Source organism: Desmodus rotundus, chromosome 12, assembly GCF_022682495.2.
Source record: "Desmodus rotundus isolate HL8 chromosome 12, HLdesRot8A.1, whole genome shotgun sequence".
NCBI classification, from domain to species: domain Eukaryota; kingdom Metazoa; phylum Chordata; class Mammalia; order Chiroptera; family Phyllostomidae; genus Desmodus; species Desmodus rotundus.
Window position 1 is genome coordinate 24,998,470 of NC_071398.1, and position 122,012 is coordinate 25,120,481.

A 122,012-nucleotide genomic window follows, 5' to 3' on the forward strand; every position below is an offset into this window, starting at 1 on the left:
AATGAGGTGGGAGGGGCTGAAATCAATGTAAACTGAGAACAATGACCATATCTACAATTTGCAAATAAATAGTGTTGACCAAAGAAAAAAACTATGTGAAATAGAGACCACCTGACCAAGAACATAAATTTCCAAAAGGCTAGTAGCTGATGAGAAACTAAGGACAGCAAAAGACACAAGAAGAGACAGACAGAAAGGATGTCATATTAGTACAGAAAGGTACTTTGTATTTTTTTAAATTTCTTTGGTCAAGTAGGTGATAATGTGGTTATTTTATCATTTTAATGAAAGTGAAGTTAGAAATTGACTTTTTAAATCTCCATAAAACTCTGAAATTGGGGAGGGGGGCTTGTTTTGTTTTTAGTGTGTCCCAGATAAGGCTCCATCTGCCAGGTGGCCTTACCAGAGTACACTTCAGTTTGGCATGGTCACTGTCTGTGAACCAGAGCTACCTGGTATTGGTGTAGATAGGCAAGGCAATGCTGTGATAATACGCACTCCTAATTTTCCCTCAGTGATAAAAAACAAAAATTTATTTCTAATACATGCTGCATGTCTATTGAGCGATGCTACAGACTCTGCTCCACATTCTCCTCACTCTGGAATTGAACTAATGGAGACACCATAATGGAAAACCATAGCAAATTGTGATAGCCAACATGGGGAATCACACACTGACTCTTAGATGCTTCTGCCTGGAAGTAACATACGACTTCAGTCCCCATGTCAGTCGCTGGAACAAGTCACAAGGTACTGCCTGACTTCAAGGAGAAGTGGGGATTATACTTCCTCCGAAATCTCCAGAAGGAAAAGGAAGCCAGATTTTGGTGACCAGTAGTAGTATCTTGGTACCACACTAGATGGTATTATCTGATGTGACACACAAAGCAGGCAGTCTTTATGTGCTAAGAACGTCACTACCTAAAATGTGGACATTTACGGTCCTTGAAGAGAGTCCAGGCCCTCTGGGAATGGCAAGTCCTAGCTCTACAGAAGATAAGACTATGTGCTTATAACAAGATAATTCTTTTCTTACAACTTCTCCCTTTTTTTGGACTCCAAAATGTATATGAAAATATAAAGGCCTAAGAATAGATAATCTTAAAGAAGTTGGAGATATAACTGTTGAATATCAAGATATGAATCTAACACAGGATTTCTTACCAGTCTTGACCAGCTGACTTTAAAATTTATTAGGAAATACAAAGGAACTATAATGGCTACAACAATGATTAAAACTAGGTATAAGATGGAGGAGTCACACTACCCAATTTTAAAAGTCACCATAAAGCTACAGGAATCAGTATGATATTGGTGAATGGAAAGACACATAGATCAATAGGCCAGAATAGGGAGTCCAGAAGTATACTCACACAAACGTGACTAATTGATTTTTGACAAAATGCAAAATTTATTAAATGAATAAAGGATAGTCTTCTCAACTATAGTGTGGCAACCGGTGGTCATGCATATGCAAAAATATTTTTTTAATTCAAAATGGATCATAGATCTAAATAAAAACCATAAAGCTATGTAACTTTCAAAAGAAAGCATTGAAAATCTTCATGACCTGAGTTTAGGCACTGTTCTTAGACATGCTTAAATAATTTTTATAACTGAGAGATCATTATTTTACAAACTATATTTTCTATTCCAGTGGCAACTTTAAGATTGGAATGTTCTCAAACCAAGACATCTGCAAGCCTGCAAATTTTGCTTCTCAGTTCCTGGTGTTCCTCCCAAAAGCAACACATGACACTCCTGAAAATATCTGAAGACAGCTATCATTTCTTCAGACAAGAATCTCAAATTCCCTCATCTTAAGAATGCACAGTCACTTCTCAATGTCTTTAAAATGTAGTACCTGGAAATTAGGTCGATACTTCAAATTTGATCTGGCTACAAGTGCTTATTTTGAAATCTGACCCCCTTTGATCTGAAATGTACACTATTAATTCAACAAAGATTGCTATTTTTTTTAAACCTACGTCCCAATCTTGATTAACACTGAGCTTGAGGTTAACGAGAACTTCCAGATTTCTTTCACATGAAAGAAATTTCATTAACATGAAATGTTAATAATTCCTCTCTTCTTGACTCCATACCCAGGCTGCTGTTTTCCTTTTTTCTTCTTCTCTTTAGCTAAATGTAGACATCCAAATGTATTAGATTCTTCTAAAATGTCCTTTTCTTGGTTTTGGACCATCATCCCAATCTTCTTAGATAATTCTGAATCATTTCTTCCCATTCCCAACTTAAGACTCTATTAATTTAACGGACTTGCCTTCTGTAATTTCATCTAAATCACTGATATAAATATTGGTGAGGAGAGGATAAAGACAATGTCCTGTGGATATCCCTGGTACTTGGGTGTTTACTAATTATCCAACATTACTATACAATTATCTGGCCTACATTTCTAAATTTCATCTATGGGATTCCTGATCCATCTATTTAGATAATCCCACTGAAAACAAAAAGGAATATTATTACCCAGAGTTAAGAAAATTTACATTTATATTGTTGTCTATTAATTTTTTTTATATTTATTATCTACATTAGGGATGAAGAATATGTTCCAAATTGTCAGATACAAACAAGTAGTGGCTACCTAGGGCGTTGTGTTGAGAAGAATCTTAAGACTTGGCCACAACTGGAAAGAGTTCTGTGATTGGATTAAAGTCTGTCAGGGAACAAAAAAGGAAGTTGGTAGCACGTTCTTCACATATTTGCCATTGCCTGTCTACATAGTCAGACTACAAATGTCTTACCCTACATTCCTACACCTGGTTAACACATTCCTAATTAATTAACATTGGGGGTAATATTGATGGCCAGGAGAGACAAAAAGCCCATGATGTTTAAGTCAAAAGCTGGCTGTAATACCTCAAAATGCCTTACCACTTCCCTGACTCTACACCATGTCCCCACACCCCCATCTTCCTGGAAGTTTCAGATTTAAAGAATTTCAGCCAGGGACAGATGGGTTTCTGGCAGCCTCACTTGGAATTCTGAATGGATGTTCCTAGGGACCCTTACGATGATGTGTTGAAGAAATCAATGAACAAAAACAGCCGTGGTGGAAGCTAGGTTTTGTAATACAGAGCTAAGCTTCACACCTATGAACTGGTTAAACAGGTCTTAAAGATTGGCCAGGGCATGCTGATCACTAGTAACATAGTTTCTAAAGGAAAATGACATTAGGACTTCAATCTAATTCACAGGTTTGGAACACAAGTCGATAGGAATTGAAACTTTGCCTCAAAGTTAAGCACATGTGCCACCCAACTTGAGCAAACTGTTCACATTTTTCAAGAGTATAAATCTTATCTCCCCATGTTAATTATCTGTGCCTTATCCTTATTACGTGCCCACAGAGCACAGCAGCTTTGATCGTTCATTGAGTGACTTCCAGGAGTGTGGTTCCTACAACCATCCCTCCTCCAATCAGACCATTTCCATTCCAAGCACTCCAACTCTTCCACTTTTTCTACTTACATGCATTCACTCATTCTATTGGCTGCCTAGCACTGGGAATAAAATAGTAAAGCAATGCCCGTCTTCCCAGATCTCATACAGTTTACTACGTGAAAATACAAGTCATCAAACACATACCCCAACCTGCCTTTCCTAGGGCCTAGGCACTTAGGCACTTCATACCTGTCTCTTCCCTTTCCTTTAATATATTAAACTATTACAGTTTAATAGTTCCTCCGTGCCCTTCAGGCTCCTCCCCTTCTTCCATGATTCTTCCTTCTTCCTCATCTACCTCTTCCCCTTCTTCCAGCAGTTCTTACCTAGGCACAAAAGATGCCTTCTCTAGCTTCAAGAGCTAACCCCTACAGCAAAACACCCCTGCTTGCCCCACTAAGCCCAATCGCTTCACAGATTGACTCCGCCCCCACAGGGTTCCGCCCTTTCAACAGCCCCTCCCACTTCCCCACCCACTCAGTGCTACTACTCTCCAGGCCCCGCCCTTAGTCCAGATCGTCTTCGTCCTCGTCCTCGTATTACCTCTCCCTTTTGCTTCCCCGCCTAGGAGGGCAGCTTCCTCTCGTACTGGGCAGGTCGTCCGGCTCTGTCGCCCGTGGAGTGGTTTGGGGCCTTGCTCCGTGGGCGGGGAAGCGGCCGCCGCGACTCACATCCTCAGTTTGGGCCACCGGGTGGAAAGCCAAGACAATTTAGTCCTAGCCCGCGACAGACGAGGGCGACAGTTGCCCTGGGTTACGACGCACTGGAGGCTGGGGTGGTGGGCGGGCCCACGGGTGTTTACAGCGGAAGTGACGTAGTCCCGCCTTGCGCAACAAACCTGAGCGCGGGAGGCGACGCTGGCTGACCAGGTGAGCTCGTGCTCCCATATAAAGGGCTTGATGCGGGCGCAGACGTTCCACGGTGCGTGGGAATGCGCCGGCCCGCTGCGAGTGCCTGAGGCGGCGTTGTGAGGTGACGTGTAGGTTTAAGCACCAGTTACGGAAGTAAACGAGGGGCCGGATGCCCGCCGGACCCTGCAGTTAGAAAGCGAGGGCCCTTTGGACTGGCTCCCCTTCAGACACCCAGGGCCTCTCGCCAGCTGCTCCCGTTCTAGGGCCGAATTTTTCTGGAGTGGGGCCGCCGTGTTCACTGGAGGATGATTAGCAGCATCCCTGACCTCCATGCACGAGGTGACAACCAAAAATGTCCCCAACTTTGCCACCTGACTCCGAATTTCCCCTCCCCCGTGAGAACGACCGCTAGGGTGTTGCAGGCCAAAAACTTAGTAGTATCTATTGGTTTTCAACTTTTCGGTGCCTGCTTATGTGACTGGACAGTACTGGTTTGAATCCACTGGCAATACCAACTAAGAATTATTTAACTCTGTGAGGTGGACGTTGGAGTTTTTTATTTTTAATGAAGAAAAGTAGCCTTGCGACCTTAAATCAACTGAGGAACTTTTGAGCACTCAGAGGTGCAGCCGGGGGTGGGAACCTATGCCTAGGTTTAAATGGTAGAGCCTCAACCCAACTCAGGTCTGATTCCAAAGCCCTTCTGCTTTCTGGTTGTAGAAGTCTCAATATTTCTGCTGTAGAAAAATACTAGAATGTAAGTCCTTTATATCACTGATTAAAAGGCATTTGGAAAGATAGCTATTATTGCCTTTTTACAGAACTTAATTAGAAAGGCTTTAAAGTCCATGCAGACTGTTTTATATAATGTCTTAGAATATTACATTATTCTAATACTTTTAGAACAAAGTATTTTTGTAAAACATGACTACTTTTTTTAGGTATCGTTTCTTTACCTAAAATATACATATTTGGATAATTTGGCTTTCACATCCTGGAAGGAATGGTACTAAAAGGAATTGTACACAAAACTGCATACCCCATTGCATTTTTTTTGTATTGAAACTTAAACTTTTAATCCTAAATTTACATAGTAGTCAAGGAGGTAATACCCAGAGTATCATAAATGTTGGCATTTAAAATGTTACATTACAGATTTGAAAGTATTGAAAAAAATCTAAACTTAATGGCCATTTGATACTCATCAATAATATATTTTAAAATACATGAATAAGCCCTGGCTGGTGTGGCTCAGTGGATTGAGTAGCCAGCCTGGGAACCAAAGGGTCCTGGTTGATTCCCAGTCAGGGCACATGCCTGGGTTGCAGGCCAGGTCAGGTCCTCAGTAGGGGGCGGGTGGGTAAGAGGCAACCATACACTGATGTTTCCCTCTCTTTCTCCCTCCTTTCCCGGCTCTCTAAAAATAATAAAATCTTAATAGAATACATGAATAAACTTAAAGATGGAAGTTTTCCTTTTTCTCCTTAAATTGATAATTGTACTTTTATTCTGCTTCCTCCACAGAATTTTATTCTAACGTACTTATGGTCAGGGACTTTTATTAAGTACTCTGTCATTTCTCTGTGCAACAAAAATATTTAACTTGAAAATTAAATTTTAAAAATTATCTTAAGACTCTACGGCTAAAATAGTTCACCTTCTTTCCAGATTGAGAATTACCTTTATTCCTCCTCAGTTGGTGAACATTAAAAATATATTCCATCATCTGTGGGTAAACACTTAACATTATTAGAATGAGAAAAATTCAACGGCAATTCGATTCCAGTTTTCTCATAGATGTAAGCTGAGATACTTTGTTCATATGAAGATGCACATGAAAGGGGTTTTGTTATAGCAGTCTCTTTTTTTTAAACCACTCTGCACACCAGAAATCACGTGATCAACAAAAAAATAAATGATGTATCAGTTGACAGTTTGCTTCCATCCTCCTTCAGTTCTGTTGAAAACAGAGAATCTGAAACCATCTGACTAGCAGAATTTGTTACCCAGTCATTAAAGCTACTTCTCCATTTCTGGAAGCATCCCAAAGTCTTAACTAAGATTTACTAAGTGTTAAACTTCTTGACTGAAAGTACATTCTCCTAAGTATTGTGCCTGTGGCAGTTGGAAAATCTGGTAACTGATTCCCTTCACACTAATTTGGGCTTGCATGTTCTAAGTGGACTAGTAATCACTACTGAAGACTAGCAGGTAAACACCCTGGTAGCTTGAGCAGAAACACTAAGGGACAAGTGTGTTTGACCAAAGCAAGATTATTGGCAGTTCTGGTACAGTATCTCATAGTTGGCAAAGGGGTGTTTCCGAAACAGCAAGATGGGATGAGGTGGTGTACGGAAGAAGGAAAAAGACTGACAAGGGTAGGTGGTCAGTAGTAAAAAAACATGTTGCAGATTTTAATCTTGATGTAAAGTGAGGGCCCTCTCTGAGGAAGGCAAATATGTGATTAGATCTGAAATAAGATTGTGAAGCAGTAATGAGGGCACAGTTATAGTTAGCATGATTTTTTAAACTTAAGGTAGGTGGTACGTTTTAGCAGCCCCAGAAAAACTGGGCAAATTCAGAAAAATTCAAAACTTCTAATTTGCTGAGTTGACCAGGCTCCTTTTCACACTGGCATGCCTATTCAGAGAGCCCTCTAGTGGTTTGTCCTCATTAAACATACTGTCAACAGTCAACTACCTGGGGGATGATACAAAAAAAATTTTGACGTGATATTAAGAAATCTTTTTAACACTTCCAGAGTAACCTGTTCCATTTTTTGACGCTGAAAGTACTCTATTAAGACCAAAACCATTCAAAAGGAATATGAGCTCTAAGAAGTTGAACTGTCAGTTTAGTCCCCATTCAACACCTATTTTTTGGCAGCAGTATAATAGAAACGAGTGGAATTGGCTCTGTATTTTAAGTTGTGAAAGAGCAAGTTCATTCGTAATGTTCTGCTCTTTGAAAAAACCTGGAGTGGGTGTAACAGACCAAGTCAGTCTGTGTCTCGGAGAAAGAATGATAGAATAAAAAACGGCCCATCTCTTTCAGACTCGGTCACTGGTGAACTTTCACTTTAGAAAGGCCATTTCTGCTTCTCACCTTTAGAACATTCATCCTGTCTCCCTCCAATTCCCATTTAAATGTTTTTTATAGTAACATTTGCTAAGTAACTGATGTAAGAGTGGGCCAGGAAATGTGAAAATTCTGTGGCTGCCCAGCTTTTTAACAACCTTTTATCATCTTCGTCACCTTATCTGAGAAATGGTGGTAGCCTTAGATATGTCCTGTCTAGCTCTGGTTATTGTTGTGAACATCAGAAAAGGTAATCTATGAGAGTACCTTTAAAACAAGAGAGTAAATCTATGTAATTATTATTTTATTTATTTTTAGAGAGATGGAAAGGGAGGGAGAGAAACATTGATGTGTTAGAGATCTATCGACTGGTTGCTTCTCACACACCCCCAATCAGGGACCTGGCCTGCAACCCAGGCATGTGCGTGGCTGGGAATCAAACCAGTGACCCATTGGTTTGCAGGCTGGTGCTCAATCCACTGAGCCACACCAGCCAGGGCTCTCGGAACCTTCTTGGATAAGGGTGCAAAGATACAGCTCAGCAGTGATATGGCCATTGGCACAGCCTTGTAAAGAATGGTTTCTGCTGAGGAGCAGGAATGATTTATATATTATTTATCTACTTCCTCTAGGTTCTCATATTTGCTGCTTATTCATCATTAGAAGGTAGTGGTATGAATATTTTCCTTTTCCTCTAGTAACAAGGAAAATGGTGGAGGCGTTTGTCTACTCTTGCTGTGTTCCCATATATTTAAATCTGTGTGTATATAATATCTCCTCTCAAAGTGTTAGCATACTACAGTTGGCTTAAAATACCATTTGGCACTCTAAATATGCTATAAAACACATTCACTTAAGCACTACAAAGCATTTAACTACAAAGCACATTACCTAAGTGAGTGAACTCATAAAGTTTAACTTCTACTCCCATTACTTAAGTGGAAACCTCAATGTGGTTTAACTTTCTTAAGGATACCATCCATGTCATCAAACTTTCACCTTTCCTTGTTTTTCCTCTTTTCTAACTTAGCATGATAGAAAAACAATGTCAGTGGTTCCTTTTTCATGATATTAAAGATGACCAGCCCTGGCTGGTATGACTCACTGGATTGAGGCCAGCCTGTGAACCAAAGGCTCACCAGTTCAATTCCCAGTCTGGGCACATGCCTGGGTTGTGGGCCAGGTCCCCAGTAAAGGGCGCACAAGAGGCAACCACACATTGATGTCTCTCTCTCCCTTCCCCTCTCTAAAAATAAATTAATAAAATCTTTTAAAAAAAGACCAAAAATTTACTTAATATTACCAAGCAATTATATTTTTGCTTAAGAAACACCACATTTATGACTAAAAGGAAACATTTACTTGGACTTTCATTGTTATGGCTTTAATTTCATTTAAAAAAAAAAACAACTTTCCATTAAGTTAAAATTAGCATTCTCACAAATACAAGCAGTCACTAAATATTAACAGCAAGCCAAAAAATCATGATTGATTAAGAAGTTGAGTGTTTTATTATTAAACTTTCTTGTTTTCCCACAAGGCTGCTGCTTCACTGTATAAAAATAGCACCAGCAAACTTGGTTTATTGCTAAACTAAGGTTGTTTTGTTCGTCATCTGACACTAACAAAAACTTATCTCCACTGCCAATTATTTCCAATGGAAAGTTCATTAAATATTTTGACCCAAATACAGAGACTGATATAAGAAAGTTAAATTATATAAGGTTTAAGATAACAATGTTATCTTTGAAATACATAATTTTGACAACTAGATTTTGCCACTGGTGGTCTTAGGAATTCTGAATATTATAATTGTAGCCTATCTTAAAAATCATAGGGTGTTGTAAAAAAGATGCAAATTGTGTTTATCTTCGATCATTAGAAAGTTAATGGGCATTTTCTTCTACTAGTATTGTTGTACTTTGTTTTTCCATGGTATGACTAAAAATTGTTATTTTAAAAATTCTATTCACCACTAATTTAAGACAACTATGCTAGATTAAGTTGTTTCATACTACTTTATTTAGGGGGAGTTCCATTTTTCACTCCTCAATAGATTTTATGTATTTTTCATATGCTTCTTCACTCATTAGTTCATCTAGTTCTGAAGGGTTACTCAATGTCATCTTGATCAGCCAACCTGCAACCAAAATAAAAAATCTTATATCACAAATTACCTTTTAAAGAGTAAAAGTCAAATTCATTCAAAATGTAAAATACTTTTAAAATTTAAATTACAGTTTACATTCAATATTATTTTGTATTAGTTTCAGATGTGCAGCATAGTGCTTAGACAATCATGTACTTTATACAGTGATTCCCCCCAATATTTCAAGTACCCACCTGGCACCATACATAGTTATTACAATATTATTGACTGTATTACCTATGTTGTACTTTATATGCCTGTGACCATTCTGTAACTACCAATTAGTACCTCTTATTCTCTTCACTTCTTACCCAGCTCTCCAACCACCACCACCTACTCTGGAAGCCACCAGTCTGTTCTCTGTGTCTATGAGTTGGTTTCTATTTTTGGTTCATTTATTTTGTTCTTTAGATCTCATATATAAGTAAAATCATATAATACTTGTCTCTGTATGATGTATTTCACTTAACATAATATCCTCTAGGTCATCCATGCTGTCACAAATGATTAAGATTTCATTCATTTTTATGGCTGAGTGATATTCCATTGTATATGTATACCACCATTTTTTTATCCACTTGTCTATGGATAAGCACTTGAGTTGCTTCCATATGTTGACTGTTGTAAATAACGCACAAAAAATGTAGGGGTGCATACATTCTTTTGAATTAGTGATATATACCCAGAAGTAGAATTGCTGGGTCATAAAGTAGTTCCATTAATTTTTTGAGGGACCTCCATACTGTTTTGCATGGTGGCAGTACCAAATCTGCATTCCTACCAACAGTGCACCAGGATTCCCTTTTCTCCACATCCTTCCCAACACCTGTTTTAAAATAAATTTTCTAGTGCCTCAAAATTGATGTAATATTCTTTACCTATATAACTCTTTATTTGTTAAAGGAGTTTTACATTCTAGCCTTAGAATTAATATCCTTGCATATCACAATTAAAAACATTACAACTAGATAGATTCCACTATAATAGATTAACAACTCTTAGGTTGTAGTAAGTATCGACAGATGACACTGAAGACTTTACATAGGGATCCAAGTGTACAAGACCAGGTACATCTTTCATTAACAAGAGGAACACCAACTACTGATGTGATAGATGTTAGAAAAGTAGAGTTAGAAGGGCTAGGTGACAGGCAACAGAGAACTACAACCTAATCCTAATTTGGCTATTTATTGGACGTGTGACCATAACAGACAAATCCTTTGGGGCCTCATTTCATCTACAAAATGGAGAGAATTACTAGTAGCCTACCTCAATGGGTTACTGAAAAGATGATTAAGTGAGAATTAATGAAATAAGTATTATTCTATTACCACCTCAATCACATAATATAGATGCTTTATATTTGAAAAGGTAAATATTTTGCAAGTGTTTGACACTAAGAACCCTGTAAAATAGGCAATGCTTTTATCAACAAAGATTTTAAAAATAACCTGAGATATTCAGCTAGTCTGTGTTTTTCTTTTTAAAAGCAGAACATCTCGTCCTGGCTGATGTGGCTCAGTGGATTGAGCACCTCCCTGTAAACCGAAAGTTCACTGGTTAGATTCCCAGTCAGGGCACATGCCTGGGTGGCACGCCAGTTCTCAAGTTGGGGGCATGTGAGAGGCAACCGATCAATGTATCTCTCACACACTGATGCTTCTCCCCCTCTCTCTAAAAAGAAATCAATCTATCATTCAGTCAGTCAGTCAATCTTAAAAAAAAAAAAAAAAAAAAAAAACCCAGAACATCTCTACTACCAAGAAGTGCAAAAAGACAAAGTCACTATCAGCTAGATCTTGCTTTTAACTCTAGATTAAACGTTAACCACAGCAATAACCCTTTTAAAAATTCTGAACAACTTACCATCTTCATAACAAGATTTGTTGACAAGTCCTGGATTTTCTGCAAGAGCTTCATTAATTTCAGTTACTTCTCCTGTTAGAGGAGAATAAAGTTCACTAGCAGCTTTCACACTTTCCAAAGCACCAAACTCATCTAAATTGAGAAAATGAAAGAAAATATTCAGTGTCAAGTTAATGACCTAAAAATACAAAATATGGAAAAGTGGTGACTTCTAATACAATCATGATAAAATTCTAAACATCTTTAATTAAGAATAAAATCATAGTTTTTGTCATGCTACTGTTACCTATGAGAAGAGTATAAACAAATGGTGATGTATCCCAATACCAGATGTGCTCGAGTTCAGTGAAATTCAACCTTCTTTCAATTTGCTGTGGCTCAGAAAAATGAAGATTGCAGTAAAGTACCTCAGACCAACCCTCCTACAGATAACAATTATAAACCTCAAACAAAACACACACAAAAGGCTCTAGAGTGATCAAAAGGAGAGTCAATGCTTGCAAAGAAGGACTCAAACTGAGCGAGCTCATTTATACAATTTATACCCTGATACCACCACCCTATCCAAATAGCACAGTGTAACTACAACACAAATATAAAACCAGTCTTATTTGTTTGAGGGGTCAGAGGGTGGAGTATGCGGCTGCCAAGGTGGCTGGAAAATGAGGGTTGAAATCCTAGAAAGAAAGAAAAGCCATGGCAGAGAGAAAGTAGTCAGCAAAGATCTCCAAATGACCCACAGACCCACCTGATGGAATTACCAGAGAACCTTTAGGTAGCTATTATAAATATATTGAAAGACTTTTGCAAAGAAATGGAAATATTAGATGACAGCTGGGAAGAGAGAGGTTAGGGGGAAAAGTGATTGAGCAAAAAGGAAAAAGGACTCATGGACATGGACAACAGTATGGTGATGATAGCTAGGGGTTATGAGAGGACAAAATGGTAATGGGAAAAAATACAATAAAGATTAAATAAAAAATAAACATTTAAAAATGGACATTTTAGAACTGGAAAGTGTAATATCTGAAATGAAACATTCACTGGATAGCATTAACAGCAGACTGTATACAGTAGAAGGGTCAGTGAACATGAAGAAAGATCATCTGAAATTAACCATCTAAAAAACAGTGTTTGTTTTTTAATCCTCACCCAAAGATTGCTTATTGATTTTAGAGAAAGAGACAATGGGAGAGAGAAACATCAATCGGTTGCCTCTTGTATGCATCCTGACCAGGGACTGAACCCTCAACCTAGGTGTGTGCCCTGACCGTGGATCAAACCAACCTTTCTGTTCCGGGACAATGCTCCAACCAACTAAACCACACCAGCCACGGATAAAGAACAGAACTTTGGGGGGGGTTTTTTGAAGGCTGGAAAAATTAACAGTTTTAGTCACCTATAGGACAATATCAAGTGATCTAAAGTGAATGATGAGAACACAACATACCAAATTAGTTGAGATACAGATAAAATAGTGCTTAGAAGGAAATTATTATCTTTAGCTTTTGTTTAGAAAGAACATCTCAAGCCGTGGGTGGTGTGGCTCAGTAGATTGAGTGCCAGCCTGCAAACCAAAGGGTCGCAGGTTCAATTCCCAGTCAGGGCACATGCCTGGGTTGCAGGCCAGGTCCCCAGTAGGGGTGCATGACGGGTAACCACATATTGATGCTTCTCTCCCTCTCTTTTTCCCTCCCTCCCCTTCTCTCTAAAATTAAATAAAATCTTTTGAAAAATAAAAAAAGGTCTTACTGAAGATATTAAAAATAAAGAGAGATGTTTAGAAACTTATGATCTCCTGCTTGAGAGTAGCAGAGTGGGTACACAGGAAATAAAAGGACATGAGAAAAGAAAAGATTTCCAGTCAGGATGGCACTGTAGGCAGACATGGCTCGCCTCTTCCCACAGCCACATCAAATATTACAACTAAAATACAGAACCATCACTCAGGAATGACAGAAATCGAGCTGAATGGGAAGTCTGACAACTAAAGAATTAAAGAAATCACATCCATCCAGACTGGTAGGAGGGGCACAGACAGAATGGGCTGGTCCCACAACCATGTGGATAAAAATTCGGGAGGGATATCTCAGGAGCAAGAAGTCCCAAACCCACACCAGGCCCCCCAACCCAGGGTTCCAGTGCAAGGAAGTTAAGTCCCCACAACTTCTGGCTGCAAAAACCAGTGGGGATTGAGTCAGTGGAAGAAACTTCTGGTGCCCCAAGCAGTTCCTCTTAAAGAACCCACACACAGACTCACCTACTCAGACTCACTCCCTCTGAGCTCCAGCACTGGGGTAGCAACTTTAAAGGCACTAGTGGTATACAGGGAGAAACAAATGTCTAGCATCAAGGCAAGCAGAGGCCATTATCCCTTTTCTAAACCCTGTCCCCCCAGAGCCAGTAAGCTGGTGCCATATCTGAGACTCCATCAACCTGGCTAACACTGTTTGACCTGTCTTGGACATCCACGAGGCTCTGCCCTACCCAACTTATGGGCCCACCCAAGCCGCTTTTCTGTAAGAATGGCTGGTGTTGGCTCCTACATCCTATCAAACAAACAACAGCTGGCTTCAGTGAACCCTAGCAGCACCCATACTAGATTCACAGCTTGGCTTCACCTGGGAATCTCCAAGCTTAGCACAAGTAACAGCCATCTTAGGTTGCTTTACAGCTCAGGAAGGGTGCCCCTAGCAAAACACAGGTGGGGGCTGACCTTAGCCTGCACCACCCAGGAAACCCTAGGGCCACTACACCCAGTGGACAGCTACAGACTATGTTGGAGCACCACCACCCTGCCCCTGCACAGGTGATCCACCACAGGGAGCGGAGGTTGGTAGTCAGTGGTCATAGCCAATCCTTGCAGCTAACTAGCCTGAGTAAATCCCTCCCATTGATCTTCCAACAGCAACCAAGGCTCAACTACAAGAGGAGGAGATACTCAGCCCACATGAAGGGTGCTCCTCAAGTACCCAGCTTGGGTGATAGAGGAGGCTGTGCCACTGGACCCTACAGGACACTTACTACATTAGGCCACACTACCAAAAGATGGAGTCAAAGCAGCTCTACCCAACACATAGAGACAAACATACAGAGGCTGCCAAAAGGAGGAAACAAACAGCCCAAACAAAAGAACAGATAAAAACTCCAGAAAAAGAGCTAAAGTGGAGATAAGCAATCTATCAGATGCAGAGTTTAAAACACTGGTTATAAGGATGCTCAAGGACCTTAGTGAGGACCTCAGCAGCATAAAAAAGACCCAGTCAGAAACGAAGGATACACTAATTGAAATAAGAACAATTTATAGGGAACCAACAGTTCAGGGGATGAACCTGACAATCAAATCAATGATTTGGGACACAAGGAAGCAAAAAAACAACCAAGCAGAACACCAAGAAGAAAAAAGAATACAAAAAAAATGAGGATGGTATAAACAGCCTCTGGGACTCAAGAAGTCCAACATTCGCATCACAGGGGTGCCAGAAGGAAAAGAGAAAGAACATGAAATTGGAAATTTATCTGAAAAAATAGTGGAAGAAAACTTCCCTGATTTGGTGAAGGAAGTAGACATGCAAGTCCAGGACAGCAGAGTCCCAATTAAGAAGGATGCAAGAAGGCCCACTCCAAGACACATCACAATTAAAAGGCCAAAGGTTAAAGACAGACTGTTAAAGCAGCAAGAGATTGCCAGATGTGAGGAAGGAAGGGGCGAATGGGTGAAGAGGTGAGGGAATTAAGAAGTACAAATAGGTAGTTACAGAATAGCGATGGGGGATGTAAATGGAGTAGCCAAAGAACTTATACGAATGACCCATGGACATGAACAATGGGGGGGGGGGGGTTGCCTGTGGGGAAGTAAGTGTTGCTGGGTGGAGGGGGGTAAAGGGGGAAAAATCAGGACAACTATAATAGCATAATCAATAAAATATAATTTAAAAAAAGAAAACAAGAACTGTGCTTTGAGGTACAGAAAAAAAGATTATTAATCCCAAGGTTCTTTACATCAGAAATGGTTTCTAGGAAGACCTTCTTAAAGAGGAGTTTGGCCAACCAGGAAATTGAGAGACAGGAAGCAGAAAAAGTTCCAATAAGATAAATGCTGGGGAAAGTTTCAATGGAAGAAGACATGGCCAATACTGTCAAAGAAACTTAGAAAATAATTAAATTCTGTAGGGTGGTCTTCTATATGCCAAGAAATCCATGAATAAATATAGGTGGTACTAGTGACTAACATTTATCAAGCACTAATGTTATGTCAGACATTATGCTAAATTTCATTTAATCCTGACAACTACAATGTAGGTAATAATATTATCATTCTAATTTATAGATGATACCTAAATTAAGCATTTTCCCCAAAATCACACAGCTGATATGTTGTGGACCAGGCTGAAAAACCAGGTTCTGACCCCTCTAAGCCCATGTTCTTACTTCCTCCAAAGAAAAGTAGATTTTACTTTATAAACTTTTTTTTTAATTTAAATATATTTATTGATTATGCTATTACAGTTGTCCCATTCCCCCCCCCACTCCACTCCATCCTGCCCACCCCCCTCCCTCCCACATTCCCCCCCCATAGTTCATGTCCATGGGTCATACTTATAAGTTCTTTGGCTTCTACATTTCCTACATTATTTTTACCCTCCCCCTGTCTATTTTCCACCTATCATCTATGCTACTTATTCTCTGTACCTTTACCCCCCTCTCCCCCTCCCACTCCCTTATTGACAACCCTCATATTCTAGTTGTTTGCCTAGTTTGCTCTCATTTTTGTTTTATGTGTGGCCGTTAATAACTGTGAGCTTGCTGTGATTTTTACTGTTCCTAATGTTGATCTTCTTTTTCTTAGGTAACTTCCTTGAACATTTCATATAATAAGGGCTTGGTGATGATGAGCTTCTTTAACCTGACCTTATCTGAGAAGCACTTTATCTTCCCTTCCATTCTAAATGATAGCTTTGCTGGATACAGTAATCTTGGATGTAGGTCCTTGCGTTTAATCTTGGGTAATGTAATGATGATGTGCCTTGTTGTGTTCCTCCTTAAGTCCAGCTTCTTTGGGACTCTCTGGGCTTCCTGGACTTCCCGGAAGTCTATTTCCTTTGCCAGATCGGGGAAGTTCTCCATTATTTGTTCAAATAAGTTTTCAATTTTTTGTTCTTCCTCTTCTCCTTCTGGCACCCCTATAATTCGGATGTTGGAACGTTTCAAGGTGTCCTGGAGGTTCCTCAGCCTCTCCTCATTTTTCCAGGTTCTTGTTTCTTCATTCTTTTCTGGTTGGATGTTTGTTTCGAGTCCCAGTTTCCTTCTCATCACTATTGGTTCCCTGTACATTTTCCTTTGTTTCTCTTAGCATAGGCTTCATTTCTTCATCTGTTTTTCGAACAGATTCAACCAAGTCTGTGAGCATATTGATAACCAGTGCTTTGAACTGTGCATCCGATAGGTTGGCTATCTCTTCATCGCTTAGTTGTATTTTTTCTGGAGCTTTGAAGTGTTCTGTCATTTGGGCCATTTTTTTTCTTTTTTTGTCTTGGCGCATCTGTTACTTTAAGGGGCGGAGCCTTAGGTGTTCACGGGGCGGGGTAATGCTGGTGGCTGCGCTGTGACGCTGTACCTGGGGGAGGGGCCAAGTGGGAGCAATGGCGCCCACCTCACTCTCCTCCGGATTTCAATCTTTCACTCCGATACCCACAATCAAACTGGGCCACTCTGGTGCTGGTTCCCGAGTAAGTGGGCCTGTGCACACTGTAGGCCCCTGTGGGTCTCTCCAACAACCTCTCTTGTGAGGCTGGGAGTCTCTCCTGCTGCCGCCCCAACCCCCAGGGGCGCTTTCAATCAGAGGTTTGAGGCTTTATTTCCCCGAGCTGGAGCCCTGGGTTGCACGGTCTGCTTCGCTGCCCACCGTTGGTCAGGTTTATCTGTGGGCGAATGTGGTGCCGCAGGGTGCTACCCGCTGCTCTGCCTGCCCCACTCTCCGCCACTCTGAGTCCGGCCCTCTGGGTTTATCTGTGCAAATGTGGGGCTGCAGGGGCTGCTAGTGCTCAGACTGCCTGCGCCATTTGTCCCACACTCCGCCAGTCTCAGTCCCGCCACAGCCACGCGAGTCCTCTCCACCCCGGTGCCCGTCTCCGCCCCTCCTACCAGTCTGGATGAATGTTTATTTTCTATTTCCTTGGTGTTGGTCCCCCTTGCTGTTCGATTCTCTGTCAGTTCTGGTTGTGCGAGGAGGCGCAGTGTGTCTAGCTACGCCGCCATCTTGGTTCCTCCTTACTTTATAAACTTAATAGAACTCAACTACATTACACTGCAACAATATGAGTGTGTGGAGTGGGGAGTGATGGTGCTAAGAGCCATTTCTCTCTACTTCTTACCTTCCATTATAATGTCTAAAAATGTTCATTATTCTCTTTGCCATCATCCCTCACAGTTAGGGGTGGCCAATGTAACCTAGATCTGGCTAATGAGATATAAAAGAAAAAAGACCACCTGTCCTTCTTTTGGACACTCATTTGAGAAGGTGATACTTTTAAGATTTTGCTGCCATTTTGTGACCTGTGTGTGACACACTGAGGCAGGAAAGTACCAAAAAAGGTGCTGTCCTTGATGACCTTCACTGAGCCACCCAGCCAATCCTGTATTCACCTATGTCCATACTGCTTGTACAAAGTATAAATCCCTATTGACTAATCTAACTTTTAAGTTTTCCTTTACTTGAGTGAACAGCACTAATTGATCCTGGGTACATAGAAGTTATTAGGGAAAGAAAATCATGGCATGAATCATGACATACCAAGATGAGAAAGACTCACCTTGTTTGTTCAATTTTGTCCCAACTTCAGGCAGACTACAGTAAACCACATCTCCCAAAGCTTCCTAAAAAACAAAACAAAACAAAACACCTCTAAGAAATCAAATTAAACCTCCAAGGGAAGAGGAATAAGCCAAACACCAAATCCCTCATAATTTCAGATAGTAGTACATATTTTACACTTGATGGGCCACATTTTTTTCCTTACAACCCTTAAAACACAAAACTATTCTTAGCTCAGGACCTGCAAGAAAACAGGCCATTAGCTGGAGTTCCCACAAGCAGTAGTGACCGCCGTTACAAACCATGTGTCCCCCAAAAGACTACTATCTCTTCTAAAAACAAACTTTGTGCTTTTTCACCTCTGCAGTTTTACTTAGGTCTTTCTCCTACTGCTTTTGCTGAAATCCTACCCATTGACTGAAAATCATAGTCCTCATGCCTTTGTCCTCCTTGAAGATCTTGACTCCAATAAGAAATGACCTATCAGGTGAGGGTTAGGTTACCACACCCTGTACCACTCACGTTATCCATTGTGTAATGTTCTGTATGTCTTTTCCCATGTAGGTAATAACACTCATAGATAAGCTCCAGGAGGTGAGGACAACACATACAATACCTCACAAAGCACCTTATACTGGGCTTCAGTAGGTACACAGATATGCCAATGAAGATATAGTTGTCACTGACTCTTAATACCTGATATTCCAACATTTCTAAAGGATATCATATTTCCATCAGTTAAATCCCCCTTCCCTCTAGTGCCCCACTTCCCACAGAGATCCAGCTGAAAATCACCAACCCGTTCTGCTATTTGGCTTCTTGTTTTCTTTTACACCAGGGGTGTCAAACTCATTTTCACTGGGGGCCACATCAGCCTCGCGGTTGCCTTCACAGGGCCGAATGTAATTTTAGGACTGTGTAAATGTAACTACTCCTTAACTAGGGGCAAGGAGCTCTACATTTGGCCCTTTGAAGGCAACTATGAGGCTGATATGGCCCCCAGTGAAAATGAGTTTAACACCCTTGTTTTACACAGTATTTCAAATATGGGATCAATGGGAATAGGGGAATTAACAGAGAAACAGGCTAAATAAATGGTTTCCCTCTGCGTAATCTGTGCCAGTCTAGGTTTTCCCCTCTTCATGTTCCCCTGGTCATGTGTATATCACTGTCTCCACAAAACACTGACAACTCTCTTCCTTTTCTGCCTCCTTCCTTAATTGCCCCAATATGAAACAAACACATTTCTTTCTTGAGTATGATTGATGTTTTTCTCAGGGCCTGTAAAGAGCCCAATACTAATGGCAGAATAAACAAATTTTAAAAGCCAGAGGCAATCCAATTTAGGTGAGAGCAGACTGTTTTAACTATTTCGAGACGATCCAATACCTGTGCAAAATTGCTGATTCCCACTGTTCCAATACCATTTTCTGTTGTTATCCATTCATGTTTCTCTGTGAATTTACGCACTAAAACAGAAGACCAATATTTCAGAAAACCAGTAGCATCACTTCTTAAAAAGCACTTTTTATATCAATGCTGTCCAAAGGCAAAACTTTCCCAGTAGTTGTGTCTAACTTACTGACACGGCCTTTCAATAGTACAGTGCCCAGGAAAAAACGGATCATGTGAAAAGACGGCACATCTCAACAGTGCTACTACTTAGACAAAGACGGCTTGACGTGAACACCTTGTGCATCTTCTGGAGGTTTGATCATCTGTTCTAATGTTACTTAGCCTAAATCACACAAAAAATTTTGCAGGACATTTCAAATGTCTACTTATATACTAACTGGTTTATCTTGCAAATAAAGTCTGTCCCTCTGAAGACAGATATGGAGTGATAAGGTTCTGGGATGAGCACAGATGCTTATAAATTATTTAACCTAAAAAATAATAATGTGCCTCTTCAGAGCTGACCTAAGAGAGCTTCACTGAAACTTGGTTATAAAGTGGAATGTTACAGGAATGAGATTGACCTGGAACCATTATAATTTGAACAAGTTCTTAAAATTCTATTTTTATGGAATTCAGGCCTGCCCTGGAAGAAATAGACTACCACCATTTAAAGAAGCAAATTACAAGATCAGAACTCAACAGTCACCTCAGAGCTAAGCCATTTACTGGTGGAACATCAAGTTCTGCTGAACACTCATTGGACAGGTTAGCCCTTGGCTTTAAGAGCTTCTCTGAAAGACATGGTGGAACTATCATTCAAGGATTGCTGGAAGAAAGACTGACCAAAGTTGAAGAGAAGTGAAAAAATTACTTAGGACTTAATGTTAAAAGTACTTGCTTTAAGGAGTAAGTACTTTTTAAAAAGCACATGCTACCATATATATATAAATATATATATAAATATATATATAAACTTTCCAATGTGAACTATTTTTCCAAAAATAATGCATCAGAAGTTAATTGGAAAATAGTTCATTAACTCCAATACTGTTTTAAAGAAAGCCTTGCTGGTTTACCCTTTCCCCTTACCCAAAGACAGCTGTACTGAAAACATCATTAAACTGCTTTGATCACACAGTTCTGATGTGCAACAGAATGTAAATAGAGTATAGCTTAGTACGTTGTTTTTCCCCAGTCAATGAAAAGCTTTCATTTTACACTCTTCAGTGGAAGAAGTTGCAAAATTTGTCACAAAGGAATTTGCTTTACTTCATCCCACTTCAAATAACTGAATGCTTCAGATCAATCTGATCTATCCATTAAAAAGTTTAAGGTTTGGCCCTGGCCCTTGTGGCTCAATTGGTTGGGCATCATCCTGCACAGTCCTGTGCAAACTGAAAGGTCACAGGTTTGATTCTGGGTCAGGGCACATGCCTGGGTTTGCAGGTTTGGTCCCTGGTCTGACACGCGAGAGGTAACCAGTCGATGATTCTCTCACATTTTTGATTCTCTCCCTCCCTCCCTCCCCTTCTAGAATCAATATAAAAAAAAGTTTAAGGTTTGTATTCAATGTTCTGATGACAACATTGTCCCAGCATTTTGCCTTTTCTTGACTATTTCATAGTTCTTCTTAGAAGCTCTTTCCTGCCAGAAGCCATGTCTAGCCCTCCAAGCCTGGGTTCCTGGGCCATTGAACATGCTCCCACAGGACTCTGCACTACTTACTCTCCTCCCACCATGACCCCCAAACACACTCAGAGCACTTAACATACTACAGATACAGCCCATTTGTCAATCTCCCCCAGGAAGTAGACTGTAAATACAACACAAGCTAGACCAGAGTTTATTTCATTTGTATTCCCAGTTCTAAACACAGTGCTTGACATACTGTAAACACTTATACCAAGTTGGAGTGAAGTAATGTTTAAGGGGATTCTGAGCAAAATATTTAGTATAGAGTTATCGGCAACAACTCTGAATTCTCCCTATTATTCTCTTACAACTCTAGAACTGGCAGTTTAAATCTAATATACCTTTTAAAGGGCTGAGCAACCGAAAGTTTAGAGCAGGGGTGTCAAACTCATTTTCACTGGGTGCCAGTGGGGGCCACATCAGTCTCATGGTCGCCTTCAAAGGTCCGAATGTAACTTCAACTCTAACAGGAGGGAAGGAGTTGAGTAGTAGTTACATTTACACAGTCCTAAAATTACTTCAGCCCTTTGAGGGCAACCGTGAAGCTGATGTGGCCCCGGTGAAAATGAGTTTGACACCCCTGGTTTAGAGGAAGAAATAGCAACACTACTAAACTGAATGCACTCAGGTCACTTGACATGAAGTCCATTTAAGTCTTTTTCTAGGCTATGCTATTTAGGCTAAAGACAATGATTAGTACAATTCTTTAACCCTTGGCCCAACAGAAAAAAAGAGTGGACAGGAGATTAGGTTAATAATTACTTTATTACTGAGCTTTGAAAAACAGCTTTTGGCCTCCAAATTAGGCATTTTGAGTAATTTATGAAAAGTTTGTATTTTCCTTCTTTCAAAGTCACTGGTCAGATAAAAATGCAGGGTCTGGCACAAGTAACGCCCCTGCTTTTTCTTACAAAATCACAAGCATGTAATTGTGTAACATAACAATATCACACTCAAGCACACCATATGACATTTTAGTTGAAATGTTCAAATTAAAACTATAAATTACTACACCCATATTATTACCCTACCCACTACACCCACGCAGACGCACTTCTGTCGGACCCTAAATATTATACCGGTCAACTTTTGTACTGTTTATTTGATTCTATGAACTGAAACGTAACAAGAAGCATTTATGAAGTACTTACTATGTATCAGGATATATATTTCATCCTCCCAAACACTCTGTGAGGTAGAATTATTTCCATTTTTCTCTTGAGGGAAACTGAAAGTTTTCTTCTCACTTTAGCTAGTAAAAATCTACACCCAGTGTTTAATTTTACTTCGGAAGTGTCAGTGATGGTCCGTGGAGCAAAGTAAAACCTATTATTTGTCTCCACCTGCAGGACCCACGATGTCCACAAACTCGAGATAATCTCTAAGGTCACGAAGAAGCTTAGCGCCACTTGGGGGACTCTCCAGTAGCGAGCGGCAGAGGCTCCAGCCAAAAAGAGCCAGGACGCGGCGACCGCGCGTGCTCTAGGCCTCCTGCCCCCAGCCCGCTAACCCGCAGGACAAAGGCTGAGGCGTTGTCCACGCCACTTAAGGAGGGGAGCTGGAGTCACACAATTAGAGATCCCGGCGACCTCTAATTGTGTGTTCAGGGGTCGCCAGGTTAGACCCCGGCGATCCGCAGCGGGGCCTCGAGGTAAGAATCCAGGCGAGGGAGGTGTCCCAGCCCCCAACCCCCGCCCCCAGGCACCCCGGCTTGCTCCACGTGCCCACCCACGCTTACCCGAGAGCAGACTGGGGCCGCTGTGCAGCGGCCGGACGGCGCCGGCCCTTAGGCCCCAGGGCCGCAGCACGCAGGGCGCTGCGGGTGCCGACGCAGCGCGCAGGCTGCAGGCCGCGGCCCTGACGCTCCGCGCCGCTCGGAGCGCCATTTTCCTGTGAGTCCGAGGGTCGCAGCCCAACTCCTCCGCCACCCGGGCCGGCGGGGGCGGAGTGGGGGCGGCCCCAGACTAGAGCTCTGGCGGAACGTGGGGGCGGGGCCTAAAGGACAGAGGGCGAGGCTCGGATAGGGTGAAGTGAGAGGGGCGTGGAAGGTCCTAAAGCCCGGAAAGGGCAGCAGACGATGGGCGGGGACTAGTGTTGCGCGCTGGGGCAGAGCTTAGGCTGCTAGTCGTAAGAACTGGGCCACCCCAAGAGGGGTGGGACTACGTCTCCGGGCGTGGCTTGTAGGCGAGGTTAACTGATGGATCTGGAACTCTGGGCTCCGCAACCGGGCTGGACGGTGAGAAGGGCTGCGGGATGTGATGGCTCAGCTGAGCCAGTGCATTCCCTTGCCTTTGGGTCCTGGGATCCCGGGGAATGCTGGGTGCTCCCAGTCCTGTTAGGATTCGGCCCCGCCCTGCTACGGAGGGTTAAGGTTACACAGAGTGTGATTCCTAGTGAGGTATAAACAGAATCATTCCAGCAGAAGATGTTTATTGGACATTGGCCAAGACACAAATGCAGTTTCGCTTTGACTTTTTGAAATATTGGAAACAATCCAGGAACCCTCTCTATTACGTTACAGATCCTAAAAGGGTCAGGGCCCAGAATCGTGAAACTCAGAAAGGGCAAGGACTTGCCAAAAGATCAGGATCGGCTTCTTGGTGGAGACTGGAGTGGAGCCAGTTAATGCAGGAGCAATCAAAAGGCAGAGTTGTCTCTCCCTCTCTCCCCCTCCCTTTCTTTCTCTCCCTCCCTTTCTTTCTCTCCGTCTACCTCTCTTGCCCACTCTCCTTCCTCTCTCTTGTCTCCCACTCTCCCTGTCTCCCTACCTTCTCCGCCTCTCTCTCCCTCTCTCTTCCCTCTCTCTCTACCGCCATCTCGCTGTCTCCAACTCTCTTTCCTTCTCTCCATCTCCTCATCTCCCTCTTCCTTTCCCTCTCCCTCTCTTCCTCCCTCTGCTCTCCCACTACCTCTCCTCCTCTCTCTCCCTTTCTTCCTCCCTCTCTTCTTCCTCTCCCTTTCCCTTTCTCCCCTTCTCTATCAACCTCTCCTCTCTCCCTCTCCTTTTCCTTCTCTCCATCACCTTTAACTTCTCCCTGTCTGTCTTCTTTCTCCCTATTCTTCTTTCTTCTTCTCTTCCTTCTTTAAATTCTCTCTCATCCACACCATCTTTCTCACCTTTCCTCCTTTTCTCTCCCTCTCCCCTTGCCTCTCTCACCCTCTTTCCATCTCTTTTCCTCACTCTACCTCTCCCTCTTTCTCCCTGTCCCTATAACTGTCCCTCTCTCTGCCCCTCCATCTCTGTGTCACTCTCCCTCCCTCTCCCCCTCTCTCTTTCTTTGTCTCCCTCCCTCTTTATTCCTTCATTATTGCTGGATAGGAACCAGGCTCACAGCTGGCCTGTCTCCAGAGGCCTGTAGTGTGTGGGTTCTTGACTTTGTGTGGGAAAGATTTCACAAGATCGGTCCAGGAGCTTTTGAGAGTACATTTGTTAAAGCTGGGGACAGTGAAACAAAGGAGGGCTGAGGGTCAAAAAAAAAAAAAAACAAAAGGAGAGAGCTTTGGCTCTCTAGAAATGTTATGGGAAAGAAATGAGCCTAGGTGGGGCTGTTTTTGCTCATTGGAAAGTCAGAGATAAGAGACCTTAGAGACATGTTCTGGGGGTTAGCCCGGAACAAGCTGCTGCTCATTGTCCCCCTGGTTGCAAGTCTTGTGGGGGGATCTTTAGAATTTAGTTGATGCAAGCCTGAGAGAGAAGAAAGGCATGGGCATGCTCCGGCCCTGGGTCCTTCCTCTTGAGGGTTTTGAAGACTGGGATTTAGGGGAGGGTCTCAATATAATATTCATCAGCTTTGTGCTGACTCACCGAAATGAGATTTATTCCCTTATCTTCATCTGTCTTTGGTTGGTACTAATGGCACTAATTGGATTTCTGCTGTATCCCTAAGTAGGGTGATTTAAGCTATTTACACCCTGGTTATAGGGGAATAGTGTAGACCGTTTATTTATTTTTTTAAGATTTTATTTATTTATTTTTAGAGAGTAGGGAAGGAATGGAGAGAGGGAGAGAAACATCAATGTGTGGTTGCCTTTCACATGGCCCCCACTGGGGACCTGGCTTGCAACCCAGACACGTGCCCCGACTGGGAATTGAACATGTGACCCTTTGGTTCACAGCCTGTGCTCAATCCACCAGCCAGGGCAGACCGTTTACTCTTAAGTGTCCTTGGTTAGGGGAGATGGGATTTTTCGATTTTCTTAATGGCTGTAAACTGCTTGGCTTTATCTTTTTCAGTTCCCCTATTCTACTTCTGGCTACTGGCCTGTCTCATCTGTGTCTCTTGCTGTCTCTTCTGTATCCCTCTGCCTCTCCCTCTCTCTCTCTCTTTTCATTTCTCTACACATTCACTTTCTCTTCTCTAGGCTTTTATTCCTTCCTCCCTTACCCTCTCCCTTTCTCCCCCTTTCTATCTCTTCCTTCATCTCTCTCTCTATCTCCCTCTTTCTTCCTCTTCCTCCCTTTCCCATTCCTTCCTCTCTCTCTCCCTCTTTCCCTTTCTTCCTCTAATTCCCTTTCCTTCTCTCTTTATATCTCATTTTGCCTTTCTGTCTCTCCCTCTGCCTATTTTTTTCTTGCTCTTTCCCTCTCCATCTCCCACTCTCCTCTTCCCCCCCCCCGCCGCCTCTCTTCTACACTCTCTCTCCCCCTCTCCCCCATCTCTTCCTCTCATGCCTCTCCCTCTTTCTCTCTTCCCCTCTCCCTTACTTTCCCACTCTCTCCTTTTCTTACTCTCTTCCTCTCTGCCTCTCTCCCTCTCTGTCTCCCCCTTTTCCACTCCTCCCCTGCTCACTCTCCCCCTCTTTGTTTCTCTCTCCCTCTCTTTTCATCTTCCTCCCTCTAATTCTCTCCCTCTTCATTTCCCTCTCCCTCACTTCCCACTCTTTCCTCACTCTGCCTCTTTATCTCCCTCTCTTCCTCCCTCCTTTGCACTCTCCCTCTCTCTCACCCTCTCCCTTTTCCTCTTCCTGTTCCTCTTTCTCTCGCATTCTCTCCTCTTCCTCTCCTTCTCCCTTCCTTTCTTTCTCTTTCTCCCTTCACTCTCTGCCCTCTCCCTCTTCTCTCAACCTCTCCCTGTCTCCCCCTCGCTTTCCCTTTTGCTACCTTTCTCCTTCTCTCTCTTCCTATCTCCTTTTTTCTCTTCCTTTCCTTCTCCCTCTAACTTTCTCTTCCACTCTCTCTCAATCTCCCTTTCCCTCTTCCTCTCTCCTTCTGTCTCTCGCTCTCCTTATTTCTCTCCCCCCTTCTCCCTCTCCCTGTCTCTCCTTCCACTTCCCCCTTCTTCCTCTGCCTTTCTCTCCCTCTTCCCTCCCCCTTTCATCTTCCTTTCTTGCTCTGCCTCCCTCTTTCTCTCTCTCTCCCTCCCTCCCTGTATCCCTCTGCCTCTCCTCCCTGTTTCTCTCCATCGTTCTCTCCCTCTCTCTTCCTGTCTCTACCAACTCTCTTCATCTCAAAAAAAGGGGGGGGGGGAGGGGAGGAAAAGCAGAGAGTTTAGACCTAGCATGGTCTGAACCAGGGTCTTCTGAAAAAAGCAGAGGACATGTCCCCATTCTTGCAGACAGATAATAATTAAGTTCTGGGAAAGACAGATTGTATGGAGTGAGCATGAATCAGCAAAGAAACACAGGGTGAAAAACACTTCAAGCACCTTACAGTGTGTGTTGGGAAGGCCCGTGTGTAATTACACTGAGCTTCTGCCGCATTTATAAAGTCGGGGTTGTTGGCACATCTGTGCGGTACCGTGCAAGGGCTGTCATGCTCCATGTTCACCTGAGCAAATAATAGTCGTTTCTTTGAGCCCTTGCAATGCGCCTGGAACTGTACAAACATTATCTTTTCAATCCTTTCCAAACCCCTTTGTGGTGGGTATCAAATTCATTTCATAGATGAAGAGCTGGAGGCTCAGAAAGTTTAACTAACTTGCCCAGGAGTGAAATGGGACATGGCAGGTGATAACTGTATAGAACAGAGCATGGATAGGTGTACCTCAGCGTAACCTGCCTCAAATGGGGGAAATGCTTTAAATGCTTGCCCAGGGCAGGGGAACAACCTGTTCCAGGGAACCAGCAAGCCTTGGGGCATATGGGAGGGATGACTCAGATAGTGTATGAGGAGATTTAAGAGAAGCAATCTCTACTGTGGCCAGATCTGGCTAGCTCAAGGTTGTCAGCGGTCACATCCTGGGACAGTCCTCAACACGTAATGTGATTGAAGGAGTTGCTGGTTTGATTTGTACAGTGCATCTGCATATAGAGCTTATGTTCATACCTGACGTGATAAAGAATGACTGGGGGCTTTTGCATGGATAGAAGATAATGAAATCACCAAGGTTTTATGTACATTGCATGTTATGTGGCTCTGTGTTTATAACGGATCCTAGGTTTTGATTGTCAGGGCAGCAGGGGGAGATTCTGATTCAACCATCATAAAGACATTTAAGCTCTCACCCGATAAAGGCTGGCAGTAGTTTAGCTCCAGGCTTGATTCAGTCAGCTTTTAAAGACCTCATCAAGCATGCATGTTCCCTTCATCTTACTGCTCTGCCATCTCCAGATTGTTCCCTGTAGTCTCAAGGTAGGTGCCAAAGTTCCAGGGGTCTTGCTCAGACCAGACAATGTCCAGCAGCATAAGAGCCCATCTCTCTGTGTCTCCTTTTATTAGCAAGCAGGCCTTTCCTGGAAGTGTCCTAAAGACCTCTCATTTTTCACTGGCCAGACTGGGACAGGTTCACACTAAACCGCTCACTGTCAAGGTAAATGAATTACCATTACTAAGACAAATCAGATTTTACCTTGAGGTGGTTACAGGGTCACCTTCCCAGGAGAATGCAGGGGAAGGGTAGATGGTTACCTGAAACAGTCAGGATTCTGATAGCAAGGAGGAAAGCATAGAATGGATTCAGGGCAGGCAACCTAGAGTATCTGCCACAATGGGTATGTGAGGGCGAACTGCAGAGGATGTCTGAGGTGCTTCCCCGGCATGGGTGAGGGGAACTGCGCACTTCTCCACACTGACATCTGGAAGCCTTTTATTATCTAGACCTGCGGTTCTCAGAATTTAGAGCTTGGTTATCCAGTCTGACTGCACACTGGAATCACCTGGGGGCTTAAAAAAGTATTGACACCTGGGTCCCAGCCCAGAGACTCTGATATGTAGGGACGAAGTCTAGGGATCCTAGCATGCAGCCAAGGCTGAGAACCACTGGTATAGATCAACAGTTCCCAAAGTATCATCTAAGGAACACTAGCCCTATTGAGGTGCTGCAGTACTGGGTGTCTTGGCCAAAGAGGTTTGGGAATCATTACATACTTTGTTGCTCATGCTCATCTCATCCCAGGAGATTCACAGTGCACATTTAGCATATTAAAAACTCTGACAATTCCGATGCTAAAAAACTTGTACAGCCTTTTATAATCCAGCGTTACCCACATTTATTTGATCCAAAAACATTCTGGGGGCCATGACACCTGTTGCAGATTGAATTGTGTCCCCTAAAAAGATACACTGAAGTCCTAACCTTACCCAGTACCTCGGAATGTGACCAAACTGGAAATAGGAACTGTTGCACATGCCATTCATTAAGGTGAAGCCGTAATGGGGTAGGATGAGCCCTTAATCCACTATGACTAGTATCCTTACAAGAGGGAAAGAGAGACAGAGAAAGACATACGGGGAAACCACGTGACAGCAGAGGCAGGTGTCAGAGCGATGCATCTACAAACCGAGGGACAACAAGGATTGCTGGCAAGTGTTAGCCAGAACACAAGATTCCTCTGTGGAGCCTTCTGAGGGAGCATAGCCCTGTTGACACCTTAATTTTGAGCCTTTATCCTCCAGAACTGTGAGACAATAAATTCCTGTTGTTTTAAGCTACCCAGTTTGTGATACTTTGTTCTGGCTGCCCTAGCAAACTAATATGATGGCTATTAGCATCTCTCAGACATAGTTTGAGAAACCCTGAACTGTTAGAAAATCATTCAAAGGCAACCCCTGACTGATCAAAAAGGTGAAATAATTAGTCTGCAGAAGAGATTTTTTTCTTGAACTCCAGGCTATTTGTTTTATTTCTGGAAGGAAATACATTTGAAACAGTCTATCACAGTAGCAGCATTTGTACGTGTACATATATGCATAGTTTTATTAGTCTTTTTACTTGCCAGCCTTGGTAACATCGATGGACACAGAAAACACTGACTCGCAGAAAGTACAGAATCACTGGCTAAGTGTAGGCCCGAGGCTCTGGCCGTCTGAGGACTCCACAGGTGATCGAGTACGGATGAACAGCTTAAACCTGGAGTGCAGCTGGTGCAGATAGAGGGGGCTGGGCTTCTAACGGCAACTCAGGCTGCTCACTGCAGCTTCCAGGCTCCTGTCTTTTACATTTAATGCCCAGGAAACAGTATTTTCATCAGCAGCAAATCGACAATCTCTCCTTCCTCTGACAGCTGCAGAGAGAGAGAGAACCATAGAATGGATATAGGTACCAGTACATTCTCTTTGGGCTTTTCTTTTTAAGGGGAAACCAAGGTTTTATTGTGAAACTTGTTCCCTGCCAAAGTCACCTTGCTCATCAGAGTTGCTTTCACTTCCTTCAGGGAAACCCAAGGGTGCGTGCTCCCCCCTTTATCACTAGGGGGGGTTCCTTCGCCCTCTCTGATGAAAATGACAGAATTCCTTCACCGCCCCATCAGAGGTGGGTAGGAATTTATGTACAAAGCCTCTCATGCATGGCTGTTGGGAATGTGAAATGGCGTAGCTGCCTTGGAAAACAGTTTGGCAGCTTCTCAAAATTTAAACCAAAGTCACCATATAACTTGTTGAAGTAAATTTCTAGGCCCAAAGTGGAGCCGCTCTCGCCCAGGGTGCCATGTCAGCAAACGGAAACATAGATAACTTTTGTGTCTCTGTAAATGCTCCCCTTGACCAGAAATCAGCACATTCAGTCAGCCAGTCCCAGATGCCAAGCCACCTCAGGGCTCTATCCGTGTTCTTTTTCCTTCTCACCCAGACAAGGTTGACTGTGCAGCCCCAGCCAACCCAATATTTTGTATTTTTCCCTCCCTTGCTTTTTAAATTCTTTATCCTATAAAAACTTCTGCCTTCCACCCATTTTGCAGTTCTCTGAATGGAGACTGATCACTTCATGAAGTGTTAAAGTTTTTATTACCTAAATTATCATCTTTGATTATTTTTAATGGGTCTCAACCTTGGCTGCCTATTAAAATCACACAAACACCTATGTTTGCATCATTCACCCAGAGGTTCTGTTTTTATGGGTCTCAGGTGCAGCAGTAGTAGCTTCCAAACGCCCCCAGCTGATTCTAATATGCAGTCAGAGCTGAGAATCACTGGTGTAATGAACAGAGACCCACACTGGGATTCAAGAGACCCAATTCTAGTGTGATCTTCATTTGCTTGTGATCTTGGTGAGATAATTTCCTTCTTCCGGCTCTCAGTTTCTCCTCCCGTGAAATGAAGGCTTTGAGCGACAGTGTTCTCTCAGGTTTCCCCACTGTCTAATCTGCTCATCCAGCCTTTTTCTATTTCAAGATCAGTGACTGTTAAAGAATAGGCCAAAGGGATTCACCTGATAGTATTTTTGCTCTTCACTAAAGGCCACCAGGATGACAGAGATAAATAGATTCAGCACAAATGTCATGAAAACAATGCAGGACCCAATTAGAAGGGAGCCAAGCACTGGGCTATAGTCCAGGACGTGTTACCAAGAAATCCAGAGTCATCTCTGGGGGTCCTGTTTCCTATTGACCACTTCCCCCCACCAGGCACCCTCAGAGGGAAAACTGATCCTCAAAGTTAGGCAGAGCCTTGGACAAGAAAGGTCCTCCTCTGCCTGGTGACTGCCAGGAGAGGGAAAGGGCGGGGCCCCCACCCCTCACTGCTGCCATTTCCAAATATAGGCACCATTTCCGGCTAGGGCCAGGAGCGTCCCCTTCCAGGGGACCCCTAGCACAGTCCTCTCCTGAGTAGCCAGTACCTGATATTCTTCTGTAAGCTGGGGTCCTCAGGGTGAGCTGTGGGCCCTGGTGTGGGGCTGTCTGCCCAGAGGAAGGGGGACCCTTTCTCTTTGTCCATAGTTGCTCTGCACTTGCCAGGCCATGGACCCAAGGGGTGACATCCAGTGGGGAGGCATTTGAGGGGACTGCTTTTTCTAATTTTTGTAAAGACTTGGTGTAGATGTCAGGGTCCGTGTCCTCTGACTCTCCCCCATTACCTCCTCATAGTTGAAGATTCCTGGCTGAAGGCTGATCATCGTTTCTGCTGCATCAAAGAGGGTTTTGTAGGAACGGAGTTTCCAACCAAATAGCAAGTTTGACTGTTACAGAAAGAGTATATAGGAGAGGATGGGAGGCATATTTAGATGGAGATCAGGATGTGTCAGAGGGTTTTTGTTTCTCACATTACTTGATATAAAAGTTAATAATTCAATTTTTTTGTTTCAGACACAAAAGATGTGATTTAAAAAATGTTGTCAGTGTTAAGCAGCTGAATGAAATGGGGTTGGCTCTGCCTCATGTGTAGGGCATTAAGCATTGACATGGCCTGCAGATATGTCCAGCCTTACTTCCCCATTGCTGCCTCAGCTCAAGGACAGGGGCTGCCTAACTCATCTCCACATCCCCCCACACAGAAGGCATGCTCTGTGCATGCCTGAGCTTCTGGGAATGCAGGAGAACTGGTATATCCAGGCAGGGTCTGGATACAGAAAGGAATTCTTTGCTGAAGATAGCTGACCCTTTCAGTGTCGAGACTATACCTCTTCACTCTTACCCCACTGAGGTCTCCATTTGGAGTGACCAGTTCATGAGCTCCCAGCTGAAAGCACCCAGATTCAGAAGATCCACCAACTCCCTCAGGTTTCCAGGGTTCCCGTAAACCTAATCCCCAGCCTCCTGAAACTGAGAAGCCTTAGCTTCCAAGGAGAACCACCATGAGGTTTTCCCAAAGGAACCACTGACCGCAATGGAGTAAGCCAGGAGCATGATAAGGATGATGACGACAAAGCCCGAAATGTCCCCCCAGGCACGGCGTAGAGCTGATGTGATCATGTTCATTTGGGGGTTCAATCTGAACAGAGGCCAGAGTTTCACCGCGGACAACAGTATCAGGAAGGCAATGATGTAACCAAGGGCAGCATCAGCTGCTGCTGTCTCACTGAAACTGATCCCCCTTTGAGACCAAGAGGGAGACTGGGTCTCATAGACTGTGACCAACGCCACCAGAATTTGTTTGGACTCAGTTCAGCCTGGTATGCAGGATTAGACTTATTATGTAAGAGGTCATCACTTCCTGCAACAGGTCTGGGATACAGGGCTGTCCCAATCCCCCCAGCTAGGTGATGATGAGATGGTGAGGATGGTGATGGTGGTCATGGGGCCATACCTTGAAGTCGTGGTTAATGGCTCCAGAACTGTGGAAGAATGACATAGGAGGAATCCTCCCAGGCTCAAGAGGACTGTGCTTTAATCAGAGCTAATTGCCATCATAAAGGAGGGCTTACCTTACATGGTTATTACTTCCACATATATGAACAATTAAATGACATGAGAGAAGGTTGGATATTTTAAGAGTCAGGGAAAAGGTGTGTCAGGAGCCAAAGGAGGAAGCAACCATCTGTACCAGCAGCCTCGGTCTGCTAAAAAAGGAAGATTCTTTTAAAGAAAATTTTTTTGTTTTTATCTTCACCCAAGTACATTATTTCATTGCTTCTTTAGTGAGAGAGAGCGAGAAATATTGATGTGAGAGAGAAACATCAATCAGTTGCTTTCTTGTATGTACCCTAACCAGGGATCAAACCCACAACCTGCGTATGTGCTCTGACCAGGAGTTGAACCCATGACCTTCTGGTCTACAGGACGATGCTCCAACCAACTGAACCACACTAGCTGGGGCAGAAAGATTCTTGAAGGTAGAAGATTAGGTAAAAGAATAGCTTTCAGTAGGGCATTATATATGATATGAAATGTTTTTACAAATTTCGATCATATAATTTTGTCCTGTACTCTTCCCCCCCATGTCATTAGATATAGACCTATGCCATTTTTAATGACACACCAACATTAAGAATGAATTTAGAGTGCAGAGGCATGGGAGGGGAATGAAGGGCAGGATGGGATGGGGAAGAACCTGGATTCCAACTGTCATTCTTCCACCACCAGTTATGCCACTATGTCACTAGCTCTGTGACCTTGTGCCAACACTCTGCCCTTGTCTGTAAAGTGGAGATAGTATACTTCCTTATCCAGTGGTTTTCAAAGTCAAATGACATAATGCAGTTAAAGTTTGTTAGGCCCTCACTTAGCACAGCAGCTGGATGGTATTTCCATCCCCTTCAAATGTAAGGGTGGTAGGGACATTCACACAGACAGGAGGGAGTGGCATCTAGTGACCCCAGAATGGTGTCTGTATGACTGTGTACAGCATAGAGATAATTCAATAAATGTTAGTTATATCTATAGAATCAGTGAGTCAAGAAACAATGGTTCAAAGTAAAAACTGGGATCCTGGAGACATATAAGCCAGGTTTAAATGACTTCTCTGCCACTTTTTAGCTGTGTGGCCTTGGGGAAGTCACATTACCTCTCTGAGCCTCAAGTTCTTCATTTGTAAAATGGGGTAATGATAACATTTGCTTCCAACAGTTTTCATGAGGATCTGACTGGTTAGGGCATCCTATCTAGCATAGAGTAGACACTTGGTAAATGGTAGCAAAAGCGGGTTGATGATACTAATATAGTTGCAAAAACCCTGCCCAAAAGGCTGGGAGGGACCTTAACAGAGTGTCACTTGGTCCTTTGTTTTGGTAAGATTTGCAAAAGGTATTGTTTTATTTTGTCTTAGAGTACTCTCCAATTGCCTATGCTTCAGACCACAAGCCTGAACCTAAATGATAGCTATAGTTATTTTGTCAAGTGACCCTTCATCCTCTGAGGGTCAACAAGATTTCAAAAGCCTTCTTTGACCCCTGAGCCACCCAGAGCTGGAGGAAGCAGGGCCAGTGGTGTGACCTGGGGCTGAGGCAGAGCCACTCACTCCTCGTGCTTCTGGTATCATTGTATGTCTCCCTCCACTGGGATGGCCCTCTTCACAAACACCAGGGCACTCCAGCTGGCCAGGTTCAGAAGGTTCCACTTGCTGTGGAAATAGCGCCACTTCTGCCTTCTCATGAGCTTGCCCCAAGAAAGGAGCCGTAGGTTCTACCAAAGGCTGTGGCCAGAACTGTGCCCGTCCCCTGCCTGTCCCCTGCCTTCACCCCCAAGGTAGCTCCCTGCACCACCCAGAATGACACTCTGGGAGGGGGTTTCTGGATCCTTGGAGGTTTCTCAAAGTCTTGGCCCCACATGCAGAGTGCTGGGGGCCTCTCCCTAACTATATGCCCAGACCCTATTAATCCAAGCTGTAGGATTTGTAGTATCTAATAAGACAGATATTTAATTCTCTGTGATGCAAAAAAAAAAAGGGGGGGGAGGAAAAGACATTCCCTCCACCACAGAGCATTTACTAAAGAAAACTTGTAATTGTGAGTTCTTTCTCTGCCTCTTTGAGATATATGTAAATCTATTTAAAAGCTAAACAAGCCTCTTGACAGTTTTACAACCCAGGACTGTTTTTCTCAAAGACTGGAAGCCATCTCTTTGAAATGTAATCATCAAGGAAGATAGCACCCCCATCTCCTGCTTTCCTTGAGAACATAGGAGCCCAGCTTAGGGCTAGTACCTGGCTCCCAGTTGCAAAACTACCTCCTGTTGCAAACATAGGTGAAGTTTATTTTTCCTTTTCGTAGAGGCAATTAGCAAACTCAGGTGGCCACCCCAATAACCAGGTGAGTTCAGGATGGACTAGTAGAACAAATGGTGCTATAATACCTCTTAAAGATTAATCAGTCTTTTGTTAAAAATGCACAAGAGATAGAGGCAGGGGGAGCCAGATGATCTGATCCAAGTGCCTTTATTTGATGCTGCGCTTACAAGTGGGCTGAGTCTGGACCAACTGCAGCCCCAGGGGTGGGGGGAGACAAGAATGGGGTTTTTAAAAGAAAAAGTGTGGGGTTTGTGGGGGGCTAGGGGGGATTAATCTCTTGTTCTTCTGGGCAGTTGCCTCAGGGTTTCAGGATGTGAGCCAGGACAATGGGTTAGGTAAAGGGCCCAGGCTGTTCTCAGGTACATGAAGGTGAGTCTGACCACCGACCATAAGGCTGGCCTCAGATGTCTATTGTGTGAGGTGGCAGAGACTTTCCATTAAGCCTCAGGCTATCAATTGAGTTGGGATAACTGAGTCATGGGCAGTCCAGCAGGTTGGAAAACTGGTCTGACTGGGTCATGAGTAGTCTGGGGGTTGGGAAACTGGCCTGACCCTTTCACCATTATTTTAAGGATGTATACGTATGTAATGAATTGTATCTGCGTGGTGATATTCAAGGGTGAGATTTTTTTCTATCTCTAGAGGATTGCCTGGGCTGCATATCGCATGCTGGTTTAATGTTTTTTCAATAATAAAAGTAGTTTTCTTAGGGAGAAGGTTAGCGTTATTACTGAATGTGTACAATTTCAGTTTTGCAAGAGGAGAAAAGTTCTGGAGATGGATGTGAATGTATTTAATGCAACTGAACTGCACATTTTAAATGGCTAAAATGGTAAATTGTATGTGACATACAACGTGTGTATATAAAGCAATTTAAAATGAATACATTTAAGTAATTTTTTCTACCTTTGTGGAGAGGTTTCCTGGATTGGCAGGAGACTTTGTTTCTAATGCTATTTCCCCAACAGGTGTCACCAGGTCAAAAAGAATTATCCTGTGCATGTTCTCAGCTTCCCTCCCATTCCTTCTTTCCCTTCTACTCAAGAGAATCTCCTATTGTCTGTTCCATTTCCCTCCCCTTCCTACTTCTACAGAGGAAGGACTAGTATTTGCCTGGTAAGAGGCTAAATTTGCCTCCATTCTAAAGGGATGGAGTGAGGGAAAATTCTTTTTAAACTGCTCACACAGCATTTTGAGATTTAGGGGTTTTGGAGAGAGGCTTTCTGAAACAGCCGCAGGCAGAGTGTGAGGGCAATCTAGAGGAGAGGCATGAAGCTCAGAGAGGTGGTGAATGGGTCTCCTTTGATGCTCTTAGAGAAATTCTAGTACTTAAGTTGCTATTTGATAACTGTTGGCTGGTGGGTTTGAATTAGATGCTCAGAGACCACGTTGCCAGTATCTGAGGCTGATGTTGTGGTAGGGGGGCTTAGTGTCAAGATCTGGGGTCGGACTCTCAGGGTTCAGTTCTGCTCTTGGATAAATTACTTCACGTCTCTGGACTTAGCTTCCTACTCTGAAATGGATCCAAAAGGACTTTTCTCCTGGTGTTGCTAAAGGAGAAAACCCACATAAGGTTCTTAGCACAATGCCTGCCTCATAGTAAGCCCTCAAACTATCTTTCTTACGTTAAAGTGGTTGCTGTAGTTGTTGGGGCAGGGAATGGGGGCCGGGGGCTAAGATGCCCCTTTTAGGTATATGGTTTCCATTTTTGTAAAAGAACGTCTAGTATGCTTTGGGTGTGTTCACAGCATCCTCAGACCACCATCATATAAACATCTGCACCTTCATCGTGCAACATAGTGGAAAAGGTAGCAAGGGGGATGTGTCCTAATTCTCAGGGACCACAGTGAGAACAAAAGTACTAAGAACCCCCCACCCAATCTAAGTTCAGAGAACCCCCAGCTATGGAGAATCTCCACCTCCAGCATTTTTGGAAAGTCACGGTTCAGGAGAAACGGGAGCTCTACTCTTCTTCCTTCCCCACTCAGAAAGGACCACCCTCTGAGTCCTTAGTTCCTCTGCGATGCCAAAGTTGGGTTCCTGAACTAGGTCAGCCCTCAGGACCAGCAGAAAGGCCCCCAAAGGTAGCCATGACAAACAGGTAAGCAGAACATCTTCCTCCCCCTTGCTTCAGACCCAACCCCAGGGAAGAGTGTAGGGAAGGGAGAGAGAACAGGCACAGTGCCATCTCCATCCCTTGCCCATGGAACCACTGTCCACTCCTCACCTGCACAATCATGTAGTAGAGGAGGAACAGGAAGTAGATGACCTCTGCCACCACCACAAAGGGGTGCCAGCCATCAGTGAAGGGATACAGGCTCAGGCTCTGCAGGTCCAAGTGTGCAAAAAGGTTCCTGGGAAGCAGAGTGCATTTCTTTGACCACCACGCTCACCCCGTCCTGTACCCCCCCTCCATGATTTCCCATTCAGAGCCACCGCCTCTAAACAGAAGTCATCAGTGGGATCGCTCAAGCTCAAGCCCTTCTGGAGGCTGGCCAGGGCCAACAGAGAAGTTAAAGGTCCTTCAGACCCACAGACCCAAGTGACTGAATGAGGACAGTTAATGGATGTCAAAGGTAACGGACAGATCAGAAGGGACAACTGTAGCTGCACTGGAAAACCCGCCCCTTGCCCTCTGCATTGGTGCTTGCCATTTGTGCACGCGGTCCCCCCAGCCAAAGCACACCCACCCATTTACCACCCCTTTGCTTCAGACCAGCTCATGTACAGCTATTTCATCTACAGACTGTTCACTGAGGATCCATGCATCTATTGACAAATATGCCTAAACTTCAACCATCTTTTGAATCATCTTTCATTCATTTGTGTGTTTTTTTCTTATTTTGTATTAAAATGATTTTTTATTAATGATTTAAAAAAAACAATCTGACTAATAAGGCTACTTCCTACAAAAGCAAAGCCAGCCCCAAGAATGGCAGAATGGAGAGTGGCAAACAGCCTGAGTCCTTCCTGACATCAGTGGATGCTGAATCAACCAGACCCGAAACCTATCTCACGCTTTATATTTGTAGAAACACGTAATGGAATCAGGTGTGTTTGGGGACAATTGTTTAAGCGGTCCTTAAAAAGCCAAAAAGATGACAGAAAGGGAAAACAAGAGACACAGATAAGCTCCTGAAAAGAATTAGAAAGGAATTTTTGACAATGGGGAATGATAATGGAAATTGATATGATAATGATAATGGAAGACCTTTTCATAGTTCTGACATTTTTAAAAAACTACAAACATTACCATTTTTTATAAAAGTAATACATATTTCGAAAATGTTTAATTTTTAAAGGAGATGTGATTGAGTTTTAGGCAAATTGATTATTAGCTGAAGAGACCTTTCATCAGTTTTCAATAAATTGTGATTAGCATTAAAAGAGAGTGAAAGGTGGAGGAATGGGGAAAAAGACTAAAATAGGATGTAAACATATCCACGTATCATGTAGCTAAAGGAAATATTTTTGAAGCTTCTGTCCCAGTTGTGTAGATTTGTGTGTTGGATTATGATGTAAAATATACTTCATACTATAGATTGAGGTACAATCTATTGTTTTAGATGAAGGTATCTGTTACCAGATCACCCCCTTCCTAGCCCCTCACTGCCAGCTCCCACCACTAGTAGAGTAGGAAGCTCAGGGATATGAACCGCTTTCAGACCCCAACTGGGTTCTCTTAGGACAACGTGGGAGACATGGCAAGAGAAGGGGCAGGGTGGGGGTGTGGAACAACCCTGAAGCTTTGCCTTTGAGTGTCCAGGGAGAATCAAGACACCCCTCTCTGAATTTCCCAAACCACCATTTGCCCTGGAGCTCCGACACTGGGACAGCTAGGCCCTAGCCCAGAGGGAGGGGAGCAGGGTTTATCTTCTGGAACTCTGCAGGTGTGTTCACAAGTAGGTGCTTACCCAGGGCGCTGGTCTCTAGGGTCAGAGTGATGATGCAGAACACGTTGACGTTGGCGTTGTAGACAGTGAACTCCGCAACCACAGCTCTGGTGAGGCTGTCCAGCCAGGTGTTGTCAAAGAGATATTGGAGAATTCTGTGGGAAGAAGGGCATTTAGGGGCATTTCTGTCCTTAGCCCCAGGGAGGAAGCCAGGGCTTCCTGTTGAAACTTCTCCTGGGGCTTTGGGGCCACTCCTGGGAGTGGTCACACAGTTTCACATACCATGGTGCAATGTGTTAGCACCAATGGTCTCCTGGCTGTTAGAGTAGAGGTTCCCAAAGTGGGGTCCCCAGACTGGCAGCATTGGGGTAATTTGGAAACTTGTTAGAAATGATGGTTCTCAGTCCCCACCCTGACCTCTTGCATCCTAAACAATGGGTGTGGGGCCTGGGGATCTATGCTTCGATGAGCCCTTTAAGGGGTTATGATGCTTTTTAAAGTTTGAGGACCATGGTGTTAGAGGAGCCACATAAAATATCAGTGGTTTGGGCAGGCAGCAGCTGCAGCTGTGATGTCCCACTTGGGACCAGTTCCTAGAGATCTGCCTGCTGGTGCAGTGGAAAGACCTTAAGTGAATAACTTCTCCAGGCCTCAGTTTCCCCATCTACAGTGGTGTTAACACCAGTGCCAGGATCATTGAAGAGAAAATGGGTGTGTGCATGTGTGCATAGTAATAATAGCTTTTATTACTTAGAGCAATAATAATAGGACTATTTTAATATGCCATACTGCTGTGGGTCTGCATCTTGCTTGGTACATTGAAGCAGGGAGAGAGTATCAGCTATTCCAACTGGCAGGAAAAGACCTTTTTCTGAAATAGACTCTTCTTGGCCTGTCCTTAATCTCAGAGGACCCCTGCAGTTCTCTTAGGGGTTTGTTACTTGTGCTGTGGGCAGGGACCCTGACATCATAAACAGCCTCAATGTTATAATAATGCAATGGTAGATCGGGGTTCACATGACCCACTAACTTGCCTGGGGCTACTCAGCTAACAGGAGCAATGACAGGGTTTCAAACCTAGAGGTCTCTGACTCTAGAGTGCATGGGGGAGGCAGTCTTCAGGGCCTTCGGTGTCTCTGTGCTGGGTACTCCAGCTGGCTGGGCTTCACCCAGGCCATTTCTCAGGGCTGTGTTTGCATTGGGAAACCTTGAGGGATGAGGTGGCATCTTTCTTTGGACAATCAGCAGGCTTCTGCCACTATAAAAGTTGTGAACACTTCCAAGCTCCCTGCTACCCTTTGGTCCTGCAGCTCACTGCACATGCAAGCATCTATCATGGCCCTTGGCAGGGAACTGACTCAACCTACTACGAAGCTTTGCTACTGCTTTTGTTGTAATAAAGTCCTTTGTCTCTAATGCAGGAGACTCATGTCTTCTGCCACCATCCATGAAACACCAGCAGGCTAGCTCATTAGCTATTAGAGTAAAGCCTCAGACCCTGCATGATTCTTGGTAAGGTTAAGCCATAACCACTTCTCACTTGCCTAATGGACAGATTTGCGTGAGTGTGAGCACCTTGTGCCTGCACTGGCTCTAGTAAAGGCCACCAGACTGAGATCACTGGCCTGAGAATGCTGGAGGGGCACTTGTCTTCCAACTCTGAGATTGCACAGATTCCAGGCTCCTGAAAATATGACTTGAATGATTCTGAATTCCCCACAATGACATGAATGAGCTTGACTCAGCCCTGTTTTGAAGCCTGCACAAGCCAATCAGACCTGGACTTCAGCAAATGGCTTTTCTTAGCTGCACATGAATCAAGTCAGCCTTACCTTGCTGCACTTTGACGATCGGTCCCCAAGGGGACCACATAACCTCCTCTCTGGTACACAGTGAGTTTGCCCCAGATGGGATGCCCTCGGCACTGGCTCTGGCTCTGGTACTGCCAGGCCTGGGAAAAGCCATTGCTGCTATTGAGGTTGGAGGCATTCCGGCCTTCCCCATAGTCTGACAAGTCTTCAACATCCAGGGAATGTGGTGCATGGCACCCATCAAGAGAAGTCTGCAACCATGTAGCAAGAGGGCAAGAGTTTTCTCGGACTCTCACTTGACGAATCTGGGCACTGCCAACCAGTTTGGAGTTCCCGTCAGTGATGAAGCCTGATGATCAGAAATAGGTGGGTAAATCTAGTAAGCAAAATTATCTTAACACAGTCCAAACTCCCTGGCCTGGATGCTAACATAAATTTCAATGTACCCATTGTAGGAAAAGCCAAGAGAAGTTCGTGGCCAACCACAGGCTACATTACCATCTTCCCACCCGGAACCTGGTCTATTTCCTGTATACTTCTTTTAGGCAATGGCACTCTCACCACCCAGTCATCAACCTGGAGAAGATCTGTACCCTTTCCCTCAATGCCCTCATCCTAATGGTCAACAAGGCCAACAATTCTACCTCTTCATTGTTGTCTACATCCATCCCTGTCTCTCCACCTCTTGTGCCCCTCATCCCTGCATCAGTCACATTATTTCTCCCCAGCATACTAATATATCCACCCTCTACTTCAACTCCCACAATTCCAGAATGATCCTTCTGGAAGTTTGATTATACCAAAAGTTTGATTGTGTAACTCCTTCATGTAGAAACCATCAATGACTCATCATTTTCTTGAGCATAAAATAAGAACTTTGAAATCTTTCATGATCTGGCCCTCATTTTTCTCTTCTGCTTTGATGCTCACTGGTATTCAACTCATACCTGTAGCCACACTCAACACTTTGTAGTTCCAAGAAAGTGCCATGGTGTTTCAGGCTCGTCTTTTCTCATTTTGTCTCTTCTGCCTGGTACACCATTTCTGCCTAGCCAATTCATGCTCAGTTATTTCTCATTTAGGAAGTTCTCCACTCTGCATCAAGGGAGTGTTAGGGCCCCTCTGTATACACACAATATTCTGAGTGTTTCTCCTTTAAAGCATATGGTTCTATGGTTATTGGTTCTCTATAAGGCTAATGTTTACAGAGACTCATACCTGTTCCTAGAAAGAAGGGTGCAGCGGGTGGCTGACACATCCTGTGGCTAGGGGACAGTACCTGGATGATGACTGTACAGGTTTCTCACAAGCGTGGTGTTGGCCCACATGAAGAATTCCTGGAAGCCCAGGACAGCTGAAAAGCCTTGAGTGAAGCTGTGCTTGAGGTGTCTGTTCAGGTGGTAGGCACTGGGGTCCCTCTGCCCATAGGCCACCAGCAGCAGCATCTACAGGAAACCCAGGTACACTGGGAAAGGAAGCACAGCCCCTGGTCAGGCAGATTCCCCAACTCCCACCAAGCTTAGGGCAGGAAACAGATGGCGCATGGGATCAAAACAATTGAGGTTTTGTAGACCAATTACTTGTGCTTCTGGTGACAGTGGGACTGATTATTGTAGAGGCAGGAGAAAGAAATAGAGCTCATAGACCACGAACGTCCTGCCTAAGTTGAAATCCTGGCTTCGTCCCTTCCTACCCATGTGCCCCTCCCAGGTGATTTAACCCCTCTATGTCTCTCTCTCCTCATCTGTGAAATGAGGATAATAATTCTATTACACAGGGTTGTGATGAGAGGGAGTCAAGAAATTAGTACTTACAAAGCACTTAAAACAGTGCCTGCACAAGTTCATGTTACATAAGTGTTTTCTTAAATAGAATTTTTAGAAAATAGGGCATCTGCCATATTATGATGCTGAAGATAGAGTGATGAAGATGACAGATGTGTTCCCTGCCCTCATGGAGCTCACCTGTTTTGTAGAAGACAGGTGTAAGGACCCCAAAAGGTACAAAGATTTAGTTTAGGAGGCTGGACATCAGGAATACGTGGGGAATGTAGAACCTTACTGAATCAGACTCTCTGAGCCCTGGGCCTGGCGATCTGCATTACAAAAACCCCTCCCCAGGATGACTTCTCAGGGCTCTGCCCACACCCCTTGGAACGCTTCATTGTGCATGTGCTACTCCTCCTGCACAAGTCCCTCAGCTCTGGCCAGGATCATGCTCAGCCAGTGGGAAGGCAGGCTAGGCGTGCTATAAGGTCAGTACTCAGGAGCAGACTTCACCAGTGACCTGGTGGATGACAATGTGGGGATGTGTACTACATGCTTCTGTGGAGGTTCCCACCAGGACTGAACCTCAGTTGTGCACATGGAACCCACTCGCCACCCCACTTTCCATTGGCTTTCTTCTCTACCCCTGCACTTTCCCCTTCCCTACCAAAGCTTGCCAGGATCCCCTCCCAAAATAACCATATGTACCCAAATCTGTTGTGGGAAGCCTAGACCAAGACACATGGAGGCTTGAAAGCTGTTGGCCAGAGGGCCAGGGGAAGCCTCTACGAGGACCTACATAGCCTTTGGGCTGAGAATGAAAGAATTAAGAGTACTTCCCCCCAAAAAAAGGTGGAGAAGTGGATTAAGCACATTCCAGCAGACTAGATGGAACAGCCTGGGCAAAGGAGAGGGGTCAGGAATGGGCATGATGTCCCAGAAGCTATAGAATCCTGTGGCACTGGAGTTCAGGGCACAAGTGGCTGAGAGAGATGACCTTGTGTGGGCAGAGCCACAGTAGGGAGTTTGAATTTGATCCAAAGGGCCATGAAGGGCCATTAAAGGATTTGGGGGGGAAGGATTTTAAATGTAGAGGAGAAGCATGGATATTCTTGCTGCCTACCCAAGATTTCTCTGATTAGGGAAACGCTTTGTGTTCCTTGAGGTGAGTGGTTTTCACCTTTTCAATGTTGGTGGCTGGTAGACATCCTTTGTGCTGTTTCTCCGTTCTCGGAACAAGGAAGAGGGGTCTGTGAATGCAAGGACACGAAGACAGTTACCCCCGTGGGCAGTGGAACCAGGCTCTACATTTGCAGCCAGGTGCAACCAGGATTCACAGTTCCTCCTCTGTGGGGGCCATTTCCCAACACTGCCCTCTGTGCTCAGCCCATGCTTTTCCTGTGCCCAGAATTCAGTCCCTTCTTCTGCATATGGAGGATTCCCCTGGTACTGAAAACAATGCCTTCCCTCCCAGAAGGGTTACTGACTCCTGGATGCTGTCTTCCTTGCATCCCTGGACTCTAAGACAGACCCCAACACTTCCAGAACTTTGAAGGATGGAAGGATGAGGGTAACTAATATTTCAAAGTCCTGTCACATCTAATTCCAGTATCTTCTTTTTCAGACCACATTTTTGAGTTATGAAGTTCATAAGTTCACCCAATGGAAGTCTATAACACAATGATTTTAGTAAGTTTATACTGAATTTAGAACAACCCAATCTTAGAACATTTTCATCACCCTAAAAAGTTCCCTCATGTCCCACTGAAGTTAGTCCCCACTTCCACTCTATTCCTACCCTCAGCCCCATTAATTTGCTTTCTGTCTCTATAGGTTTTCCTTTTCTTGCTATTTCACATAAATGGAATCATATGTACATAGTTTCTTGTGTCTGGCATCTTTCAGTTAGCATGTTTTGGAGTTCATCCATATTGTGTGTATGAGCAGTTCCTTTTTATTGTTGAATAGTATTTCATTGTATAGATATACTTACCTTCTTCTATTCACCCATTGATGGACATTTAGATTGTTTCTAGTTTTGGCTAATATGAATAATGCTGCTATGAACATTCAAGTACAGGTGTTTATATGGATGTATATTTTCATTTCTCTTGGGTAGCTTCTTAGGAGTGGCCAAATATCTTTTGGTTACTACAAATGAAGCTACTATGAACATTTGTGTATAGGTTCCTGCATGAAAGTAAGTCGTCATTTCTCTGTGATAAATGCCCAAGAGTGCAAATCCTGGGATATATGGTAAGTCCATTTTTAAATTTGAAAGGAACAGCCAAACTGTTTCCCAGAGGGGCTGTGTCGTTTTACATTACCACCAGCAATGTATGAATGCTCCAGTTTATCCACATCCTTGTCAGCATTTGGTCTTATCACTTTTTTTCACTTTAGCCATTCTGCTAGGGGTGTAGTAACCCAACTATCTTTTGGATCCATGCCCTTTGTTCATCTCTGCTGCCAGTACATGTCATCTCTTTTCTGGACCATTGCGATATTCTTCCTACTGGTCTCCCCACTTCCACTTTTGACCTAATCCCTCTGACCTATAAGAGCAGCCAGAGTAATCTTTCTAAAATCACAAACAGACCATGCTGCTCTCCTATTTAAAACACTTCGAAACCCTAGCATTGACCTGGATCCTACAAGGTCCTGCACGACCTGCTCCCCATTCACCTATCTGCCCTTCTCTTGAACCATTCTCTCCTCATTTCCCCAAGCTTTGGCCACACTGTCATTTTATTGTTATAAATGACAAGCTGTGTTCCACCTCAGGGCCTTTGCATATTCCCAGTGAGCAATCTCTCCCTGCCCCCATCCTCCAGGAGCCAGCTTAGGTACTACCTCAGCCGAGAGGGCTGTAATCTCTATCCTCCCACACCCAGTTCTTATCACAATTCACATTATGTGTCTACTTATGCATTTAATTATTTAATGTGTCTCCCCAAATGGGCTGTTCATTCCAAAGGCAGCAGTCTGTTCGATCCAGTTAGTGCCATGTTGCCTGGGGCTGGGATGGGAGCAGGGGTTGACTTCAAATGGGCAAGAGGGACCTTATGGGGTGATGAAGCTATTCCAAGTCTGAATTGTGGTGATAGCTGCACAACTCTATAAATTACTACAATCAATGAAATATACGTTATGAGTAGACTTTATGTAAATTATGTTCCCAGGCCATCACACTGCTTAGCACAAAGCAAGTACTTCCTGAATAATTGCCAAAGGAATGACTTAATGAATATTTAATTAGTCTGGAGGCCAGCCTCTCCTTGGAGGAAAATTGACTCTTGTCTTGGGAAGAAGATTTTAATGGACTTTAGGATCTGCAAAACCAAAACCCTAATTTAGAGCAGAAGAATACAGCGGAGGTAATAACTACACTGCATAATGATGTAGATACATGGACTTTTGCTAGTTCCTGTTTTACTTTCCCTGAAGGTCAAGTTCTCTGCATAGACTATTAGAATGTTGATTCTACTCTGTTTGCTTGTTTGTTTTTATAATTCTCTTATTGTCAGCACCCTCAGGAGTTTTGGTTGAGCAGTGAGAAATCTGGTTGGGGAAGTGGGGTGGTCAGTGGGCTCCTGCAACAGGGCTCATCTTGACTATATTTTAGTAAAACTATTTACAAAAATAAGTGGTGGGCTAGATTTGGTCCCCTAGTTATATATAGTTTTCAGACCCTTTTCCTAGAACTCTAACTTACCATCTCTCTCTGTAGCCCACCCACAAGCTCATTCCTTTTTTTTTGGTCTTCATTCTAAAGACCCAGGACCTGAGCTTTGGAAAAGAAAGTCACTTGATTGGGATTACAGAGAATGACAGCGAACACAGAGCATGGACCTCAGGTGCCTCTTAGCATGCTTAGGTGTCAGAGAGAAAGGCCCAGGTAGAAAGGAGTAAGATAGTTCATGAGACAGTGAAGGAGTCACTTGTTTCTGGATGGTTTGGGGATGGTTCACCAGTCAGGGGAGAAGTCTTGATGGGGAGCAAAGGTCTGAGGCCAGGACCACCCACCCCAGTGGCTGGGCCCTCTAGGGCTTTCTCAGCTTTATCAGATTCCCGGCCCCTGCCTCCACCTGTGCACCATTACCGGGGCTGGACAGATGTCCCAGGTGAGGGACCATAAACTCCTCTTCATCTTCCAAGCTCTTTAAGACCAGTGCAAAGAAAGTGGCAAACCCAAGCACCTGGAAAAACACCCAGTGTGAACCCCAAACCCAAGGTGAAAAAACTGTATCAACTCCTGGTCTGAGATGGGGCTGGATTGAGGCCACATCTGTGTCCCAGGCACAGGAGCCACACTCTGGGGAGGTCAGGTGGGAACCAGCCCATCCTCTGCAGAGAGGGGACATGTTTATGAGGGGTGAGGGCCAGGGCTTGTGTGCACCTGGCTTGCACCTCCAGTGTGGGGAAGTTACTCTTCCATCCCCCCTCCCTTTCTTCCTGTATTAAGTGATTAGCTTCCTTTTACTACCTCTGCTGTAAGGGTTCAGAACAGGCCTCCAATAATTCTCTTTGGCATGTGAATTATTTTGAACTGAGAGAATCAAGACCCTGCAAACTCATGATAAAATTTTACCTTTCTTAAATAATTTAAATTAGGGGCCTTGCTTATAATAAGAGTTATTGCTGGAAATAACTTTTTATGACCTATTTATAAGGCAGGGTAAACTTCTAATTACTGAACATCTGCTTATCTTTCTGCAATTACCTTCCTCCCCTCTGAAGCCCCAAGATGATCCTTAGCTCAGAATGTCAGGTATACCTCAATTTTCCCTTTCCGTCTTTGAATCTCTCATGTATGTGGGTTCTCTGACTCTTTCATGTATACCAGGTTCCCATGCATATGTATGTATTAAATTTGGTTATTTTCTGTGTTAATCTATTTCATGTAGATTTAACTATTAGACCAACTGAAAGAACCTTGAGGGTAGGCATAAGTTTTCTTCCTCCCCGCAATATCTACAGCATGCAAGTATAGTTGGATTTTATGGCTTGGTTGGGAACAAAAAGGCCCAGGACTCTGTTCCTAAAATTCTCAGACAAGGTTGTGGGAGGTGTCAGGAATTGCTGAAGTCTTCTGAATAAGGCTGTTCAGGACAGGACAGAGGACCAAAGGGTAGAATGAGGGTGGGGGATTTGGTGAGTCTCGTAGGCATAAAGATTCACTGAAAACGTCCCTCCTTTATGTAGCTCCCCCCTCCCCAGACATAGTATTCCTACCAGCTGATTTTTTTTCCTAGGGAAAGCTGTGACCCAGAACTCCAGGCTAGGGCTCAGTATTTCTTCCACTCCAACCATAACTTTATATTTCAGAAATATGAGTGTATCTTCCAATTGTTGTACACGTTTACTAACTGGGAGTTTTTATCTGAATGTCAAGTTCCGATAAATTGCTGGTCTGTTTTACAATTAAAACTATCTTAGAATTGAGGAAATTTTGTATTATTCCTATTTACAGGTGTAGTCTATGGCAGGATGTTTATGACCTTAACTTCTTAACTTCAGGTTTTCTCATCTATAAAATGGAGGCAAGGTCCTTCCTGAGTGTGATTGTGATGATGAAATGCCAGCATCTCACAAAGCCACCAAGCCTGGCCCAGGGTGAGTGTCCAAGAGCTTGGGTTATCATGGTCGTTATCTTCATTATTGCCCCTGCCCTGGGACCTGCACAGAGGTGGTGTTCCATGTAAGTGTGTTGAATGGATAGATGAATGAATAGCTAAAGTAAGGACAGAGAAGCTGGCAGGAGAGAAAGTAAGGGTAAAGGGGAGAAGGGCAGCCACATAGGGGTCCTGACCTTCAGAGGCTGGGTGACGAACACACTCTCCACAAAGGAGATGGCCATGGAGATGAGCCACTTGAGAGAGCTGGTCCGTCCATAGTGCAGGCCATAGAGCATGGTGAAGAAGGCTTCCACACCGCTGGTGGCAGCTACCAGGAGCCAGCCCACCAGGACACACCACCATGGCAGGCCCCGAGGGGGCTTGCTTGCTCTCAGGGAGCTGTACTGGAAAGGGGATATAGTCCAGAATCAGTTCAAATCCCACTCCAGCCCATCAGCTGAGGGACCTTGGCCAAGCTAGTTCACCTTGGTCAAGCTCCTTAACCTCTCAGATCCTCAAATTCCTCCTCTATATCTAGTTCCCACTTCAAAGGGCTATTCTATATTCTATTCTGTATACATATTTAAAAATATATTATAAACCCCATCACTTCTTGGCCTTTTGGCTAAGGCCAAGTATAGTATGTTCTTATCAGTTTAATACATAAACAAGCCACTTCAAAACTGAGTCAGAGTGGCCATCCCAGAGGAACTGCCTCGCACATCCTACTCCTCAAGCCTTCCGAATGTTGAAAGAGGGCGAAATAACCTTTGCACTGGGCCTAAAGTAAAGCAGCATTGTATTACAAACAACGGTTTGCAAAACAAATGGGAAAGCAGACATTAAAACTATTGGCATGAAAATTAAAAACATTCTTTAGAATTGGTATCACTATGTTAGTTTATCTGCATCTACAAAAATGACTTTCTTAGCTTATTAACACCCATGGATATTCCTTCTGTTCATGTAATTATTCCCTTTCCCTTTCTTATAAACTCCCCTTGCCTTCACCTCCTAATGGGAACACTATTTGGGTTTCTGCCTAAATCAATGCTTCCGAGTTTTGGATTCTTTTGGATCTCAAATAAAGGTTTGTTACCTCTCACTTTAGCCTTTTATTTTTAGGGTAACACTATATGTATTCTACTGAAGTCACATTTATTCAGTGCTCTCTAGGAGCCAGTCCCCATGTGAAGTGCTTTACACAGATTTGCTCTGTTTCTCCTCATGGAAAGCCTAGAAGGCTGGTACTATATAATTTTTTGAACTTTTTATTATGAAAATTCCTCCATACAAAAATAGCAAGCACAATTCCCATCAACTAGTTTTAACAACCATTACCACCTTGTCTTACTTATTTCTTCTAACCCCACCTTCTTTTTTTTTACTGGGCTATTTAAAATTAAACTCCAGACATAATATAAATTCATCCCTCATTACTTCAGAATATTTCTCACTAATGGTCATTTTCTTACTGAATTACAGCGCTGTTGTCACACTAAACAAAATTAAGAATCATTCCTTAATTCTATCAATAACCTATCTGTATTCAAATAAAGGGCAACAGTTTGCTACCCCCAACATACACTTCTTTGGGGATATTGATTATTTTAGGTGGTTATTTTTGAGAAAGAGCAGATGAAGAAGAAGTTCTCAAAATCAAGTAGAAGTTAAGGAAAATCTCCATTTGTAAGGGTGTTTTCCCCACTGTACCACAACATGTGAATATGTAAATGTCTAGAAACTTATCGCTGGAGAGGGAAGGACTTAAATCTGCGTAACAATATTACTCTTGTTTACTGTGCTTTTCCTGGTAGCCCCCCATCACTGACACCCCACCCATAACATCTTTTGTCTTAAGCCGAAGGTGGTATTTAAAGTGATGGCTTCTGCCATTTTGCTGGGTTTTGCTGGGTTTCTCCCATGTAAACAGGTGATATACATGTTATTAAAACTTAATTTGGCCCTGGCTGGGTAGCTTGGCTAGAGCCTCGTCTCCTCCATACACCAAGTTGCAGGTTCGACCATGCGTGAGAGCACGCACAAGGAGCAGCCGATGAGTGCACAGATAAGTGGGACAACAAGTCGATGTTTCTCGCTCTCTCTCACTCTTCCTCTCTCTCTCTCTGAAGTTAATAAATAAAAAAAAGTTTAAATGTGAAAAATAAAACCCAAAACCTTAATTTGTTTTCACCCTGCTAATCTGTCTCACGTCAATTTGACTATCTGACCAGCCAGAAGAACCTTGAAGGGTAGAGGAAAAAAAAAATTTCCCCTACACAAATTTCACTGGTTATCTTAAAAGACATATTTTGTTTTCAGTTCGAATCAGGAGATAGGCATTATCATTCCCATTTTACAGATGAGGTAACTGTGGCTCAGAGAGGTGGAAGGACTTGTCCATGGGCTCACAGCTAGGAAACATCCCACTTAAAATGGTTATGAACTGCAAAATGCTTTACAAAGAGTTATAAATGCCTTCTTGTTCAAAGCCCTTATCCCAGATTTTGTGCAGGCATCCTGAATCTTTTCTGCCTGGGGAGATCTAGGCGAGCATCCTTCCAGGGTTACTTGGATGCCCTCTCCCCATAGGCCTCAGGCTGGGGTGGGGCAGGTCCCCACTCAGCTTCTAGGGGAATGAATTACCTGGTATGTGCTGGAGGTGGTAGAGTGTCCAGATGCCCCCTGAGGGAACCCTTTAGGGTCTACAGCTGCCTGAGGACTGGGCATGGCTCTGGCAATGGGGGAAGCCGCCAGGACCCACCAGCCACAGCTCTTGTCCCACCAGTTGAAAGTAGAGACATTGCCTGTACACACTGTTTTTCCAAGGGTCACTTGGGCCCACCTCACGTATCAGGCATTGCATTTTTATGGAAGACAAGGGAGAGAAAGAGCATCCCCTGGTGTTGGGTGACAGAGCAGACTCCCTACAAGAAAAGCAATAGTGTTGGTGGGTGGAGATGGAAGAGTGTTATGGTGGGAATGTTACAGAGCAAAGGGAGGGGGTGGTTCCTTCACGATAAATTATTACAGAAAGGATTCCCCCTTTCTGTCTCTGGAGGTTCCTTCCCCCACGCCCACCTGCTAGGTTCGCAATGCCTGCCGCCAGAGGAAAGACGTCTCTCAATGCCAGAGACTGGTGAAAAGGAAAGGAATTGTTTATTTAAAAGTTACACAAACTTAGAATAATGACCTAATGTCTTCAATAAGATACTAAAGTCCTTTAGAATACTCACAGATGCACAGTCCTTCCCTCTCCCTGTGCCCAGTCCGGGGTACCGTGTCTCAGGAAAAGAAGTAGAAGTCCGTGATTCAGGCTCCCGGCACCATCAGCTGTGTGGCTACTGCAATCTCCAGTTAATCCAAAGCCATGTGGCACCTTCTCATGGCCCACCAGCAAGAGTCCTCTCTCCCCTTTCTCTATGGCTGCAAAGTCTCTCCTGCTGCCTAAGCCGCGTGGCAAGAAGAAGCACTCCAAAACCTCGTGGTCCTCTCTACTCTCCTTCAGAACCGCGTGGTCCTTTTCCCCACTTCAGAACCACATGGACCTCTATCTATCTACTTGCTTCAGAGCCTCGTGGTTCTCCCATTTACTTCAGAGCCTCGTGGTCTACTCCTTCCTTCAGAGCCGCATGGTCTCCTCCCCATTTTCTTTGGAGCCACGTGGTCTCCTCTTTCCTTCAGAGCCACATGGTCTCCTCCCCATTTACTTTGGAGCCGTGTGGTCTCCTCTTTTCTCCCCCAAAACCTTGTGGTCCTCCCCTCTTCTATGGCTGCCGCGCCTAGGTTTAAATCCCAGTGCCCATCTTCCTTTGCAGCCCCATTTCTGACTCCTCCTACAGTCAGTTACACCTGCCAGCATCCCCGTATTCTTCCAGCTTTTCTGGGCTGCCATAGTAAGTCTGGGCAGGTGTGGCCCCATGGTGTGGAGCCAATCCTCTCCAAGCTCTCACGCAGGCCCTGTAACCAGAGGGAGTTGCTTCCCAGTCCCATCTTGGGTGGAAGTCACGCCCATCGCCCTGGCTCAAAGCATGGCCACAGCTATTTAACATATCTATGAAACCAGTTAAAGGTTATAGATATGTTAAATGACTGTGCCAGGGGTTAGCTGCAAAGCTCTTGCTACCCAAAACAGCTCTGAATGGCCCTGTTCCATGTGTCCCATTCCCCCTGGCTCAGGCCTGTGGGGGTGAGGACATCCTACATACATTTTTCTAATATTTCCTGGACACCCCGAGTCCTGGACCCCATTACAAATCCCTTCTTGGGGCCCTCCTCTTGGCTGCACCCTGCTTCAGGAATAAATGATAAAGGAAAAACTACAATAAAAAATAATGTAAAATAAAACAATGGTGTTAGTTAATAACACTAAAACAATAGTGTTAGTAATAACTTTTTTACATCGAGCACTTACTGTGTGCCAAGCCACAAGAAAACTGAGGTCCAGAAAGATGGGATAAGGTACTAGACTCATTCAGCCAGTTAGGGTTTGACTGTTCCCCATTTAAGGTGTTATCAAGAGCATTTTCAAAATTTCCTTACACATAAACAGAAGAGAAGAAAATAATATAACTATCACCCTGCCATAACAGTTACCAACATTTTGCAATCTTATTTTACTCTGCCCTCAACTTTTTCTTTTCCTGGAATACCTTAAAGCAAATCTCAGGCACAGTGTTATCTCATTCGCAAATATTTTAATTTTTAAAATTTTATTTATTTATTTATTTTTAGAGAGAGGAGAAGAGAGGTAGAAAGAGAGAGAAACATCAATGCATGGTTGCCTCTAGAGCGCCCCCTCCCCTCCACTGGGGGGACCTGGCCTGCAACCCAGGCTTATGCCCTGACTGGGAATCAATTGGGAACTCTGCTTCGCAGGTCAGCACGCTATCCTCTGAGCCACACCAGCCAGGGCTCATCTGCAAATATTTTAATATGCATGAGATTTGAATTTGAACCCAGGTTCGCCTGGTGCCAAAGATGGTCAGTCTTAATCCTTTGTTTTTAACTTTTTTTAATTATGAAAATTTTTAAAGTTACAAAAGTAGAGAGAATGGTGAGATGAACTGCACATACCCATTGCTCGAAATTACCAACTCGTGGCCATTCCTGTTTCACCTGTACTTCATCAACTCTCTCCATGTGGGTTATTTAGAAGCAAATTCTAAGCCTCATGTCACATCTCTAAATATTGTAATATGTTTCTATAGAAGAAGGGTCTTTCTCTCTCTCTTTTTTAATCCTTACCTGAGAATATGCCTATTGATTTGAGAGAGACAGCAGTGGGAGAAAGAAACATTGATATGTTGCCTCCCACATGACCAGGGACTGAACCAGCAACCTAGGTTTGCGCCCTAACTGGGAATCAAACCCGCAGTCTTTTCATGTACGGGACAATGCTCCAACCAGCTGAGCCACCAAGCCAGGGTAAAGGTAAGATCTCTTTAAAAACAAAAACCAGGATGTCATTATTAATATTTAAAATGATTAATGATTATCCCTTAATAGCATCAAATATCTAGGCAGTGGTCAAATTTCACCCTATTATCTCTACAGTTGGTTTGTTCAGATTTCAGTTTCCTAAAAATACTTTTTAAAGTGTTTTTTTATTTGATTTTCTTTCATTTCTTTTTTCTTTTTTTTTTGCTTTAAAGGGGTAATACATATTTATTGCAAAAAAAAAATTCAACATTTCCACTATTTCTTGTGCATTCTAAAGGAAACCTGACCTCACTGGGCAGAACCAGCCAAGCCTGGGTCCCTGGACCCTGAGCTGGGAAGCTGGCCCTCAGGGGCACATTCCCCTGGGGCAGTAAGGGCCCTGAGGCAACCACACCCCATGATTCTTATCCAATCACCAGTGAGAAGTGAAAGAGAAAAAGGCTAGGGCTGCCTCAGACTAGATGTTGGTAAAGGCCTAGGACAACATCGGCTCCTCCTGCTTCTGACCCAAGCTTCCTCCCAAACTCTCCTGACTTGGGATCCCCTCACTGAAGCTTCAGCTTAAAGGCTGTAGCATCAACAGCCTTCCTGTTGCAAGTCTTCTGGCAATGTCTCTGAAAGATGTCATTACTCCCAATCATAACACCAATTACTAAATACCTGCTTTGTGTCAGGCTGCGGTCTAAGTGTTGCATGTATCTTATGATCTAATTCAGTCCTTGCAACAAGCCAATGAGCTAGGTGGATCCATACTTCCATTATTTTAATTAATTTTAATTCAAACAACCACCTGTGCTGAGTGGCTGTCATATTGGACAGCACAGATGTAGAACTTTTGGGAGTTGAATTAGACGGCCTGTGTAAACACTGGCAGCAATGATGTGGGTGGAAGATGGACAGGAAAGTCAGACACTAATTCAAACCAGACTAATGTGGCATACATATAGCAAAATAATGTGCTATACATTTATTAAGTATAAAGAACTTAATAAAAATGAAACCACGTTACCACATGCTACGTGAATATTGTCTCAAAAGGCTCTGAGGCTGAGACCTGCTCTCTCTCTGCCAAGCAGACACTAGCAGTGTTAAAGAGGTGTTAAAGACACAATAGTACCAAACCAAGACCTTTTCCTTGACCTAATCAGAAGGACTGGAAGAGAGTGGAAAGGAATAACTTTTTCACTCAGTGATTCAATGTTCTTTAATGTATTTTTGTTGCCATATGCATCATCTGTGTCCTGCCCACACATTTGGAGATGGGTCTGGTTTGACTTTGCATCGCCCAAGTACTTTACAGAAAAAGACACTAAATCACAGAGAACTGAATTAACTTGTCCAAGGATACACAGCTCATTAACGGCAGAGCCAGTACCCAGACACGGTCCTTTTGAGTGGCCCAAGTTATCAGGCTGGCCAGTGCTCATCTTAACTAAATACAGGAGAAGAACATGCCTTTTTGCCGTGCATTCCATAGTGACCTCTTATGTTGAGGTCATCCCATGCATGTTTGTTGCAGGCTTTCTGTGCGTTGCATGGGGCCAGACACTGGGGAATCAGCAGAAACAAGATGGTCAGATGGCTCCCACCTCACATAGCTCATGTTCTAGGAGGGATGGCGCAGGCTTTAAACATCACTTCACACAATTTGTAATTTGGCAACAAGCAGTGTGAAAGCAATGTAAGAGAAGCTTCAGGGCTAAGAGCATGTGGCTGGAAACCCTGCTGTGGGCTGGGACTTGGGGTACTCCTCTGAGGAAGGGATGCTTAAACCCAGACCATAGGCTTAGTAGGAGTTAGCCAAGTGAGGAGAGGAGAAAGAACAATCTAGATTAAAGGACCAGCATGTGTGAAGGCCTTTAGTGGGCAGGGAGCTCGGCATTGCGAGGAGGAGAGCAGGGTGCCTATGGTACTGGGAGACAGTGGTGAGTGGTTAGAGTGATGGCTGGTGAGAGACTCGGGTAGGACTTCTTGACCCCTTAGTGATATAGACATGCCCTCAGTCCTGTCTCCCTCTGGCTCCAACATGCCCCCTGTCAGCACAGAAACATCAGGACTTACCTTTCACTTTTACTGACCCAAGAGTGAATGTTAACACGTCCTCTGTCTCTCTGGCTTCTTCCCAGAACATCTGCCCTGCCATGTTCTGCAGACAGATAACGTCTTCCAGCAAGGCCAGAAGTTGGTTGATGTCCATCAAGTCCCAGCCCAAGGCACGGGATGGCACCTTTAAAGCTTTCAACAGGGATCTGACAAGTCTCCACATATCCTGCAAATCAAACCAGGTAGGATAAGGGGGTATAAGCTATAGGTAAGGGGGACAGCCAAGTGGTCAATAGCATTCGCCTTGGGGCTGGACAATCTGGGTTTGAGTCCCAGCTCTGCCCACTGAGACTTGATGTTGGGCCATTCTGAGCTTCCATTTGTCAGCTATAAAATCCCTCGATTTGAACTGATGCATTCCAGGCTATATTCCTCAGAATGTAGCACATAGTAGGTGCTCAATAAACGGTTATTGAGTGCATCAGTGCAGTTCCTTCAACAGGCTTCCAGTCTGTGATCTATAATAAAGGTATAACATTTTGTACATAGTAGGTGCCCCAAAAGTGTGTATGTATGCATGTGTGTAGTAGGTGTTGTGTGTGCACATGTGTGTAAACATTTGTAAATTTGTATATATGTGCATGCTTGTGAGGGTGTGTGGATGTGTGAACATGTGTGCATGTGTGTGTACATGTTTGTAGGTGTGTGTATTTCTGTAGGTGTGTGCATACATGTGTAGGTCTACATGTGTGTGTGCATGTGTGCGCAGCTAATGAATCGTGATGACTGTTGCTGTGAGACAACATGGGGTTGTCAGGCCCCGAGCCTTAGTCCTCACCCCCACTTCTTCCCAGGCTGGAGCACCTCCCATACCACCAAGGTTGAGGACACACTTTAGTTACTGCTTCAGGGGTCAGAAGGCCATCCTCCATGGGCTGTGGTGAGGGAGCTGGGCTGGGAGACCCCCTGTCCCACTTCCCAGTGTTCTGCTCCTTAGTGACCCGAGGACGGGTGTTTCTAAAGATCTGAACAATCAGGAGGTTGATGGGGAACATGAGGAGAGAGCTCTCCAGTCCAGTCAGCACTTCCTGCCAAGTGAATTCAATTTTACCTGGGGCAGAGGGAGGGAAAGGCTCAGTGGAGGTAGCTGTGCAGTAAGGATTAATCTTGCCCAAGGAGAGGTCTAGCCCTTGAGTGGCTCCTGAGAAGTGGCCTCTAAGCCCTTGGGGTGTCCTGCCTTGTAGGTACAGCTTTGTTTATAGGGGATGCTAGGCCACACTGTATAGTCCAACCTAGTGGTGTGACTTATGGGGGGACCTTGGCCACACGGTATTACCTCAGCCTCTGCAGGGACCGGAGGCTTAGGTCAGCCGTTCAGGGGGTCAGCCACGTGTATGTGAGCAAGCCCTGATAAAAACTCTGGACACCAAGGCTTGGGTGAGCATCCTGGATGGCAACACTCTGTGTGTGTTGTCCCATGTCATTGTCAGGAGTGAGCACTGTCTACCACTCCACTGGGCGGAGACAACTGGGAGCTCCACAGTTGGTCCTTCCTGGACCCTGCCCCATGTACCTCTTCCCTTTCCTGGTTTTAATCTGTATTTTTTTAATTTGTCATAAGTATGAGTATAATGGTGTTCCAGACTTCTGTGAGCCATTCTAGTGAATTACTCAAACTGAGGGTGTTCTTGGGAGCTCTGGAATTACGTGGCATTTCTGGGACAGTGACAGCTCAGCCATCAGTCATTAGCCCTGATTCCCATGACAATGGGAATTACCCAAGTCCATTTTTTGCTCAGCCGAGTCCTTGGGGACACCCCAGAACATGATGCTGGTCAGCATGGTGCAAAGGAGCAGAGAGAAGCAGCAGGACACCCTCTGGACATGGTAGAAGTTGCTCCGGGCTGAGCAGCTGAAGACAGAATACCCAATGTGTCCATCCTGGAAGCCCATGGAGGTCTTCATGAAAAACAGGTGTCTGTGGACAGGCAGGGAGAGAGGGACTGGTATGTAAGGAGATGGGAATGGGAGAAGACTGGTCTCTTTGGAACAATCTTGGGATGAGAGAGTAGGATTTGTTTTTAAGATTTATCATCTATTTTTCTGTTGTAAAAGAAATACAGCCTCATGGCAGAATCACTTAGAGTTAATGATGGGGACTCTGTACAGAGTGGGTTGGAATCCTAGACTGGCCTCTTACTAGCTGTGTGACCTCGGGCAAGTCACTTTACTCCTTGCATCTCAATTAACTCATCTGTAAAATGAGGGTAATAATAGAACCTGCCTCACTAGATTGTTGAAAGAATTAAAAGTTATAATTTTTGGAAAGCATTTGGCAGAGTAGCTGGTATATAGGTGAGTGTTCATCAGTGTTAGCAATTATTACTTTTGTTATAGTTTTAAAGTAATAATAAAACTATGATATTAAACTTGTTATAACTAGAGCATTAAAAGATGGTGGTGAAAAATTCCAGGTTCTGGGTTCAGACTCGGTTTGAGAGAATAAAAATTGACAAGACAGGGCCCCTGAAAATGGTACCACATTCTCCTTAATCCGTATTGTATCTCTATGAATACAATGTAGTTTAATCACAGCAGCTCTTCAAGGGCCCAAGAGAAGGACGGGCTTTAAGGAGATGGGCATGGGTGAAGACTGGTCTCCCTGAGAGCGTGCAGAACTGATATTCCCAGCTGGCTCTGTTCTTACTGCCCAATACCAGCGCTCTCCAGGGTTGTACAATACTTGGACTGTCACTCTGGCGTGTGTGAGTGGCTTGGACTCAGAATAAAGGTACATAAAGAGAGAGGTCAGTTGCCAACAGTGATTGTCCACATGGTTGTTCTATTCATCTAACAAGTATTTGGTGACCCAGGTGCTCTGTTGGGCCCCAGGGATTCATGGAGGAATGACACTGTCCTGCCTTTAGAGAGCTCCTTGTCTAGTTTTCAGGCATACATGTTTTGATATAATTGGAGGATAGTATCTGCTCCTATAAATGGGCTTTTACTCTGAGCCACTCACTGTACTAAGCATTTTATACATCATTTCATGGGACCTGCACAGATTCCTTTTGGAGTAGGCACATTGAACAACTTCTTTTTCAGATGTGGAAGCTGAGACCTGGAGACATGAGGGACTTATCCAAGGTAATGCAATAAATCAATAATGGGCATATGGGACTTTGCAGTCGATCTCATGTCTTTGTTTTACCTCTCTTGGGGTCCAAGTCTCTCTGATTCAGACTTTTTCTCCCTTGGAGGTTGAGCTGCTGCTCACACTGGCAGCTGGGAGGAAAAGTCAGATTTAGTAAATGCACTGGAAACAGATTTTTTTAAAACCTACCTCAAAAGTCATTTGAAGTAGAGCTCACTTTAGTAAAGTAAATTCAGATGCTTAACGGTGCCCAGATAAATATAAATAAGTCAAGTAAATGAGTGAAGTGGGTTAGAAGCCATGTAATAGGGAATGGTGAGGACTGTGGTAAACTGGAGAGCATATGGTCCCTATAAAAGGAATGCTGGTAGTCAGCTTCAGCATTTTGGTGTCATGTAGGAATACTGGCTCAGCATTTCCATACTTGCCATTTTTTTGGTGAAATCTCTTGATTTTTAAATATTGGAAACAGACTTAATGTCCATTGATAAGAGAATGGTTGAATAAGTTATGGGATATTCATTCTACGGAACATTATACGGCCAATAAGGAAAAATTTGATCTAAACATACTACACTTCTGGAAGGATGTTCATATCATACCGTTAAAGAAAAAAGGCAATATATTTTAAAGGAGATAAAATAAACAACAATCTATAGTGTTATATATGTATGTACATTTGTACTTGCTTGTATGTGTTTGGAGACAAACATGGAAGAAAGTAAAGCCAAGTTAGACAAGTGCTGAAAAATCCAACTAGTGTAAAATAACATGAAGAAGAGACCCCAAATGACCAGACATTGAATCACCATTCAAATCATTCAAAAATATTATTCTGTGACATTCAGAAGGAAATATGCATAACCATTTTAATGATTTCCACCACCTTGAAGATTCTGTCTTGGAGGGTCCATGTCCCTCCAGGGCCTTGCAGTCCCGACAAGAAAAACTGATTGGTCATTAATGTCACACACTCAAAGCTACCCAGTCCTGATAGCTCAAATGTGTTTTTATTTGGCTGTGACTGGATTGTAATGCAACTTCCCTAGAAATGAAAGAAAAAGTAAAGTGTGTTTGCTTAAAGTGAAAAAAAAAGAGTACCTGAATTGTTTCCTGTCCTGCTCTGTGGCCACTGGAAATACTTTGTCAAGGACACAGTCTCCGACATCGATGGATAGCCATGAGATGCAGAGGAAATACCACTTCCGGTCCATCACCAGGTCATGCACCAGCACCCGGCTTATGTACCTGGAGAAAGGACCCACACTTTTGAGGACAAGGTCAGGGGATAAGACTTCTTTGACACCACTAAGGTGACACCTTTGCAAACCTGAGCCCAAGGACAAGAGCTCTTATGAAGAGAGACTATTTTTCTGCACTGTTCTTGGTGCCTTGGTCAAAATGTCATGATCCGTGGGTGAATTTGGCTTCACGTGGGGAGCTCAGCTGTTTAAGGCTGCCCCGTTTTCACAGATATGCTGCAAGAGGGTGTATTGTGAAACTTTTAACCTCGACATGGGGCAGCAAGTGCAGAGCCAGCATCCTGATACAAGTGAGGAAAGCCAAGTTGTCTAAATGTGTATGTTCAGGGAGGTGCAAACATAAGTACACAAAATTTGATCCTCCTGCAGGCTTCTACCCAGAGAATGAGCCTACCATGTATCTGGGACTCAGGCCTTCGAGTTAGGTGTTTGAAGCCTGGGAAAGAAATGAAGTCATCTTGCCTCTGCTTGGATGTCAGATTCAGGAGCAGCCAATTCCCCTGTTGCCTTACAACCAATAAGAATAGTAATGATATCAGTAGCTGCTCTTTATTGAGCACTTACTGCATAATGAGGATTATACTAGGAGGCTCTTAACATGCATTTTCTCATTTCTGGGAGGACAGCCCTGTCAGGCATCTTTGGAGGTCACACACCCTTCTGGGGAGGATGACATCCAGTGACTGGTGGGTGCAGTGCCTGGGCGTGACCAAGATCTGGGCATCTCAATCCAACTAGGGACAGCTTCAGAGCTCCCTGGGTGGGGGTGGGGGTCAACCAGGCTGTTATTGGGCTGCATTGAAACTCTTCTCCCAGTGCTCATCCTGCTTCCTTCTCTCCCTTCCCAGAGGCTGACCCCAGATACTCCTTGATAAACACCCTGCAAGCTCAACTCCAACTCAGAGTCTGCTTCAAACCACCCTGCAGCTGAGGCACTTAAAGTATTAATGTTTAATCCCTTAGGTAAATCAAAGACATCAATATAAATGCTGTGTTTTTCTAAAGCTGCCAGCTGCTGATGGGTGGTTAGGCTGGAAACTCATCTGGGTCACTAGCTTTGACCTCAGCAGAATGGGGAGGAGTGTTTGCTCTGAGCTTGCCAGTTGTGTGACTTTGCACAAGTCACTCATTTTCCCTGAGCTTAGATTTTCCCACCTAAATGAGAATAATAACAGTACTTGTCCCTGAGAGTCATCGTGAAGATGGCCTTAGCTTAGTGTTCAGCAGCTGCACCTTCTTCTACCAGAAAATCAGCTCAGTGTCTCCTTTAGTCTCCTCTTACTGGGGCAGGGTTTTTCTTCATGATAGGCACTTGTCCTCCTTTTACAGATAGTGAAACAAGAACGAGTTAAATGATAGGTTGATGCTGCAAAAGTGCCAAGGGTAGAGCTACACTGGACCCCAGGGCTGCAACTTCTAGTTTCACTCCTAGATACTAATTTAACCTGTGACCGGTGGTCCTGTCTGACCCTCAGTTTCCTTATCTGTGAAATAGGGATCCATTCTATGTGTCTTGCAGAGGCTTGTGAGGATCAGCAGGGCAGAAAATGCACAGTGCCCAGCCCTAGCCTAGGGCTTAGTAGGTTGTTGTGGTTTCTTCACCCCTGACTCACCAGGATGGCTGGCCCCCTGAGTTGTCATGCCACAGCCGCAGGCTCCTCAGTTCTCCCAGAGGGAACAGGGTGGAGAGTAAGAAGACATCCACTCCTCCTCATTCAAAAACCAGGATGTCAGGGTCTGACAGGTGGTGGGGCTCACTCTCTCCATCCAGACCATATAGGGTGATAGTCATCTGAAATCCAGAGACAAGGAGTGGCCAACACCACATGGTAACCAAGCCCCCTGGGTGTATTTCATTGTCCAAAAAAGTGTCCAAAAAAAAAGGCAACGAAAATCTACAAAGCATAGCCCTTTTTCCCTCTCCTCTCCTCCCATCTTAGACCTGCCTGGTTATTTTTTAGCTGTATGAAGATATGGGGTGACACTATCTGCATTCATGACTTTAAGATGAGTTTTACTCATAAAATGCTTCCTGGTGGTCTTTTCAAACTTCCCATGTATTTATTTATAAGGGCTGTAGAGCAGGAACTGGTTTCCCCCCTACGGATTATGTTCCCAGTGTCTGCAGAGGGCCTGGCACTGAGACATGAATGAATGAGAACCCAGTGTGTTGAAAATACATATTCCCAGGTCCTGCTCCACACCTACCAGGTAAGAATATTGGTACAGGGCCCAAGAGTCTGTGTTTTTCTGAAGCTAAAAAGGTGATGCTAATGGGCATGACTTTCTGAGCTAAAAAGAGCTGCAATAGATGCTACCTATGCTCCGTGGACAATATCAGCGTCATCGCTGCAGTACTCCCTGAGCTCACATGCAACTCCTGGCAGCTGTGTCTCTTTCCCCAGTCGTTCTGTTGGCTGTTAGAGTAGCAGGCCAGAAAGTGCCAGATAATGAATGGCCCCTGAAAGTCAGCCTCCATCAGTGACTGATGGGATTGGTGCATAAGTACCCCAGCTCCCTAAGCTCTCTGCTGGCCACATTCCCTAAGTGGAATTAGACTCCAGTTTCCCAGAAGGGTAACAGGTTAATAATACACTCTTTATTGGTTTCTTCCCTTCCCTGTCTGCTTCCCATTCCCCTGCTGGGGCATCCTAGGATTCCCTCTCAAGTCAACTACTTATACTTGAATCCTTGTTTCAGAGTCTGCTTCTACAAGAGGATTTCTCCACTATAGACATTCTAGACTGGATAATTTCTTGCTCTGGGGGCTGTTCTATGCATTGTATGATGTTTAGCGGCATCCATGGCCTCTACCCCCTAGATACCAGTAGCATCTTCCCAATTGTTGACAACCAAAAATGCTTCCAATATTACCACCTGTCTGCCCAGGGCAGCATCGCCCCTAGTCGAGAACCACTGGCTAGGGGAAATCAAACTAAAACAATATCAGATTGAAATGTGACGACTGTCCATGAAGAGAAATGGCCTGTGCATCACAAGTTTTACTTCCTGTGAAGGGTAACTCTTCAGTGCCAAACAGAAGTGAAATGGCTGTTTCATTTGATGGATGAAATTGATTCCTACATTTATTTAACAAGAAGTTACTGGCAATTACTCTGTTTTGACATCTGGGTGAAGACTTAAGACATAGCAATAAATAAAAATAAAGCAATTTCTAAAAATATAACAAATATGTACATAAATAAAAATAACAAGATTAAAAATAAAGTAAACCACTCAATGCTGTGCTCTAATAAAGCCTAATGTCATTTTTGAAAAAACAATGGAGGTTTTCCCAGGAAGGTATACAGAATGCTAGTGGTTCTTAAACTGTGTTCCTTGGAGCCCTCAGTCTCAGTAAAGGAACCATGGAGGCTGCTGCAAGGAATATGCATTCTGATGCGGGATATGGTACAGGGCAGACTTAACCGAAGATGCCGAGGCATTATGGAGACAACCTGCTCTATGCCCCACAGCTAAATGTTCAGGGATTTCAGAGAACACATAAATAAGTGAAATCGTTTCTTTACTAGCTTCTTCAAGGACAAATGACTCAGTGTAACCTCTTAGCTAGATGCCAGCTAATCAGTTTACCTAAAAAATGTAAATTAAGACTCATTGTTTTCAAATGGTGGGCATTTTTTTCTCTTTTCTTTCTCACCTCTCTTATAAATTCTACTTTTCCTTTATTTACTGATCAATTTACAAACTGTTCTTCACATTTGAGCAAAATTTGCATGCAGGTAACCAACTAACTGTCTGAGTTATTCTTGATAGGGGCAAGAGAGATGACAAGTGGTGTTGTGCTAGACCCCAACTCTCCATTAACTCCTTCTTTTTCTTTTTAAATATTGGGGCTTAGGGTGATATTCTGTTTGACAAAAGAATTCTTTCCTATTAAAAAAAAACAAAAAGCAAGAAATTTTAAAAAACCTATAGCACCAAACCCACTGTGCTAAATTAACCAACAATGAACTGGCAAGCACTTCACTGGGTGGGACATGGTGACTGACCGAGGGATCTTTCATGGTCAGGTACCTTCGAGGAAGTAGCTGCCCCTCTCCGGTGTCCAGTGTAGACTGTCACCAGGTAGTGGTACTGGGCAAAGGGATCATTGTCCTCTGGCACTGTGACTTTCACCTGGACAGGAGGATTGAGTTAGGAGGATTCTGCTCAGCGGGTTTATCCATTGCCCAGCAGCCAAGAGTGAGCCGGGTATTCATGACCAGAAAAGGAGGAAAGAAAATTATGTGTGCTGTTTATTCGTTCCATCGGGTGAGAACAAGTGAAAACTAAAACTTTTAAAATAAAAGTACAGCCCTGGCTGGTGTGGCTCTGTGGATTGAGCACCAGCCAGAGGCAAAAAAAGTTGCTGGTTCGATTCCTGGACAGGGCACAGGCCTGGGTTGTGGGCCAGGTTCCCAGTCAGGCGCATGCAAGAGGCGACAGATTGATGTTTCTCTTGTAGATCAGTGTTTCTCTCCCTCTCTTTTTCCTCTCTCTAAAAATAAATAAAATCTTAAAAAAATAAAATTAAAATACAAAATGCATTCGTTATTAAATATGACCCTAAGTAGTCAAATTGGAAATGAACTTGCTATTAAGCTGAGAATGTTTGATGTTTGATCTGGTGAATGATCCAAACTCTGTTTCTGTATAATTTCTCATAGCATTGATAACCATATTCTGCCTCTAAGGGAATTTAAAAAGAGTGAATGTTAAGATAGTTAAGCAAAAAATGAAAATATTTTAAAAAGCTGGAGTTGGCCAGAGGCTGCAGGGGGCTCTGTGATGAGCCGCCCAGATCTCCTGTTAATCGAAGGCTTGTTGTCCCAAGTGCTGAGGTGCTGTTGTCAGCGATGCAAGAGCCGCCTCTGTTGAGGTCATGCACCCTCCTGGGGAGGCCAACGTCCAGTGGCAGTTTGACATGGTGCCTGAGTGTGATCAAAACCTGGGCATCTCAACCCAACTCTGGGAGCTCCAGAGTTCCCCGTGGGGCCAGCCGGACTGTCGGCAGGCTGCATTCCAGCTCAGCTTCTCCCTCTGTTCATCCTGTCTCCTTCCCTCCCTTCCCATGGGCTGATCCCAGACACTCCTTGAAAAACACCTTGTATGCTCAACTCCATCTCAGAGTCTGCTTTGTGGGAACCAACCTACAGCTGAGGCACTTAAAGTATTAATGTTTGATCCCTTGGGTGAATCACAGACAGCACCATAAATGCCGCAACTATTTATCTTACGTTTCATATCGTCTTAACATCCGAGAGGTGTGGTGTATGTAGGGAGGACAGAATGGAGAATGTTTCAGAGCTTTGTGACTGCGTACTTGCATCAGTTATGTGCTCACTCAGACATTCACAAATATTTATTGAAGACTTATTATGTGTCAGATGGGGAGCATACATTGGAAAAGTAATCAGAACTTTGTTGCAATTTGTTGTTTGATCTTATTTCTGCCATCAGACCTGTCTTATTGTCAGGCAGTTCTGGGTTTGAGTTCTGGCTCCCAGGAGGGTGGCTTTCTACCAGTTAATTGTGCTCTCTGATCCTTGGATGCCTCCTCTGTAAGATGACTCAGGTATTGTGCAGTAAAGGATGAACTCAACAAGCTTAGGTTGTCCAAACCCTGCACGTTTTAAAGAAAGGACTGGCTCTTGGCCAGATCCTGAAAGATAACTTATAAATCCTCAGAAGATCCAGCATTATAAGAGTGTCTTTGAATACCTGGGGCCCTGGGCCACAGCAGATAGTCTAGGCTAACAATGTGATTTATGATGAGGGCTGTGGGCCATGTCTGACTCCTGGGCGGGAGTGGAGGTGGTTTGCTGGAGACTGAAGTGAAAGTCAGTCATGTGGGCACTCCATACCTACGTGACTGGTCCCCAATTAAACTCTAGACACCAAAGCTCAGGTGAACTTTTCTTCGTGGTGATATTTTGCATATATTGTCACATGTCATTGCTACGAGAAATAATGGTAAGTCTGCTCATAGGACTCCACTGGGAGAGGACAACCAGAAGCTCTCGCTTGATCTCTCATGGCCTCTTCCCTTCCTGATTTTAATCTGTATCCTTTCACTGTAATAAACCATAATCATGAGTATAACAGATTTTCTGATTTCTGTGAGTCCTCCTAGCAAATCATTGAACTTGAGGGTGGTCTTGGGGCTTAGCATATAGTAAATTCTCAATAAATAGTATTATAATCCTTGTGATAATGTGATGAAAAAGGACGTTTTTACAGATGAAGAGTCTAGGGGGCCAGCTTGCCTGAGATGACTCCAAGGGCCAAGGCCTAGATTTGCAACTAGTCTCTTGGCTCCCCATCTGGGCTCCATTCCCAGGAGCTCCCGCAAGGGCTCACACCTGCTCCTCCCATTCCCCAGGACCATCCAATCTCACCTGGCCTGATCCTGAGCATCCTCCCTCCTTGCCCAGATCACCACCAGCATGTAGGCCACGCAGAGACAGCCCATGGTGGTCACAACCACAGGGTTGTCCTTGAAGGTGGCAAAGAGCTCCCTGGTCTGGCGGACATCAATGGCATTGGGCATCACCAAGAATGTGCTTCCAAAGAAGGTAAGGTGGTTGCAGAGGCAGCGTGTCTGAGAGTGGGTGGTCTGTGGCCCCACCTGCAGCCAGAAAGAGGCCCTGGTGGAAATATGAGCATTCCCCTAAATTGCCCAAGCCCAGCGGGAACAATGAGGAGTGGACATTGTCCTGGGGAGGGACTGGGGAGCCTGTCATGTGACCAGCTTTTGGATTCCATTTGGGTTTTTTAATTTAATTAAAAAATAATTTTAAAATAAGGGGAATATTATCTTTGCACATTGCATTCTCAGTGGGCAACTGTCCATCTTGTCAGTCTGCTTTGCCTTTTTTAGATGAGTATTGCAGGTAAAGCTAAGGTCCCCTCTGTCCCCCACCCTCCACAATGAACCGCATCACACCTTGGTGTACATCATTACAGCCCATTGTCCCACCTGATGCTCATTTACTGTACAGCTATTTGTCAAATGCTAATTCTGGGCCAGGCAACAGGCCAGGTGCTGAGAGGACATCCAGAGTGACCAGTTCATCTCTGTTTGTCAGGGACTTTCCTGCTTTTCAAACTGAAAGTCCTGAGTCCTGGGAGCCCGTTAAGGCTCAGGCAAGTGTAAGATGACCAGCTGTCATCTTACACTGAAGAGCAAAAGAAGACCGAGACTGGGGGAACCATGTAAAGAAAAAGGAACGGCAAATGTTTAATTCTAAGCTTGTGCCAGGAAAGTACTCCCTAAACTTGATTCCCCCTTAGACCCACGCACCTGGAGCCCTTGTCCTGAGCTTATCCTTGGGCTGTGCCCCTGTACACAGGGTGAGGAGTTGGGGTTGAGGAGACGCTCCCACTACAGCACATACCACTCTGCCAGGACTAGGGCAAGGCCTTGGGTAACCCTGTGAATGAGCCCCTCCCTAAATTTTGCACTTCAGATGCCTCATTTGTCTCACCCTAGCCTCCTACTTCTAAACCATGGTTTGGAGACTCAGAACCTCAGAATTCCCTGTTTCCGGGGCCTGCACAGACCTTTTCCTCAAAATCATCAGACTGTAGTGGACTGGCCACTAGTGTGTCCACTTCTGGATATGAGAGTGGCCCAGTATGGCTCTGGGGGGCGAGGCATATGGATGGAGCTTGGGCAAGCAGCCATGTAATATGGGTCAATGAGGCTGGGGGCAGGGAGACAGGAAAGGGCCAGGGCAGGGACCTCTGTTACACTCTTAATTTATACCCTGCGCTTAGGAATAGGCCTTCCCTAAAGCCCTCAGCCAGCTTGAAATCTCCCCCCAGAGCTATTTCGTGGGTAAATAAGATTTAATTCAACCCCACAATGCAGCACCACCTTTTCATTCCAGGCTCCACCACAGGTGGTGAGGTGGAAGGGAGCAGAAAACACTGACACGCAGAAAGCTCGGATGTGCTCGATGCCTGGTGACGAGAAACATGGCGTATCTCAAACATGCCCCCTTTCCCTTAAATTTTTTTTATGTATTGATTTTTGAGAGATAGAGAGAAATATCAACTTGTTGTTCCACTTATTTATGCATTTATTGGTTGGTTCTTGTATGTGCCCTGACTGGGGATCAAACTCACAAGCTTGGCATATCGGGATGACCCTCTAACTCACTGAGCCAGCCAACCAGGGCCCCTTTCCCTTAAATGAGCCACCCAGCAAAGGCTGACCCTCCACACAGGCATGGCACCAACTGTTTATTGATGGGTTTCACACAGGTCTTAGCCCGGCGTTTGCTCTGTTGTTTTTCTCACTGTTTCCCAATCCCAGGCAGCATTTGGCATGCAGCTGTGGGGCTTACGGGAACACTGGGCACGCCCAGAAAGGGTGGGGCTAGTTCCAGAGAAGAAACCCAAGCAGGTGCCAGTGACAAGACCACCTCAGTGCCGGGAGCCTCAGGACCAGATTTGATTTATGTCTTAAGATCTTCGCCCTCCTGGGTTTTCACTAAGACCTTGGTGGGGAGGTAGGAGAGGGCAGCAGCTTTCTCAGCCTTCTCCAGCATGAGGGCTTCTCTGAACATTGGAAATTATTCTGTGCATCCCCTTGCAACACTGGTTGTGCCTTTAGTATCCTTTGAGAAAAGATACAAGTGAGAATATGGTTCTCAGACCCCTTGCAATAATTCTGCCTTTATCGCATGACAAGGTCTATAGTCCATAGATCTGGAACATTCTTTAGCTATTTAGAGAATTCATTGGTGATTTTCCAGGCAAACTTGATGATCCCATTTATTTATTTATGGTCCTCAATGATCTCAGTATATCTATATCACACTTTGTACACATTATTGGATTAATGTAATTTTCAGTCTGTAAACACACTTCCACATAGAACCTTTGTACACTCCACATTCATGTATGTTATGTATGCATTAGTAGGTGTATATTTTTACTCAGGTAATAAGCCCCTGAGAACCCGCGACTCTGCTGAAAAGCTAGGAACTTTCTGATAACTTACATTTGGTGAAGTGGTCCTTCCCTGACCTGTTCCCATGATTGCCCCAACCCAACCACCATGTGGAATCCCATGTTCGTTGTTTCCTTGATTTCCATTTTATATACAGTTTTGTCTTCTCTACACTCAGATCAGCTAACATAGCAATCACTGTAACCTACGGAGTGCTCACTGTGTGCCAGACACCGCACTAAGTACTTTACACCCCTAATCTCATCCAGGTCCTACCCCAACTATAAGTATCCTTTATGCTCATTTTCAGATGGGAAAGCTCAAAGAGGTGGGGTGACTCATCCCAGGTCACCTTGCCAGAATCGATGAAGTGGGATTGGACCCAAGTTTGTCTAATGTCAGAGCCCATGCTGCCCGCCCCTACACCATCCCACTTTCTGAGCCTTGGGCATCTGAGGGCAGCTTGAACTAGGCCAACTACATGGGGATCAGACAGCTTTGGGAGCACGGACTGTAGAAGGTCACAACACACTCAGGGTCTTGTTCACAAGGAACAAAGGCCTGTGCTGCAAGCGTGGGCAACCTGCTATGCCTTGGACATCTCAGTGCACCCTCATCTCTTCCTGGGCTTTGGGGAACTCCCTTTGTGTGGCAGCTGGAAGCCAGGGCAGGAGTTGACATGGAAGCTGCAGCTGCAGCAGAAACAAACCTTCAAGGAGCTTGTCTCTGAGTCCCCTTCCATGACTCTGTGTCAACCTGGCTTGTTATACTACTTGTGACTGCCATCATTTGACGTGTGTGCCATTTGCTTCTTATCTGTGTCCTCTGCTAGACTGAGAGCTCACTGGTTTTCCTCGCCTTTATATTCCCACCAGTTGGCCTGGCACATGGTGACTATTTGTAAAATAAATGAAGGAAGGTATTTATAGTCCCATAGGTAGAGACAGATGTGCGATAAATTTCAATTAGATATGGAGGTTGCTGTTCTTGAGGAGTGTATAAAGTGCTGGGGAATCCAACAGAGGGAGACTCCAGACATCTGAGAGGCTCCCCAAGGAAGAAGGCATTGAAGTGGGAGATTGAAGGGTGAATAGGAATTTATCAGGTGTTGTAAGTAAGATTCCAGGGAGAGAATAGCACGCACAATGGCAAGGGAAAGGGGAAGGGGGGACCCTGATGACACAGAGATGGTTTCTGATGCCCCAAAGCCAATGTCTACTGCCAGGACACTGCCACAGTTTTTTCCTCCGTCGGGGCAGAGCTGAGCTGACCTGAGACAAGGATTTGATTGCAATTAATAAAGCCACATACCATCCAGGGGCCCAGTGAGACTGGCTGGGCTCTGGAGAATCGGTGCTCCATATTGCCAAGGCTTATTCTCTGGAAACAGACAGACCTGTGTTTGAGCCCCCACTCCTCTACCTACTGGGTGAGGGATTTGGGGCAAGTTAGTTGGATTTCTTGAGCCTTTGTTTTACCACCTGTAAAATGTGAATACCAGCTGTCTTAGAGAATTAATGTGAAGTTTTGGTAAGAGAGCAAAAGAAAGCATGGAACACAGCACCTGGCATAGAATAAAAGATTCAGCTGTGAGTTCATTTCCTTGGAAACGACACTCTGGCCCCTCTCAACAGCCAGTCAGCAGGGCTTCCCAGTCATTTGTCCATTTGTTCAGTGTTCATTTGTTCCTAATGGTGAGCAAAGCACATTGTCCCTGTCCCATGTGACTCCCAGTGCACTGAGGGAACAGACATCTTTCAATGGTCTCCTAAGTGGGTGTAGAACCACCACTCTGCTTAGTCTATAGAGGATGCGGGCCTGTGTACCGTGAGTTCACTGTAGGAAGTCTGACCGAACCAGGGCATTGACAAGTTTCTGGGGGAAGTGACACCAGGTGGGATCTGAAGGAAGAGTTAACTTCCCTGAGTGGGTGTTGGGCTCCAGGCACACATGCAAAGGCCCATGGAGGGGCTGAAGATGGAGCACCAAGAGGCAATAAAACAGGACCCTAAAGGAGCGGAACACACCCAAGCAAGCGGCTCTGTGTTCTTCATTTCCCTCTCCTTACCTGGCACCCGGAGTTGTCCCAAGTCCTCTGGACCTCATCCCAGAACACACAATGGGAAAGGAAGGTGGTGATGCCAAAGGTGAGGTCTCTGCCCGGGGTCGGCTCCAGGTCAGACTCAGGGATCACAGTCAGATAGTAGACACCTTCTCCAAAATGCAGGTCCTCTGGGCTCAGGATCCATGTGGACAGCCCCTCTGCAGGAAAGGGGGCTCAGGGTCAGCCTGGAGCCTTGGGAGACTGGGCTAACATCATGGAAGAGAGAGACTGAGGTGACTTCACAGGGAAGCCCACCTTGATGATCTCCCCAGTGTCCTAGGAGTGCCCTCTCCTCCTAAGACCAGGAGCTTAGAAGAGGCTCTCCCGGGGCGGTGTACAGAGCACAGCTGCCAAGTCAGACAGACAAAGGCTCAAATTCTGACTCTGTCCCTTCTGGGGTGTGTGACTTGGGAACAGTTACTCAACCTCTCTGTTTTTATCTGGAAAGTGGAGATGTCAATAGTCCCCGTCCCTGAGAGTTGTTGTGAGGGTTGCGATGAGGTCAGTTCTGTAAGTGCTTGTCTGCTTGTTCAGGGCATATAGTTAGTGCTCACCTTTTAATAATAATAGTAATAATACTAACAACAAAAATAAGTGTTTAATGTAGCAGGTGGGTTTTTTTTCCCCTTATGGCTTCTGATTCTCAAGTTTTGAGCTGGTCGCATTCCCAGGAAGCAGCTTGAGGAGCTGACCTGATGTGACTACCTGGAGCAGCCATTGGTGGAAGGTGAGCTTTGGCATCATAGCTGGTCTCGTTGGGGTGGTAGCCATAGCCCAGGCTGAGTGTGAGTGGGATGCCAGGTCTCCAGTGCAGCTGGATCCCCAAAGCTGCCCCCACTGAAGTCAGGTTCACCCACAGAGCTTCAGGAGTGGTCAGATTCAATACAGTTGGCTCGCTGTGTCCCTCTGAAATCCAGGGCATCAGGATCTGTCATCAGAAACAATCAAATCAAGGGTGTACCGGATGGGAATGCAGTTAGCATGAAGGCTGCTGTACAAAGCTGGGCAGGGTAAGCACCTGGGGAACTGGAATCCACTCTGTGCTTCACTCATTCTATTAGTTTTCTAGAGCTCCTGTAACAAGTGTCCATACACTTGGTGGCTTGAAACAACACATTTATCTCATAGGTCTGGAGGCCAGAAGTTCAAAATCAGTTTCACAGGGCTAAAGTCAAGCAGGGCTGGTTCCTCCTAGTGGCTCTTCGGGAGATTCACTTCTTTGCCTTTTCCCACTTCTGAAGACCCCCTCCACCCCTTGGTTCATAGCTCCTTCCCATTGCCTCACCCTCTTGCTTCTGTAATCAAATTGCCTTTCTTCTGGAGTCAACTCCCCTTCTGCCTCCCATTTATAAGGACCTTATAATGACATTGGGCCCACCTAGATAATCCAGGATCATCTCTATAACTCAAGATCCTTAAGTCACATCTGCAAAGTCCCTTTTGACATATTCACAGGCTCAGGGATGAGAACATGGACATCTTGGGGGTCTTCATTCAACTAACCATGGTCATCAAGCTGTGCACCCCAGCTCAGGGCTGCATCTGCACAGAAAAAGCAGAGACTTTTTCTAATTCACACAAAGGTGCCCTGTGAACTAGTGGTGGTGTTGATGAAAGTGTTGATCAAGTACGTGTAAGTTAGAGCACAGGTCATAGAGGCAGAGAGATCTCTGTTTGGTTCTTGACTCTACCCTATATTAGCTCTGGGATCTCTGGCCAATTAACAAACCACTCTGAGCCTCAGTTTCTTGTCATCCATAGAACACATTGACTCTAGACTCATTGAGAGTATTAAAAGTGATATTGCACATAAGATGTTTAGCCAAGTGCCCTCAAGAACACTCAAAAGTAGTTTCTATTACTCTGTTATATCATTCTTACATCAGAACTTCTCATAACCTCTCTCCACTTAATCAGCTCTGCAGATTAACTAATACTCTCCATTCCCTTTTTAAAACAGACTGATTTATGCCCATTGTACACTGTTTACTCTTGGTGGCCCTCTATGGTAGAGGCAGCAATGTACTGCCCAGCTCTGCCTTCCAGGAAGGATCTGCTGCCCAGTCCCAAGGAGTGAGGTCAGGAGAGAGGCTCCAGCCCCCAGGTCCTTCAGGGTCTATCTTGGCTGCAGACTCGCCTGTCCTCAGGGCTTCCCTTCCTGGGGCCACCTGCATTCAGTCACTGAGCAAGGAGGAGGGCATAAGGTCCAGACATATTGGTCTGATAGAGGATACTCTTGTCTCATTGGGATTTTAATTTATGGAAGCTACTGAGTGATGACATGGAGAGGTCAATACCACTTAAAGAACTTGTTATGTACATTTCCTGAGGAGAGGGGACCTGCCATGCCACACAGGGCCACAGGGGAGATGCCAGGTCAGGAGGCAGACGCTGACATGGAGATGGAAAGCCCAAGCTCATGGCCTTTATTGGGGTTTCCAAAGGGAAGGAATGCAGGCAGAGTGAACAATTTAGGATTGACCAGTTTGAATAATTTGGGCAGGCTTGGGCTACAGGGGTGGTCTCTAATTGCCTGCTACCTGGCCCTGGGGTGATTTTGGTCCAGGTTGAATATTGGCTTGGTATGTGAGCATTAGATAAAGGGGATAGCTGGGGTAGAGACTCGGGATCAGTTGGTGTGCCTGTGAAAGGCATGAGCCCTTTGCTATCTCCAAGGACTGGCTGGCCCTGGGAGGGACAGTCTCTCCCCACTGGCAAGATTTTTAAAACGTCAAAACAACATAAGATACAAAAAATAACAACCACAATTCATATAACCCAGATGGCTAATACTTGCTGCAGAGTTCCCTCTGGACTGAGGCTGTGTGAGATCTGGATTAGAGTCTTCTGTAATTACTGACTTCTGCCCAATCCTGTTTTCTCTCTTTGCTCTTCTCAGGTATTTGATCTCGAGGAAGCATCTTCCACTGACAATTCTTTCTCAACTCCTGCTGCTAGAGAACCCAACTTCCAACATCTCTGCAGTAATCCTGACAGCTCTGTCCTACCAGTCAAGGCGCATGCTCACCAATGAGCAGTTGCGTCCGACCTGCTTATGCCCATACCTGAGTATGTCCATTGCGCTTGTGACTCTAACGGTCAATTTCAATCATGTATTTCATACAGTGACAAAGTAGGAGTGTGAAAAGAATGATTTGCATAAAAACTTAAGTTGAATGTTTTGAGAAGATAATAAAGATGAGTTGCTAAAAATTGTTATTGAATTAGTCATTGATGAGAAAACTGTAAAGGATTAGAAAAAATCATTGAACTCTCCAAAGAATCTGAATTCATACGGCACTGTGGTGTGCTTACATTTGTCATTAACTGTAAAGAAAATCTAACTGGGCCTTTCAGAGGCTATGCTATGTAATGAAAATGATTAAAATTCCAAACAACAGATTTAAAGAAACTTTACCAAAACTTATAATGATGTACTTTTATAGTTTTAAGTTAAAATACAATGTTTAAGATAGGGTCATTTTTAATAATTCTCCTCCTTAATATATATTTTTTCATAGGCAACCAACTTTTAGTCCCTACCAAGTCGGAGAAGACAGAAGGACCACCTGACTTCTGACAGCACTCCCAACATCTACCTCAGTATTCTCCAACAGATTCTTCATGTCCCAGATCCCAGATTCTTTCATGGGTATGAGCTGTCTACCTGGGCTGGTCAGAGAGAGGCCACCGACGCTTCCACTGACATCAAAGTGGCTTTGGGCTGGGAAAGGGCTCTTTGGGAAACTCATCATCTGAAACCAAGAACAAGAAATTTTGGCCCAGGCGCCCCAAGGCTGGAAGGTGAAGAGGTTCCTACGTGAAGTCATGAGGTTTCCTAAGATGGGATGGACAAGTGGCCCTTGCCTTTAGGGCTAAACTGGGGGCCCTGCCTTTAGCTAATGCTGGTTTTCCTGGTGTGTGTCTGCACATCAGGGCTGTAGCTTCTGAAAGCTGGGCCCAGAGAACCCAATCAGACTGGCTACAGCTGAGCAGTTACTAGACTGTAAAACAGTCTGAGTTTTTCTTCTGGCAAAGCTAACAAGTCTCTAAGAGAGAGAAGTTTGTTCACTTTCACTGGGGTGCAAGGAGCAAAGAGTCAGATGTGCACTAATTTGGGAGTGGAAAAGAGCTCTGGGTTTGCTATTTCCTAGTTATGGAATGAAGTTGATTTGGGAATCAGAAGGCCTGGGTCTGAATCCCAGCTCTCCCACTTTTACTTGTGGCTTTGGGCAAGTCATGGAACCTCGTCTGTCAAATGGGCATCATGATACCATGTAATTGACAGGGTTGTTATCAATCAATATAACTGTGCAAATGCTGTGTAACTGCTTTGTAGATTGATTGTAAAGGGCTATTCCCAAGCAGGTTGTTACTGTTGTTGCCCTTATGTCCACAGGCTCCTGACCATCCTCCAAGGAGCCAAGGGAGGAGGCATCAGGCAGGGTGAAGGTCGCAGAGCTGGCAGCAGCAATGTGCACAGAGGAGCCCTGCAAACTCCGGGGCTGAATTCTGGCCATGAGGTGAGAACAGAGATGTTGGGAGGAAGGAGAAAGTCTGTGTCAGAGGACTATCTGACCGTCCATTGCACTACAGGGAGGACTGTGTTTCCATCAGAATAGGCTGCTCTCTTTTGATCCCCTGATATGGTTCCGCATGTTTGTGTCAGTAGCAGCATGAAAGGCAGGCGGTACCCCTACCCTGGGTTGTAGGCCCTATGAGGACAGGGCTTTAGCCAGCTTTGTTTACTGCTATACCCCCAGTATCTAGAACAGTGTCTGGAACATACTGGTGGCCAATACATATTTTGTTGGATGGATAAATGAGCTTTGATGTGGACATTTGTCTAGGCTTGTCTCCCCTGCCTGCTTGACTTCTGATGTCATGGGCTCCCAGTCCCATCTTTACAGCCTCTGACCTTGTCCCATCTAATTAAATTGGGGACCTGGTTTCAAACCCTAGCTCTGATCAGCGTGCTGCTTTGGGAAACTGTCTATCTGATCCAAGAGGGCAACCCAACACAGGGACATCTCTCACAAAGCCCTTTTCACTTCCAGGTCCCGTCACTTCTCCCACCTCCAAGGCTGGTCTCCTGGGCTCTGCCTGTCACAGGGTCTTGGGATGTGGGTGTGGAACAAGCCAGATCACGGGGCAGGCTTTCTTGGGGACCCACAGTGCAGCTGGTTACCTGTTTGTACACATGGAGATGGAGGGGGTGGCCAGTGTGGCTGGAAGGCCCCTGGGCAGTCTCCCCAGCAGGAGGGCAGACTGTACATGCTCCACAGCTCTGAGCAGTGGGGGCACCATGGCCACCTGGAAAAGAAAGCAGGGGTGTGTAGAAAGGAGAGAGAGAAAGGAGAGGAGAGAAGGAGGAGAAGGAAGACAGAAAGAGGAGGAAAATAAGAGAGAGGAAAGAGAGATTAGAGAGAAGAGGGAGGAGGAAGAGAAGAGAGAAGAGATAGAACAAGAGAGACCTGTCTCTACGTATCACCTCTGGTTACTGTCACAGGCTGGTGTGGGACCTTCGGCAGGGACTGGCTGAGGCAGAGACCATGATGGGATGCCATTAATTGAGGGAACGAAGAGTAAGTACTTATAAAATTTCTAACACTTGACTTATGTGAACCCTTTTCACCTTCAGACAAGTAATTCTGTGAGGCAGTTACATGTAAGTGATAGAGGCAGGATTCGAACTCAGTCTGCCTCCTGCCAGAGCCTGCTCTTGGCCTGCTACACCACTCTGCCTCCCAGAAGTTATGGTCTCCGGAACCTTCCTTCAGCTCCCTAGGAAGGACTTTAATTTCCATGCCTGTTTCCTCATCTGCAAGATGTGGTGAAAGATCCATCTAGAAATGTTGGTGTGAGCTGGGCACACAGTAGGTGTGAGGTCTGCCTCTGGGCTGGGAAGAGCTGGGCATAAAGACAGTCTTAATCAATTAAAAGTCACTCCTTGGCCTATACTTAATTCAGAAGGTTTGGGGCAAACTCAGGAGTATGCATTTTAAACTAGTACTCCCAGTTATCCCAGTGTGGGTGGTCCGTGAGCCACTTTGAGAAATACTGAGTCAAAGGAATCCATCCGAAAAAGAATTCTCACCCTTATTATTTATCTTTTTGAGACTCTGTATTTCTCTGGGTTCTGGACTTGTTTTAAGTAAAAAGTGTTGAATCATCCTGGCAGGATACTCAGGCTGCACCACTGGTGTTTTCTCATCTACCCTGCATAATACAATTTCGAGGCAGGTGTTTTTATTATGCCTAGTTTACGTGTGTGGAAACTGAGGCAAGCAGTGGTGATGGGATTCACACCAGAGCCTGTGTATGGCCCCCACCCTCTACTGATGTCCCGTATTTCAGGGCTTCCTGTTTTGTCTTGGCTCATTTTCTGCAACAGACTGAATCCATGACAAGAGACTAAAGGGAGGCCTTCACACCTGTGACTCTGATTCGGAAGACCTGGCACCAGGCCTGCAGGAGGGAGCTGTTCAGCAGCAGTGTGGAGGCGTTGCTCTGAAGGAAGGTTAAAGAATGTGGCCAAAATCCTCAGAGTATACAGGCTGCTGGGAGGAGCTGGGTCTGAAAGCACAGCCCAGAAGCCCAGAGGCTACAGTCAGGCCACTGGACCTCAGCAGGGCACTGGTTTCTGACCCCGGCGGGGGCCTTTCAGATTTGTCTATGACAGATGAGTGACAGCCACTGCTTGCTTCCCTGAGGTCAACCCAGATATCCAATTTCCAGCCTGGTTAGGGTATTGTCCTACTAGGTTAGGTTCCCTAGAAGCAGAGCCTGAGATGAGGATCTATGTGCAGGTCATTTATTAAGGGAGGGCTCTTAGAGAATAGCAGTAGGAGAGGGAGGGAAGCCGAATAGGGTAGAGGATGAAACTAGGCAAAGAAATGGTCTCAGGCGGCATCCAGACTCAGCCTGATCCCATGGGGCGCTCTGGAGCACATAAGCTGCACCACAGAAAACATCTCCCTCAGAGGCAGAGGGGCTGGGCTGTTACACTTCACAGTTATTGGCAGGGGCCATTCCAAGGTGGACTGGGACTGGGGCACCAACAGCATCTGCTCACAGCATCTGTTCCCCATTGCTTTTGCTCCCAGGCATCCATTCTTTCTCTGACCAGTGCCTTGGTTTTCCTCTGGGGAATGTGCCCCAACCCCTGGCTCCCTCTCCACTGGCTCTGAGTGGAGTTGACCCATTCCCAGCTCAGTCCTGGGCATGTGAGAAGTCAAAGTGGGGAGACTTTTCCATTTCTGAGGGTTGCTGGTGTCCTCACCTTCTCTAGAGGGGTGTCATCTAAATACCAGCAGAACGTGGCTACTGGGGAGTCATCACCCATGGTGACCCCGAGGATAACGTCTTCACTGGCATTCAGTGGCCCACAGTTCCTCTCACAGCTGAAAGGGAGACAGAAAACAGAACAAGGAAGCTCGCTCAGGCATTGTCACCACTTACCTGCCTGGTCTTTTGTCCAGTTCTTCTCAAGTCCTTTGAGAAGGTGAGAAACGGCCTTCTTTCAAGTGAAAGGTGGAATGAAAGCAAACCCCACCCCAGCCAAAACTGGGAAATAGCTTTGGCCATGAAGATGGAGTAATTCATGCCTGACTGAACTCCCATTTCATTCACTGCACAGGGTAAGGATATGGAAAGTGCATAAGGCTAAGACAGGGCCCTGAACTCAAATTCTGTGCCTGCCACTTATGCCTGTCACTTAAGTGACTCACCTTGCATGAGTCACTTAAATTCTCTGAGCCTCAGTTTCCTTGTGAAGGGATCAGAGCAGGAAATTTCTGTGATTCTCCTTAGTTCTAACAATAATAAACAAATGCCGTGATTTTATAGCATGCATACCAGTTTATACATGACTTCCATTGTTATTAGCTTGTCTAATGCTTACCACAACCCTGTGAGTGACATATTACGATCCTCGTATCACAGACAAGCAAATCAGACAGGGTCAGGGAGCTTCTATGATTTGTTTCATTGACACACTCCTAAGTAAGGGGATGGAACATGAACCAACAGGACTTGATCTGAATCCTGGGCCTTCTCTGTAATACCCCTCCCTTGACTCAATCAGAGATCACCTTGGTACTTGCTGTGTGTTTGACCCATTCCCAGGTCCTTTCAGTTTTAACTTGATAACAGCTCTTGAATCTTCCCTATTCCTGTCTTCATGTCTATCCTAGAACATGTGTGCCAGACATTCTCCATTTTCCCTACAGCCCAGTCTCCATCAACTTCTGTTGCTCTGCACTAGGACACTGGTCTCTGTAGACTGCATCATTCAATGGGAAGCATTGGCTGGAGTTTGGGGGTGAGAGGAGAGAGGTCCCACCTGACTTGAGGCCTGAGTTCCAGGGGGGCAGACACATAGAGGCACTGCTCTTCCTGGTTCTCCAGCTCCTGGCCCCTCCAGATGGCCAGGTGCAGGGTGACTGCAGAACCGGGTGGTGGCAGGCAGGATGGAGGAACCACCAGCTCTGCCTGGTCTTTGTGGAGCAGCTTCCTCTCAATATAGTCGCTCCACTGAGCCCAGCAACAGCCTGAGAAAGAGACAGGCAAACACTATCCATCCAGGAACTCTGAACTTTACACCTGTGACTATCATCTGGTTTGGAGTTTTTAGAAGAAAAGGATCATGGATAAGAAAATGGGCTTCAAACAGATTTTGATTCTTTAAAAAAGTTTCACTTTCAGGTTGCAGGAATGGTGCTGCAGAGGGAGAGTTCTGGGAAAATGACCCACACTTCCCCTAGACTCTGAGCAAACCTGCAAGACATGTCAGCTTGTTTTGCATGAGTGACTTGCATGGTTGAGCAGGCAGGCAGGTAACAGGAGAGGTGCCTGCCTGGGAGAATGTCCAGGGCAGCTTCTTGTCACTGGTGTCATTCTCACTCCACGTGGAAGTGATTGTCCTCAGCTGTATGTCCCTGTGGGGTACATGGGGGACCTGGGGAGCTGTCCCTTCATCTGGGAGGCTGCAGTGTCATCTCCAGCTTTATGAAACCAGCTTGGTAGGTCTCTATATCCTTTGCCCTTCAACTCTGTTGATTGATGTTTATCTACTGCTGTCAATATGAGAGTCATTCCCAGGACGTGTCCAGGGGTCAGAGCACCAGCTCAGTCACCTGAACTCTGTATTTGTATCCTTTACTAATTCAGATAACAAGAACTAATATTCAGAAGGACGTTCTGACCACTTAGCAATTAATATCAAAGCCTTCAAATTTTGTATGACTCTGACCCAGCTATTCCATTTCTAGGAATTTACTTATGAAAGTAAGTAACCATAGGTTCAAATAAAAATTGAACTATAAAAGTGTTCACTACGATGTTTATAAAGGCAAATAATTTGAAATGACCAAAATGTCCAAAAAGAGGGTACTGGGAAATAAATGACCCTGCATCAACTTGGCAGTCTATTATGCAGTTATTGGGAATAGCAAGATGGAGAAAAAGATACCAGGGCATTAAAAAATACAGCATATATCGTTCCATGAGAAAAAGGTAGTGAAAGTAATATGTACGGTATGAATGACATTCATTTTCTTTCTAAAAGAGTGTGTGTGTAGCTAGGATATACCCTTATGAAAAGGACAGCCATTTCTTAAAAATGAGCACTTATGCTACAATTTTGGTTTGTCAGAAAACACCTCATCACTTTCTCCTCCTAGGCTCTTCCCTGTGGTAAAACAAGGGCGTGGGGGTGAAAGGAGGGATCCACTTAAGAGGCATCAGTGCCTCTTAATGACATTGATTTTATCAATGACATTGTCTGTAGTGATAATACAAAAAGCAGACTGAATTCAGGGTTGTTATAGTTCTTAAATTCTCTACAGATGATGCATTTCCTTGTTGCCTGCCTTCAGGGCCACCCCCACCTTGGTTTGCCACTGCTACGTCCCACTTCCATTGGAATTTGCAATCTCTGGCATATACAAGGTACACAAAATATCAGGCATGAGTATGCCTCTGTGAAGGGTGGGAAAAAGAACAGCAAAGCTAACTGCTAAACATCACTCCATGGTAAGATAGGACAGTTCCAGAACTCTGATGCCACCTACCACATGACCACTGGAAGCGTAAATCCTCATCACTATCTGGCCAGCCCAGAGTCATGGTTGTGAAAGGATCCCCGCACCGACCACGTTCCACGTATACCTCCGCAGCCACTTTATCTCTGCAGGAAAAGCAGGTGGTTTGTCAGAGACCTGTCCACAGTTGGCACCCCACCCTCTACCTCAGCACTGTCTGGGCCAAGGTGTGGAATGGAGACAGACCCTGTCCGATCTGCCCAGCTCCCCTCAGGACAGATCACTGAGTATGTGACGTTAGTTGGAATGTGGGCTCAGTGCTAAGGGTCCACCATGTGTTCAACTGCGCTATCGAAGCCTGCTCTAGGCCAGACCCTGTGCTTGATGCCTAGACCAACAGGAATGTAGACCTGGCCTCTGTCCTTACAGTTATGGGGTTGGCCAAAAAGTTCGTTTGGTTTTTTCCATGCCATGGCTCTAGTAGCACTTAGCTGTTTTTTAACGTCATTTGAAACAATTTTGTTAGACTATATTGTGACAGCTCTCATATTAGCGTGCATTAAAAAAACTTATCAAGACTGGTGAATTTTTGTGTAGCCATTTTAATATTGAAGATGGAAGAAAATATACATTTTTAGCATATTATGATTTATTGTTCAAGAAAGGTAAAAATGCAACTGAAATACAAAAAAGATGTGCAGTGTATGAAGAAGGTGCTATGACTGATCAAACATGTCAAAAGCAGTTTGTGAAATTTTGCGCTGGAGATTTCTCTCTGGATGATGCCCCATGGTCGTGTAGACCAGTTGAAGTTGGTAGTGAGCAAATTGAGACATTAATCTGAGAACAATCAGTGTTATACCTATACAGGAGATAGCCAACATACTTAAAATATCTAAATCAATAGAGTTATTCATGAAAATGAAAAATGTGTCTTTTATTTTATCAAAAAAATACCCTACAGACTTTTTGGCCAACCCAATAGTAGGGAAGATGGGCAAGGAAACCAATGATTAAAAAAACAGAGTGCTGACCTGGCTGGGTAGCTCAGTTGGTTAGTGTTTCCTGATATGCCAAGTTTGTGGGTTTGATTTCCGGTCAGGGCACATACAGGATACAACCAATGAATACATAAATAAATGTGTAGCAGTGGGGAATTGGAACCCACCCCACCATTCTTTTGACATTGTTTCTGTAAATGCCTACTCTGACTAATTTGCAGCTTGTAGATAAACAGCATGTTTATGTAGGAATCCAAGGAACTAACTTCAAAAGATACAAACTCCAGCCTTCAGGCATTCCAGCTCTGGGAGATTTACTGGCCTTCAACCGTGGAGCCAGGAGGACGTGAAGCCGGGATGACGAAACCGGGATGACGCACTCTGGACCATCACTGTCTAATCAGAATGGACTGTGCTGCTCTGCACGTAGAGAATTTTTCAACCCCCTCTCTTGATCTCTTTGTTCTGTTCCCCTCTCCCTCCTTATAGAAATCTCTGCTTACTCTGAGAGGTGGAAATGGGCTTTGAGACATGAGTCCCCCATCCTCTAGATGGCCAGCGTCTGAATAAATAAACCACTTTCCCTTTACATCAGAACTTGTCTCTCGAGTATTGGCTTTCAAAGAAGCAGGCAGTTGGACCTGTGCTTGGTTGTAAGTGGAGTGACAAACTGATGTTTCTCTCTATCTCAAATTAAAATTTAAAAAATTAAAAAGTAAAAAACCCCCCCAAACAGAGTGCTAAGTACCGCAGGAGAGGGGGCCCAGGAGATTATGAGAATGTAGGAGAGGGGGCAACAGGATAAGAATGTAGGCCTTGGGGCCAGCCAGATCGCAGACTGGATCATTGGCCCTGGGACCTCTGGCCCGTATCTGAGCCTCACGGGGCTTCTGTTCCTCCGAGGGTTTGATAGCATCTGACTCCTGGGATTGCTGTGGATCAAATGAGATAAACTAGTGATGTACTTCCTCTTGTGTCTGGTGCTGAGGAGGGCGCCAAGATGCTACCTCTACAAAGCAGAGAGCTGGCATCAGGGCAAGCTTCCCCAGAGGACAGGACCCCAGAGCTGTTGTGAAGTTGGAGGAGTGAAAGTGAGCAGGGCAACAGTGAAGACCATGTGGATTCTAGGAAGAGGGATAAGCCAGCATACAGTGTGGTCCTGGAGTCAGTTCTGGTAGGACCAGTTAAACAGCTCATGCCCAGAGGGTTGACCTGGAATAACATGAGGCTGCAGCAGCATTCAACCCCCACTGGTCTCCCATGGCCTGATAATAAAACCCAAGTCCTCTTGCCTTGGCACATTAGACCCTGACCCCATGTGGTCTGACTTCTGTCCATCTCTCTGTAATCTAGATCCTCCCCCCTCCACATAGGCCTCAGAGCCCTCTACGCCATGCACCCAGAAAGCTGCTGTGTTGCTTCCCAGCATGGCTGATTGTTTTATCTTCAAGTCCCCACTTAAATGTCACCTCTTCAGAGTCCTTGTGTGCTAGACCACCCTCTGTTAGTTGCTGTCATTAAACCCTATTGGTTCTAGTTGGACACATCAGAATTCCTAATTATATGCTCATTTGTTTGTTAGTCTCACCCAGTAAGTTTCACTGAGGGTAGGGGTCATGTCCGTTTATTCACCTTTGTATCCCCAGCCCCTAATACAAGCCTTGAACATTGTAAATGCACAGTAAGTCTTTGTGATGGAATAAATGCAAGCATGAGCAATGTCAACAGCAAAGAGTTGAAGACATACAGAGTTGGCCATAAAAACTGAAGAACCTAGGCCTATTTTCTAACATAAGTATTAAAGAAATAAACTTCCCTCTGAGGACTGCCTTAGCCACATCCCACAAATTTAGATAGGTTGTACTGTCATTATCACTTAAGACTATTTTATTTTTATTTAGTTATTTTTTATTATTGATTTTAGAGACAGAGGAAGGGGAGAGAGACATTGATGTGAGAGGGAGACATCGACTGGTTGCCTCCTGTACGTGTCCCGACTGGGGATCAAACCCACAACCGTTTGGTGTACAGGACAACATTCCAACCAAATGAGCTACTTCGCCAGGGCAGAAATATTTTAAAGTTTTCCTTGTGATTTTTTTCTTTTATCCATTGATATATTTTAGAAGTGTGCTATTTAATTTCCAAGATGGCTAAAAGATATGTACCCATCCTAGATATCTTATTGTTGATTTTTATCATAGAGAACATGCTTTGTTTAATTTCATTCCATCCGGGTCTCTTTTCCAGCAGAAGAAATATTGGAGATTCCTAGTACACTGAAAAACCAGAACCAAGAAGTAAAACAGAGTGTGCTTGGATATCTTTTCCTTGTGAGGTTAAGTGTTTTAATAAAATACTCACATTCTTTTCCTCAGCATTTGTTCCAGATGGTTCTTAGAGACTGGAAGGAGCTGCGAACACAGTGGGAATGGGTGTCACACTTTGGTGGTATTTATTAAGTTGCCAAAGGATGGAGTCCGAAGGTATGCTGAAGGGCCCGGGGCATCTGCCTGTCTTTGGAAATGGTTTAGGGGAACATGGCAAACATTCAGATCACAGGGAAATGGTCAAAAGCAAAACCATTGTATTCACTACTGGGTTAAAGACACCTCTTTAGAAATAAAGAAAGAGGCAGCTGCCAATGCAGATAAGACACAAGATTTAGAGTCAGACAAGCAGCTGTGTGCTCTTAGTGTTTAACTACCAGTCAAGGAGGTTGGGGTGGGGAGCCCTGATTTGTATTTGCAATGTTTGCTAATTTCTATGGTGTTCAGGACTGGGCAAAAATAGGTTTATAATTGTGAGTATGCAAACAGAGTTAATAAAGCCATTGTAATAATCATAACCCACGTCTTTTTCCGTACTAACAACTGTAAACCTACTTTGCCTGCATCTGTATTCCCACAAAAGCTACCACGCTGACGTCACTGAATGTAGAGTATGAAGAGATGGGGATAACCAGCTCTGGCGAGCTGGCCGCACCTGGTCTCGGCACCCCGAGGTGTGTTTCCAGATCCTTTATTGACCTCTTCCTGGCTGTGTGAACCTGGGCAGGTTAGTTATTCTTTCTGAGTCTTAGCTTCCTCATCCATAAAAATCACTGAAAGCAATCCCTATTTCTCAAGGCTCCAGAAGGACTGAATGCTGTGTTCTATGTACTGTTGCTTTGTAATCTGTATATCTGTAAAGAGTGTTAAGTTTAAAAAATGGAAAGGGTACATTTAATTGATATGCCGTGAAGATACTGAAATGTGAATATGATTAATGTCTAATTAAAGTGTAGTGATTAAGATAGGGACTTAGGGTTATTCCATGTGATTCATGAGGCTCCAGTGACTTGGATCTTTTAAGATCTGGGTACTACTGATCTTTGGAAAATTCTTTCACAGTGAAATCTCATTCAGACAGCTATAGCTTCAAGGGTTTGTAAAATTATACAAAGCAAAATAAGATGTGAAACACAGAGGACTTTCTTAACCTTAACTAGGTAGATGGTCCAATAACCCTGAATGAGGAAATCAAGAAAAATAGTTGTTATCTCTGATCTTGCCATGAATTAGCTGAGTGACCTTTGCAAAGTCAATTAACTTCTCTGGGCCTCAAGTTCCATATGTAGAAAAGGATATCTGGTGACTTTTCCCCTATCCATACTCCCTTCTTTTGGTAACAGCACCTACGGGTGATATTTTCTCTGGGGAACCATCCCTCCCTCACTTTCAGTCCTTGATTTGGGTGAAGCCATCTCTACATCATGTCCCAGGGTAGACATGTGGTCCTTGTCTGCCCAAACCGAGTACCACTGCCCCCTGGTCTCATTAGTGTGTCCACAAGGGAACATGAACTATACTTGGACCAGTGAGAGGCAGCCTCAGGACTTCTGCTGGAAATATCATCTAAGAAGTGCTCATTCTCCTCTGGGCTGAAGGACTGAAGCCTGGGGCCATCTTGCTACTGCTTGGGAAGAGGGAATCAGGATGAAGTGACATAGGACCAAGAGATAGAGGCAGATTCCTGAAGACATTCAGTGGCTGGATCCAACTACACCTAACCCTGGACTTTTCACTTCCTGAGTTGACAAAAATTTCCTTTTGACTTGAGCCCATTTGAGCTGCTTGAGTCCCTTGCTACTCAAAGAGTCCTGGCACACACATTCAAGGTGACCGTCAAGCTCTGTTGGCTGCCCACTCCACAGATATTACCCATCCCTGCTTCTTGGCTGCCGGAATCTACGTTCTCCCACAGAGCTGAAAATGCTGCATATCTGCTTCGCAGCATCCCTTACAGCCGGGGCACATGACCCTACCCTGGTCAATGGTATCTAAGGAGAAGATTGCTGAGGACTAGCAGGAAAGATTTTTCAGTAATAAAAACAGGTGCACAGGAGGAAATGGTTCTCTGCTGCTGGATAATGCTGGGTTGACATGTGATGTCTGGAACTGTAGCAGCCCTCCTGATTGCAGGAGAAGCAAGCCTAAGGATGAAGCAAAATCTCTGAGGATGGTACAGCAGAACAATAAATTGATCCTGAGTCCTTGCTGCTGACACCAAACCACTGAAAGAACCCTACTTATCTCCTAATTTTTTTGTATATTAGATAATAAAGCCTTGAACCTGAAGCCACTGAGGTTGGGCTTTCTGCTACTTGCAGCCTAAAGCATCAGAACTAATACAAACTCAGATTTTTAGAATTCTGTATCAACAGCTGAATATTTTACTGCATACACTGTTGCCTCTTTAGAGTAACCAGAGAATTCTTAATGTCCATAGAGCAAGTACTGTTTTGAAGAGCTCCTCACTAAATCCCAAACAAGTACACCTGGACTCCTGGTCACAAGTTTTATACCCCCTTGCAGAAAGCCCTTGCCTGCAACAGTGAGGCTTCCATGTCCAAACTCAAGTTTGAGAAGGCATTCCTCACCAGCACGGTGACCCAAGAGGTGCCTGCAATGCAAAAGGTGAAAAATTATGAAGGTTGTAATAAACTGATTAATTCGTTCTGAGACAGCTCTCCCAGCTTGTGCCTCTCTAGTCCCCTGATGGCAGCAACCAAATTTTTCATCATCTGAGCATTTAGTGAATCCCTGTTTTATGCCAGGCATGGTGCAAGCCTCTGGGGACACAGAAATGAATGAAACATGGTTCTTGTCCTCAGGGCCTTATGGCTTAATAGACTGGCAAGACAGTGCCAAGCCATGGTAGGAATCAGCATGGGGGTATTGTGCGCACGAGGTGGGTGGGTGGGTGGTCACTTTAACTTCAGGGCACAAAGAAATGGTTTATGGGGTGGGGCAGGGGCTAGAGCAGAAGTTTGAAGGAGGAGTAGTGCTCGTCAGTGAGATTAGAGAGGAGAGTGTAGCTGAGGGGAAGACCTGACAGGATTTTAGAAAGGGTAGAGAGGGTGGAGAGGGGAGAGGAGGAGTTTTAAGGTTTGTTTGTAGAGAGCACTAACACATGTATATCCCACCCGTCCTCACTTGTGGAGAAGCGTGGTAGGTGCTACCTTCTTCTCAAGCCCAGAGAGGTTACCAGAGGGGACCCTTGGAAAGCTGAATGTGTGTTCTTTGAGGCTGGGAAACCCTATGGGCAGGCTCCTTACTCAGGCCCTTGCAGGAATGGCCTATGACATGGGGTAGAGCAAGAGGGAGACAGGGAGGGAGTTAAGGGTTGTATTTCTGCATTTGGGAAATAATGTGATAAGCTGGTAGCAGGCCAAGGAATAGGGAAGAATTTTCTGTGGACCAAATGTTTCCCTTGAGGAGAGAGGGCGCTGAAGAAGGTAGTGAGAATGAGGAGAGCAGAGAATGACCCTGTTGGTGGTCCAGAAGCAGCAGCAGTGGGGAGGGTGTGACCAACTGAAGGACAGGTAACACCCAGCCCTGGAACCCAGGGACACAGCAGAGGGCCTTGAAAGCCCAGAGGCAGCTGCAAATATATGCTGGGCCCTGAGAACTAGGTCGGCCATGGCTGGGCCAGCACCAGCAAGTGAGAGCCTTCCTGCGCTACTTGGTTCCTTAACCTTCTCCTCATCCCCCTCGCCACAGGACGCATCCAAATGTTTTCTTTTGGGGACAAAAAGACTGCTTACCTTTTAAGAGTAAGCCATAAAGTCATGCGGCATGCTGAAATTTTATCTATTATGCCCCAGTGAATCATTTTTGCAGGAGACAAAAATTATTTTGCATTTGAGCTATAGCATATGTGTTATGTATATTGTTCATCGTCACTTCATTTCATTCTGGCTTCTTCCTGTTCCAAACCGGACCTTTGGCATCTGGCGAAGTTCTCCTTCATAAATCTATCATCTTTTCTGCCATCTCTTTCGCCGGACCCCTTGCTGAGGGCACTGTAGCCCCACACCTGCATAGTATTTACCCTCTTTCTTGCACACCTCTGAGATCCAGGGCGTGGGATCCTGGGGACAGGGTCCTGGGTGCGCTGGAGACCTGCCCCTCTTCACATTCCTGCCTGCTGACCTCACCACACTGCCCTCAGGGACTCTGTTCTTTTCAGATTAAATGCAAATGTATGCTGTGTTCTCCTCCCCTGGCTGGTGCCAGCCAGTCTGTCCCCAAGCCAGTCAGTTGCCTTATCTCCATTCCAGCCAGGATCCTGACAGAATCTCTTGTCCCGCCCTCTTCTCTTTCTATCCTTCAGTTTTCACCTCTCTCTCCCCCAAGGGCATGGACTGCAGTTTCCCAAACTAGAAATGATGGCAGAAATCGGAATGCCCCTGCCTTCCTTCAGTGCTTCTCAGTAGGGTGATTTTGCACCCCAGGGGACAGTTGGCACTGTCTGGAGACATTTTTGGTTGTCATGACTTAGGAGGCTGGTGCTACTGGCATCTAAAGGGTAGAAGCCAGAGATGCTGCTAAGCATCCTGTAATGCACAGGACAGCCCCGCAACAAAGAGTGATCCAGTCCCAAATTTGGACTTGCCAGAGTTGAGAACCCCAGTGACAATAAGCTCCATGAAGGCAGACAATATCTGTCTCTGCCTTATTTTGTGACTCAGGTTGGATGCTCTTAACCATGTTTGTGTCCAGAACACCCTGAAAACTGGCTGGCAGGACCCTGGGGTCTAAGTTGAGAAGGGAAGAAGAAGAAGGTTTGGAAAGGGAGCCACCAACTCCAAGTGCCTTCAAGAGGAACTGTCACATGGTAAATCCCAGATGGCCATCCAAGGCTCTTTTCCTTATGGGAGAAGGATGCATTGAGTCCTGTTACCTCAAAGGTCAACTCTTCCGGGATGCCATGAGCCACCGAGACATTGACCAGTAGGTCCTGTCCAAGCTCCAAGCAGTCAGAAGCCAGGAGACCCGCACCCCTGACAGAGGCTCCAGGAAGTGCACTGTGATGTTTGTGGAAGGTGCAGAGGTGATGATGTTGCTGGTGGCTCGGATCACCAGATTGTGCATCCATTGCTGGGCTGCTCTGTCCAGGGTCAGATTATAGGGGAGCAGGCCCCACTCTGTGGTGGACTCAGCCAGGGTTGTGTTATCTGACAGCACCGTGTAAGTCACCCCTGTTTCTAGGTGGGGTAAGAAACATGTAAGAATGTTGGTGATAACCATGCAGTTGATTATACTGAGATAGTTCAGACCCAAGCTCTGAAGACAGATCCTGGATATAGACATGGATATGGATATACCTATAAAGATATAAGTTAGAATATACCCTGACCCTGAGTATTAACAGTGATTGTCTCTGAGTATTCGGGTCCTCTCGGCTCATTTGAATATTCTAATTATACTATGCATGTGTTACCAGTAAACTTAAAAGTTTGTAGTAAAAATATTAGAACATTTCATTGACAGAGATATTTTTGTGGGGAGGAAGCCTAAAAAGGAAACATCGCTTAAGGGTATGGCTGATGTTTATGTGTCTCACGTCTTGTTTCAAGCAGGAACAAGACCTGAAGCTATTTCCTTCTACTTCCACAGCTAGCTGCCTGCCTGAAACCATGCCCAACAGAACTGTGTGTTCACTTCACGATGGTGCTCCCTTACGGGTTGGGGTTAGTTGTCCTAACTGAGTGCTAAATATTGTGGTTGACTCTTAAAATATGATATAAACCAACGAATTGGGATTCTTTCCAACAGAAATTAAGCTAGTGTGTTTCTTGTCTGAGTGATGATGGGGATGATAAACACAATGATGAGGATGATAATGTAAGTCCGAGAGAGGGCAGGAATCCTGACTTTCAGGTTTACTGCTGCCTTCCCACATCTGGCACACAGTGTGCACTCAGTAGTACTTACAGAATGAGTGAATACCTGAAGGATTATTTTAAGTCTCTCCAGGAACACGCAGTCACCATCTTCAGCCAACAAGCACACTAGACAGAGAGCAGCCCCAAGTACTGTATTCAAGGCCCAGTTAGAGCTCCTACAAGTCACTGCTCTGAATGAGGCTTCAGGTGGTGTGAGGTCCTGTGAGGTCATGCCCTCACTCTGCAGCTCTGTGCCACACAGTTTACATTAACAAACCTCTCTCTAGATCTCAAACTGGGCCTGTGCCTTGAGGAAAGATGCTACTTTGGGTGATGATGGGTCTTAGTTGGGAGGGTCTCTACTGAAAGGAGGGGTGGAATTCAAAATATTTAACAACTGAAACTGCATGGACACCAACTAACTAGAATGGATGTTCTGATAATCAGAATAGATGCTGTGACCAATCAGAATGGACACTGTGACCAATCAGAATGGATGCTGTGACCAGTCAGAATGGAACTGTGACCAATCAGAATGGACATTGTGACCAATAAGAAATGTTACTATGACCAATCAGAATGGACACTTTGACTAATCAAAATGGATATGATGAACAATTAGAATGGCATCTGTGACCAATCAGAAAAGAAACTGAAACCAATGAGAATGGACACCAGCCACAATATCTGCTACGGATGTAGCAGTGTGTGCAGCTGAATATCAGCCCTAACTTGGGGCAACACAATGTGCCAAGTTGGTCGGTGCTGGCTGCACCCAGCTGGTAGCATGTCCAGTCCTGTTCAAATCCCCCCCTCCCCAACAAGGAGTGTCTTATAAGTTCAGTTCTTGAGATGGGACTATGTGCATGCAAAGAAGGGCCTTTGGAAGTCTGGTAGCTCTCACTAGCTTAGTAGCCTATGACTTTGAACCTTTGACCCTGAACCCTTTCTCCATTTCTTCATCTGTAAAGTGGAGATACTAACAGTGCATGCTGGGTGGCCTAGTATATGTAAAGCACGTAGATCACTTCCTGGCACAAACAAGGTGTAAACAAATGAACAGCTAAAAAACTAACTCCATAGATGATTGCCTTAGTATTTATTAAGGACTGGCAGTTGAATGGATAAATTTGGGGGAGATCAAGGCTGCCTTGACCTTGACCTTTCTGCAGACTCACCTCCATCAAGCTCCACCTGAATCCACACAGGGTCCCCAAAGACAGCCTGGCAGAGAGGGCTGGCTCCTCCTGACTTGGACAGGCCGGAACACCCAGTCACACTGAGTCTCTCCATCTTGTCTCGAATTGTCACTTGCTTCTGAGCCGTCACATGCCACTCACTAGTTGTGCACTCAGCAAACATCGTGAATTTCCCAGATGTTGTGAACTGGTAAGTCAAGTTGTCAGACAAACTGCCGGAGACAGAAATGTTACCAGTGTTGGGAACATGGACACACGTGCATTTACACATGTGTGCACAAATGCAGTCACCCACCTCACACCTTTTCTGCTCTGCAGAGATAAAAAGAAGAAGAAAAAGGTGCTGCAAACCAAGCTCTCCTTGTTTGCAAAGATGATAACGAAACATCCTGGAACAGGTAAGAGTGGAAGCAGTAGCACTGACCAGCTGGGAGCTGAATATTTGGCTGCAGGTCCATGTTCTACCACTTATTCCCTCTGACTCACGGAAACCCCTTCTCTGGGTTTTCTTGCCTCATATGTAAAATACTGTGGCCCAGCCTACATTTCTGAGCCTCATTTTCCCCATCTGTAAAATGGATCAAACTCCAAAAATATCAAAATTATGGGTTTGTTTTGCTTCTCATTTTCCCAAGAGGACTAATTCAAAATCTATGATTGTCTGCAAAAATGCACATGACCCTCCTTCCTGACCTCCTCCCCATCTTTTGAACACACTCCTCTAACTATATGTTCACTCTTGCTCACCTCAGGGCCTGCAAGTGCACTGATCTTTGCTGGGAAGGCTCTTGACTATGTCTTTGCTCATATTCACGCTCCTCCCCTGGTTCTCAGCTTAAACATCACTTTCTCTGGGAAGCCTTCCTTAGGTTCCCTTTACTGTCGTAGCATTGCTGTGTCTCTTAGGCAACACTCATCCCTTGCCTGCTTGCTTAGTCACAGTCGTTCTTCCCTGCCAGGCTGTTACCCAGAGTCTGTCTAGTTCTCTCTTATATGCCTGGCACCTAGCACAGAGCCTAGCACATAGTTTGTGCTTGAAAAATAGTTGACAAATGAACATATTTATGAAAAAGCTTAGAAAACAGTCACCTGATTCTTGGTGCCAGCCGAGATGGAGTAACCCCACCACAGCCTATTTCTTCCATTGATTACAAAGAAACTACCTGAGGATGCAGAAGAGCGGGGGGGGGAGCAGATTGGAGAGGAAAGTGGAAACTTTAAGAATCACCCATCCTTTATCTTTATCAGGAAAAGAAGATCAGATATCGAGGGAAAGCATAATCAATAGCCGGCTGCCAGTTCCGAAATGAGTCAGACTTGTAGTCGGCTATGATAACCATGCTCTGTGAGGTAAAAGTACGTGCTGTTCGAGGGAATGAAAAGATGGACATTCTCAACAGAGAAGCAGAAACTGTAAAAAAGAATCAAAGGCAAGTTCTAGAAATGAAAAACAATATCTGAAATTTAAAAATTCACTGGATGAGTATAATAGCAGAATAAAGCAAGACAAAAGTCCATGAACTTAAAGACAGAGCAAGAGAAATGTTCCGATCTGAAGAACAGAGAGAAAAAATACTAAATTTTAAAAAACGAGCAGAGCATCAGCAATCTGTGTAATAATATCAAAGTGGAAAATATTTATGTCTTTAGAGCACCAGTGAGAAGAAAGAGATTGGTGTAGAAAAATGTACTTGAAGAAATAAGAAATAAAAACTGCCAAAATTTGGCAAAGTACATAAAGATTCAAGAAGCATTATGAACCCCCATAAAGGGGGAAAAAAACTTAAAGAAAACCATACTTATACATATAATAATCAAAGTGTTGAAAAATCAAAGATAAAAAAATCTTGAAATCAGCCTGAAAGAAAAAAAATCACACATTATATATAGAGAAAATTGTGATTTGAATGACTACAGTTATCTCCTCAGAAACCATAGAGGTCAGAAGACAGTGAATGGCTCCTTTAAAGTGTTGAAAGAAAAGAATTGTCAACACATAATTCTATATCCAGCAAAAATCTACTAGGAATTAAAGCAAATTAAAGCAAAATAAAGACATTCTCAGGAATAAAGAAATTCTCTGAGAGAATTTATTGCCAGAAAATTGACTCTAAAAGAAATGCCAAAGGAAGTTTTTCCCATTGAAGGGAAATGATACTGGGAGGAACTTGGAACCTCGGGAATGAAGGGAGAGCACAAGGAATGGTAAATATCGTGGTAACTGTGTAGACTTTTATTCCTCTTAGTTCTTTAAAATACATGCGATTGTGAAAGGGGTTTCAGTGCATGCAGATGTCCTACATGTGACACTTATAACATAAAGGTAGGCAGGCAAAAGGGGCCTACATGGTAGTAAGGCGTCAACATTTCCTTGAAATGGTATAATAGTAACTCTAAGTAGGCTGTGAAAGATTAGACATGTATATCGAAATCCCCAAAGTAACTACTAAAAACTAATACAAAGAGATAAACCAAAAAAAAGCCAGTAACTAAGTTAAAATGAAATATTAAAAATATTTAGTAATTGGGGGAAAAAAAAAGTCAAGAAAGGAGAGGAACCAGGGGCAAGGGATAAACAGAGGAGGCAAATAGAAAACAACAAAACAATAGATCTAAATTTAACCATATCAACAATTACATTCATTGTAAATGCTCTAAACACAGCAATTGTTGTGCCATAGGGATATTAAAAAAACAAAACTCAAGCCTACACTGTCTACCAGAAACCCCCTTAATGTAATAGTATAGATAGGTTAAAAGTAAAAGGATAGAAGAAAGATCTGCTAGCCAACACTAAATAGAAGAATTCTGCAGTGGCCATTATGAATATCAAATAACGTAGATTTTAGAACAAAAAAATGTTAACTCTATGGATTTGTGAACAATGGTTTTGAATTGCAAAACCCAGCCTGTTTTTTCAGTGATATGTCTGGAAAAGGCAATTTGTTATGTTCTTTAAACTCTGGTGCCAGCTGAGATTGTCCAGGACTAAAGAGCAGTGAAATGGATTTGTTTTTCTGATTTCTCTCCCAGTGCTCTCACCCAAGGGAGAAGATTACAAAGTGGTTTTAGCAACTGCAGCCAGCAAAGGGAAGATACGCACTGAGCACAAAGAGAGGAAGGCAACAACTTAAAAATTTGTGCAATTGCAGTCCTGGATATAACCACAACAGAAACGTGCGCCTATGTGCACCAAAAGACATGCACTACAATGCTTGTGGATTCGCTGGTCATAATACCCCAAATGGCAAACCATTCAACATGCCTATCGATGCTAGAATGGATAGGGAAATTGAGGTATGCTCACACAATGAGATGTTATACAGCAATACGAAGATAGAAATCACAATCATACACAACAGTATGGATAAATCTCAAAAACGCGCTGCTGGCCCTGGTCAGGTAACTCAGTTGGTTATAGTGTCTTTCCAATAAGCCGACGCTGGCAGGTTTGATTCCCAGTCAGGACATATATAAGAATCAACCAGTGAATGCATAAATAAGTGGGGTAATAATCGGTTTCTCTCTCTCTCCCCCACCCCTTCTCTCTCTCTTCCTCTCTCTGAAATCAATAAATAAAAATTAAACACACACTATTGAACTGAAATCAGACACAAACGAGTATATACTTTATGCAATTTCATGTACATAGTTTCAAATACAGGTCACACTGTTCAATGATGTTAGAATCCTTGGAGTGCAAAGGGGGATTTCTGGGAGACTACTCATGTTTTGTCTCTTGATCTGGGTGCTGGTTACTTGTGTATGTTCACTGTGTAAAAATTAATTGATCTGTATCTTTTGTGCACTTCCCTGTATGTGTATTATGCTTAAATAAAACATTTAAAAATTGGTTCAAGACTCTGTCACTCACTGATTTGTATGCCCTGCTTTGATACTCGACATTAATGGGATGCAACTGAAAAAGAAAGCTGAGATGAAAGCTCAGTCTTTGCTTATAATGTCCATTGTTAAGAAGACCATTTTGTTTGTTGCTCACAAATTGCCAGCCGGTTTGGTGGATGAAGCCGTCTGACTAAATTGGGCAGTGTGATGGAGTGGAAAGGGTAGGAAACTGGAAGTGAGATCTCCGAGGACTCCTAGGGTTACCTGGATAAACGAACGACTCAGTTAACCTCTCTGAGTGAGCCTCAGTGTGCTTGTCCATAAAATGCCTTGAGCCCTGTTCCTGGCTAGGTCGTAAGACTTAAATGATGCCATGGCTAGATAGGAATCTGGCATGTAATAGACTCAAATATTGTAGGTTTTCATATAACAGGATGCCATTTATGCACTTAGCCTATTAAAAGTAGTATATACTTTTATGTAATATTAATATAACAGTAACAATTACCCATTTGCTAGAATCAACTCTGTATCAGTTATTCTTTGTAGTCCCATTTACTTTTTAAAATTACTCAGTGAGTATTAGTTAACACTGGCAATACTAATCATCACAGATCATGTAACTGTGGCCTAAAGATTCTTACATATCTTTTGTGGTGAATGTGGTGGCGTGTCACCCAGCGTCTACCCTGTAAGACCAAAGCCTGCATAGACCACTACCCCCTAACTCCCCCGCCCAGCATCCTGGTGTGACAGATGCTGAGGGCTCACACCTGCAGCATCTCCAGGAATTCTCCTCAGCCACAGGGAGCCGCCCCGCCCAAGGTCACAGCCCCTCCCCAGGCCTGTCCTGCACCCAGTGTCGGTGATGCCTGTGCTGCTACTGCACCCCAGTCCAACTTTGCCCCCTGCCCCATCTTAGTACCCCCACGAAACCTCCTGTACCCCAAGTCAGAGCTTGTTTGCTGGTGCTTGGCCTGCATACACTCCTAAAAAACAATCTCTTTAAACCGGCAGGTATCAAGGCTCTTCATCACCAGACCCATTTTGAGTTTTCCAGCACCATCTTTCATTTTTCCCATATACCCCTGAACTCCAGGTACAGGGAGGTGCTCACAGTTACCCTGGGAGGCAGTGCTCCTCCACATCTGTGACTTTGCTTTCTGTACACCCTTCACTCCTGCCTCCTACTTCTGGTCTCCCACCAAGGACGTCAGCTCTATAGTCCTTTCTGACCATCATCTCCCACAGAGTTCTCTCTTCTGCGCCTCCCAACAGCCTGTGTACATCTAAGTCACTCTAAGGCTTATGTTGGCTTGTGAATGATGGGTCTTAACGGAAGTCCCCCCTACCACCACCCCATCATCATACTTGGCCATGAGCAGAGGTGAGTGAATGGACTGAAGAATAATGGCAATTCCAAGATCTGTCAGTAGGTGGCGCTAAGTTACCTAACGTTGGACCTGGGCAAATTTCACCTTACGCAAATTGTTCTGTAAGGCACAAAATACAATTTCAGAACTGTAGAAACAAAACAACCTGCCATGCAAATGAACACAAAACACAGGGAATGCAAGGCAAGAAGGAGCTTCTAAAGGGGCAACCGTTTGACTTTTATTACACCTTTTCTATTGGAGGTTGGATTCTCCCCATCAGCTCATGTTATTTATCTACAGTGGACATAGAGCATCCAATTTAGGTCTTAGGCTAAGGAGGAGTTAAGCAGAAGTAGGGGTCTGGACACACACATAAAAGAAGAGCCCGGTGACATCCACACAAAGTATGGGACTTCTGTATACTTAAAACTCATACCATTTTTCATATTGTAAATTGAGTGCTGAGGCTGCTAATACTGATTAGAAAGTGTCAGAAATATATTTCCTAATATTAATAAAAATGATAGAAGGTGGTGTGTAGTTTCAAGGTCTAACAAGTCTTTAAAGGAGGGGAAGTGGATTATTTAGGTGGGGTGATGGTGGAGGATATCGCTATCTTTGTGTTTTGAAAGAGAAAAAAAATGCCAGTCACTGTCACTTAGAGCCAATGCCCAGAGGGATTGCAAATGGAAAGCACTGCTTCCTATTGTTTGTCTTAGATCATGAGAAAATTTAATCACACAGTGAATTCCAGAGAGTAATATGCAAATGCCCTTGGACTCACCACCCAGAGTTGACATATATATCCATTTTGCTCCAGGTTTTAACTACTGTTTGTTTATTTACTATAAAGTCCTTGTGCAGCCCTGGCCAGGTAGCTCAGTTGGTTAGAGTGTCATCCCAATATATCAACGTTGTGGGTTCAATCCTTGGTCAGGGCACATACAATGAATGCATAAATAAGTGGAACAACAAATCAATGTCTCTCTCTCAAATCAATTAAAAATTTTTTAAATATTTTATTTATTTATTTTTTAGAGAGGGGAAGGGAAGGAGAAAAAGAGGGAGAGAAACATCAGTGTGTGGTTACCTCTTGCACGCCCCCTACTGGGGACCTGGCCCTCAACCCAAGCATGTGCCCTGACTGGGAATTGAATTGATGACCCGCTGGTTCGTAGGCTGGCACTCAATCCAGTGAGCCACACCAGCTAGGGCAATAAATAAATTTTTCAAAAATTAAAAAATAAGTCCTTGGGTAACTGAAAGTCTTAGCAGGGCTACAGACGGTGAATTTTGACTTATCCCAAATTCTAGTTCTATAAAATTCGGGGATTAAGGATTGTGTAACTTAGAATTTGTTGTTTTATTAACAAAATGGTGGCAGATGGGAAGAAACCTGCAGAACGATGCCATAGGTATTTGTATTACTTGAACATTTACTTCCCAAAGCATCTTCACATGTAATTTCTCATTTTCCTCCAATCAAGGCAACCGTCAATATAAATGTGACAGTGAAGGAAACAGGAACCCAAGACCTGGGGGAATTTCCAGGTCCAATATACTGGCAGTGCCGGGGATTAGAATCCCAGCTTCTAGGCACCGTTTTGTTGGGCACAATGCCTGAGACCTCAGGGCACTGCTGAATCTGAGACCTACACTCACTGGAGTGGACTTGGGCTGTGGACGGGCTGGCCCCCTGTTTGCCTCACCCCACCTGGTGCCTTCGGGAATGCCAGCACCCATGGAGCTAGAACCTCTTGGTCCCACGGGGTAGAAATGGAGATGCTTGGGGGTTAGTAGAAAGGCTTATAAGCCTAAGTGATTTCTCAGGGGACCCATAGAGAATTGGGGGGTCCCTGTAAGGAGCCCCAGAATCAAAAGAGGATCTGTGTTTTCTGAAACAGTCTGTCTGAGGCACCCCTCCTGTTGCGGCACCCAGCAGGGCAGACCAGAGCTTACATAGGCCAGGTAGGACTTTGAAATGTTATGCATTGGGTTTGGCTACTACAGGCTGGGGAGGAAACTGTCTCCTGGAGGACATGGGGGAAGGGAGGCAGTGCCCTCAGGCCCCGATGCTGTGTGCTCTATAATCCTGCAGGGGCTGCAGAGCGGGACTGCAAGGCCAGACTGTCCCGCTTGTACAATAGCACGGCGCTGCCGTTCCCTAGCCGCAGGCCTTGGGCAACACCACTGTTCCTCTGTAAAAACAAAATAATGATTTTTTAGTTCAGCACCATCTGATGCAAATAGTATGAGCCACACGTGTAATGTTAAGTTTTCTAAAAGCCACACTGGAAAAAGTAAGAAACAGGTTAAATTAATTTTAATAATTTATTTTCTTTAACCTGATAAATTCAAAGTACTACCATTTTAATGTGTAATCAATATAAAAATTGCTAGTGAGATATTTGACACTCCTTTTTGGGGGAGGGGGGACTAAGCATTGAAGATCCCTTGTGCATTTGACATTTACAGCCCATCTCAAATGAGAGCAGCTCCACATCAAGTGCTCAGTGGCTCTCGCGGCAAGTGGTTATATGAGCACAGCTCTAGTGAGGTTGTGTGTGAAAACTGCTTGGCTGGACTATTATTAATGTTGCTACTATGATTTTTATTATCCTTACTAACAAAAAACATTCCCATACCCAGGTGAGCGTCTTCTTTACCCTATTACCAATCCTCGGACAGTGACCCAGGAGAGATTCTACGCAGAGCCAAGACAGAAGGACCCAGCTCTCCAGGACTGCTCAGGTGGCCTCCCTAATGAGGAGCTGGTGAGCACCAGTTTCTCCCATTTCCATGTGTATACGCCCTTATTCTCGGCTTTGCCATTTCTTCCATCAGTAGGTGTAGACTGTTTCTCCACCTGTTGAGTCTGTGCTTGGCAATGAAACTTGCTTTGGCCAATGGATCATTGAAAAATGTGACACAAGTAGCCCTGGCCAGTGTGGCTCAGTTGGTTAGAGCATCATCCTGTAGACAGAAGGGTCATGGGTTCGATCCCTGGTCAGGGCACATGCCTAGATTGCGGATTCAGTTCCTGGTTGGGGCACGTGTGAGAGGCAACTGATTGATGTTTCTCTCTCATGTCAATGTTTCTCTCCCTCTCTCTCCTGCCCTTCCCCACTCTCTAAAATCAATAAGCGTGTCCTCGATGAGGATAAAAAAATGTGACCCAAGTAGAGATTTGAAATATGCTTGCACATTGGACTTGCTCTCACTCACTGCCAAGAACTCTTCGGCCACCATGGGAGTGAGCCTTGACTAGCCTGTTGAGTGTGAGCAACAGATGTACCTAGCTGACAGTCAGCTGACATATGAGGCCCTTCTAGGCCATCCACCCCCAGCTGAGCTAGTCCAAACAAGAAAACCTGGCTACTTTAAAGAAACATGACAAATAACTAGTATTATTGTACATTTTGGGACATTTTGTTATGCAGCAAAAATTGACTGGCACATACTGACTCACGGCTCAGAGAGTCCTCTTACCTGGGAGGGTAATAAGGATCAAACATGTGGCCATCCCCAGTACTAATTATACAGGACAGATTTCCAGTGTAAGGAGAGAGGAGCCACATCAGGGAGATGGTGACATTGTCAAAGATGAAACTCTGATTGGACACTGTCAGCTGCAGGCCTGCAGATGAAAACACAAAAGGCTGTGTGCCACTGCAGAGCAAAACTGCATGTTTAGAACCAACTCTGTTGGCCCTGGCTGGTGCGGCTCAGTGGACTGAGTGCCGGCCTGCGAACCAAAGGGTTGCTGGTTAGATTCCCAGTCAGGGCACATGCCTGGGTTGTGGGCCAGGTCCCCAGTGGGGGGCAGTGAGAGGCAACCACACATTGATGTTTTTTTTTTTCCCTTTCTTTCTCCTTCCCTTCCCCTCTCTCTAAAAATAAATAAATAAAATCTTAAAAAAAAACAAAACAAAGAAAACCAACTCTCACCCTGGTCAGGTAGCCAGGTAGCTCAATTAGTTACAGCGTCGTCCTAAAACACCAAGGTTGTGGGTCTGATCCTCAATCAGGGCACAAACAAGTGTCAACCAGTGAATACATAACTAAGTGAAACAACGAGTCAATGTTTCTCTCTCTGGCTTTCTCTCCCTCTCTCTTTCATCAATAAAAATTAATTAATTAATTTAAAAAACCCTACTCTTTTATCTACCTGTTCTGCATCTTTAGGTAGGGCTTTTAAAATTTTTAAATCTTTAGTTTTACTTTTTAAAAGTCTTTTGAATTTTACTTTATGTTCATAGGTAATACATGACCACAATACAGAATTTGAAATGTATAAGCCACCCCCCACTGCCATACTCAAGCACCCAGTTCTGCTCTCCAGAGGCAACCGTGGTTACCAATATCCCGGGTCACCTTCCAGAAACATCTACATATTCACAAGCACGTCCTTTTCTGTTTATACAAATGGATCTTTCTATATTCATTGACACCTCCCTTCTTTTTCACTTAATATATCTTGGAAATCATTCTATATGAATTCAGTCAGAGCTGTCCTGTTCTTTTTAATAGTTGCGCAATGTACCATAATTTATTTAACCAGGATTTATTGATTGTCCAAATGTATTTTATAGTGTTTAAAAAGACAAAAGGCAAAGAAAGCACCTTTAAGAAAATCTACTTGGCTAAGGTGGCTGATGATTCATTGTAAGCCATTTAGTGCACATTAAATTTAACAAATCTTCGAGCTTCAAAAGTCGGCATGCAGGGTGGGGTGAAGGGCAGAATTTGCTGGGTTCTAACGCAGCCCTGGGCTAATGTGTGCAGCATAATCTTTCCTTTCTGGGCACAAATGAGAAGGGAAAAGGGAAAAGAAGCTGAATGCAAATTAAAAGGACTTTCGTCAACTACCTTAGGAAAAGTCACATATAATTAGGCCCGTCTGGGCACAGTTGGGGGTGGGGACTTCTGGGTAAAGTCCCTCCCTCCGCAAATCAGAACCTGATTGTGATCAGAACACACTGATTCACAAGCTGACAGGATATTTGAAACAAGGTTGGGGCAGAAAATCTGGACCATGTGGTTGCCAGACACAGCTCACCTCCACCCTAAGCTACGCATTTGTCCAATGACAACAGCGCTGGGACAGGCGGAGAGCCAAAGGGTACTTTGTCCATTAGCAAAACCACCAAACGGAAGGTGCTGCCAAAACACGTGACCTCCTCTTCCCAGAAAACAGAATCGAGACACCTTGCTCATTCTTTTTTTAAAAACCTTTATCTGAGGGTGTATTTATTGATTTTAGAGGAAGAGAGAGAAAAACATCAATCGATTGCCTCCTGTATGTGCCCCAACCAGGGATCAAATCTGCAGCCCAGATGTGTTCCCTGACCCGGGATCGAACCCGCAACCTTTTAGTGTACTGGACGGCACTCCAACTAACTGAGCCACCCAGCCAGGGCCACCTTGCTCACTCTTATTCCACCCAAGCATATCCAGCAAATTAATATCCCTGGTAAAACTTGTCATCCATGCCACCCTCCCCTTCCTGTACCCTCTCTTCTGTGTGGTCCTCCCTTCTCCTATACTCATCGACTCTGCTCTGCTGGATGGCCCCTGGGGACCCTAACGTTCCCTGACTCATCGTTTCCCTTCAGACCTCCTTGTACTGTTACACGCACCCTCAATAGAAGTAGCAGTTCTGACCGATTTAATGTGTTGGAAAATGGCATAATATGGTTTCATGGCCATAGGGGAAACTGGAGCTCCCATAGACTGGTCGTAGCAATATAAATCAATACAGTGATTTTGGAGGGTAATTTGGCAACAGCTATTAACATTTAAAAGCACATACACTGCGACCCAGCATTTGCACTACTAGGGATCTCTCCTCTAAAAATAGTCCCAAGAACATGTCAGGATATAGGCACAAGAATGTGCAAGAGGGCACTGCTGGTACACAACAACGAAGGATCGGAAGCAACCTAAATATTTATCAATATGGGGACTGGTTAAATAAATCTTGACATAATCTTATGATGATACTATGCAGTTACTAAAAAATAAGCTAGTGACTTTATATCCAGGATATAAGTGAAAAGAAAATGAGTTGTAGAGTAATATATTTTACATAATTATATTTTTATGAAAAGATACATATATAAATTCATACACAGCCATGCCTATGAAAATATGTTTAAAAGCAGTAAAGAATTTATTCTACACCATTAACAGTGGTTTGGTTATGGGGAATAGGATTGTAGAACTAAAGGGAGGGATTCTTCCTTCTTGATTTATAAAGCTTTTCTAAATTGTGGTAATGTGGGTTAGTTATTTTTATGGCTTTCAAGATTTGTGTTTTTAAAAAGTCTCTGTGTGTACTAAAAAGGCAGCCTATGGGAGGGGCAGTGGTTGAATGTTTATGGCGTGTGGGAGAGATATTTTGACTCTTTTCAATCAAGTAAGCTTGGACTTGTCAGTTATGTTTATTGGGTCACCCCATGAGATTTAAATTGAAGGGTCCTGGGACTAAAAAAGAAATTGTTTTTAAACTTCTGGCTTGACAGCTCATTTCTGCAACAGGGCCTTCAAATGCTTTATCCCTGGGCTGAGCCGGGCTGCACTCAGGATGGCAGCTTGGGGCTAGGAGGTCTCTTAGCACACAGTAGATCAGCCCCCATGGGTGGATGCTCCGTCCGCTGGGGCAGGGGGCAGCTGGACCTGGCACAGAAATGAGGAGGGAATTCCCACACCCAGGCCAGCCAGGGACTCACCTTCCCGACACTCGTACTGCACCCTGGGTGGGGCACAGATCTCCAAAGAAGGTCCCATTTGCCATCACTTGGCATGCCTGCAGCCCCTGGTACTGTCCTGGGAAGCACCCGCACCCCAGCAGAAGCAGGAACAGTATGAAGGACATAAAGGGATAGGTTAAGACAGAGACGAACGGCCTCGTGTTCATTCATCCACCCAGCATCTGCCCGATAGATATCAACTGGTGTCTGCTGAAGACCAGGCATTGTTCTAGGTACTGGGGGAGAGAGAAGTAGGACTCCTATCCTCAAGTAGCTCAGGGTCCAGCCCAGTGGTTCTCAAACTTGAGATTGCACCAGAATTCCCTGGAGGGCTTGTGATCCAATAGATGTGGGGGCAACTTGAGAATCTGCTTTTCTAACAAGCTCCTGGGTCATGTTAACACTGCTGGCCCAGGGACCCCACTTTGAGAACCACTGGTCCAATGGCATCTAGTCAAAAGCCTCAAGTTGAAATCTACACCCTGAGAACTGGCAAAGAGTGGACAAGTTTAGGAAATCTGTGGTTACCAGAACACCAGGTGCCTGTAGGAGGGAGGACTGTAGAGAGCCCAGGCCAAAACTTTAGGGTCCTGCTGACACTGATACCTCTCCCTCCTGCTTATGCAGGTGAGTTAAATACTTGTGGAGAAGCCTGGGAAAGAGACTGGCAGGTACCATGGCCCTGATTTCCTCCTTAGCTTATAGCAGGCCACCTGCTTTCACGAGGCCCTGCAGGCCCAACAGCAGTCACTGCAGCAGAGAGGAGAGGGCTCCCTGCTGTCCCGGATGACAGGTTTCTGAGGCCTTTGCAGCCCTCAGGAGGGTGCAGAGAGCCCCCCTATTCCCTGAAAGCGAATCATCGCCATGGGGCAAAGGCAGCTCGGAGGTAGATTTAACCTAAGAAAAACAGGTCCTAGAGAAATTGGCCATGTGAACAAGAGATGCCACCGGGAGCATTTGTTCAGCAAGATTCACAACAGCAAGGATTAAGACCCACTCCACACAGCTCTCATCAGAGGAAGAGACAAACTGTGGCACGGCCATACAATAGACAAAACAGATAAATCAGCACAACATGAATCAAGATGGATAGAAAAATAAGATAAAGAAGGAAAAGAGAAAAAAGCACATTGCAGAATGGCATACAGTATGATAACCACTCTTATAAACATAAAAACCTGCAGAGCACTACTGGATAATGTTTAGGGTTGCATACATAGAAGGCAGCAGTAACACAAGTGCACATGTAATTAATAAACTCTGAATTCATGACAGGAGCAGACCAGGGAGGGCTTCACAGGAGCGTCGGCTGTGTATTTGTAAAGAAACAAAGTCGTATTTGTTTCTTTAATGAGGGAATCTTAAACAAATATGTTGTAATGTTAAGATTTGACAAAGTTGGGGTCTATGGGAGTTCACTGAAATATTTTTTATTCTTATCGATGTATGTCAAGTATTTCAAAAATTTTTTAAATTAAATTAAAAAGAAAGTGATGTTGCTTGCACCCAAGTTGGGTGGGGAGCAAAATGCCCACCTGACCCACTGGGGTTCAGTGGAGGGGTGAGCTGAGGCTCCCTCGCTTACCAGCTCGGTGTTGGGGGCAGAGATTGGCTAGTTTTTTCAGTGTTGGAGGCTCAAGGTCATATGTGAGGATTGTCTGAGCCTTCCAAAACCCTTTGCTGGGTGCAGGACACCAGGAACTGCCCTGAGCTCACAGCCAGAGCTGTGAAGCCCTTGGGCCCTACCTGCCACTTCGTCCTTGATGCTGAGCCAGCTGCATTCCTCCTCCAGGTCCAAAGGGTGCCCAGCCTCCTGGGTGCAATAATGGGGAGTCTGGCACCCGTAGAAGGCATCCTGGATCTGGATGACCTCCCCTGAGCCACAGTGCATGATGGCATCGAGGCCCTCGCAGGCCAGACTCTGGCCAACACCTGTAAGAGGTAAGGTGACACTTAGGAAGCTTATGGTCATGGATGGGCAAGTTCCTGGTTGGTGGGAAGTGGAAGAGCCTCAGGGGTCAGGACTGTGAGAGGCAAGGACACAGTGGAAGCTGCCTCAGCAGGGGTAAGAGTGCAGCTCTGGAGCCAGACTGCCCAGAGGCAGTTCCAGCTCAGTCACCCAGTGGCTGTGTGACTCTCTGCAAGCTACTTAGCTTCTCTCTGTTTCCCCTGTGTAGGGGGGAGTCTCAACTGTACTCCATAGGGACATTAAGAGGATTAAATGAGTTTGTACATTCAGAGTATGGGCTATTAAAGTGGTGACTATTATTCCACCTATTTCAAGTACCTTCCTTGAGCCTTATCTGAAAACCATGCCTAGTATATGATAGGTGCTAAACAAGCATTTGTTGAATGAATGAGTGAGTTCAATGAGCCTTCATACCAATCATGTGAGCTAAGCTATTATTCTCCCCATTAGGAACATGGGGCTCAGTGAGGTCACTGTGCAAAGATCCCACACCAGCCCTGCTCCTGGCACCTGTCCATGCTCAGTAAACATTTGTTGAAAAAGAATGACCTGGCTCAGATGTGAACAGCCAGAATTCAAACTCAGGCTTGTCTGTGGGAATGCCACAGAGTAGAAGTTGAGACCAAAATCTGTGTTCATTTCCTATGGCCACTGTAACAAATTTCTACAAACTTAGTGGCTTAACACAGCACAAATTTACCATCTTACAGTTATGAAGGTCAGAAGTCCAGAAATGGGTCTCACTGGGCTATAAGGTGTGGGCATTCTTTCTGGAGTCTACAGGAGAGAATGTTTCCTGCCTTGTCCAGCTTCCAGAGGCTACCTGCATCCCTTGGATTGTGGCCCCTTCCTCCATCTTCAAAGCCAGCATTGTAGCATCTTCCGGTCTCTCTCCCTCTCTCTCTCTCTGACCACAGGCAAACCTAGTCAGGTCTCTGTCACTTCCCAGCTATATGGCCTTGGGCAAGGAACTTACCCTTTCTGAGCCTCACTTTTCTTAGGTTTATAAAAGGCCCACAGCAGAATGGTGGAAAGACTTCTTTTATGATAAATAAATGTACATGGAGTACCTAGCTCAGCAGTGGAACTTCTGCTTGATACTCGTTAGTTCTTCATAATGTGACCTCCTCATGCCAGGGCTCCAAGACCCTGGTGGCTGACACAGTCTGAGAGACAGGCTTGAAGTTGGGGTGGCAGAGGGAGCAGGGACTTAAGAGGACTGTGATAAAAAGAAAGGGAACTTGCATAATGCACAGACCAGGGAGGGCTTCATACAAGCTTCCGTGTTTTCAGAACTAGTCAGGCAGAGGGACTTAAGCCTATGTGCACCTAGCTAAAGCTGGGGGAGGGAAGAATGGAGCAGGGGCTCCTGTGAGTGTCCAGGACAGGGCCGAGGAGCCAGGAGCTTAGAACCAGGGATGGGGCTGGACCCAGGAAGCCCAGAAGCTTCTATCAAGCCTGGCTTGTGGGTCAGGGGACCAGGAGGAGGCTCAGCTCTGAGACCAGGCCCCACTGCAGTGACCATCTGGTGGGCAGAACCTGGTGTGCAGCCACAGCCCACTCCTGCAGGGCCTCTTGTACACAGCCCCAGGGCCTACATTGGGAGTCAGACATGGGCAACAGCTAGAAAAGGCACAAGAGAGAGAAGTGGGGAGTTGGTGAGATGTGGGCATGGGAGGCTCAGACCCAGGCTAACCAAGGTGCAGGAGTCAAGGGTGAATGAGCATTTTCCCCTAGACATAGGTATAAGAGGAAGAAAGACAGAGAGACAAGCAAGACTAGTAGGCAGGTAAGTGGACAGGGAGAGAGAGGATGTGAGTAGAGAGATGGAGTGAGACACAGAGACTGATCATCACATAGACAGGCATTTAGAGACAGACAGATAGAGACAGAGAAAGATGGAGAGACGGAGAGTATCACACAGACAGAGATGTGGGCATTTGGAAAGACACACAGAGAGAAACAGAGAGACAGAAATAGAAGCAAAGATACAGAGACTGAGATAGAGACACACAGAGACAGACACAGATGATCACGCAGACAGGTGGGCATTAGAGAGACAGAGGTAGGAGCAAAGAGAGAGAAAGAAACAGAGACAGAGAGACAGAAAAAGACAAGGCAAAGGAAGTAGATTCCACAAGAGAGGCCAGCTCACCAGACTCACAGATGAAGACAAACGACTGTGTGCAGTTGTCTGAGGCAGCCCACCTGGAAGAAGGGTCCCTCCCGCTGTAGCCACAGGTTTGGGGAGCAGGGGAGGCCTGCACTTCGTGCCAGTGGCCATAGTTCACATTGGAGGTGTCCAGCCAGATCCCCGGCCCTGGGATGGGAACATGAGCACCAGGACTCAGAAATGTCCTTCTGATCCTTTTTATGTAGAAGACTTGTCCCAGCTCAACTCTTTGTGTGCAGTTGGTGCTTAATCAGTGCTGACAGGCTGAAGGCCTCTCCCATGCCAGTGAAGGGGCATTTCCTAGGCATTATCTCCCAACACTCCTAAGAACTCAACCTGCACACTAGGACCCCAAGTTGGAGAGCCTGTACAGGGTGGTTTAACTGAATAAATGATGCTTTCAGCCTCAGGTGTTAAAGGGTATTTCACACAGAAAAGGGGCCTTTGTCAAATGTATTTGGGCACTGCTGATTTAAAATGGAAGCAGTTTTTCTTACTTCAGGGCCCTTCAGAAACTTGAACCCAATGATGTTCCTTGAAGAAGTGTTGTGTGTGTGTGTGTGTGTGTATGTGTGAGAGAGAGAGAGAGAGAGAGATACAGAGGCATTTCAAGGACACTAGAGATCTAGAGAATGCTAGATATAAAACATTTAGTGTGAAGACTCGAAATGTGGAGAACCAAGATGGCGGCGTAGGTAGACACACTGCGCCTCCTCGCACAACCAGAACTGACAGAAAATCGAATGGCAAGGAAGTCCGACACCAAGGAAATAAAAAATAAACATTCATCCAGACTGGTAGGAGGGGCGGAGATGGGCAGCCGGGACAGAGAGGACTGGCGTGGCCATGGCGGGACCAAGACTGGCAGAGTGTGGGATGAACGGGGCAGGGAGTCTGACCACTGGCAGACCCTGCGGTCCCACATTTGCGCAGATAGGCTGAGAGGACCGGACTCAGAGTGGTGGAGAACGGGGCAGGCAGAGCAGCGGGTAGCACCCCGAGGCCCCACACTCGCGCACAGATAACCTGGACAAACTTCGGGGAGCGAGGCAGACCGCAAGACCCAGGGCTCCAGCCCGGGGGAAATAAAGTCTCAAACTTCTGATTGAAAACGCCCGTGGGGGTAGGGGCGGCAGCAGGAGAGACTCCCAGACTCACAGGAGAGGTTGTTGGAGAGACCCACAGGGGCCTAGAGTGTGCACGGGCCCACCCACTCGGGAACCAGCACCAGAGGGGCCTAGTTTGATTGTGGGTAGCGGAGTGAAAGACTGAGGCTCCACCCCTTTAAGTAACAGACCCGCCAAGACCAAAAAAAAAAAAAAAAAAAAAAAAGGCCCAAATGACAGAACACTTCAAAGCTCCAGAAAAAATACAACTAAGCGAGGAAGAGATAGCCAACCTATCGGATGCACAGTTCAAAACACTGGTTATCAATATGCTCACAGAATTGGTTGAATTTGTTCGAAAACCAGATGAAAAAATGAAGCCTATGCTAAGAGAAACAAAGGAAAATGTACAGGGAACCAATAGTGATGCGAAGGAAACTGGGACTCAAATCAATGGTGTGGACCAGAAGGAAGAAAGAAACATCCAACCAGAAAAGAATGAAGAAACAAGATTTTGGAAAAATGAAGAGAGGCTTAGGAACCTCCAGGACATCTCAAAACGTTCCAACATCCGAATTATAGGGGTGCCAGAAGGAGAAGAGGAAGAACAAAAAATTGAAAACTTATTTGAACAAATAATGAAGGAGAACTTCCCTAATCTGGCAAAGGAAATAGACTTCCAGGAAGTCCAGGAAGCTCAGAGAGTCCCAAAGAAGCTGGACCCAAGGAGGAACACACAAGGCACATCATAATTACATTACCTAAGATTAAACAGGAGAGAATCTTACAAGCAGCAAGAGGAAAGGAGACAGTTACCTACAAAGGAGTTCCCATAAGACTGTCAGCTGATTTCTCCAAAGAGACCTTACAGGCAAGAAGGGGCTGGCAAGAAGTATTCCAAGTCATGAAAGGCAAGGGCCTACATCCAAGATTACTGTATCCAGCAAAGCTATCATTTAGAATGGAAGGGAAGATAAAGTGCTTCTCAGATAAGGTCAAGTTAAAGAAGTTCATCATCACCAAGCCCTTATTATATGAAATGTTAAAGGGACTTACCTAAGAAAAAGAAGATAAAAAATATGAACAGTAAAAATGACAGCAGACTCACAGTTATTAACGACCACACCTAAAACAAAAACAAGAGCAAACTAGGCAAACAACTAGAACAGGAACAGAACCATAGAGATGGAGATCACATGGAGGGTTGTCAATAGGGAAGTGGGAGGGGGAGAGGGGGGAAAGGTACAGAGAATAAGTAGCATAGATGATAGGTGGAAAATAGACAGGGGGAGGGTAAGAATAGTGTAGGAAATGTAGAAGCCAAAAAACTTATAAGTATGACCCATGGACATGAACTATAGGGGGGGAATGTGGGAGGGAGGGGGAGGGCAGGATGGAGTGGAGTGAGGAGGGCGGGAAACGGGACAACTGTAATGGCATAATCAATAAATATATTTTTTAAAAGACTCGAAATGTATTTATTAATTTTTAAAGAAATTCATACAAATGGTTAAAATTTTTTAAGCGTGAAAAGGGCATAAAGTGAAAGCATCTTCCTTTTCCCGACCTCTGCACGACTCCCATTATTGTTACATTTCTTATGAGTTGTTCTAGGCTGAATTTTATCCACATATTGGCGCCCATGAGTACCTGAGATCTATTTACTCAAATGCCATCATATTGCACACAGCATTCTGTCCCTCACTTCTTAAATAACATTACCTCTTAAAGGTTGTTACATATCAGGCTGCTCAGACCTGTCCCCTGTAGACTTTAAGTAGACCCAACTCCTTTAAGTGCATATGAATGGACGTTCAAAATGCAGAAATCCACATATTGCTGCATGAACAAAGCAAGAAACCATTCAAGACATATCGCCTGAAGACGCATTGCAGAATTTGCATCTATTGGCTGTGAGTATCCCAAAATGAGCTTGCCCATCTGCTCCTTTATTAAAGCATTTCCATCCACTCTGGTATAGTTCTCTAGGTGCTCAGCCCAGACCAAGTTTCTTGTTTCTAAAACCCTGAAGTTCCCACTGAGCAGTATGAGATGGCAGGACACTTCCCTTCCCTAGATGTGTCATCTTGAGCAAAGCTGTCCCTCTTTCTGGGCTTCATTTTCCTCACCCATAAAATAAGAGTAGCAATGCCTACCTCATGTAAGGATTAAACACAAAGGTTTATGTGTCCATGCTTTGATATGTACGGGCCCTGGGGGGAAATTTTGGCCAGGATATGGTTCCTTCCCTTGAAGAGCTTGTTGTCTGGGCGGAAGACACCTACGTAACTACAGTCATGCCAAAGGGATTCTCATAGAGGTGTGGACAGGTCCTACAGGTGCATAGAGAAGGGCTCACCTGGTTGTGCTGGGGTTGGGGCAAGGAGCCCTCCCAGAGTAAAAGATAAGTGAGAGCTCCCAGGAGAACCATTAAAGTGAGACTATGTAATGTAAATGCAGCCAAGCGAAGCACTTGACCTGCTTCGCTCTCGTAGGGGTGAGGGTGGGGGTGTGGAAGACACGTGCAAGGGCTTTGAAAGTAGCTTAGTAATTATTTCCTGAGACTCAGTTGTCTCACCTGTAAAATAGAGACAACTGATAATTTTATTATCAGTTATCATGAGGATTCCACGTGATAATGGACATGAAGCACTCGGGATAGTGCTGTACATTATTTTAGCAAGAAACAAATATTTCATAGCTAATACTGCTATTAGGCATGTGCAAAGAAGTGCAAGTTTCTAGAGTGTCAGCTATGTGCCAGATTCTGTGCTGAATACTGTGCATGAATTATTTGATTTGATCCACCGAACAACCAAAGAGGAAGGTTTCCTTGCCATGAGAATGGGGCATATTAATTTGTCCTGTGGAGCTTTGGGTAGGACGCAACGGTGAGAACTGCAGCCACAAGCTCCCGTGAAACAGTTATCACAGCACCACCTACCTTCTGTGGTTCCGTTTGGAACCGAGTTCCCTGGGAGCCCAATCCATCACCCCCTATCCTGAGAGATGTGCTTCTGTAGAAACTGCTGGGTGCCTTCATCACAGATAAAGACCAAATGGCCTCCTTGCCTCCCACTCCAATTGTGGGCATCACAGAAGGAGTGGCCCACAGGCACAAATTCATAGCAACAGTCTCTGAAAGCCACTTGGCTCTTAGAGCAAACGCTTCCCTCCTCTGGCTTAGCAATAGTGGCCATAACCCTGAGAGCAAGCCCCAGGAGGACCAGGCCTGCGGGCTCATCTTTGAACCACAGCTGGAGACCTGGATGGAGCTGGCTCTCAGTCCTTCATATGCCGTTGACTTCACAGCCACCTGCTACCCATCTTTCCCTCTCTCTGCATCAAATAATAGCAACCACTTCTTGTTTGAGAAACAAAGACTCAGTCAGGAGAAATGTGTTTAAACACAGCTCTTTGTTTAATGCCAGTTCCAAATACAATCAATTCGCAGAAAGGTCTTCCAGAGCAAGCTAAAGCTGCTGTCTCGCCTGCCCTCTTGTCATCTGGTCAACTGTTAGCTTCTGATAAAAGTTCCTGGCTGTCAGTGTCACATCATTACCCTTGAAGGCCAAATGCTTCATTAGAAGCCATCAGCACGTGGGAAGAGTGCGATAGGAGAAAAACGGCAGGAGAGTCAGAGTTATGGGATTGTACAAGCAAACAAACCAACAAACAGGTTGCACTCACGTCCGATCTTACCGTCTGGAATGGCCGCTGTGCCTACATGGTAATCGCATTCTGTCCAGTGTGGCTTGAATCCTAAAGGAGACTTGTTGCCTCTCTGATCCATCACATCACCACTCGTGCCTGGTAGAGAATAAAATTTCCTACAAAATGTATTTGGTATTATCATGGAAATAAGCTCTAAAAACTTCAAACCTGCCTATCCTCATCCAGCGTCTACACCTTCCTGTGGGTGTCGGTGGTCTACGGATCAAGCTCAAGTGTCTTAGCTTTGCATACAATGCTCTGTGTGAACTGGCCTCAGACATTTCCAAACACACGTCTCAAAACGTGGGGAATCAGGCTCTCTTTCCCAACAGAAGAGTAAATTGGCACAACTTCTACTGTGGGCCGTGTGACAGTAGCTGTCAAAATTTATGCCCCTCTCCCCAGCTACTAGTAAGGTGCTGATTCCTTCCTAGGAAGCTGGGGCCACAGCGGGCAACAAGCCCTGTGCCCAGGAGCTCTGGCCCAGCGCCCACCCACACCACGGCCTCCGTCTCAGAGCTCGCCTGCATCTTCTCAGACCTCATCCTGCACAGCGATGAGGTGATGGTCATGGAGGATGATAGCAGTGCCCTCATTAGAGGGTGTAAACGTTGAACCTTGCCGGCCAGGCCTGCTGCAAAGGCTCTGGCCAGTGCCAACACGGATAGCCTCGTCTGCAACGTAGGCTCCACACTGCTGCCCCAGCTGGGGAGGAGGAAGTGAAAGCAAAGAAAGAAGAATCTGAGGAGTGTGATGATGACACAGGTCTGGGTTTTTTTTTGACTAACCCTCTTTTGTAACACTTTCAATAAAAAGCTGAACTCTGAGAAAAAAAAATTTTAAAGCACAAGCTCTGTAATTAGCAATTCCACTTCTAGGAATTTCACCTACGGGTGAATTCATACATGTGTGAAAGGTCACGTGTGTAAGGTTATTCACTGCAGAATTTTGTGGGAAGGAAAAATTGGAAACAACCCACATGTCCATTGACAGGAAATCGGTTAACAAAATGTGGTGCATCCTACACACCCAATACAAAATGAACAAATTCTTTGTATACAAATTTGGAAGGATCTCTACGATTTTTGCTCATATTAAAAGCAAAGTATGAGACATTGTTGATGGTGTAATGCCTTTTACATAAAAACATATATGGAGAGTTACTTGTATGTGTACATCTCATAAAAGATATACAGAGACTGGCAATAGCGATTGCCTGGGTGGGGGGATGAGGTAAGAGGGAAGGGAACAAAGAAGGGAATAACCTTTTGTTTTGTTGGCCACCTTTCTAAAACTTTTCTATTTTGTGCCACGTGAATGTATAACCTGTTCAAAAATTATAAATTATTTTTTAAAAATATCACGGGCCCATCATCCCTCTCCCCTGCCAAGCTCATAGTCACAGCTCTCCCTAAGTGTCTTGATAATTGCTGCTGACCTTCCCTCACACTTCTGAGTACTCCCGTGTGTCCCCTCTGCCAGCGACCGCTTTCTCCCTCGTCCTTCCCCGACCACCTTCAAGATTCAGCTCAGATCTCACGTCCTTTGTGAGCTTTGTAGAACTTGCCTCGTATAGTATGCATATCCCCTCTGAATTTTGTTTCCATTTTTTAATAAAAGCTTTACTAAGATATAATTCACATGCCATACAATTCACCCATTTAAAGTATACAAATCAATGCCTTTTAGTATACTCATGAGGTTGTATAACCATCACAATGATCAATTTTAGAGCATTTTCATCCCGCCAAAAGGAAATTCATTAGCTTTCATGTAACAGTGGAAAATTGTAACAGTGGGAGATTGTAACCCACCCCATCATTCTTTTGACACTGTTTCTGTAAATGCTGACTCTAATATGTAGTTTGTAGATAAACAGCATGACTGTATAAGAATCCTAGGAACTAACTCCAAAAGATACAGATCTTGACCTTCAGGCATCCCAGCTTTGGGAAATTTGCTGACCTCCAACCATGGAGCCAGGATGAGGCACACCAGACCACCCCCGGACAATCAGAATGGACTGTGTTCATCTGCACCAGAACTTTTCAAGCCCCTGCCTTGATCTCTTTGTTCTTTCCCTCTCACTCCTTATAAAAACCTCTGCCTGCACTGAGATGTGATGATGGGCCTTGAGACATGTCTCCCATCTTCCAGGTGGCCAGCACCTGAAAATAAACCGCTTTCCTTTACCTCAGCCCCTGTCTCTCGAGGTCAGTGTTCATAGCAGCAGGCAGCCAGCAGCCAGATCTTTTCAGTTACATTCCCACCCTATTTCTTCTGCCCTCAGCACCTGACAACCACTGATGTACTTTCTGTCTCTATGTATTTGCCTGTTCCAGACACTTCATGTAAATGGAATCATACAATATGATGATGACTTTTTTGTGACACTCCCCTTTCCCTTTAGCATAGTGTCTTTATTTTTTTAAAGATTTTTAAAAATTTTATTCGCAAGCTGGCACTCAATCCACTGAGCCACACCAGCCAGGGCACTTTAGCATAGTGTCTTTAAATTTCATCCACCTTATAGCACATATCAGTGAGTGATTCATTCCTTTTTATTCTTATTGTTTGGCACTCAGTAAATGTTTATACAGTAATAATTAAGTGAAGAGGTTTCCAGAATTAATAAATCTCCATCTTTGTTTGCCTTCCTGAATAATGTTTATTGTTCACGGTAACTTCCAAAATTACTTAAGTTGCCAAAATTACTATGTTGCTTTAGTGGTGGGAAAATTGTTTTAACTACTAGTACCAAAGTTCTTCTGGATGCCTTTTCTTTAGGAAAATGCCCACACGGGTCATTGGAGTTGGGATAGGGGAGACACCAAGGTCATAGTTTATATTATAAAAACAAAAACAACACTTAATGAAAAATCTACATAAGAAATTAATAATTTGAGGTTGGAGATGGGAGTTTTACAATGTGGTGGAACCCTGGAACCTTCAAAAAAGGTGTCAAGTAAACGGTTTCTTATGGCAGCGTGACCGCAAGGTTTAGAGAACACAGTTGTCTAATAATTGACTTAAGTTGTTACTTTGGTCTAACGTAAGTCTTTTTTTTTTTTTGTATCCCACCCCTATCTCCCTGCAGTCCCTGCAATCATTCCTCTCTGTGTTGGCGAATTTACCTGTTCTGTACATTATCTCACATAAATGGAATCAGACAATTATGTGATTTTCATGTCTAGTTTCTTTCAGCATAATATTTTCAAGGTTCACATGTGTTGGAGCACATGTCCGCACTTCATTCCTTTTTAGGGCTGGATAGTATCCCACTGTAAGCTGTGGATAAACTACATTTCATTCCTCCATCATCCATCGATGGGCATTTGGGTTATCTTATTCTGTGGGTTTCCTGAGGGGAAGAAATAATGCCTCCAAATCTCTATCCCGTGGCTGGCACATAGTAGGACTCAATGAATATTTGCCAGCGTGGCCCCATCGCCCAGGTCCCTGGGGCTGACTCTTGCCCCCCTTCTCTTTCCCAGAAGCCCTTCCAATCCCTCTGGCAGAGCCCTGCCGGAAAGAGCCCAAGGCAGGATTCAACGTCCTTGCTGACTCACTGATGGGGCAGAACCGGTCTCTTATCTGTGGGACCCAAGCTTCTAATGACTTCCATCAGGACACAATGTGGAAGGCCCCACACAGAGATAATGTATCTTCTGGATAAAGGCTTAATTTGTGTCGCTCAGGGAACATGCTTGGAGGCATTTGATAAGGAACTCAAATCTGCAGGCCAAATTCCATTTTCACATTCTTTACATTTTGATAAATTGCAGGCTCTGGGCACAGAATCCGCCTTGATGATGTCAACTCCCAAAGTGCCTTAACCTCTGTGTACATGAAGGAAGGAAGCAGGGATGGCTGGACGCATGTGAATGTGTTTCCAATGATCCAATGCAGCTGTCTCAGCCACCCAATCTCAATTTTCGGGATCAGCCAATGAAAACAGAAAGAGAGGAGTTTGGGTTAAATAGAACCATGAAAAGAACCATAAAGTGGTCACACCCTGTCACCCAGACATCCCAGTCCTGAGAATAGATGGTTACACCATGTCTCAGTTAGCCTTACCCCAAAGCTAACTGAGACATGACTTTGGTGCCAACATTTTATTTTGGAGGGGAGGCAGGAAACAGTGGCGGGGGCGGGGGGAGTACATTGCTTCATATGAACTGAGGTTTTTAATTAGTCATAGTAAACCTTTGCCCCCCATTCGATTGAAAAGACAACACAGCAAAAGAATTCTCATGGTCCTATCACCCTAATATATTTTCATTTCTTTGTGATTCCTTTGAATCCGTCTTGCCTTGAAGATAGATGTTCACCCAGGCACAGCCAGAGTGTAAGTATAATCAGTTTCTATTGCATCCTTCCTTTTGCCACTTAACATTCAATGGTAAGCCTTTTCTGTGTTGCTCAGGGGCTTTGAAATTGGCATGGTGGTAGCTGTTCCTCCTTTCTATGAATGGACGTTACTAAACCATCCCACGTCGCTAGATATTTTGTGTGGCTTTCGTCAATTGTTTGTCATGTGGTCAGTTTTGCTGTTCTAGTCGACACTGAATGTCTTCTTGCACTTACCCTTTAGACCGGGCTGGGTCATCTCCGGAGGGTTGTCATAGACACTGTCCATGTCCCGCCTTTACCTGCCACACTTGCCCCGCAAGGCTTCTAAATGCCAGCGCCTGTGGCTTTTTGCCTCCCTCTGCAAGCAAGGGACAGGAAGGGACTGCCTGGAAGTTAACGCCTCTCAGGAGAAACTCTCACCCTTGACTGACCAGGGTTGGTGGGCCAACCCCCAGCTCCCTCAGAATAGCCCCACAGCACGTTCACACCGTCTCCAGAGTTCCCCAGCCAGCCGGCTTCAGCTGCCTGTGATGATGATGGCCCAGTGCCTTCCCTCCCTGTTTTACCTCCCCGCTGTGCTGCTGGCCTTTCCTGGGTTCATTTCCCAAACAAACCACTCACATTTGAATCCTTGGCTTGGGGTCTGCTTGTGGGGAAGGCCCAAGCTTAGACAGTTCTGCTCCCACTGAGTTTGGGGTTCTCTGTTATGGCAGGAAACTCACAAGATGATGTAGCACAATGAGGCCACGTGCTAGGCACTGTGCTCAACTGTGCATTTGAAACAGGAGAGTGACATGATTGGGTTTGAATTTCAGCCAGGTCACCTGGTGGTAGCAGGGAGGTAGACTGGAGGGGTTGGGACCCATGAGCCTGCTCCCAAGAGGTACAGAGTAGTGGGGACAGTGGCTGGGGGACTGGAGGAGAGAGGGAGAGTCTGAAGATTATTTAGGAAGTAGAAATGTGAGACTACCGTCCAGGCTATAACCTAGTATAGTTATTACTTAAGTTGAAGTTTTGGTCCAGCCTCACTGATGGGGCCCTGGGTACATGGTGGAAGATTGAGGTCTCCCAGCTCATTCACCACAAAGGCACTTCCTTTTCTAACAGTAGTGCCCATAGTATTTCAATGTCACCCATTCTGCCTCTCAACTGTGGCTTATTAATTATTATTATTATTATTACTACTACTACTACTGCTATTGTCATTATTTACAATCCTTTCTCCGTTGTTGGTCTCTGAGCTCACTGAGGTCAGTGGCTACGATTTCCCATGTTTTTTATCTCCAATACCCAGCACGACACTAGTCTCTGCTGTCTGGTAGGACTTTGTGGAATTAATGAATGTTCTTAAATGTGAATTGCCTAATGTGTGGTCTTTCATTAGTGGTGAAGCACTCACTCAAGGAGGCTAGGGTGGCTCTCCCACCACTCCCTATGCTTCTGGAGTGGGCCTGTGGAGAGCACAGGCTTTCTGGAGCTTACCAGCCAATGCTTCTCCCTCAGGGAGGTAGCTAGCTGCCACCTTTGCTGGGACTTTACCTGTCACCTTGGACCTTGCTATACAAGATTTCCACATTATCTGCTCAGCTTATCTCCCTGGCTAATTAAAGGTATCATTTAGAAGCTAACTTAATTGGAAAAATTCCTAAGTAATTTAGATATGATAACAATATCCCTGAAAGGGAAATATTTACTCACTTTACTCAATACCTTTGTAATAGAAGATACAGAATTGCAAAATAAGGCTGTTTTTTTTAATAGCACAAAATGTTTCTTTTTGAATTCAGCTTTTACAATACTTCATGACTGTTTTAAGGACACAACACATTTCTCGGAATGAGCGGCCCCGGGGGAGGGTAGCCTCGTCTTCCTGAGTCCTTCCTGGAAATTATGAAGAGGACCCCACAGATCAAATCTTCCACCTCTGCCACACGTTGTAGGATCTCTGGCCCAGGGGCACGACCTCACCAAAACTCCAGTTGCTCCCTCAATAAAAGGGGATAACAATAGTGCCTGTCAGGTCTGTGCGGATGTGTTATGCACAGATGTGGTATGTGCCAGTCCAGAGCAGGGGCCACCCATCTGTGAGCGTCCTTCCTTCCCCCTCCTGAAGGGAGGAGTCAGAGCCTTCCTGCTCACCCTGCGAGCACCTCAGACCCTCTGAAGGCAGACCGAAACTCCGCATAAGGCGACTTCCCTTCCCGTTCCCATTGCCTGGTTCTGTCATGCACTGGACAGTTTTGTCCATTTTAAGGCAGCGCATGAATTATAGAAATTGTCTGTGGGACACCTACTTGTGCTCTCATATCTATTTAATCAGCAACTTCAAAAGGTGGGTGGCATTACTGCGTCGTGAGGTAGAGTACGCACTGAATAGCTGTTGACTTGCTCAAGTCCTTCCACATCTCTGAGTCTATAAAAAGAAGAGTGCTGATGATTCCCTTGGAGGGATGTATAGGGATTAGATGAAGGACTGCTCGTGAGATCCTTAGCATGTGCTTGGCGCAGGTCAAGTGTCCAGTGAATGGTATTTATCAGAGGCTAGAGGATGGGTCAGAAGACAGCTCCTATTGGTGATAAGTCCCTTGTCCCACTCTTCCCGTGTTAGGAAGACCTAGAAAGCAGTGGTCAGGCTTCCGTGGGTTCGGAGCAATGCCAGAGCTTCTTGGGGAAGAGCAGCTGCTGCTTGTTATCTCTGTTCATAAAGAGGGAGGATGGAGGTCCAACATGAAGGCAGACCCATGAACCACTGCAGGGCCCCTCACCCCTTTGGGAAATTCATGTCCTTTGGGATATGCTGTCTCGGCCCCCAAACAAAAAGAACGGGAGCCCAAGAAGACAGAGACTGAGTCTTATTAATCACCTCTATATCCTCAGAACTTGGCATGTCGTTGGTATGAATTCTAAGAAGGCACAGGATTATTTTCTTGTTTTGTTCACTGCTGTATTTCCAGCATGCAACAGATACTCAGTAACTATATGTTGACGGACTAATCATTGTGAGGGTGCATGAATGCTGTGCTGCCTATAAGTTGCCTGCCCCAAGCCATTCCCTCCTTTCTGCTTGGTAATGGAATCCTGATATGTTTCAGGTGACAACACACTGCCCCCAGAAGAGTCTCGTGATTTAAGGAAATCAGGGCATTCCTGTTCCTCTTTGCCAGGAACTGGTCTGGGGTGGGCATGTGACCCAGTTCAGCCAAGAAGACCAAGAAAAAATGGGATTCTGGGAAAGAGTTTCCTCCAGCTGAAAAGTAGAGAGATGTAAAAAGAAAATGCCTCCTTTGTCCCCACCGTATGTGCCTGCTTTTCCCCAGACGATTCCTGGAATGAAGAGAGTCATTCATAAACAAAACTGAACAAGCCCAAGGATGAGAAACCAACCCTCTGAAGATGGCGATGCGGTAGATGGAACGGAGCCTGGCGAGATGACTCAGATGAGCTGCTGAGCGACTCAGGACCCCCAGAGGACTCAATGTCCAAGGTGAATGCACCTCTTGAGGGTCTCAGCAGATACTTGGTTACTTCCAGCCAAAGCTTCCGTTAACCTGTTGAGCCTTCCTGATATTGTTATGGGCTGAATTGTGTGCCCTCAAGATTCTTATGTTGAATCCCTAACCCTAGACCCTCAGCATGTGACTGATAGCACTTTGAAGGATGTGATCAAGTTAAACAGTCCATTGGGGTGGGCCCTAGTCCAATCTGACTGGTGTCTTTATAAGAAGAGGAAATCTAGACGCACACAGATACACCAGGGATGCATGCCCCCAGAGGGAAGACCATGTGAGGACAGCGAAATGACAGCCGTCCACCTGCCAAGGACAGAGGCCTCAGAAGAAACCAGCCAATACCTTGAACTTAGACTTCCAGCCTGTAGAAATGTAAGTAAATAAATTTCTGTTGTTTATGGAAGCCTTACAAAACTAAGACAGATATCTATCATTATGATTAATGTTTTATCACCATTATCAAAACATCCTTATCTCACCATATACTTGTCCCCAGGGTGCATATGGGACCTAAATGAAGAGAGCTTGCTTGGTTCCTCAGTATTATATAACAAGGCACTATCAACCCAAGACTGGCTCTCAGGGCCCTCCACCCATCGGCACAACCACCTGATTCTTTGTTCAGTAAAAATCTAGCCAGCATCCATCCTGTGTTGAAGCTGTCACAGAGTGTACACCTTGAAGTCAGGCTGCCTGGCTCGGCTCCCTAATTCAACCTCTTAGCTGTGTATCCTAAGGCAAGTTGGTTACCTTCCCTGAGTTTTCTCACCTCTAGAATAATGCTACGAATACCCATAGCATAGGATTACATAAGGCCAGAGCGAGCTGGTACATGCAGAGTGCTTTGCAAAGCGCTTGACTCAGAGAGTGAGCTCAAAGGTTGGGGGCTGTTACTTTTCTGAATACTACACAAAATAGACAAGAAAGGAGAACATGCTCATGTTTTCACTTATAATTTCAATATAATCCTCCCAACAAACCCTGTGACACAGCCATTGCCATCCTGCTTTGCAGATTAAGGTGCTGTTCAGAGGAATCATGTGACATGTGACAATGGTCACAAAGTTTTTAAATCGCAGGGCTGAGATCCCAACCAAGGTTTTCTGATCTCTAAGCCCTGGGCTCGTTTTTTCTGCACCAGAGCCGCTGCCCCTGGCGGTGTTTTTTTCCAGGGCCCTCAGTGTATGCCAGTCATTCTCACTAAATCCTCACAAGGACGCAGCTTTCACAACCTAGGAATAAATCATAACCTTGACGTGGATACACATGTTTAGACCAGATAGCTGAATAAACTGGCAAGTTATTATGGGACTTAGTGGGAAATGTAGTTCAGAGAGAAGAGCCTTCTGAGAGAATGGGGAAGAACAGGGCAATAACATTGGTTGATAACTATTTGGGGCCAGGTGCTTTTGCTAGACCCTTGATCTATAGTAACGAAATTTTGCCCCATTTTACAGTTAAGGAAATAGAGGCTCAAAGACGATAAGACACACAGAAAAGGGAGGGATGTGATTCTAGTATCAACCCAAACGTGCAACATCTTCCCCTGGGCCTGTGCTTCTCAGTCAA

At 44.7% G+C, this 122,012-nt stretch overlaps 2 protein-coding genes across 2 annotated transcripts; both read right to left on the reverse strand.

Annotated features, from left to right (window-relative positions):
• Positions 1-9,399: 9,399 nt before the first annotated feature.
• Positions 9,400-23,320, reverse strand: GCSH (glycine cleavage system protein H). The gene is made up of 5 exons (XM_024555859.3): positions 23,058-23,320; positions 19,619-19,698; positions 18,228-18,291; positions 11,416-11,547; positions 9,400-9,540 (listed from the first exon to the last, which is right to left on the reverse strand). The coding sequence occupies exons 1-5, from the start codon at positions 23,203-23,205 to the stop codon at positions 9,443-9,445; spliced, it is 522 nt and encodes a 173-aa protein (XP_024411627.2). The 5' UTR covers positions 23,206-23,320; the 3' UTR covers positions 9,400-9,442.
• Positions 23,321-29,601: 6,281 nt separating this feature from the next.
• On the reverse strand, positions 29,602-112,660 carry LOC112300587 (polycystin-1-like protein 2). Its single transcript, XM_071219944.1, is given in 45 exon segments — positions 29,602-29,713; positions 29,715-29,761; positions 30,904-31,059; positions 31,549-31,650; positions 32,294-32,504; positions 34,368-34,531; positions 37,363-37,489; positions 39,046-39,183; positions 40,861-41,188; positions 42,119-42,304; positions 43,729-43,749; positions 43,752-43,796; positions 43,799-43,855; positions 46,708-46,804; positions 48,418-48,622; positions 50,870-50,945; positions 50,948-51,150; positions 55,723-55,934; positions 56,602-56,819; positions 57,487-57,686; positions 59,964-60,110; positions 61,738-61,916; positions 64,163-64,264; positions 66,513-66,755; positions 71,155-71,348; positions 71,896-72,118; positions 74,790-74,945; positions 75,576-75,702; positions 76,379-76,503; positions 77,623-77,766; positions 78,473-78,593; positions 79,535-79,742; positions 81,264-81,377; positions 84,595-84,677; positions 87,109-87,178; positions 89,374-89,544; positions 89,547-89,765; positions 91,625-91,857; positions 100,357-100,504; positions 103,599-103,618; positions 103,620-103,695; positions 105,366-105,551; positions 107,744-107,908; positions 111,812-112,111; positions 112,570-112,660. Coding segments are annotated over 45 exon segments (6,750 nt in total).
• Positions 112,661-122,012: the final 9,352 nt, after the last annotated feature.

Excerpts from the sequence above, each read along its gene's own strand:
- GCSH (XM_024555859.3), bottom strand. The coding sequence starts at position 23,205 with ATGGCGCTCCGAGCGGCGCGGAGCGTCAGGGCCGCGGCCTGCAGCCTG. Across the intron at positions 18,292-19,618 it reads GAATCAGCAATTTTGCACAG|GAAGCTTTGGGAGATGTGGT; the intron begins GTATTGGATCGT and ends TTTGTTTTTTAG. Across the intron at positions 9,541-11,415 it reads CAAATCTTGTTATGAAGATG|GTTGGCTGATCAAGATGACA; the intron begins GTAAGTTGTTCA and ends TTTTGGTTGCAG.